At 34.7% G+C, this 117,160-nt stretch overlaps 6 protein-coding genes, 1 long non-coding RNA gene and 1 other non-coding gene across 11 annotated transcripts; 4 read left to right on the top strand and 4 right to left on the bottom strand.

Annotated features, from left to right (window-relative positions):
- Positions 1 to 870: 870 nt before the first annotated feature.
- On the bottom strand, positions 871 to 12,822 carry LOC137926209 (uncharacterized). Its single transcript, XM_068769782.1, has 5 exons — positions 12,551 to 12,822; positions 9,874 to 10,359; positions 7,275 to 7,316; positions 3,370 to 3,549; positions 871 to 2,076 (listed from the first exon to the last, which is right to left on the bottom strand). Exons 1-4 carry the CDS (start codon positions 12,721 to 12,723, stop codon positions 3,381 to 3,383), a joined length of 870 nt encoding a protein of 289 aa, XP_068625883.1. The 5' UTR covers positions 12,724 to 12,822; the 3' UTR covers positions 871 to 2,076; positions 3,370 to 3,380.
- A 1,426-nt stretch (positions 12,823 to 14,248) lies between these two features.
- On the top strand, positions 14,249 to 17,076 carry LOC137926147 (uncharacterized). Of its 4 annotated transcripts, none has more exons than XR_011107696.1 (3): positions 14,249 to 14,316; positions 15,163 to 15,305; positions 16,101 to 17,076. It is a non-coding gene; the product is annotated as an uncharacterized lncRNA (long non-coding RNA). The 4 variants fall into 4 exon arrangements; XR_011107695.1 differs by lacking the exon at positions 14,249 to 14,316 and adding an exon at positions 14,428 to 14,530; XR_011107698.1 differs by lacking the exon at positions 14,249 to 14,316 and adding an exon at positions 14,637 to 14,688.
- A 3,874-nt stretch (positions 17,077 to 20,950) lies between these two features.
- On the bottom strand, positions 20,951 to 57,655 carry Pdcd4 (Programmed cell death 4). The gene is made up of 10 exons (XM_068769680.1): positions 57,151 to 57,655; positions 42,967 to 43,127; positions 35,027 to 35,128; positions 32,470 to 32,587; positions 30,246 to 30,405; positions 27,835 to 27,924; positions 26,347 to 26,479; positions 25,162 to 25,272; positions 24,017 to 24,156; positions 20,951 to 23,024 (listed from the first exon to the last, which is right to left on the bottom strand). Exons 1-10 carry the CDS (start codon positions 57,398 to 57,400, stop codon positions 22,952 to 22,954), a joined length of 1,338 nt encoding a protein of 445 aa, XP_068625781.1. The 5' UTR covers positions 57,401 to 57,655; the 3' UTR covers positions 20,951 to 22,951.
- On the top strand, positions 23,774 to 23,878 carry LOC137926458 (U6 spliceosomal RNA). Its single transcript, XR_011107710.1, has one exon. It is a non-coding gene; the product is annotated as a U6 spliceosomal RNA (small nuclear RNA).
- Positions 57,656 to 58,281: 626 nt separating the features above from the next.
- Positions 58,282 to 59,694, top strand: LOC137926337 (putative uncharacterized protein DDB_G0274405). Its single transcript, XM_068769941.1, has one exon. It carries the CDS (start codon positions 58,371 to 58,373, stop codon positions 59,688 to 59,690), a length of 1,320 nt encoding a protein of 439 aa, XP_068626042.1. The 5' UTR covers positions 58,282 to 58,370; the 3' UTR covers positions 59,691 to 59,694.
- An 842-nt stretch (positions 59,695 to 60,536) lies between these two features.
- LOC137926120 (gastrula zinc finger protein XlCGF64.1-like) lies at positions 60,537 to 62,806 on the bottom strand. Its single transcript, XM_068769648.1, has 2 exons — positions 62,125 to 62,806; positions 60,537 to 60,771 (listed from the first exon to the last, which is right to left on the bottom strand). The coding sequence occupies exons 1-2, from the start codon at positions 62,736 to 62,738 to the stop codon at positions 60,537 to 60,539; spliced, it is 849 nt and encodes a 282-aa protein (XP_068625749.1). The 5' UTR covers positions 62,739 to 62,806.
- A 1,013-nt stretch (positions 62,807 to 63,819) lies between these two features.
- Positions 63,820 to 78,843, top strand: LOC137926322 (uncharacterized). The gene is made up of 5 exons (XM_068769924.1): positions 63,820 to 64,036; positions 74,577 to 74,658; positions 75,586 to 75,762; positions 76,329 to 76,443; positions 78,035 to 78,843. The coding sequence occupies exons 2-5, from the start codon at positions 74,586 to 74,588 to the stop codon at positions 78,156 to 78,158; spliced, it is 489 nt and encodes a 162-aa protein (XP_068626025.1). The 5' UTR covers positions 63,820 to 64,036; positions 74,577 to 74,585; the 3' UTR covers positions 78,159 to 78,843.
- A 3,190-nt stretch (positions 78,844 to 82,033) lies between these two features.
- LOC137926119 (cilia- and flagella-associated protein 91-like) lies at positions 82,034 to 110,171 on the bottom strand. Its single transcript, XM_068769647.1, has 24 exons — positions 110,096 to 110,171; positions 109,309 to 109,385; positions 108,429 to 108,492; positions 107,780 to 107,912; positions 106,303 to 106,422; positions 105,134 to 105,234; positions 104,127 to 104,193; positions 102,990 to 103,110; positions 101,661 to 101,829; positions 99,649 to 99,846; positions 99,077 to 99,250; positions 98,194 to 98,378; positions 97,171 to 97,317; positions 96,026 to 96,155; positions 95,544 to 95,635; positions 94,524 to 94,672; positions 91,213 to 91,382; positions 89,615 to 89,734; positions 87,898 to 87,987; positions 85,782 to 85,898; positions 84,952 to 85,071; positions 83,650 to 83,760; positions 83,080 to 83,184; positions 82,034 to 82,101 (listed from the first exon to the last, which is right to left on the bottom strand). The coding sequence occupies exons 1-24, from the start codon at positions 110,169 to 110,171 to the stop codon at positions 82,034 to 82,036; spliced, it is 2,904 nt and encodes a 967-aa protein (XP_068625748.1).
- Positions 110,172 to 117,160: the final 6,989 nt, after the last annotated feature.

Raw genomic sequence — 117,160 nt, 5'->3', positions numbered from 1 at the left:
AAGAGTTTGTTGTGGGCTCTTCTTAGATCAGGGCGCGTTTGTAAACCTCGTAAGTTAAGTTGACGAATGCCGTTTAAACCTTTGTGCCATTAATTTAAAAAAAAAACCTTTTAGTGCCAGGGAGCGCCGTCGCGCTCCTGTCGCTTGTTATGAAAAATGCTGTCACTCCTTTTGACAGATGACATTTGGCGCGCAGGTGCGTAAAAAAAGACTGCTCGGTTTTTCCGTAAGGAAACACGTTTATAAATAAATCTTGTTCATTTTCAATACACTTTTTTTATAATTTCCACGTCAATAAATATGTAGTATTTACTTTTTGTTTTTTTATTATCATAGTATAAAATATTATGAAGAGAATGTTGAAAAAATTAGAAATATTGATTTATTACAACGGAAATGGTGTATATTGGTAAACTGTGTTTGGCACTAAAAGAATTATAGGAGCCCATCCTTTTTAGATTATATCAGATTTAACACTAGGCATTCTTTTCATGATAATAAACAATTGGTAAATAATCATGTTCTTACACCTCTTTTAAATAAGTGATAATATTGAGGAATTATCACGTAAATGAGTAAGTTAAGTAAGACAAAGTTCGTAAAATAAAATTAAAAGGTTGTTTCAAAAGTTTTCTTATTGAAAATTAAATTTTAGTACTTATTGAATATGTCGGTGGCAATTTGCATTATTAAACTATCTAAACCTTATATGTACAAAATAAAAAAAAATGATTTTAAACTATTTTTAATTACATTAATGACAAAAATCAATTTTATTCTAGAATACAACATTTTTTTTTCTACAAAACAAGTGTTAAATTTAATAAACATTTACAATACATTTTTAACATTTCATTAAAAATTCTCTCACAAAGTTCACGATTGCACGTAACATTATTTTTTTGGTTCAATCACAGAAGAAAATAAATTTGTCATCATTTTTTGTCCTAATTAAACAATGTCATGAAATAACCAATCTAATTAACTCTAAGGCACAACTACAGGCTTTGAATCTAATCCTAAATTATAATTATATTTTAGCATCAAAACACTTTTTATGAATTCTGATTTATTCTCAATTATTGTAACGTATTTTAAACAATTATAAATATTTCATAATAATCAATTCCAGTATTTACATAAATTTAAATTGGATAATTTTAAAAATCATAGTCTGAAACAATTTTTGTTGAGAAAAATTTAATGATTTACTAATTTACAAACAATTTTTTTTATATTTTTATTGTTTAATGCGTTATTAGAATTATTCACCTATAAGCTAATGACAGCGTTATCAATGATATTTACTAAATTTAGTGCAATTTTGATTCTATAGAAGTGAATGTATTTTGACATAAGTAATTTCGTTAGAAAACACATGAACCATTTGACTAGATTCCGTTTAGGAACATAGAACTTATTCATCGCTACACTATAGGTTTTTGTGATTATTTACTTTTAGATAAATTACTATTTAATTAATTATATACAGAAAATAACGATAAATATTTGAATAGTATAACATCTTACGAATATGATAAAGAGAAGATTAATATATTAGAAAATATAGAAAAATGATCCGACTTTGAACACTGCCCCGGGTTGTAACTTCAAATCCCTAACTCAAAACTCTGAACATTTTTTTCTTTCATATTTTATTTTCCTATTCGACGATACGTTTTTTCACAACCATTTATATGAATTTAATTACTAACATAATTAAATTTTAAAAATAATAACATTCTTCGTGCAATTATTATTATAAATATTCCGTGTAATGTTTACTCCGAAATATTGTTTTTTTTTATTTAATAATTTTTTTTTTAATTTAATTAACAACGTTTAAGAATTTACTTGACAATAATTACAAATTTGAACAAGACAATTTTCTATTACGGATTCATTTCATAAATGAGAAGATTCAAAAGAAATGGAGTAAGAAAGGAAAAAAAAAATAGATTTATTCTGTGATGTTTTTTAGAAGCTTCAGGTATGTGCCAAAGAGTCGTGCAACGGAGTCCGAGGTTGTTACGGAAGCTGTGCCTGCAGCATTCCGATAACCGCTATCTCCTATAACTGAAATGTTTTTATTATTATTTAATTATTTTTTATTCAAATAAACTATTTATAAGCACCTATAAATAGTAAATTAATAAGAAAAATCCGTGTTGTCAGTCAGGAAGTTACCACCGGCTCGGAAGGCAGCTCTGTTGAGATAGCCGGCGAAAAACTCAACAGGAGCTCTCTACAAATATAATTTTATAACGAGCGCTCGACAATTATTAGGTTTCTGAGTGAGTGTCAACAACATTTAATTCCACACATTAAAATCAGTATAGTATTCTTGGATAGAATAATATATTTTGATATTTATTTTAAATAAGAATAGGACTAATATATAGCTACTTCCACTATGTAGCAGTAGTCATGAAATAAAGTGCACCGCCCGCTTCCGAGTTTTTGGCACTAATTGGTGTAACATTATTTCTGAGGATGCCCCGTGGAGGGGTGAAACATGTGGTGAGTGATTTAACCACAGTTGTGTAGTTCGCATTGTTTGCCGCATGTGCATATATCAGCCGGCTGGCGGGCGGTGCACTTTATTGCACGACTACTGCTACATAGCGGAAGTAGCTATATATTAGTCCTTTTCTTACAAAGGATGGACTACCGCAAAGTAACGCCTGAATCCATTAGATATTTATTTTAAATTTCCAGTGGCAGATTTGAAATTGTTTACAGAATTTTATTGTACATACGTATATGTTGTGACATAAATGACTTATTTAATTTTTGAAGACGATAATTAGGAGTAATCGTCTTATTTTTATTTCTTTTTTTAACACCATATCCATTTGTTTTTTAATTAATAATTAAAGCTAACACAAGAATATAGCCAATATATTAATATTTTTTATTTCCTTGACTACTGATATCACAATAACATGGAATATTTATTATAAAGTTTGCAAAAGTAGTTCACGGGATGCTCGATAGTGGTCTATGTTAGCATGACAAACAAATTAGGTTTCATAATTTATTACTGAGGGTCCACGAAAATTTACCTCCTTCTGGTAGTGGTTGTCTGGAATAAATCGCGTCCTGCGATAAGACCGACCATTGTTATGTTAATTCTTATTATAATAGCATGGTAATAGTTGCTTCATAAAATATTATCTGTCTGCATCGAAAAGTGAAGTCAACAATTTAGTTGTTCAATATCAGAAGCAAATAAATTTTTGTGGACCCACCCACTAAACGTGAAGCCAAAGTTTTTGTCACGGTAACTCTGGTCCCGTGGATTCCTAGTCCCCCTGGAACATTTGGAAAGATTGCAACTTTAGATTGGTAGACAAAGAAATTCCTTACTTTTGTAACATTCACTCGGCACGTTTTCGGCAGTTGGGACATGTTTGCTGTTCCTGGAGCCAGGGCAGGATGCAAGCTTGGTGGAAGCGGTGCGTACACGGCAAATACATCACCTCCTGGCTAGTCTGCATCAGCTCGAAACATATCGTACACTCCTCGGCGCTCCACGGCCGCTGGCGGCTGTAACACAAAGGATATAAGTTAAACTTTGAATTTTGTAATAAACAGTTGCTCTGGTCTTGGTTCGTAAGCCGCGACCACAAGCAGGTAAACGCGTCTGTTAGTTTCCCAATATTTGGACCAATGGCTTAGGGAAGGTCGCATGAAGTACTAGATACAGCTCTAGACGGTTCTTCGTGATCTTTGGGGAAGAATAATGTCTTGCAGAAGGCGTTTATCTGCTGCCATGTTACAGCCGCTCAAAAAACCATGGATGCACCGGCTTCTAGGTATACACCTCTACCATAGATTTAAAATTTCGATAAAAAGAAGCCAGAATTCCAGCTATTTCTGACGACTTTAACATAGTCGTCTGTCCGCTGTGTGAGTGATCTTCACTCGTCTTAAACCCCCAACGGATATATGTTCTGCGTGATATTTGGCCTGCCACTTCAATTTGCCGACCCGCTGGACCAAGTCGATTATATTCGTTCGTCATTTTTGACTCGATCATGTCGACAAATTTCGAGCATAACCATGGCCTATTGAGCAACAGCTTGCCAATAAGGTTTAGTCAGAGACCACATTCCAGTGACGTAAGTCATTGAACTAAGGGATACTGGCCAGATGTTTCGTTTCGCGAACGCTGTCCGGATGAGTTAGATTCAACTATTTTATTATGTAAATATATCACAAGTTCCCGGAATTTGAGTCGATATATCGTAAGAGTTACCATTTTAATCGCGCAATCCTCGACACTTGATTTTCTGAAGGATTAAAAAAAAACTAATTGAAGTTTGAATATGAAATGTCAACGTCCCCTTATTGAGAGGATCCGTAGACGAACGAAAGAGCGCAGAATGTACCCAGCCCAAGACTTCTTTAAAGGTAAACTCGAAGGTTCTTGGTGAAGCTCCGGCACGGGCGGCTACGTACTCCTATTTTCCCGTATTATGTACTGAGGAGGTAGCCCAGCGGTGGAGGGCATAGACATGCTATCGTAGCTCGTAGATTTGTTTTCCGGGTTACAATCTTATATAATTCCTGTATAATTATTAATTATACAGGATTGTCATTGTTAAACCAAATTTCCAGAAAACGTGCAGTGTCGACCTCTGCGTTTTGTAATATGACAACCCGCCTGCCAAGCGTGGCGATTGTGGTATATAGAGATATTTATGTGGGAGGCATGTGCCTTGCAGTGGGCGTCTATGATCTGAAACTACGATGGAAACTACAAGTTATGCTTAACTTCTGCCGACTAAGCCACGGTTCTCATTTGTAGCCTGCATTGCACACTAACGCCATCTAACACTACTGTAGTTTCAACGGCATTATTGATTTGAATCTTCATTTGTAAGAATTGAAGAGTTTTATACAATTATTTACATCCACACACCATAATCCATCGAAATAAAATAATTATTCATTTCTCAATTGTTAGTCTAACTACAAAAAATGTAACTTCAGCTCTAAATGTAACCAATATCAATACGAGAAACATCTATATGTGGTGGATACCGTTCTGGGTGGCACCGACATGCTATACATGCTCCAGTGCGTATCACCAGACATAATACCGAAAGACATTTAGCAGACTTATCAGTAAAACCAAATCATATATTGATTCTCATAACAATTCTGGTAAAATAAATTAAAACTACAACACATGTACAGGACGACTGGTTATACGTGGAAAAGCTTACAAGGGGTAAAGCTTATTTGCATTTAATTAATGTACGCATATAAACAAAAAAACACTAATTTTTGTATAGGTACACACTAAAATTAACCCTTAATAACCTAGAAATTAATTTTGATACCAATCTTTTAAACCGAATTTTCACATTACTATTAGTTTTTTTTTATAGGTTGGCTGTACGTATTTTACTGTTGTATATTATTTTTTCCAACGAAATTAAAAAAAAATCTATTTTTCCCTTCATCTATACCCTCAAGCAAACAAAGTAATATTAAAAAAAATCACTTTCGTGAATCAGGCTACTAAGGGTTAATAATTTCAGAAGTAATAAATAACATAATGACGGTATGGTAAGATAATTTGAAAAATCGAATTATAATGAATTTAATAAATGTTATACTATCTGTCCCTGCAAACTTTCGTCGTGGGGCTCAATATGGGAGCAGAATTAAGAAACATTATTGACTGAAACGCGTCGAAATTCGCTGATAACAGGTGGACAAAGTGTTGTATAGTGGACGAGAACACAAGGTACCAGAGCGAGGAGGTAGACCTAATGCCAGATGGGTTGACGAGATTGTCAAAGTTGGCAAAGATAGAGAAAATGGAAAGCTTTAGAGGAGGCTTTTGTCATGAGGGTCCATACAAATTTAGTATAAAATTTTTAAAACTATTATTTAAAATTATTAATTTTAAATCGTTTGTACAAAAATAAATAAAATTCTATTACTATATTACTATTGATTGATTGAAAAAAATATATATATATTTAAGCAAAGCTTCCGCTTACTCTTCACTCACATAGAGATCACACGCTCACATAGAGAATCCAAATCCATAATTTATAAACTTGATTACTTAGCTAAATGTAAATACATTTAAGAAACATATATTACTGAAACAATTTAATTTTAATTAATCACGTTTATACATTAATGTTACTAACTCATAATGTTGTTATTGAATATATATTCTGACGTCACTACCGTCCGGAACAGTTTTTGAATAAGCTGATCAAAATCATTTAAGATATACTTTAAATAAAAAAAGTAATAAATTAGTAATTAAAATGATAAAATTATTTTGATAAATCTAAGCTGTATCATAAAGACTTGTAAATAACGAGAGGAATTTCATAAAGGCTTCACTGCTAATATTATACATTTAACATAATTGTTTAGGATTCTTGCGAAAGTCTTAATTCAATGTATCCCAACGTGGGGCCCACGTCCCACAAGAAGGCTATTGCACAAAATGGAATCGACCCGAGTTTAACCCTTTTGCTTTAGTATAATAAATACATTTAAAAAACTTTTAAGTTAAACGGTTTTTTGATACCCATATTGTGGTGGTTGTGGAAAAATATTTACCTAGTCCACCATATTGGAACGGCGTCCATCTTGAATTTTAAATTTTGACATAATCAACGTGTTTTACTAGTGTAGCCCCCTCAATATAGGTATCAAATGCTTTCATTTGATACCCATATTAAGGGGATTAAGGAAAAATATGTAATCCGCTATTTTGTATCGGCGACCATCTTAGATTTATAATGTATTGATTTTATTATATTGTATTGTCATCTAAATTAAATGTGTGTACCAAATTTCAGATCAATCTGACAACGAGTAGGTGCTTAAATTTCAATTTCTAATTTTGACCCAAATAAATAAACAAATTCCGTACGGGTCGAAATAAAACCGTTTAAAAATTATGCACGTTACAGAGGGGATATAAGAATTATAGAAATGCTGAGCTGAGTTATGGCATAAAAAAGGTTGGTAAACTCTGTCTTAGAACATCTGGCGTACAATCGGGATAGTTTCTGTTTTCAGATTTTCTCTATTAGTATTTTGTTCTTGGCTTACTTTAAACACAATCGACGTAGATTGTATTTTATGTTGTGGGCTTCCAACTCAAAAGTTATTTCGTATGTACATCATAAAGAATATTATTGTAAGTGATAGGTACAAAAAAAGTTTAGAGCTGAAGTTACCAATTATATTATTAAAAATGTTAATGATATATGTAAACTCAAGCTTACAAGGCTTGATCTCCGAGGCCGTTCGTTTGTTCGTCTTCGTTTCTGTAAAAATCCACAAACTTATTACTTTCAATACATCAACATCATTATAATGATTTATTTAAATCAACAATAAATAATATATTTTATATCATACTTGAAAATTAAAATTAGGTAATGTATTTCTTTACCAAAACATGTACATGACATCCTATAAATCAATGTCGTGCAATAAATCATTCGATATTTCAAACGTGTACGCAGAAAATTAACTTGAAAATTATATCATGTTGAAAGTGATCGATTTCAAATGGTTTCGTAAAATTAAAAACAAAATGGCAGTGTTCTTTTTTCAAATAAGGCTACTTCAAAATTTACAACGTGAAAGTGAATAAATTAAAAAATTGAAATAAAATCACAGAGTGCATAAAACTGAATGGTCATAATTTTAAAAATACGTGGCGCGTGAACTTTTTAATTCTAATTCTAATTTATATAGGTTATCCACTAGATACCGGATTTCGGCCTGACGATGATTTATAAAAAAGATAAATCCGACTGAATTTGTTGTGGATCATTTTCAAATCGTGACTCTAGTAGCCCTTTCTTTAAATAAACTACAGGATGTTAACATAGAACACTTAATTTGATACCAGTTATAAATTTGGTGCTGCTTTTTTTGCAATTTTTCACAATTTACACTGAAAAAAATTGAAATCTATTGCAAATAAAATATAATAAGAAATGTAGTTAGGTTAAAACTACAATTTTTTCTCCTAGTAACTCTTTATATACATCTGCGATCATCATGAATAATTCAAACTTGAAAATAAATAAATAAATTAATTAAATTCATCAGAAAATTTTAGATATAAATTGTACAACAAAAAAATTAAAAAAAAAACGTTTTTTTTTACTTACGTTTGAATGAAAATTTACGAAACACTATTAGTGGTGTGGGGAACACATATTTAAAATAATTGCGCTAAAGGCGGATTACAACACATGCTTGTATTAATGGGAGCGGAAAGTAATGTAGTTTCTGCGCATGTCGATATTTGATTGCCATTTGGTAGCCCATTACGTACTTGAAAGACGTCGTATACTAAATGACAAAAGGTTGTTGATAACGAAGGTGAATAAATTGTTGATTAGAAATAAAAACTTATTTAAAATGAAGTCGTGTCAATTTAACTTAAGGAAGCGACATTACTTTCCGATCTCCTTAATACTAAATAATTTTTAAATATTAATAAATCATTGAAGCCACCTCCATATTAGGTTATCGCAAAAGATTACGACAGTCAAATTCGATCTCCGCTTACGTTCCTAAGTAATGAACGACTATGGGGAAACATTCCTTCAATTTTATGCCTCAAATAAATTCATTCAAAATTCATGTTAGCTTTGGTTAATAACTACAGCATGCATCTATAATGTATTTATCCAACCAAGTTATTTCCGGAAAATCATCAATATATATAATTTGTTGTTGATGAAGAAGCTACCAAAATGTCAGACCACGCACCGCGAACATTACGTTACTTATAGAGAAACAACCACGCACGGCAACGGCGTGGTTGTGCATGGGCAATTCGCGATTACGAAATGGGTAAATAACCCACTATAATAATAGAGAGCTACACTCAGAACTTCGCTGCAAGATAGAATCAAAAGTGAAACGAACCATTGTCACCATCGAAGTACGATGAATTGTTCGTCTGTGGTGATGGGCAACCGACTGTTGTAAGGTAGACTCCACGCCAGGTTGACTGACGCCATAATCAAGATAGTGGGAAGTCGCTTGATGTGGGGAGCGAAACACCAGTCATCGATGCGATATTTGGGAGAGGCCTATGGCATTGGGTGTCTATCGACTGACATGATGACAATTGAATTAAAAACATTTAATTCACTATACCTTATTTAAAAGCATCTTTATTCAATTTATATAACTTTGTCCGTTGAATACAGTATATAAGTAGGTCTGCACAATATTGTGTTAGTATACACACTGCCACATTGATAATTCCCACCATTTTTTTACAATAGAACAACAAGGGCATGCTTTTTATCTAAGCGAGAGTCTGAGTACTAAAAATGGTACAACTAACAACAATTCACACATAAATATAGGAACCTAATACCATGGTATGCATAATCATCATTAGTCAACTATGTATCAGATATTTTTAATTCAAATTCAATAACATTAATACAACTGCACCTGTTGGTGATAGAGGGAGGAAGTAAAACAATATTTCACACAAAAAATATTACATAAAGTTTTTCTGTATGAATGTGGTAAATTTATATCAATTTTGTACATCATGGAAAGGGACACTTTTCTTAATGAAAAGAAGTTCTCTAACATTTCTTGGACATTTACCTTAAATTGTATTTAACCTAATAGCTACTCATTTTACAGGTTGTTTAATAAATCAACATCAAGCTGTAATCTTGTGGCAGGATATCTGCCTTAGGCAACAGTACCATTTATATTCTACAATTGCCCTTGTTAATTACCGCCACCAGAATGCACCAAATACAGTGTTAATTTTTTCACTCCATCATAGCCTCAGTACTACACACACTTTAAAATTTTAATCCTTCAACTTACATCCTTTCTTTTGAATGATTTCTTGAATCAATAATCGCTCTAATGTTACCAAGAATACGACTGGATACAGACGACCTCGCTACTGTATGCTCGGGAATACTGTCTGTATCAGTTGTTATATCCCATTCAGTTTCTGATAAATACTCTGAATTAGTGCTGAGTCTTGACAAAGTATATCTAGCAAGTCTAGATGCATGGAACCAATCTGCCATAAAGTTATCTTCGTCCGAATCAGGTACAGCAGAGTAAGTAACTTCATGAGAAAATGAATCCATTGATGATGATTCTTCATTGCTGCCATCACAATCACTCAAAGACAATGTGTCAGATACAGAAATGTGGGAACTATTGCTGAAGACATCGTCATCTTCATCTTCGTTTATGCTTGTGTCTGTTGTGATATTTTCAGATATAGTAGTGTATAGTTCTGAGTCTTCATCTACATCCATGTCCGGTGGAAGGCTTACATCACTCAAGCTTGGTACTCTGCCAGTATTCAGTATGTTAATAATGCTATAGTTAAATACTTTAATAAAATTTAATAATTTTCAATTTAATAATTTACTTTATGTGTTTCTATCTAAAATTTATAGACAAATGCTCTTATTTAAAATATGAATTATTGCATTTTTGATGAAACTGTCAGTCACAAAAATCTTGTTTTTAGGTATAATAAAGATCTTATTCACATTAGCAGATTGAGATTAGTCATTAAAAAATGCCTATAAAACATAACCATGTTATAATTTACGAAAATTCTTAAAGAATTGATTGTAAGATGGCCTAAAGGAACTGAACAATGAATGTACTTATTATTTATAGTACTATTAAGCTTATAGTCTTTAATTGAGACTGTCGCAAAATACATGGTTTTATTAATAAAATGTGAATACAAAAGTTCCATAAGAAGCAATAATGTTGAATGGGCCATAGTAATTATATATAATTTGTAACTCTGGTATGTAAAGTTATAAAAAGGTTCCTAACTACATTTGAACATAACAAAACATTCTTTAAAAATATTAAATGTATATTATATACATACCCCAGACAGAAAAATTTAAAAAAATTTATAAATACACATTTTTACAATTACACATTAACCCTTTGCACTTGAGAGGCAAGTCTCACTTACCATGCCTTGAGAGGTGATTCGCTCACCATTTCAATCCCGGAGGTAAAATTGTTTATGTTTTGTTCTTTTAACATTGGTTACTACACTCTGTGTAATCCTACATAATTTAAAATGATATCCCTTCAAATTGATATTAGTAGGCAACTATGAACCAAATGCTTTTTCGGTCCTAGTATGAACTTGAAAGCCCTTGCAGAGTTTAGAAAAATTGATTTTTGAAATGGGAGCATAAACTATTTTCTTGGGGGGTTTAAAATTTCTGAATAACATCTGCTTAAATGTAAGGCTGCATTCAATGCACTCAATGAAATCAACACGCCAACAGACATCAAACAACATATTACCGTAATACTTGTCCCAAAAACCTGGGCATACATCTCCGCAATTCTTCTATAAAATATCACACAAAACAAAGTTACAAAGACTAATGGATAAGAAATTATATTTGTAAAAATGTCAAGATACTAAAAAGTTTTGTGTATTTAATTATTTTACATTGGAGGTAGTAAATGTGTTCTGAAACTTCTCAAGTTGCTGGTTGGAAACATCCTCTAGTGCAAAGGGTAAATCCTGATTGTAAGTTAACTAAATCTAATTTTTCAAAAAAAAATATAATTTATCAAATTTTAATATCATAATTATTTTTTTTAATTATGTATAAATATGATTGAAATTCCAGAAACTCTTAAATGTTATCATAAAAATACAAAAAAGTAAAATACCTTCACATATATTTATGAAGATTGTAATAATGCATAGATGTATATGAATAAATTGGTTTGGATTGTAAAAATATTATATTTATCTTATCATTTGTCCAAAAAATTTTATGTGTAAAAAGTTTTAGGCAGCTCTCAAAAACTACCAGATCTATAGCTGGTTGGCATTAACGTGTTACAATACTACAATAAGTATATTTTAGTATTGTAATATAATACAAACGGTGGTTGTATAACTAGAAAGATTCTAAAATCTGATGAACCAAACATGAATCTGGTAACAGCATGAACACTGTTAAATAGAAATGTTTCAACTACCCCCAGAAAAAAGAGAAGTTATAGATTTAAGGGCAACTAAAAACCCTAAAACTTAGGAGAAATGGGATATAACATGAAAAGAAAACAGGAATATATGATTTAGTTAGATAAAAGATTTTTTTAGGTACAAGACCTTTGGTTCAAAACAGATATTTACATAAACTCATGAAGGTAGAAATAACTTCATTATGCACTTTACATAGAATTAATAATACAACAAATAAACACATAAATAAGTATGCTATGTAGAATAGGTCTATAACTAGAAGAAAAATTAAGGTTACATATAAAATTCTAAAATAAACAGATTTCTTTAAAAAAATAGCAGTAATGTAAAAGTACAAAATGGATATCAAAAGTTATAAATTGTTAAATCATATGTCCAGGAAATTAATGAACTATCTTCTAAAAAGTTGTTTTGCGTAGTAGTTTCATTACAAAACAAGCGTTGATGAAATTTTATGTGTTACATTTAAATGTTATAAATCAATTTTTATCCACTTACAATGATTCGCATTGCCAACCGGGATCTGTTGAACCTTCGCCATGAGGATTTTCAGGTCTCTTGCTGAGGAAGTAGTACAAAGCAGCCCCAACTCCAACGCCGATTGCAGCAGCCGCGAGTCCAAAACCGCGACTGGGACAAGCGTTCTTCTGCCTTTCTTCTTGAAAACTCATTTTAGAAATCAAAGTACGTTACAGTCCAAAGTTTTAACAGGATACCTTCACAATCAAAATACAATACGTTGTGTGAATGCTACAAGTGCATAGGAATAATCTTTACGTCAAACACGAATAGCGACGTCCAATATATTGATATCGATAGTCGAAAACTTATTGTATTTTATCAAGAAAATAATATTTTAATTAATCTCCCATTCAATTAAAGTCATATCAGTGCAATTATGAAAAAAATTGTTTTTTATTTATTAAAGCTTGGTTTTATATGCAAAGGAAAAACCTAATGACATAATGACCGATAGGAATAAAAAATAAAAATTATACCTTTGAATAGAAAATTTACAGAATTTTTAATTAAAATGAATATACGCTAAGTCTGTAGTGCACAGTTATTTAGTAACTAAATTTTTAAGATTTTTTAAAAAAATATCAAGTATAAGCGATTATATATAATCAAAATGATCATAATAGGAGTTTTAAAGGGAACCTTTAAACCTAATGAATTAATTATATAAAGTAAAAAAAATATTAAACGAAGATCTGTGTCTTTGTTAGAAAATATATAAATAAAAAAGTATTTCATTATAAATAACTTTTAATTTGTGATAGTTACGAAGTAAACTTGTTTTTATAGAATTCAACTTTTCAATGAATTAAACTAATTAAATGACTGTAGCTTTGTCTAAGCCATCTAGTCTAATTTTTAATATCACATGCTACAAATTACATTATATATTTTCTAGACCATTTCACAACCAGTGCATCTTTTTTACTTCGTACCTTTTGTATTGACTAGTTTGAAACTAAGTATTATTCAATAGGCATTGACCAAAAGCAAAAGTTTAAGTATGTACGATACGTATTCTTGAACTCCTTCTATCTCTTGGTTTGTGTAATTGACCTAATGTCTATTAAAGTGGTAAGGCTATAAAAAAATTAAAAACATTTGAAACCGCACAATATGGATTTTTAATTATAGTTACACACAAAAAACTTGCAGTTGGTCAATGGCAACGACATGTCGATTTCTTTTTTTTTTTAAGACAACCATTATAGAAATTGAAAAATTTATAATCTGTATTTCTAGCATGATAAAAACAAGCGCAAACATATCAAATGTTTTCGATACCTCTGCTCCCAGCGATAGGCATTTTTCAAAGTAGGCGTAAAAGTCGTAACATTCAAAAATTGTGTAAAAGAACCACAAAAACTGACTTTTTTGTAAATTATTTTAACATTTTTTTTTATTTTTGTCAATGTTTAAACGGAGTGACAATATTTGTAAAGATTTTTATTTATGTTACATTATAATTTAAAAAAAACTCATAAGAGTAAATATCCATACCATAAGATATACGGAGTCCGTATCTATATTTCCACGGTATAGACACATGAAGTAAAATCTATTTTAATACTATGTAACAATTAATTGAAACAAATTGTGTTCGTTAATGATTTTATCGAAAACAACGCATTGCTATTATTAATCAAAAAATCGATGCACGTTTTTCGACTGATGTATTGCAAAGAACATCGATAGTTATTGAAATGAACATCTCTGTTTGATGGAATCTTTTGGCGATAGACAAGGTAGACTTCATATTTTTTCATTTTTTTATATTTTTACATTATGCTTTGAACGATATTTTATGTTATTAAATATATGTATATATATCATACAAATATTAATATTTTGTAAATCAGTATTAATTGTAATAAAAAAATAAGTTTTGATTATGGCTAGTGTTTCCCAACACTAGACAGTGTTAAGTCGTAATAGGTTCATAAGCCTACTTTTTTCACGGTAAGTCGTGTTTATCATCAAGTAAATTATTCATTTTGATATTTTTACGAATGAGTTTGTTAATTATCAGAAATTAAATTAGAAATTGCGTTACATTGTTATATAAATCAGAATTGTCTAAGTAGAAGACATTAACTACTTACTATGCAGTGGAGTTGGTAATTTTCCAATTATAATGCAGTTCATATATGCTTGTGCGTATAATCGAGTTAATGAATTCATATTAAAAAGCAGCTTCTGATCGCTACTTGCATCTACCTTCAAAAATAAAATGTACACAGAATGATTGTTTATAGATGTAAAAGATTTCAATTGGTGAATGTATTGCTCATTCACTTTCAATGAATATGTAAACGTGTGAATCCTAAATCAGGGGTTATTCTAATATTAAATATCGTAATGATAATTCGAAGTTATTATGATTTGAATTATGATCCTTTCGGAGGCTTTATGCAATCCCTATTTACTAACCAAAATGAGTTATTAACTTATTGCGAAACCTATTTTTATAGCTACTCGTAAAGTTTTTTTATGATTATTTTATCCTGTCTATTAACATACATAATAATAAATATTTATTGAAAATGTAATATAAATATGAAAATAAAATAATGTTATATTTCGTTATAAAGATGTCACTGGCACCAGGATTGATGTTTGGAGCTATTGCTGTAGCTGCAGTACTAGTTGTGGTGGTGCAATTGTTAGAGTGGAATCAAGTACCAGAGCCCTACGCCGCACATGGCCAAAGGAGGCGCAGAAATGACTAAGTAAGGTGTGTTTGTCACTGTTGTTTCAATTCATAGACATTCAGAGCATGGCAAGGCCTTCCCTAAAGATATCTATGGGGGGATATACTATAATCGCCATGCTTGGCAGGAGGGTTGGGAAGCATTGTGGTATTAAGGTATGCAGAGGATGCTGCGGCCCATCCCCTGGAAACATGTTTGTAAGCAGTGGCAATTCTATGTAATTAATGCAGTGTAAATCATACAAGAATAGAACCCACAACCTACAATCACAAGTCTCAGTCCTCTACTGCTAGGCTACCACTGCTCGTTTTCAAGTCCTAACTAATTACCAACATATAGACAAAACTATTTTAAAATTTTGTTTGTATAATTATTATTGACAGCTAATAAAAAAAATAAGCTGTATATCCCTATTTTGTTCTGGGGATTTTCAGGTGTGACCACAATAATAAAGTATAAAGCATTGGTTATGCTAATACCCTCTTAGTTTTAAGACTGAATCTGATTCTAGTTATCAGTTTAGAGATTTCATATGATCTTTACAAGCAATCACTGAAAAAGATCCTAGGTGGTTAATATATTGTATTAATAAAAGCAATGCTGCAGTTTTTTTCACAACTTGACTTAGCGCCTATGCTTCTAGAATTAGAATTAACTTGAAATTTAGAAATTCTTCTATTATGAGAGAAACCAATTGAATCCACATCCTTTTCTCCGTGGTGCTTAGAATATGAATAGAAATAGATTTCAGTAGCCTAAGCACCATGGAAAAAGATTTAACAAAACAAAGTGATATTTTGTTCCGTTTTATTTTTCAGAAAGAAGATGTAAAAAATTTAACATAGCAATTCAAATGTCAATTTATTAAAGTAGTAATGTACATGCACTTCTGAATAGTCAATTATTTCAAGTAGTAAGCAATGACCATGTCGGAATGCTGATGGTGATGGTAAGCCGGCCTGAAACTCCACACCTGCTGCAGCTATAAATGAAATTTAACATTAATGTTACCATTATAATATCACTTATGTTTATGGGTCAATAAACAAAGTTCCACACATTTCAATATGCTAAAACTCTTGAATGCTGTAATCAGATTTAGTTCTCAATTATAAATGTAATATTAATTATATTTTTAAAATTAACACTAGAAAGGGAAAGGTCTGTGATATGTGGAACTTTATTACATATGTGATCACTTGGACCCATTAAGTTTGTCAAGTTTTTGACGACGAAATTTAGGCGTATTATTTTCATTTCTTGTGTCTATCATGTATCTGTCACCATTTTTCATATAAGATTTTAAATTATGGCGCATAAATAATGTCATTACAAATGTATTGCAAAGCAACTGTTAGTATTCCAAATTCCTCTGAAAACATATCTCAGTGAATAATTAGATATTATGAAAAGCCTTTACAGCTCTTCTGTAAACTAAATATAGAATTAATCTTGGCGGCACTACCCTAAAATAAAATATTTGAAGGGAGAACACCTTGAAAATAACTAAAATATATGAATCGAGCGATATTAATATCTGTTAAATATCTTACGTTTTTAATAGCTGTTTGTCGAGTGTTGAATGATGAGAGTTATACCGAAGCTTCTTATCCAAAGTAATGCCTTAGAAAACTGTTCAGTTTCAACACAACATTGTTAATGTGTAAGCTATAATTTTATTTTTTACATTAGAAAGAGGACACTTAGTTAACACGTTTCGCGCCACAGCAATTTTTGAAGATTTTCCATTTAGACCGCGTGGGACGAATACGACCCACACTTTGAAAATTAAAAGTCGTTTAAGACGTGTGTTTTTGAATTTTTTCAATGCAGCAAAGCTATAATTAGCGGGAAAAAGTTATAAATTTTAATATGCATTACGTACGAGCATATGTGATAAGTTATCTTTATTCGACCCTACAATTCATTTGTTTAGGAATCCTTTGTTTTTCAATGAGAACTGCAAATGGCCTGAACGGAAATGGGGTCGTATACGTCCCACGTGGCATGGGATGTGTTAATAAACAATGTTTTAATTATTTATAATTGAAGTCTTTATTTTAAAATATCAATTGAATTGCCTAATGACAATAAATGAATCAAGTTTTTCCACCTTATTTTCATTAAATCCAATGTGACAATATTTTCTCGACATATCTGATGTTTCATGTTTTACCAATAATATAAAAGTCCACGAGTTTGAAAGGTAAAAATAAACCAATTTCTTTTTTGTGGGTTGGTGGTTTTTCAATTTCTTAGCGGCAAAGATAGTGTATAGTTGTCGTCGTTCCAGAACATAGATGCAAACTTGAAGGCATAGGCCTTCCCCCAGACATTTTTGGGGTATTCCCCCATAATCGCTTCGCTTGGCAGGCGTATTGGCGATCGCAGTGTGGTATTATGGTACACAGACGGCAATTTCCCTTCCTCTGGAAACTTGTTTGTCAGCAGAGGCAATTTTATATAATTAATGTACGAGGTATGAACGCCACCGCTAGGCTAGCATATAGTACCCAGTATTGTATTTGTCAAGTAGGAAATAGTAATCGTTAAAGGAGTACATAGTTTAGTGGTCAAGGCATTAGGATATTCTGAGCCACTTCAAAATTTGGTCATTCCTGGTGTAGTTCATTTATCTGCAAAATGTTTAAAAGATTTTGCAACTATTTCTATTCAGCCTGTATAAAGTGATCACTTTTAAATGACACGTTTATTAATAATTAACATTAACTTCTGACACTACAATGTCTGCAGGAACAGATGGCAAGTAATTATTACTTTTAATATGCAGTTATACTAAAAAACGCTTATTCCTATATTATTTGTGAAACTATTGATTTTTGGATGGACTGTACATGACAAAGATTTAATATAAATCAGGAGTTGGTTATTATAGAGTAGAATTTCTTTAATTTTTTTTTCGTCTAATTTATATATTTAATGTTAGTTTTGTTGGGACAGACTATTGGCCATCAAGGTACGTACAGCTACGTACATTAAAAAATCAATCATTTTAGAAACTAAGAAAAAGGAACGATAATATACCAGTGCAAAGCATATATTAAAATTATTATTATTTATATTAAAATTGATTATAAATCATATTTAAAAAGGTAAGGGAACAGGGTGATCACTTTACATACTGGGGTTGGAAATAGATGTAAAAATTTTAGGGCTTTTTGCTGATAAATGAGTTAACCCTTAAATGCACAATGATGAAAAACTGCAATATACCACTTAAACATAATATGAGTACTACACTTAAAAGTAAATGCATAGTGTTGTATATCTGCAACATTAGGTTGATTTTAATATACAACTGTAAAAAAACATTACATATATATATTTCGATTTTTCCCTGCATTGTAGTTTACTTATCTGCAAGATCAGATTTTTAAAGTATAAATAAAAGTCATGCATTTATGGGTTAAAACTAATCACCACATTTTTACTTCCAAAACATGACCGTTAATTTATGACGTTTTTTTGATACAGATTTTTTTTCGTTTTTCATATGTCAACACTTGCATCTGTAGGTGGTATGAAAATAAAACAGCGCCATGAATCTTCAAAATTAGTATTTTCTGCCTCAAGAGTATGTACACTCGATTGCACAAGCAACCTCGGCGAACTAATCTAAGGAAACAATAAAAATACGCTCTTATATTTAATACAAAAAAAATGCAACCTTAATAATTTTGTAATGGCAAACCAATATCCTCACGTTACGGATATACTTTCGTTGATCACTCTCACATATAAAACTTTACATTTAGTCAAAAACATCAAGCCGATCCTCTGAGACGTTTACTTTCGTTGGGTACCAATTGGCTTTATTCGAAAGAAAAATAGAGAAAAAAAAAACATAAATGCCTCCGCAATAAAAAAATAACCTTATTTCGCATCATTGTGCGTTGGAACTATCGTAATTGAAATTATTAACAAAAAAAGTTGAACATTCCCTATTACATGCACATATTTGATTGATATAATTAAATCATAGATTTCCAATTGGTGTGACACCGCCCCGTAGAAGGCGTTAGAGCTTGACATGATAGTCAATCCAGATGCACATGGAGGCTTTATAAAATGCCTGTAAGTACCTCCATTTACAAAAAACATTTTATAGATTGTATATCTTGTATAATTTGTACACTCAAAACTGTTTCTCTGCGGTGGATAGTGAGATTGCTTTTAAAACTATCGTGGGTAGTTAAATATTTAAGCAAAAAAAATTAATGAAACTTATAATATATAAAAATTTACAGTCTTCTATACGGACAAATAAAAAGAAACTGTTCCTTTCATTAAACTTATTAAAACAAATAAAACAATGGTGATACTACACTAAAGTATTTCGTTGGCACAAAATGAATTCTACGGCCGGTCGGTACGCGTCTGTTTAATTTATGTAAAGTGATGTACATGATCCTATTTAATTAAAACTTTCATAGACCGCACAAGAAAAAGGTTTGAGTGTATAAATATTTATTTAATAAAAAGAGATGGCAATAAAAAGGGAACCTATGATTTAAATATATATTGATATTGATTTTATATTTAATAAAAGAAGCCTTTTTAAAACTACGACATAATTTTGTTCAAAATTTGAACCTCGATGACATATCCACGCACGTACAACACTCATTCCATAGACAATATATATGCATTTGATTTAAGGGAATCCCCATTTAAGCTATTTAAACATCATAATTTCTCATACATTTTTAAGGAAACTATATTTTTAACAGTTTAATATAGTTTTACATCATTTCAAACATGATAAAACACATGCAAAAAAATAATATTTAAGATTGTACATTACATATTCAATACTGACATTCATTAGACAAACTCGGGGAATTCCCTTCAAGACTATTAATTTAACATTAGATGCGCAGCTAAGTTCCTCGCTGTTTATCGATAGATGGCTCCAGCAGTGTCAGTCAATTTGACATTCCCAAGTTTTAATAATCAAAGTTCACATATTTAAACAAACCGCTTCGACGTTTTTGTTCATAAATCTCTAAAATAACTGCGATGACCGTTCTTCGGGAAAGTCACCAACGTAGCTAGAAGACCTCCCACGAGATATAGAACAAACACAGTTGACAAATACTTAAAGGTATGTGAATTCTAACAAAAAAATTTAAAATTGTAATGAACAAGATTTAATGGTAAATATTGTCGAACAAATTATTGAAATTATTTATTTTTGCCCAAACTTTTAAACCTCATAACAGATTTTTAGTGAGATATTTCATATACATAAGATAATTGAAACATAAGGGGAATATGTGTGAATAACTTTTTCAATATATCTAAATCGAATGCAGATTCGTAAAGTTTGTGTTCATCAATATTTTTTTATTAAGGAATTAATCATTCAAAAAGGTCTATACTATTCGAATATAATAGCTCCTTGTTTAAATTAATATGCATGTATCATTAAATTAAATATATTTAATACAACAGCGAGAACTTAGTTACGAGTTTTTCATTTTATATTTATTATTCTTTGATATATATATATATATACATATATATATATATATATATATATATATATATAAAACTGCGATAATTAAAAAAAAACGCAAAGTAGTCAATAATGTAAATCACAAACATTTGAAGCGGTCCATGTATGTATAGATACGCACATGTAGGACATTTTATATGTACTCATTGTGTAATCCTACAATAAAATGTACTTATCTATTAGTTTAAAATGTATCTATATATATAGTGTATATGTTTTAGAGGTGTCTTCACAATGTTATTTCCTGTTGATTGCTTTACTAGCTTATGCCGCGGAATTGAGTGCGTAATAAAAAAAGAATGCTTCTTATGGATATGGATCTTCACAGCACTTTGGCTTACAGAGAACGTAGACAATTCTGTGACTATTTGTACAAGAAATCCTTAATTTTTCAGAACATGTATTTCCATTTTTAGATTTGATTAAATTTCACAGCGTATTAATAAGTGACGGTTGACAGCAGCGGTATTGCATTTGAAGTCTCGCTATAGCGAGAGAAATTAAAAAAGTCACAGAGTTATCATAAAAAAATCAAATATGTGTTGCATTCATTAGTCAAATTTTTTGTGTTTGTATACACAATTTACATGTAATTAAGTAAAAAACAAAAATTCAAAAATATAGTCCAATGCCTGCCTATGGTCATTTACGAATATATTTGATGTAGTCAACTTTCGTTTGGGTTACATAAACCTAGCTAGAGTAGGTGCCGCTTAGATGGTAGGAGCGTTAATAGTCGCTCGCCATAAGATGGTAAGAGGCACTACGGACTACTGTAGTCGCTCTCCTTAAGGTGCCGCTTAGATGGTACGAGCGTTAATAGTCGCTCGCCATAAGATGGTAAGAGGCACTACGGACTACTGTAGTCGCTCTCCTTAAGGTGCCGCTTAGATGGTACGAGCGTTAATAGTCGCTCGCCATAAGATGGTAAGAGGCACTACGGACTACTGTAGTCGCTCTACTTAAGGTGCCGCTTAGATGGTAGGAGCGTTAATAGTCGCTCGCCATAAGATGGTAAGAGGCACTACGGACTACTGTAGTCGCTCTCCTTAAGATGCCGCTTGGATGGTAGGAGAGTTAATAGTCACTCGCCATAAGATGGGAAAAGGCACTACGGACTACTGTAGTCGCTCTCCTTAAAGTGCCGCTTGGATGGTAGGAGAGTTAATAGTCACTCGCCATTAGATGGTAGAAGAGTTAATAGTCACTCGCCATAAGATGGCAAGAGACACTACGGACTACCGTAGTCGCTCTCCTTAAGGTGCCGCTTGGATAGTAGGAGAGTTAATAGACACTCGCCATAAGATGGTAAGAGGCACTACGGACTACTGTAGTCGCTCTTCTTAAGGTGCCGCTTAGATGGTGGGAGCGTTAATAGTCGCTCGCCATAAGATGGTTAGAGGCACTACGGACTACTGTAGTCGCTCTCCTTAAGATGCCGCTTAGATGGTGGGAGCGTTATTAGTCGCTCGTCATAAGATTGTAAGAGGCACTACGGACTACTATAGTCGAGTACAGTAAGACTAAAGTAAAAAAAAAAAAAACTCCATTTAAAACTAAATAGCATTGTGCCACGCCGACACGTTAGACGACTGTCAAAGCCGACCTCAACTTAAATCTAGGTACCACACTATCGTAACGTCACTAGAATTTGAAACGGCAAATTAGAATTTGAACCTAAAAGGCCATAATATAAGGTACGAGTTTAAACAACGTTATTTATTGCTGAATTATAGTAATTATACAAATAACCGAGATACAACTTGATACCATTGATTACATATACATTGAATAGATTTCCAATGACTGAATGATGATTATGATGAAAATATTAATAGATTTTTAACAACAATAATATGCTCGCTTCCATCCCGCTATTGTTGTCAGTGTGTTAAGGAGAAGAAAACCTGTTGTACATATGTAATAACATTGTCAATAACTTGAATGGCTATATGAAACTCAAGACCGGGATAATAAACATTCTGATTGCAAGAGATGTAAGTAATTGTTATGGTCTTTAATTTTTATACAACGTGTAGTATCCTGTCCTAGATGATAAACATTTTTTTCGTCGTCTCGGTTTTTGTATAATTACTAATGTTGCCGTCATAGTGTGTATTGCTTAGTGCATTACTCGCGCAGTTTGAGCGCGTGATCCTTGATGGCGCCACCGTCGCCTTCGGATACAAAACGTTTGCGGCCCCTGCAACAATAAAAAAATTTCATTTGTTTATATATTATTTTATTTATATAAACACAATCTGATTCAACTACGATATATACATTGTGATTGATTGCAGGCGTAAAGCAAATGAGCTATTTGCTGTAAATTAATGTTGCACCATACATTCCCTATCCCTATCTAAAAACCAACAGTTTCATTATTAACACAAGAAACATTCTAGTAGAAAAAGTATTTTTAATATTTCTCCATCCATCCCTGTGGACTTTGTGTATTTTTGTGACTGTCAGAAAGTATCGGCAAGTCGTATTACAATTTCATGATTCAATTAATTTAACATGTAGTATTTGTAACTGATACATGTTGATTAGAAATAAATGTAAGTTTTAAAACTTTTGTTGACAAATATTATATACCCGTTTTTACAACACAACTATATACAATCACATTATATATACTAAATCAAATCTCTTTAGTCTTTAGCCTGATGAGCAAAATCAAATACCAGGTGTTATAACTCACGACATTCTAAGACGCTGTTTTACGTTTGTCTAGAGTTACAAGATTGCCGCACCGTAGTAGGCATCCGTTTGAAGACTTTCTCGCTCAGTCTGAACTTGTGTAGACATGGCTTTGTGAAACTTTGTTGACAAATGAGTTATGCATTTAAACCTTTCAATCCATTCATCTTGTATATGTTAAATAGTGCCAGCACTATGCTATAAGCACAATGCTGTTTAAAATTAAATCAAGACAGTTTTATGCTTGATATGCTTGACTTGCTTCGGCAGCATATAAGCTAAAATTGGAACAGAAAAGATTGGCATGGCCCCTGCAAGGATGCCACATTTTGGGAAGTGGCTTATCTCCAAAAAACTAACAATCTGATCGTAAAATTTAATTAAAGATTTTGGCCGATCGTAAATAGTAACTGATATGCCAAATTAAATGCCGGACACTCGCGGGACTGTAAGACGTTATTTGACGTGTGCTTAGAGTTAAGTCTTTCGTACCTAGTGGGCATCCGTTTGAGGACTTCCTCGCCCAGTCTGAACTTGTGCTGGCATCGCTCCACGAAGCGATCCAGCATTATGTACGCGAGCGGGACGTCCAAAACTATATCTGACATGTCCTCCAACACACGAAGGAAACCCTGCAAAGTATAAAAATTATATTTTACAACTATTTCTTAATGTTAAAAATAAAACAGAGCAACTAAGGAGAAAAAAATATATGTGTAGGAATGCTGTTACTACAGAAGGTATGATGTATACAGGATGTCTCTCAATACAGTAGGTAGGCCCTCAGATCTACGACATAACACATCAAGATCGCGGCATTTAGCGGGAGGCGAGCTGTGAAATACCGTTCATTGCGATCTTTTATTCACTGGACTGAATGGATGGAGTGACTGGATGTATTTCATGAGCGATAGAGCAGAATCTCGACATGATCGGTATCAACATCATCATGTCAGTCCATAGATGCCCACTGCAAGGCACAGGCTTGCTCCAAAACACTATTTTTTAAACAAAAACTATTCTAGTTATAAACAGGCCTTTTTACAATTGAAAATAAATTAATTGGGTTTAACATAGTACATAATCCGTTCCCAACGGCCGTCCGTTGCACGAGCGATGGTCCGAAGGCCGTGGGTTTGGAAAGGGCGTGGTGTAACCTACTCCGATTTCCAGGTGTCTAGGTGTCTATGAGGAGATTTGATTTTCTTTCTTTCTCAGAGTCTGTGACTGCGACTTCAGGGACCGTGGGGAGAAGAGCGTGCCATACTCCGACGTCCAAATCTTCAGCTGCATATGAGCTCTGACGTTTTTTCTCTCACAGAGGTCCAAACTTTCTGTAGAAAAAGTGTGTAGGAGATAGGTCGTTGAGTAAAAGTTCGTCGAACGTTTAAAAACACTGTATTCAATATTGGTAATCGATTTGGTTCTTAAATGTCTTCTGGCTTGTCCCTACGCTTCTTTGTGCTTCGCTTCTCTTGCATAATTTGGCCTCTTTATTTTGCCGCTATATCTGTACATTTTGCGTACATACTGTGCGAGCGAGACAGCATTAGGGATTAATGTTTGATGTACTATCGCGATCCTAGTATACCATTGGTTGATTGGGCGACTCCCGTAAGTGTTTTGTTTATACTCACGCGGTCCATCTGGTCAGGAGTGACAATGACACAACGCCGCAACTCCGCCAGGAACGTGCACAGCTGCTCCTCCACACTCGAGTTGATGGCCTCCACGGCCAACAGCACCGTCTATGAAAGTACATATTTTAATTACAAGTATTCTCCAGATGGTTCACAGACTTCTTTCTCATAGACCACTTTTAAAAATTTAGCTGTTTCCGGTTGCCACCCCTCCCCCACTGCTATATTTCTACCATATTCCCAAACTCAACAAAAATATGAGAATAAGGTATAACTTACGGCGATGACTTTAAACTAGGATTTCAGCTGTAGAAAAAAATATGGCTTGAATTGATTAATTAATTAAAGGATGCTGTGACAAAAATGCGATAACAAACTTTATTTTTTTGAATCAATTCTCACATATTTCATTTAGAAAATTCCTCATTAAGAGTAGCAACAATAAAAACCAGATAAAGTTTCATGGACTCCTTAATTGTAATTACTAATGTTTATCACGCCAACAAACAACCCTATTGAGTCTACAATGGACCCCTGGGGTGCCATATTGTTTAAATCTTAGGATCTCTACTACTGGTCATAGACCAACCCATAGATTTTCAAAATGGGATCACCTGTTCTACAACTTCAAGTTACCAATTCTAGACTATGTCACTTACTTTCGTTTGTCTGTGAATCGCTTCATTCCTAATAAGATCTTATAGACAAATCCGTCCAAGTCATCACCTATATATATATATATAATAAAGGCCATAGATTTTACTTGGGTACTAAAGGATATTGGTTTCAATGATAAACACAGATGCGTGTTTTCGTGTGTTAGTGATCAGGAAAATTTATTGTGTATGTGATATGTGTGTGGGCATATAAGATTAAAAATCTGAGAATTAAATATTTGTTTTGTAATTGTTTATTTTAAAAGTTGCACAAGACATATGTAATGTATTTACTGATTTTTAGTTTGGATCAGTCCGTGCAATAAATGTGTATGCTTGTTATCAATTAGCGATGAATAGTTGAATGAATTTCCGCTATTACACTTATTTCATTTTTGTAATAAATAGTTATGTAATTTATTCTTTTGCACCATGTTTTAAGAAAATATTTTAAGATTTTTTGTTTTATCAACCATATAAAACGAGAGTTGGGTGGTGATCTAAATATTTGAAAACGATGAATGACCTCGTAGACGAGCTCGTGGTGGAAGTGGGGCACCTCCAGTTCTCTGACGCAACGCATGGCCTCAGCGAGGTCGCCCGACGTCAGGTACTCTTTCAGAAGCAGCTGGATCTGTCTGATCAGCCACTTCACGGGCCTGGAATCAATATACATATCATATATGATAAACGTAGCATAACAATCATATTAACAGTAAGCCTTCATTAAGAGTCTTGTAGTAATTGATACACCAATTAAGATAAAAAAAATTTATTAAAATAATACATTAGCTGTGATAAGAGTTCTGGTAGATTAAGATATGAAAGTGGTCAAAAGAATCATTTTTATTTTTAACAAAAATTTCAGTGTTGTCAAACAAAAAACTATTTTAAAACACATGAAAAGTAGAAGGGATCATAAATTTAACGAAAAATTTGTACCAAAAGTTATGTTAATGATTTCTTAGTTTTTGTCAAATCGACTAGCAGCACTGGCCGCAGGATCGGATTTTCACATTTTCAGTTTTTTTTATAGTTGTAATGGAATAGGCGTTTGTCTTCCATCTCACCTGATGGAAAGTGTAGATGAAGACGAAGGACACGCCCATCCAAAAGAAACCTGTTCACTCTACTTTTAAAGGTTCCAGAGTTCAACTCATCCGGAATAATGAACTCAGGCTACTCTTACAAAAAACAAGCTGTCAAATCGTACGAGTTTTGGGTAAGTCCACAACGTTTGAATGAAACATTTGCCTGCGCCCAGTAGTCTGATAACGGAATGGAAATGGCTCAATCAGTTCGAAAAGAGTCTTTGAGCACTCTCCAAAATGCATCCTATAAAAAACCCATAAGCTGGCAACTTGACGACGATACTCAAGGTTGTGTGGTTTTCTTTTTGAGAGTTTTTAAAAAGAAGTGTACAGATTAGGAAGCTGTTTAGAGCTGAATTACCGCCGAACTTTTGAAAGAATTGATAATTTCTTGGACGCCACATGTGCCATAGACTCAATTCGTTGGCCCAAGTTGAGGTTAGAGGTGATGGTAATACCTAGAAAGCCCTAGATCATTAGTAATCGGTAAGGATACATTTTCGAAGCTACACCTTTTAGCGGAGAAAAGACACGCCTGTTTTTTGTAAGGGTTGAACTGGACAAGATTGGCATCACCCCAATCGGACACCCACTGCAATGTCACGTTCACCCGTTCAATCCTGGACTCTCTTAAGGACCGTATTTCCTCTGGACTAGCTCGCGAGTTAGACATGTAACTCTTAATTACGGTGCTGTCATTTGTGTTGCTAATAAATAATACCGTGTGTTAAAAGATTGTTTATTTGCAGCAGAAAGGTTGGCCACTGTTGGTATTAACAATGTATAAAGAGTTGATAGGTTTTTAAATTGAAAAATTAATGTTGCTATACAAAAAACGAAACTTTTCATTCAAAAAGTTAAATAAAAGGATGAAAAACGTTTCTCATATAAAATTTGGATTATAAAAAAAAAACAATCTTCACCTGATGCCACCACCGAATCCCCAAATGTTGTCTAGCCTCACTAGACCTTGTTTCATTGAGAGCAACGTCTCCGCTCTATGGATAGCTTGCCTGGAAACATTAATAAAAACATTTAGCATTTGCATTGTCTTTGTGACTTATATACAAGTGCTCCAGCTCTTCACGGGGCACGGGGGGTTCTCTGAGTACCTTCATAGGTTTAAGCTCAGGGAGGACCCCCCTCGTGCTTCTGTGAACCGGGCGTGGACCAAACCGTGATCCACCTGGTAGCAGAATGCCCCGCATTTGGAGGGCTCCGGTACGTGACCGAATGCCGGATAGGAAAAAAGATTGAGTAGGCCACACTCGCCACCATTATATTGGAAAAGGATGCAAGAGAGTCCGTCCACAAATTCTTCAGGAAAGTTGCACAATATGTAATTAATAAGAATAAAACACAGTTAAACATAAAATATTGTAAATCTTATTAGACATTTAATCTTATTAAGATAGATTTATTGAAATTAAAATAAAAAATGTAAAATTGATGTACGAGAGAAAAATAAATAAACTAATAAAAGCTGTGATACTGCAATAGAAAAAACAACTGAAGTGTTTGAGGATGGATGAAATGAAAGGAATGGAAATTGAGAAAGGAAGATGGAATTATGGAATGATAGAAGGAAGAAAAAAGGATATTGTGAACTATGGAAGACGAGGACGAAAATAAAAAAATTCATGTGAAAAAATAGTTAAGAAATAAAATACCCTGTTCCTAACAAAATAGGGGTGGAAGGAGAGGTCCCAATAGCGGAGGCCTCATAAAAAAAGTGCAGACAATAATAAGATAACCGGTTCACAAAAAATATTTTCGTAGCAACACCAAGTATATAACAGCTGATCTGTTATAGTGGGGATACAGTGAAGCAAATATTAATTATTTTGAATAGTCTTTTTAGGTACTTTCTAAATCAAGACGTTAATATAATGTACATTCAACTGTGTATTTATACATACACGACTACTTGACTATAATGCGAAAAACCTGCCAAGAAACGCGATAATTACTTTTTTTACACAAATTTTTCAACTTTTTCCTGTTATAAATTCTCTGTTTGTCATGTGAGAGTCAGCGTGGTACTAATTCCAGATGTGTTTATCACCTTCATCATCTTTAAAAAAAAATGTATTAATACAACTATAGGCTTTATCAATCAATCTAGCCTTGACATAAGGTTTTTTTTTTTGACTGTCTTTTAGTTTGACCGCTATGCAATTATAAGCAAACATTTTGCTACTCTTGCGTTTTCGTAACTAAATTGTCTTTTAAAGCATAAATAGAATTATTGATCCGTTAAGTTCGGCCTTAAGAAGGCTTAAGATCACCCAGAGAACAATGGGGAGTATTATGAACGAAGTTTAGAGGCGAGTTCGAAAGGTTTTTTTTAATGACCCCCGCTATTCGGGGCCTCTCGTATCTTTGGGAAGGATAGGGTCGTTTCATTCCATTTAATAATTATTATTTTTTTTGCCCTTTTCTTGCATTCTTCTTATAATCTTTCATACCTCATCTTTCTTTCTACATATCTTCTGCCTTTCTCTTTCATATCACGATATCAATCATTCATCACCTCATTCCTCAGTTTTACATTTCTCTAATTTTTTTTACGAGGCCGAAAGGTTCTCCTGTATTGACTGGGAGCCGGTATTCGCGGAGTGGGTAGGCCCCCCACACTAAATGGTACCGACGACATGGTCAAAGCGAGCCCAAGACCGGTCATTGCGGAGACTTTTAAAGAGGCTCATGCTTTCCATCTATCGGCTGACGTGATATTAATATAATTAAAATTTAAGTTTACAATACAGTAAAGCACACTTTTGGACTGCTATAACATAAAACTTTGAATTTCTTTCATTAATTATTGTTAGATAGGCAAGCACAAAAATAATTGTAATGCCACAAATTGTTACTTTGCTTTGAAGTCATTTGTTTATTATATTGTTAACATATTAAATTTAAACATTAATAAAAACGACGAATTATTTTTTACAAACAAACAAATCAAAATCAAATTCTACTTGCAATTAAATAAAATACAAGTCAATAAAGAAAAGACATACATATCTCGATGGCATTTACTGTCCAAATAGGTGAGACATACATATCTCGTTGGCATTTACCGTCTAAATCGGTAAGATATATATATCTCGAAGGCATGATGGCATACTCATGGCCTTGGTTCGTCCTGTTTTACACCCATGAATGTGATAAATATGTTCATAGTGACAGCCTAATTCAGTATCTGGTTGCCCTAAAGAGACTAACCTATAATTTTGACGGCATCCGATGAATATCTAATGTAATAGCTAGAGGTAACCATCTGTGCCCGAGCTGGTGTCTATTGACCGTCGTGATGTTAAAGTGAAATCACCTGGCGTGCGCGTTGAGCTCGGCCTTCGCCTGCGTCTGCACGAAGCGCGGCGGCAGGCAGTCGTCGGCCACACAGCGCGCTATGAAGTTGGACAACAAAACTGCAGCGTCAGGCGTGTCCAGCACCAGGTCTGGCAACTTCTCCAACAGCCTCTCGAACGCTGACGAGTTACAAAAACAATTTTAATAAATTATGCATATATAATAAAACACAATTTTATTTTATTCACGTCAATAAAATTTGCATATAACATACAAATACATAATAATAAATAAATACAGAACTAATTGCAATTCACAACATGTCATGTAAAAAATAAATAAAATGAAAATCATATCAATAAACATACATACATCGTCGTAAAAATTGAAAAACGTAAAACGTACAGAGATAACATGTTTTCGTTATAACTGTGAATTTGTGTATATAAAAATATAATTGTATAAAATTCTTCAATTCTCACTAAAGAAGATTCAAATCAATAATGCCGTTGAAACTACAGTAGCTTCCATCGTAGTTTTAGGCCATAGACGCCCACTGCATGGTATAGGCCTTTCCCCAAAAATATCTATGGGGATATACCACAATCGCCACGCTTGGCAGGCGGGTTAGCTATCGGAGTGTCGTATTACGAAAAGCAGAGGACGACGCAGCACGTTCTCTGGAAAGTTGTTCGTGAATAGAGAATAAAATTTATTTAATTAAAGCAAAATGTGAATTACGTAACATTGTATCTCGTGAATCGAATTCGCGACCTACGATCGCAAGTGTCAGTCTTCTGCCGCTGGGCTATCACACCTCTACTGCCATTACCAATATCAATATCTACCTTACAAACCCTAAATGTAATTTAAAAGATTTATAATCACTATTTTATTAATATTTATTTATCATTACTATAATGCACTTCGTGTCTTATATGTAACAATTTTTAATGTAAATCAGGCCGTTTGATTGTGGAATGATTTGCCGCTGAATATAAGACGCGCTAACTCACTACCCATTTTTAAGAAAATGGTTAATTATTATTTACTAGACCTATGATTATTTATCCTACTCATTTCTTTTTCTTTTTATTTCTTTATTCTTTCTGCCGCAAGTGCGATGAAAATCAGTTTGATTTTTTTATTTATTATTGTATTACATTTATAACACGTGTTATAGCTCATTTATTATAAGTATATATTTATGTTATATACATGTGTATTTTGTACATCGTTAACAACCTACTATTTATACTTTCATATTTTCCATACTATAAGAGGTTGTCTTGTGTGATAAGACCGCGCGATGTACTCTTTTGGTTATTATCATCAAACTATTTAAATGTATCCTATCGTGTACAATAAAGAATGTTTACCTCTCGTTTGCCAGACGCAGACCCTACAGTGCCACCAGTTTACGACGAGTGAGTGACGCGTTGGACTTTGGATACACTGTATTTTTTGTTCGGGAACAAATCCTTGAAATTTCTTTTAACGTAAACTATAAGTTGAAGTATATCCCGATTAGAATGCAAAGTATTTTAAATGATATTCCATAAAATATAGCTTGTGTTGTTTCCGGACATATCTGTCCTAAGGCAGATGGGCAGATCCAGGTTAAGGCGAACGAAGGGTTAAATAAGGGATCATTGTAAAAATTTAAACTATTTATTTTCAGGGACCGTTGGTTATAAAGAGCAAACAGACAAAATTGCGTCACAATGTACAGGAAATAACTTAAACTAGTTGCGAATTTATATGACTTATTATGCGTGAGAGACTATAGTAACTAACTTTATTGATTTGATAACTATAGAGGACACGGTACGGAATGAAATGAATGAATTGCGAAAAAATGTTTACTTACGAGTTAAAAAACTAGTCACAGAAAGGTTTAAGGTAAACATAAAAGGTTAAAATGTAAAATAATCTTCTTCTTCTTGCGTAGTATCGCTCACTATTGAGTACTGTGACAATTTTTGTAAAATGTCTCGCACTATGTTACGCCACCTACCAATTTGCTGAAATTAATGCTGTTGGCTCTGGGTTTTTTTACAACTTCACCTAAACTGAATTTACAGAACATAAGGGTCTGTGAACTGTGTCGATCTTCTTGCTTCGTATAGATTCGTGTACTGTGGTAGTTCGGACCTGATGTCGTCGTCAAACCTCTTTTCCTGGTTATATTACAAAAAAAAATTAAAAAAGTCAACTGGAGCATGAACAGAAATAAAGCTAACCATATGCGATATCCTTAGCGGAGAAGATCCTGCCGTAGAGATCAGAGATAAGAACGGACGCCATCTCGCAGTGGGACGGCTTGTGGTCCAGGGCTATCTCGATGATCGTCTCGCATACCTGCAATATTAAACCTTTTGTCAGACACTTGAATAATTGTAGTGAATTCCAATTGTAGAGAAAGGATGCAACATGTTGACTGCCAGTATCGGGAACGATAGATATTTAATGACGAATGAAATATTATTGTTTATGGTCTTATAGTCGTTAATGCGATATAATGTAGCCTAGTTCGTTTCGTACAGATCAGATTCGTAGGCACCCTAACATATATGTTTATAGGCAGTTAACGGGTTAATAGATTAACACCTAAGTTGATTTACCATTATTCTTATATAAAAATGTCGTGAATAATGTAAAGGTCAATGTGAAATAAATAATCTAGTAATCTATAAATATTGACCGATGAAGCTAAACGACAATATAAATATGCAGTTCGCGAAGTAGCAAACGCGCAAAGAATCAATAATCATTGTTATGCGAAGTTTTTTTTAGTTTCTGCGCAATTTCCTATTTATTTTGTAATATCCTTCCACAATAACCTCATCGCCAAGTATTACGAAACTAATAAAAAAGGATGAAAGAAAAAGAAGGTAAAGTCGTTCTCAAGTTATGGCGTGACCGAAGGAAACAGGCGGATAACGTCTAGCAGGGCGAATAGTAAACATGAATTAATTTTAATGTGTAAATAAGAATTTTGATAACGCATTTTCTTATTATATTTTCATAAGGTTATTATTGGATACAGCGCGTACCATTCATTAATCGACAAGGAATGAACACATTCACCCCGTATGTCTATCCTGTAGTTAGGAAGTTTAGTATTAAATTATAAATAATAATCTCATCGATCATAGCATCGTTTATTTGAACAATATTTACAATTTTACGACAACACGGTTGGTAAACTCTGTGAATAAAGTAATGTATCTAACTTATGCTTTGGAAAAGGTGATTATAACTACACGAGATAGTTTAAAGGCGCTCTGTAATGCGTGGTGGTCAATTTTAATATATATATATATATATATTTATATATTTATTTATATTTATTTATATTTTTTTAAGGTAGAGCACATGAATTAGATATACACAACCACCGATCGGCGGCACCGCAGCATAGGATGGCCACTTATTAGATAGACAGTAGACCCTTGTTGAGGTCGAAAGGTCTAGAGCAGTGATTCCCAGAGTGGTCTATATCGACCCCTAAGGGTCTATGACAACCTGCAAGGGGTCTACGTCAGCGAAAAAAAATTTGGGGGTCCATGACATGAAAATGGGGGTCCACTATAGTGGATCTCAACACATACACTGATAGTACCTATTTACTTGCATCATACTATCTTATAATATCAAAACCTTTACATTATTTATAAAAGTACTTATGAAGTAAAAAAAATGTTATTTGTTTATAAAATTGTGTAAGTTGTAGGATGTTGGTATTCGCTTTATGGTCGCAATACATTTTGAACTTGTAAAAACCTAATAAATGTATAAATTAACATGTGTTTTTACTTTAAGTTTTTAACACTAAACTTCACTACAGTTAGAAATTTACAGGAAATCAACATCAGGTAAGTAGGGGGTCTACCCAACACGGAAAAACATGGCAAGGGGTCTACGACACAAAAAGTGTTTGGGGAATTCTGTTATAGAGTCTAGACCCTCCAGTAAACAACCGGTGGCTAAAACGATGATGATGATGATGTCATCTGTGAACAACGTGACCCCTACTCTGTTCCAGCAACATGCTGCCAGTGCTCCTATAATATGGAGTGTTCGAGTGAGATCGATGATAAACCGTGATAATAACACCCATTCTTAGGGCGCCAGCTCTCTAACCGTGAACAGCGTGGGCGAACCGAGGTTGGATCCGGATCCATCCCCGGCTCGCCTGTGGTCCACGCTGCAGTCCCAAGCCGCATATACACAACATCAACACTACACAGCTCTACTCGGGCAGAGCAGTTTACTACATGCGAACGTCATCATAAAACCTGAATGCGTCTGTCATACTTCTGTTTTATTATTAAATTCACGGACCCTTCCGCTCCGTGAACTTAGTTCCAATGAAACTGTAAAAGCCCTCGGGGCTAACAGAATCAACTTCAACCGAAATCAAGCCATGGTAATTTAACTTTAAGTCCAGGGTAAGCGACTTCAACGCTGGTCCACTTCAAAACAATTGAAGCTGTACATGACAATCAGACCTTGACCTTGCAGTTCAGGTATTGTGATCGATCAAGACTTATAGATTCTCTTAACCTACTTATTTAACAACTTAACTTATTATTGCTTTAACTGAGGGTGCCAGTCAACATACCTGAAGATAATTTATTATACCAAACACTTGACTTCGTCTAGTTAATTAGTCATGGGTAAGGTTTACGCTGCAGAGGTTCTACGGTAGCAAAAATGACGATGGAATAAAGCACAAGTATAAAATTTTAAGATTCACACACTGTGTTCATTAGTTATAAAGCAGTTGGCACTGACCAGGTGACTGCGTTTGGCGGTGACGAACTCTAGCAGGTCCTCGGCGGCGGCTTCTGTGTCGCCATGCTCAAAGTACTCCAATATCACAGGTTCCGACTTCCTCTGGGAACAAATTACAAATTCAAATTATCTACGTGAAAATTACATACCAGAAATGTATAAAAACTATAGGAATAATTGTATTTTAAAATAGGTACTTTATTTTTTCCGTACTCTATGCTAATTTACTTATTTGTTTGCATTTTTGTGTAATGTGGTTTTAGGTATTGTTTCAAAAACATTAGCCGTTTTTCCGAAAAACTGTGACTATATCAATCCCAGAAACAAAAGTACAATATTTGTATCCAAGATTGAACTTCATCGAGTTAACAAATCTTTCTATGGACAATTTATACACTTTTATAATATTCCAGAAATCTTCCATTCAACTTTTGTGTGGCAAGTGCCGCGGGGACATTGTTTAGTGCTGCGAGATGCGCGCTGCTATAGTATTATTGTGATTAGGCAGTATAAAGCGTATTCAATAAATATGATTCTGAACGCGTCGGCTTCGATTATAAAAACATGCGAGATAACAGCATTTACAATGACATGTTAACGTGCAGATGTTCGTGGCGGTGCATTCAAATCTGATGCCCGTGTCCTTAGTGGCGCGGGCAGTCGTTGACCCGCCTAGTTAGAATGCATCGGGCGGGCTAATCGCGTTAAAGCCAGTGTGTCACTATAGCGATTGCAATGTTTGACATTATTTAAAAAAAATATTTATTTTCCACAAATAATTTTTGTCTTGTAGTATGCAAAAAATACTACAAAACAGTTCTAACACTGCTTTTCATTTTGATTGACGTCAAATATTTGACAGCTAGTGATAGGTGTTCAATTTCGAGATTTTTATGGAAAAAGTGCCGTTTTTACTATCTTAGCAGAATTAGTTGAGTAACTCACAAATTTTTGTCTTTGCAAAACATAGCCTATTCGTTTGTTTTGCTTTAGAGGTGAATGTATAGCTCATTTGTTATCAATTATTGTGTGGTACATCCTATCATATAATCTGACTTAAAAAAGAATAAATACCATAATGTCATACGATAGTTAGGCAAACATTTTTAAAATTACAATTGCCACATATTAAAATTAATTTTTCTTTACTATCTATTCCTGTAGACTTTTTACTGCCAGATGTTATTGGTTTGTCGCAAGTCAATACTAAAAAAATAATTAAATCAACATTTATCAGAACCATCACTTTATAGCTTGATTTAAAGCATTTTGCTGAAATGTAATAAGCTATTAACACCTTTGAGGCTTTCACCTAAAACTAATCACTCAGTATATATTAATCCAAATATATAACGAATAAAATGCCCCCTCTATATCAAAAAAGGTCATTGTAAAAGGAACCTAAAATCGCATTATAAAAGTACCGCGTCATAGGACAATTGCCTAATTTTGTAAAATCTGTGCAAATCGAAAGTATCTTTTTTCAAGTATGCCTTTACAAGCACTTTACAACTTTACAAGCTACTACTTGCTCGGAATGCTGATCTGTTGAGAATAGTCGGCGAGAAACATAACAGATGCTCTTTTAGAACAAAATTTAATAATGTGTTTGTAAAGATAATGATATTAACTATTATAATGTAAATAAGTTAATTAGCCAAGTTTTAAGATTTCGATCAACTATAAACTCTTGAATGGTATAATAAGGTTTGCCATTACATCCTTTTCGCGTCCATCGCACTGGTGTAACAGCAACTTTACATTATCGACATTGAGCGCTTGCATAATTCTCGTTTCAAGATGTAAATGTAAACAAAAAGAAACACAGCCGCTATTACGATGCGATTGTAACAATACCAGTTTATTGTTATAAAAATACAGTGTCCCTCGATTTTCACACACATTACTTGTTATGGATGTTCGCAAGAGGCCGTTTAAGTAATAGTAATAATGTTTTATTTCCATAACAAAAGAATCATATAGTAAGGCCCCTCGCTCACGGCAATACAGTAGCGACTGTCTTGCGTCCGCATAGATATAGTAGCGAAGCGGGCGCTAGCTGTAAGCCTTTGTTCACGATTCGGTCGCGATTCATTTACCTCCGATCTCTCGACACAAAAAGTCACCGTATGCGAGGACCCTAAGATTTAAACAAAATATACTAGACATTGCCCTGTCTCGTGGAGTGAATTTATATTGAAAGAATTTTGGACTCGTGTGCTTTGGTTCCTCCTCTTAGCCGTTTTCATAGTAAACATGTCATGTCTTTGCCATTATTTTTCTCCAAGATTTTCAAATTCGTGAAGGTTTCGAGGATTTGTTAACTACGAAGCCAACAGGAGGCCTCCGATATTTAGAATAAAAAAAAATTCCACGGGTATTAACAATACGAAAATAAAATAAATAATTACAAAACTCCACCGATTTAAAGTATTGTAGTATGCGCAGTGTTTTAACATTTAACAGATGAAGGACTCAATTATTTGAAGAACAGATATGGATGTCGCTGGCGGTCCCACCAAATGTGCATCTGATGTAGTTAAAAATTGATCACAATATATACTTAATAACTTACATTACCGTTTGTTTATTTTAATTCGTTAAAGTCAATAGTAAAAGAGCCTGTAGCTTCTATTTGACTTTTAAGAGATTTCGTTGAGGTAAGACAGCATTATTCCAAGTGAAAGCTTTCACGTTATGACGTCACTGATTTATAATATCGCATCCGCAAATTTTTAAGTCACAAACTTGAAACCTGTACAAACTTCATGCTTTTATAATTGGATTTTAAAAAAAGTTTAGAGAATTTCTATAATTAGAATTAAAAAAAATGTCGAAGTTCCTTTGTGTGGTTTTGTAGAAGCTAGGTCGGTAATGACGTGTTTGCCTACGGTATATCTTAGTGGTAGTTAAATATGTAATTATATATCATTAAAGTTACTATATCCTGCTGAGATTTTTACGTTCTTCTCAGGTCAGTGTCATTTACTTTTCAAACGGGTGGCACACTCATTTTAATGTCTGTAAGATGTGTTATCCATCATATGATGAAGATATAATTTTTGAATGAAAATGAAATGTTTATTTTGCTTCGCAAATCAAACACTGTCATCTGAACGCTTGCAAGTGCGTACTATTTGCTAGAAAGGCAAACGAATTCACTTTGATTTCTGACAAAAAGCATTTAAATTTTTGATGGTTAGTTGATGTTTATAAAAGTGGTCCTTAACCCTTTCCACTCCAAGGGTTATGTAGCATGGATAAAATTTAATTTAATTATAGTATCTTGCGATTCTAGAATATGTTTCATTCATTTGTGATTCAAACATTTTAGTAACAAAAATCTTTCCTGTTTTAAAATTTTCCGCAAAAAGAAATATTACATCATGTCGAGTATCACTCGACAGTGGAGCTTGTAGAACAAAATCAATGTCGAGTGACACTCGACATTGGAGTGGAAAGGGTTAAAGAACATGGATAGATAATGTATTAATGCTTCGATATATGATAATGTAGAGAAATGGTCACAAAAACAAAACGTAACGAGAGAGGACAGATATAGAATAATCTTGAGACAACTGGATAAGTGACAAGGTAGACACGTCGTAGTTAGGTCCTCTACTAGGGAGACTGTCGAAATACTTAAGGTCGCAGGAAATCGCTGGATAGAGACAGAGCAAGACCGATCATCATTTCCACCTTTGAAATGAAAAAGAAAAGAAAACACTAAAAAGCGATGGCAAACTTTGAGAGGTAGTCCTATCTGATAACCGGGCCAAATCAGATCACGTCGAAACTTGACATAACATAGTGTATCACAACTTTCAGCAATATGAACAAGAGAACCAACATGTCGACTTGGCATTTGTCATTTCTGTGTTACTGCTGCTGAACTGAGCTGCCCATAGATTTAAAAAAAGACGGGTTGCGAGCAACACTTATCCAACGTAAACATTTAGACAAAATCCTTCATCTCAACTAATGACTTATTAGTTCCAAAGGTTGCATATGAGTTGGCAAAAAGGGGCGTAACGTTTAGCGCCTGATCATAGGTAACAATGAACGCCCGCGTAACGTAGGTGCGATATTTTGGATAATAAAGGTCTTAATCTAATATATAAAATTCTCGTGTCACGGTGTTCGAACTTGAACTTCTCCGAAACGGCTCGACCGATTTTTACCAAATTTTATATTCGTATTCAGCAGGTCTGAGAATCGGCTACTATCTATTTTCCATATCCCTAAGTGATAAGGGTTGTTCACCCTTAAAATTTTTTTTTTAATTTTTTGGCGAATTTTTATTTTTTTTATTTATTTATCATACAGCATACAAAAATACATACAACCCTAAATTTTTACCCCTCTACAATAAACCGTTATTTTTTATTTGTTAATTAATATTTTTTTTGCAAAACAACGTTTGCAGGATCAGCTAGTATTAATATATGTATACAGAGTATAGTGTTTATATATAATATGATTTAACTTTGCAATGGATGAAAAAACTTCAAAACGCACGATAACCAACGTCTGCGATATTGTTTCTTGTTTAGTGGGTCAAGAAGTACAGACGGCTCGGCAACAACAACTTCATATATATACTCTTTTATATAGACAGTGCTTTAGCTTGGCAGCGAGTTGACTTGCTCGGGCCGAGACGCGCGGGGTCGACGACATCGCGATAGCGGGGCACAGAGTGTGGTTACAGTGATAGCGGTGTTTATCTACAAATATAAGCGATTTTTACTTACTATTTATCAGACATAAGACTTAGCGACTTAACAGAGTTCAGCAATGAATATATTTTAGAAAATTCCAAGAGCTTTGAGGTTGCGATGAAAAAAGCTTATTTTCTAAAGCAATTAAATGAACTAAGCTGTAATATGTCTTCTATGCGCGTTAAAAATGACCACAAACGAATTTAATGAAATTATACCCGCACGAAGCAGTGTGGGCCTTGCGAAGAGGGCGGTGTTTCCCACACCTCGTTGATAATATAATTATTGTCATACAGAATTTGGATTATCGCTTGATGTAAACAACGATTAACAAAAATATATTAATATATATTCAATGTAAGCGCAGCGTGGGACTTCGAACCGTTCACCTGTTAAAGTCGTCGAAAGATCTAAATCAATTTTCTTTAAAGAGTGCGGAAACAGATGTCATTGAATTGTTTCATTTTTATTTTGTACATTATGTATATCGGAGTCTGGTCTGAATACACATAGTAGAAAAACAATCAACGGATTAAATACTCAGAAATTTTTAGAAAATAGCCTGACTATTGAAACTTTGTCCATAATACAATTTGCTATGAGCTTCGTGCGTTTGACAGTTCGTTTTGTACTTAGTTTGACAGCTGGGCTGGTCAGTATTTCAAAGGATCTTAAATTTAATAAAATTTATTTATCACTCATGAAATGTGATACATTGATTTATAGTTTCTATTGGAATACGAGAATCCAATAACTTCTAGCAGTACAAAGTCTGTAAGTTCAGATAGTAAGCAATAGTTCATTTAAATAATCTATTTTTTTCGAATTTCGAAACAGTTTTTTATCAATATATTGTTAATTATTTCTGAAAGATTTTTGAACAGGATTTAACATACATTTATTGACAGCAAATTTAAACCCATTAAACCCATAACAAAATTACTCCATATGACATCTGTTCTCAATTAATTTCTTTTTTTCAGATAGCGATGTCTGGCAATAATATTAAAAAAATTACACAAAGATTGTCCACATACGTCCTTAAATGTGCTGTAAAAAGGTAAATAATTCATCATTGGTAGCAATCACGTGACCCGCCCCGCTGATACTCCGTCCCTACCTTAAACGGCACAGTAGGTCTTATTTTAATAGAATGTGTCGCAACGGGCGCGGTGAATTGACAAGCCGATTTCATTTTTTTTTCTACCACAGCGATTGCAGTTGGTAAACAACTGTTCCCCTATGTACTCGCGATTAATATCTATTTACATATTTTTATCAACATTATTAAAAGATCATTGTGGTACACTAGACCAGTTTGCCACCTCCTGAGGTACATGACTGTCTGGTTATGAAAGGTATACAGACATCATAAAAGGCCATCTGTTCTTAAATATCTCGTGTGCGTATTGTCAATCGCATCTCCCTCCTCGCCGCTCACACACCTCATTCGTAAACCAACATTTCCGTTCATACTTTTTTCCACTATATCTAAAATCCTTTTCTTTGTTTTCAATCTAAAATTAAAAGTATGTTATTAAATAAATATTATTATAGCATTCAAGAGTATTTAGTTCATCGAAATGTGTGTAACTTTGTTGACTCATTTGCAAGGTTCATATCATAATATTGTTACATTTCATTTTAAAAGAGCAACTTAGTGTTTGGCCGCTTCTCATCAGATAAGCGTTCCCAGTTTACCACTTATAATGTTAAAATAATTGACAATTCAAAATTACGTGTAAATATCTACTTAATTAAAGGTATACGGAATTTCTAAAAACTAACCGAATTTTTGCATGATTTATGTAAATAAAGATTACATTAAAGTAACGTATTATTCAATATTGGTTATAATTTTTACGAACTGCTGATATTGGTTCGAGTTTAACAAAGCTAAACAAAAGAAATTATTATTTCTAATGCAGGGCTATTAAATGTATTGATATTGGCGTTTTCTTAATTACAAGCATTCGCTTGATAGATCAGGGATGCAATTTAGTTATCAATTTTTTATTTACTAAATCTAGTTTAAACATATAGGCCTTGTATACACATCCATTGGTAAACAAAGTTCTTATACAAAGTGATTGGTTATAGGTGTAAAATGCGGTAAATACTCATTTGTAAGCAAAAAGGTTTTATACCCATTTCTAATCATCCTGTATAAAATGATTACTCTTTAATATGTCAAATTAAAGCCGTAACCTTATAACTAATTATTTGTCATTATTTAAATTTTTAAAAGGCTTTTTTATACTATAATTACGTTTTTTAACACCTGAAACTATTAATATTTGATGAAATAAGCTATATATTATCCCCTTTAAAGCTTTACATTCATTACCAATCATCCTGTATAGAAAAAATAGATGCGTGTATATGTTCGTACTTTAATACAGATAACATTTAGATAAATCTCTTCAACTCTCCGTGCTAGTCGTGCGGTCTCGACAAAACATCGATTAATTTGTACGACCTTGGGCAACGATAACGTTACGAATATAAACACGAAAACAAGCGTGTTTTCCTGCACGTAGGCATTTCAAAAGTGCCACTTATTTCTTATTTTACAAAAACTAAAGATAACCAGTATTTTAGTGAAAGTTATGATAGTACTATTATATACGTTTTTAGAATGAAATTTGCAGTGTCGTTGTAAGATTAAACTACTTCGGGCATATACTAATAAAATTTGTCGATTTTCTTCCGTTATAGCTATATGTAATTTTACCTTCCATAATCAAATCGGTATTTACCTTCAATATCTAAAGTAATGTACATCACAACTGTTATATGCAAAGCTCATGTGTATGTGGCTAAATTGTATCCAGCAATAGACAGGTGTTTTTGTTAACCTTTTGGACTCAAAATACTTTATGCTTGACGATCAGTTGGGGACAAAATACTGTTGTAATTAATGCGCAAACATTAATAAATAATCACGTAGAGAAATCACGGGTAAATGTAGTATGAACTTAAATAGTATCCCTTGTGCGTAGTCACTCCATGGAGTATCTCCGGCAGAGATCTTAGAGCTGGACGGCCTCACAATCGTAGTAACGGCTCGAGCCGAAGCTCCTTAATTAGCCTTCGACCTTCGAAACCTTTAAAAGAGGTCTCAGGCCAGACGCCGACTGCGGCTAACCGCCTCGAACCCGCAAGGTCTATAGTAAAAATTTATGCCATAGCCCGGTTCCAAAACACAAAAAATGATCTCACCACCACCTCCTCGGGTTCAGCCTCGACGATCACCTGCTTGAACTCAATGTCACCGTTGCTGACGGCCTCCGAGTCGTAGTTGGGGTCGTTGGCATCTTCCTCATACTCCTCCAGCAGCTCACAGCCGGGCGCCCCCCACACGCCCTTTCCTCCAGCCCCTCCTATGAACAAATTCGCCTCAATTACAATCTTATTTGCATATCCAATAAAGTTACACAAGATATCTTGGACCTACGTTTTTAGTTTTAGTTCAAAAAGTACATTAAATTAATCTTATCGATCGAAATGTTTTTAAGTTACTTGACTCATTTACATGATTGATATTATAATGTTGAACTCAAATGTTATTAAACTAAATAAAAAAAAAGCTAGTGTTGAATTTCTGGCTGGCTCTTTTTAACAGATCGGCATTTCGAGTTGGAGGTAGCTTCCTCACGGAAGGGATACTATACTAATTATTTTATAATGTAAGAAATAATCGACGAATCATAAGTGTAAATGCCTCTTTGAATAAAAATATTGTGAAATTTTAAGTCTATTGCCGGCCTTAGATCTCTCTTATAAATTTCCAATACGATCGTTTGCAAGCTGCCTGCATCCTGCGTCTCCCGACGACATTAACAAGGTCACCAGTCCTGCCCTTGTGGGTCCCCCCACCAACGCTTCTTACTTATCTCGTAACAAACTTTTTTTTATCGAATTCGTAGAGTTAGCCATTGTCAACTTCTTTTTATTCCTAAATTTGTACTAATCCTAACAATATAGGTATTTACTAAGGCGAACGTGGAGACGGATTAGATATACTAAGCAGGAGGGGATTATATTGTCGTAAAAAGTAGATAACATAAGATATAGACGATATCTATTTTCGTGTTTATCTATAAAAACCACAAGAATATCAAAAACAAATCTATAAATATAAATCTTGCGTAACAAAATATTTGTCGTGCTGTTATTCAGCTCTGTGCCCTTGGTGATAATGCTACATAGTTATAATGGTTTGCATTACATGTGTCTATGTATTTTTAAACGGTTTTATTTAGTTCGACCCATACGGAATTTATTTGGGTCAAAATTTAAAATTTAAGCACCTTCCCGTTGTCAGATTGATCTGAAATTTGGTACACACATTTAATTTAGATGACAATACAATATAATAAAATCAATAACATTATAAATCTAAGATGGCCGGTGATACAAAATAGCGGATTACATATTTTTCTTTAACCCCCTCAATATGGGTATCAAATGAAAGGGCTACATTAGTAAAACACGATGATTATGTCAAAATTTAAAATTCTAGATGGACGCCGTTCCAATATGGCGGAATAGGTACATATTTTTCCACAATCACCACAATATGGGTATCAAAAAACCGTTTAATTTAAAAGTTTTTTTAAATGTATTTATCAATATACAAGTAATATTGAAACTGTGTCTAATTTACTAAACCATTAATGCCTTCATCTGTTAATTTTACGTATTATATCATTCATAGTATTATTGATTACAGGTGAAAAAATCTTTAAAAGGGTGAATGTATCACAGTTCTACTTCTTTTTTAATTATTGCGATCGACGTCCACAGACATTACGGTTCGTGCCTTTGTTTTACAAGTACGTTTGTTATTTACGATTTCTTTGCTCAAGTTTTTGCATGTTACAGTGTTTAATTAAAAAAATAAGTCTCTTTATCGTAACGACGCCCTAATTATGTCCAGTTATAAGATTACATTTCGTGCGACCACTTCCACAGTTTTAATTATATATAATAAATTATTATAAAAGTTATGATAATAAATAATGACTTATGACTTGACGTGTTTTTTCTTATCCTATTCTTGTGGTGCTGTAGGTAAATGCTACGAATTCCGGGCGATTTACGCGATTTACGGGCTTTCTGAGTAGAGCACTGGAATATTACGGCACCGTAGCTGGAAACAACCACCAAAACAGGGAACAATTGATACTGATCGAAAGAAAATTTCTTAGAGGTCGAAGTCTCTGAGTTGGACAGACCAAATCCTTTTGTCACAAATCTCATGCCGCCAACAACAACGATGCCAAAATAGGAACAGGTGGTGTGGTATAAAGGAAAAGTACATCGTGTCCGAGAGATAACAACCCTCAGCAGTGAGGATACCGACGTGAGGAAGAATGACAATAATAACTTTTTATTATTGAATAAAATTTTGGAAAATTCTAAGAGATCTTTTGGTCAGATTAAAGCGTTTCTCACTTAACAATATTCGTGCTGCCGCGATGTCAAAGACAGGTGACGTAATATAATTAAGATTACTTCGTTTTCAGATCACAGTCCTCGGTAATTTCAATAAGGACGAGACAAGGAAGTAGTATAGGAATAATAACTATCGTACATTTTTTTACTGACGTTAAATTTTGAAGAAGTTGCGGACAAACGCCTGTAGGGTTCACGCTCCGTATTGTTCGGCCACAATACTTCTGAGTGAAAGTCTTCATGTGCGTTCAAATTGATTTGAACGTATACTTAATAGAATCAGGCGTTACCTCGCGGAAGTCCATCCAAAGTAAGAAAAGGACCAATATTTAGCCACTTCCGCACATGCAGTGCAACTCTGTGTTTGGCACTAATCGGTGTAACATAGCTCCTGAAGATGCCCCGTGGAGGGGTGAAACACGTGTTGAGAGATTTGGGCGTAGCGGTTGTGTGATTCGCATTGTGTGCCCTATACGCATTTATCGGCGGGCTGGCGGGCGGTGCACTTTATTGCACGACTACCACTGCACATGTGCGGAAGTGGCTAAATATTGGTCCTTTTATTACTGATTTGAACGTATGTGTAATGGATGGAAAGAATTTGTTCAAATTTAATTCAAATTCGAACGCCGATTGAAATTTGGACGCCATCACTGATGCGATTGCGTTAGGGCTGTTAATGTCGATTGTAAATAGTTTATTTTATTTGTAAATGCATCTTTGATCACTCTTGGCTAACATTTACCTCGTCCCAAAGAAGGAACAGATACGTGCTTGGTTGTTAGTTAACTCACCTACGCTCGTTACACTATGTACTATACGTATAGTACGTTTATTATTACACTATGTACTATACGTATAGTACGTTTATTATTACACTATGTACTATACGTATACGTATAGTACGTTTATTATTAAGGGGCACACCTAGTGTGACAGCCAGAAAAAAAGGCGATTTTTGGGAATTAATAAAAAAAAAACTAGTGGATCAATCATTTTAAAATTTTGAAGGTATATTTATACATGTTTTGAGAATACACAGTATAATTTTTGGAATAATATATTAAATATTTTTTAAAATAACACGCGATCTCCGGTGGCGCCAAAAAAAAAAGGCCCTCCACTGCTGGAGTGATTGCAGCCTTCTCCGTTGATAAAACCTAAAAAAAAAAATTCTCGTTAAACAAAAACATATTGTCTGTACGATGACCCTCGGACGAATCAAAAAATCAAAAATTGACAAAATGGCGGCATGTTGAAAAAAAAAGTTAAATTTTACCCAAAATTTTGGTGGTTTTTGGCCTACCAAAATCCGATTTTTGATCAGATCAAAAAACTGGAGGGTCATCGTATGGAGAACTATATAGAGAAGATGTGAAAAAAATTTGATAGCGATCGGATCATTTGTCTCCGAGTAATCACTCCAGCAAATTTGAAAAATGCTGTTTCGAGAAAAACGCGTTTAAAGATAAAATGATCGTTTTCACTGTTATAAATGGATTAAAGTCGTACTTACAGCTAATCTGCTATTCCAGGCCCATATGTTTCACCTTCCTCTTCCTCAAAAAGGGCTTGTTGAGCTGAAGAAGCTGTCCACAAATTTTTAAAACATCCATCAAAAGTTTGATGGTAAAATTTGCTTGCGAGATCCATTAGTCCGCAAAAAAGATTGATCCCATTTATTCCGACGTCCAAAAGACGCATCACAGCAACAAGACGTCTATTTATTTCAAATACGTTATCGACCTTTGGTCCAGAATTAATGTACGAATGACCACATTCACAAATGATAGCTATTTTAAGCCCCAGGCCTCTTGGACTTGTTTGATTAAAAGTAATTTCCTTGTGACAAGTTTTGCACATCACTAAATTGCTGATACCTGGAGGCTCACAATAGAAACCTGAATCCTATTTGCAAAGGTTGGAAAAGACGGTAGACTCCGAACAGTAGCTCAGGTATGTCCCGTAGCCAATGCAACTACCTAACTGCCGAGCGGCTACTCTTTTAAATGGCTATAACTCAAAAACTATTTAAGATATCGATTCAAAATTTTAGTACGTTATTTTTAAAGGTATAACCTATCGAAATATGAAAATAAAAAAAAATCGATTTTTTGAAAATTTCACACTAGGTGTGCCCCTTAATGCAGCCACGATGCCAAAGACAGGAACAGGTGGCGTAGTTGAACATTACTCCAGAAGATCAATACCCTCAATATGTACAACTAACTATACGATGGGGATATTAACCTTCTAACTGCCAAGCTGTTTTGGCCATGACTTCCCCAGGTGCCAAATGGAAATATCAAGCGTAGGCTTTCCCTATGTAAAAATTTGGGATTTTTACATTCTACGAATGAATATAACACATTATGTACTGAGACCGCCGGCGACCTTCATGGCACTTAAAGGCAACAGAGTACTCGGTGTGCCATGCGGTCGCCGGCGGGTCACGTTTTTGTAACACAGAAAACACGATAGGTTTTCAAAGCCAGCTTTGAAATATGAATAAATTGTGAATTCAATACAAAGAAAGGTTTCTATATACATATTCTAATGTAAATTTTTATAAAAAGTGAGGCCGCCCGCGGTCTCATTGGCACCCATGGTAACCGCTTCTAAAACATGCTGCAAATCGTATACCATCCCGTGATCCAGTTGCTAGGTGCCTAAGGAAGCTAATAATAACCGGGAGTCGGAAAAAAATAATATTCCTTAGATGTACAAATGAAAAATTGTGAGGTAGCCGGCGGCCCTCACGGCACCTATTGTTGGGTATCGTGAGGTAGCCGGCGGTCCTCATGGCACTTAAAAGGTTAAACTGTTTTATTGATTGGTCGGGCAAAACCAGCTCATCACGTGACCCCAATCATTAAGCTGCCATGATGTCAAAAATAAAACAAGATACAGCATGAGGTGAAGATTACTCTGGAGATGACATTTAACTCTTACTCGGGATCGAATTCATTTCAACAGCTACATCATGTCTTGCATCCCACGCACTGGGCTAACGAGATGTTTTCATAAAACATTGTTACATATAATATAGATAAGAAATAATAACATTACGTCCCTAATCAACGAACATGTCATGACCGTACGTTATCATATAAAATAATAATATTTATTAACATTAAAACTTTGTTGTTATTGATTCTAGTGAGTCAACAGTGTGTTATACAGGATGAGCTTTAATCCTTTGATGCACGGAATTTTAGAAAATAAAAATACCCATGTTGCACAGAAATTTTATATCGTTCAAAATTTAACAAAATTGGTGTGTTATTATTAATAAGAAAATCTTATATAAAAAAAAAAACTGTTATTAATTTTCGGCTTCAACACTTGATGAACCTGTCATATGATGATAAACCTTGCCAGCGCAATCGAGTATATTTTTAACAATTGCTAATGTTGTGGCCAATTTCTTTAAATAATAAAGTTCAGAAATAAATGTATGAGCGCGCAACTATTCCAATATTTCCAGGTGGGTCGAGAAATGTCCCATCATGCGTTATTACGCATCAAAAAAGTGGGACATTTTTAATACCAGCGTGCCCCAAAGGGTTAAAGGGTGGAATGTATAGCTCGTGGGATGATAAATGAGCTACATTCATCCCTTTCAAGCTTTTACACCGGATACATGAAGTTATCACTCTAAAACTATTGGAATGTGACTTAAATTTCTGGCAGTACAATATAAAAATAATTTTAATATGTGTTAATACGAATTTTGGTAACGATTTTTCATCGAACAATAAATTTTTGGATACATACATTTGACAGTAAAAATACATTCATCCCTTTTAAGCGGCATATACATATAACTAATAAAACTGTCCTGTATAAGAATAATTCCCTACCTATTCAAAAAAGGATAAAACATTCCCGGGCACTGTACAATCAATACTAAAGGATGCCTAGATACATAGTACATAGGTCTTGAGCTCCCCAATGACCTTGAATTAGGGGACTGGTTAGGGCAACCAAACGTTCGCAATTCCCAGTACTTTTAATGAATGACAACGATTCCGAATTATTAGAGATATTACCAAGAAATATCGAAACAAAAATAATTAACAAATGTATTGCCAAACGTAAAACTCAAGTACAACTCAAACAACTGAAAATTTCTTAAGAAACAAAAAACGGGAAAAATTACCAGAATATTATAAATAACTGTTTTCTTTTATCACAAGTACTGCGGAATATTTATATAATAATTATATTTAAACATCTGTTACCAGTTTTAAAAATTAGACGTAAATCAAAATCAATTAATTTAATTAATTATTTTAAGGGCATATATTTTTACATGTACAATGATCAAACAACTAACGTAGCTAATGCTGCAAATACTAATAAACTAATGCTGCAATTACTGCTAAGCTAAGGCGGCAAATACTAATAAACTAATGCTGCAAATACTGCTGATCTAATGCTGCAAATGCTACTAAGCTAATGCTGCAAATACTAATAAACTAATGCTGCAAATACTGCTGATCTAATGCTGCAAATACTAATAAAGTAATGCTGCAAACACTGCTGATCTAATGCTGCAAATGCTACTAAGCTAATGCTGCAAATACTAATAAACTAATGCTGCAAATACTGCTGATCTAATGCTGCAAATACTAATAAAGTAATGCTGCAAACACTGCTAAGCTAAGGCGGCAAATACTAATAAACTAATGCTGCAAATACTGCTGATCTAATGCTGCAAATGCTACTAAGCTAATGCTGCAAATACTAATAAACTAATGCTGCAAATACTGCTGATCTAATGCTGCAAATACTAATAAAGTAATGCTGCAAACACTGCTAAGCTAATGCTGCAAACACTAATAAACTAACGCTGATAATACTACTAAGCTAAGACTATTTGCAAGTTATTACCATTTGTTTAGTACATGAGGATAAGCGTATTTTTAACTTGTAGAATGTTTAGTATATTACGTAAGGTTATATAAATTTACATATATTTACAGTAAAGGCTAAAAACCGTGACCGGTAATATACATGGGATTATAAGAGAAACGTTCCTAGATGACACAAAAAAAAAACCAAAAAGAAATCAATTTTGTTGTAGTTTTTGAACATTTTAATTAATAATCTCAAAGCTTACGCAATAGTTTGAAGAATATAGTAATTTTCTCTTTATTGGTAGTTTTTAAAAGCTCCTTCAATTTAGATACGCAGCAGTTGCATTAGCAATTTACTTCTTAACAATAAGATACGAAGTACGTGATTGTCCATCATTTCCTGTAATTAAAAAGCGAGTCAAAGAGCACTATTTATCGCTAATTGTCTAGTATATATAATATTTTTATTTATATATGTTATATATGTATTTATGCTTATATTATGTATATATATTATTTATTATGCTTATTTATGTAAGTATATAATATGTAAGTATACATTTATGTTCATGTTAAGTATGTAATTATGGTCAAAAGTCGTATCTATTGTAAATATTTCAATTTAATTATTGTGCACGTTGTGTCTGCCTTACTTTTTATGAATCTCCTTCCGTAGGCCTACTGAAAGAAATTTCTGGTTAGAAATAAGTAGTGCCTGTTGTGTCAGTTATATTTGTATTGTTACTTTAGTGTTTTTATTGTGTACAATAAACTGTTAAATAATAAAAAAAAAAGATTTTGTTCCATAGACGGATCCATGTTCATAAAGAAATCGCAAAGTTCATTTGTCATTCTTAAACCTTCACTGAGATTTTCATATTAAATGTCACGTTTCCAGTGCTCGTTGAAGCCTCTTCTTCAATGGGCTGTGAATTTAACATCTCCGAGTTGGTTTCAGTCAAATCTTCATCTTGCGATTCAAGCTATTCCTGAAGGGAATCCCATATTTCGTCCATTTCGGCTATGTTTGCAGTCAAAATTTGAACTTGCACAGATTTCATTTTCGTCATACGGAGTCATTTTCTGTATAAGAGTAGTCGTACGTACGTAGGTTAGTTTTTTCCAGCAAGACTTCAATATATGTAATGGAATCAGGCAATTATTTTGCGGAAGTCCATCCCAAGTAAGTAAAAGAACCAATATTTAGCCACTTTCGCAAATGCAGTCGTAGGTGTGCAACAAGTCGGACTCTGTGTTTGGCACTAATAGGCTGAAACACGTGTTGAGTGATTTAACGGTGGTAGTTGTGTAATTCGCATTATTTGCCGCATGCGCATTTATCAGCGGGCTGGCTGGCGGTGCACTTTGTTGCACGACTACGACATGTGCGGAAGTGGCTAAATATTGGTCTTTTTCTTACTTCAATATATGTGGCTCCAGTTCTTCAAATGATTCTTTTATGCTTACGATGCAATTTACTGTCAAATTTTTTCAAACATTCCATAACATTTACATCAGGATTACATTCCATATTATCCAATATGATTTTTTGTACTCATTAAATCCTGGAATAAAGATACTTTTAGCCGCGAATAAAGGAAGCGGGAGAAAGAAGCTTTTACTGTATTCTAAATCTTGAGTAAACATTATCTATTGGAACGTTGTTTAAGTTCATAGATGTCCAATGCTAGACGTAGTCCCCTCCCAAAGACATCTATGGGGGATATACCATCACCGCCACGCCTGGCATGAGGCTAGGCAATTGCAGTGTGGTATTACGCAAAGTACGCTCCTGTCCATCTTCTGGATACTTGTTTGTAAGTAGTGGTAATCCTATATAATTATTGCACAAGGTATGTGTAATATATATATATATATATATATATATATATATATATATATATATATATATATCTAATATATAAAATTCTCGTGTCACGGTGTTCGAATTTGAACTCCTTCGAAACGGCTTGACCGATTTTTACCAAATTTTACATGCGTATTCAGTATGTCTGAGAATCGGCTACTATCTATTTTCCATACCCCTAAGTGATAAGGGTGGTCCACCCCTAAATTTTATTTTTAATTTTTTAGACAATTTTTTGGTTTTTATTTTATTATGATACAGCATACAAAAAAAATACATACAAACCTAAATTTTCACCCCTCTACGAACAACCCTTATCTTACATTTGTTAATTAAAAACTTTAATTTTTTTTGCAAAACAACGTTTGCGGGATCAGCTAGTGTATATATATATATATATATATATATATATATATATATATATATATATATATATGATTGTATCCCTTGAATTGAACACACGGCCTAAGATCGCAAGTCTCAGTCGTTACCGTTGAGCTACCACTGCTACTGTATTTATGGGGGAAATATTTCACTGTTGTCGCTGTAAGATTATGGAATGCATTACTAGCAACAATAACACGCGTTAAGTATTTGTCAGCTTTTAAAAAAATTCTAAAAGAACACTTCCTTTGTCTCTGAAGTAAGACATCGACACTAGAATTTGTTATTTATTCGTATGAATGTTACACCTATTTCACGTATAGTGAAGATATATGTATTTCTGTGTTACAAAACCTTCTAAATCATTCAATATAAATAATGAGGGGTTTGTTACTCACGTCCTGTAATTTACTATAAAACTTATTTTTGAAATAGCCGTTCATAATTAGATAAGTTATATTTTTTTTCTGTAAAACACATGGCGATAATTTTCGACAGTTTACTCATTGCTTTAAATCCCGGTGTAAAACGATATCAAATCACCTAAAACAGCATTTTTTTTTCAAACTTGATAAAATATATTCACCTTATCAAAATTCGAAAAATCCGTTTAGGTTATTTTTACAGGACAGAGATAAAACGGATTATTTTATTACAATGTGATTACGAAAGTGTAAGTTATCAAAGAATCCACTGAACTGATTATTTTTCATTGTTTTTTTTTTTCTAGTAAAAGAAAATTTCACGAACGAACGTATTTCAATCTACAGTTTTTCAACCGAAGTCCACTGCAAAGCATTGACCTTCCTCAAAGAACATCACGATGAACATCCAGCGATTTCTCGCGACCATGACCAAGTCGATAATCCACCTAGTGGGCTTATCCGTTGTCTTTTGGAATACGACCTTCAATATGTACGTTATTTTAGAGATAAAACTATTTCATAAGTACTACCGAAACCGCTGTACCGCGCCTCAGATATACAAGCGGTGAGACGGAGAGAAGTTTTGTCTGCTCCGTTCCCTCAGGCCGCTGTTAACATTTACAGAGGCGCTCACGCTTTATTCCTCAGTCGTTTACCTCGTTGTGTTTTCCTAAGGCACGGTACAGCGGTTACGGTAGCATTATAACATTATGACTACATTAATGAAATAAAATGTTTTAGATTTCGTTTATTACAAAAACGAATGCAAGTTGGTCGCATTAACAACTTAAAAGTGGGTTTGCCTGAATGAAATTCCGTTTAAAAAAATTAAATGCCTGTGCAATTAAGGGACCTCGAAGAGGGTTGAAATGGAAAGGGTGCATTACAACAACCCTTCGCTGTAATTTGACAGGGTCCATGAAACGTAACCTAGACCTCTTGAAAATCAATATCTCAAAGTCAAATATTACTTTTTAATTTTTAAGACCTTTCTGCCTGTATGTGTAGGAATGTATTCCCAACAGCAGAAACATTAGACTAGAGATGAAAAGATTCATGCACACTATTCGAAAATCATAAAATTGTACGAAAAAGCGATTTCAGAACATGTGTTTCTACATAATAAAATTGATGATTGTTTAGTATCTGTACTTGCAAGACTGTACTGTCTGTAGTTATTGGCCTGTGAAATTCCAATAGACAAAATTAATTAACACGTTCCGTGCCAACTTATAAATATTTTCCATTCACGTCGCGTGGGGCGTATACGACCCACACCGTGTATTGTGTGTGCTTATTTTCCACTTTTTCAATGCTGCAAAGCTATAATTGACGGGAAAAAGTAATAAATTTGAATATGCATTACGTACGCGCATGCGTGGTGTGTATTTGTTTATATTGGACCGTACGATTATTTTTTTAAAAATCCTATGTTTTTCAATGAGAATTGCAAATGGCCTGGACGGAAAGTGCAGCGGGGGTCGTATACACCCCATGTGGCATGGAATGTGTTAATGTAACATAATTTAGAGTGATCACTTTATAGATGGATGATTGGACATGATGATGATTGAACAGGTGTGAAAGATGACAAATAAAGTATACATTCACCCCTTTGAATCTTTGACATCTATAACCAATATTTCTTGGTTTCACACAAATGCAATTCCTAAATAATTATAAATAAATCAGGCATTTTTTTACTGATGATAAAGTAATCTGAGTCTTAAATCTTTAATTCCAACAAATCTAAGCTGCACAAACTACAGTCAAACGTGCCAGCCTGTTAATTTCTGAAATAATCTATTTATTCATATATATGAATAAATAGATTTTTTATGAATAGATAGATGTATATGTACGTGCAAGTAACTATACTACGCAAGTATTGTTTAATGTTGGAATGAAATTTTTTGTGATCATTTAAAATTGAAAATTTTGAAGTAGTTATTGATTTATCCAACTCGGTTCTAGACTGCGTTAGGCTGTACTGCAATACGTAGCTGAGTAATGGTTCCTTTAATAAAATCCTTAAATTTTCCCTGCATTGATTTTGAACTATGCCTACAATACAAATCTTTTCATTTTTTTGTCACTTTCTGCTACTATCTATTACCAGACTATTCTAATCTGTGAAAATTTTAAGACGCCGGGCACGATGGTGTTACACACTTTTGAATTATTTCTATATTAATAAAAGTCGATAATCACTGAGCCACTGTGGAATATAAAATGGGTAAGCTTGCAACATCGCAATCGGACCGCGGGTTCAACGGATTGTTACGTAAATGTATGTAAACAACTTTCCATAGGCGAGGTTAGAGCGTGCGCTCTCCACAGATAAAACTATATTTAGAGATTGGCCATTATCCACGAACTATGGACGGTGGCCAAACTCTCTGTCCAACCTCCAGCCCTTAAAATCTAAATTATAAAAAAACGAGACCATAACGCAACTTCAAACAGGTTATGTCTTGAAAAAGTTAACAAGTACTTAGGTTTAAGTGTACGCACGCATATGTAATAAATTTCCATTTTTGATTTTTTTTTATATATGTATATATTAAGAATAGATAAATTTAATTAAAATTGAGTTGAGTTTTTGGCCGGCTCTTCTTAGCAGATCAGCATTCCGATGGTAGCTTATGTTAAAATAAATATCACACGTGCAGGGTTTATATTAAAACGCTCCGAACGCCTCTAAAGCCACAATACTTTTTAGAATCGAATTGTCGCCTTCAAAATTGTGTTTGGGGTCAGTCATGATGAAAGAGCAACGGAGATGGCTTTGATCAGAGCTTCGCAGCGTGGTCGAATCAGAAATAAGATGCTGCCATGGCTATTGGGGTTAAAAGGTTCTTGAGTGGCAACCACGACCCGACAGGGTAAGCTCCGCAACTAGGTGGACTACATAGTCAAGATCGCGACATGCAAGAGGACTACGCTTTGCAGTGGGCGTCTATCACTGGACATGATGATGATTTAGGCTAATTGGTTCTAAATGTAAGAGTTTTAAAGTGGTGACCGTATAACTCATATGCAATCAACTAATATTTGGAACACACTATCCAAAAAAATAATAGTTTCAAAAATAATAAAGAATGTAATGATAATATAGCAACAAAAATGTTTTTCAGAATTGGAAATATTACATATTAAAATTAGTAATTGTTTACATTCTATACCTGCCGATAAATATAAGAAAATTAATGTTACATTTTTCAGATCAGTGAGTTAACACTTTATACAGGATGATTAGAGATAGAAGTAAAAACAGGCATCTTCCTATGAAATTAGCTACATATTCATCCCTTTAAAGCTTTCACACATCTAACCAATCACCAGTACAGCAATGCGTAAACATATCATCATAATATGTAATAGCATATACCTTTACCTTTTGCTTATTTATAAAAATGCGGTGGAGAAATGTGCCGTGTAACGTATATTTGTTAAAAATATTTATTGTCACGATTTTACATTTTAAAACATAACAACATCTAGTACGACGCACATATACGAAAAAGTAATAAGTTAACTCCAAAGCGACCTATATTAAGTATAATTATTTATGGCTTTAATAAAAATATCAACCAGCTCACGGTCAAAGAAACAGGTTTTCTAACAATGGATACAGCTAACGAATAATGCCAATGGCACTAAAGTAAAAACATAAACCTACAACTTTAAAAAAAAAAAAACATTTTTCACAAAAATAAAGTTGTTGAAAAACAACCAAAACAAACCGCCTACATTTTATATATGAGTTATATAGTAAAAGTGTAAGAGATAATTTAACAACAAAGTAAAGAGATAATAATACATTAATTTAAGCAACATTAACTTTACCCCCCATTAATGTAAACAACAATGACCTACGCCAATACCAAGTACTAACTGCGCAAAAGTGGGATGTAATAGCGTGACCTTGAAACACTAAAATGTCGGCTGTTATGTTGGTATATACGTCTCGTAACAACAAACCGAAAATAATGCGAAACCGCGTGTTTACATTCTCCAAAATAATAATACACGTTTATAATTCTTAACGACGCTTGCCAAGTTGACAAGAAATGTGAATTAATTTAAACTCGAACATATATATTCTTTGTAATAAAAATAACAAATACATTAAACCCTATTAGATTAGAATTGGTTAAATAAATCGGAATATAGGTTAAGCAATAAGAAACGACGAAAATTAAACTAATTAATACCTTAATTGCATTCATAAGTATATCCATAATAATGCGAAACCGGACGCCGGTTCGATGTAAACATAAACCACGAATACATTGTAAATTGCACACTCGACGCGTTAGTTTTCGTATTGGAACTCTTCTAGAACTTTCGAACGCGACTTGGAAAGACAAGATTATAATAGTATGAATGTAAAGAGTAAGGTTACCTTTCTTAGGCAGGCCCCTCCCGTGGCCATTTCGAGGTCTGCGACTATTTTTCCAGCTTCTGTACTTCGGTAAAGGGGTTACCGCGCCAACTGCTTCCTTGCTGTTACTCCTACCGTATTTCTTGTTTTTACGCTTAATACGACCGGAATGGGAGCTAGCGGCGTCACCGGCGCCGGCTTCGACGGTCGCCTTATCATTTTCGTCCACCGCCACGTTTTCCGAATCGGAAGCGATGCGGTCGACTTCCATTGCTAACAAACCGGCGATGGTTTTACTATGTTACAACTAAAAGTTCTTAAGTATACAAGCGATTTGTTAATATAGAAGTTATGGGATAGATTTTAAAACAACCATTAAACAAGTGAAACGAACGAGGCTTATTACACGTATTCGGTGTTATGTATGCACTTGTGCGTATTTGTTTTGAGAACTCAACCGACGCGAAGTTAGCGGAATAACACGGAGGAATAAAAATACAAGCGCTACCAACAACGCAACGACGAATGTTGCGGCACTAGTGTCAACATGGAACGAATTAACCAGCGGTTCATTGCCGCCTCGTTTTTTTTTTATTTCTTAAAAACTTTTATTTTGTTATAAGTCTGTGATTGGTTGATATATAAATTTAATGAACTAAAAAATTTAAATAGTTCTCATAAATTAATTTAATAATAGAAAGTAAAATTGTAAAATATCATAATTATCATTACAACACAAGGATACCCTTAATCAATATGATTTATAATAAAAGCATATCAAAATAATATGAGAACCTAAACTGGTATTTCTGTTTAATATAATTTCATAGAATCTAAGGATGCTTTTATTACTGGATATTTTTTTTAAATTAACGTGACATTTAACAATATCAATTGTTTATTTATATTTTTAAGAAAACGTGTAAGTTATAATCATTATATTTTTACAAGACCTTGAGCTGAATACTCATATCATATTTTAGAACATATATTAATCTATTCTAATAATTAAGAATTTTTAGTTACAATTTTCTTTAAAAATCGAACTGTTAAATAAAAATAAGAAAAAACAGCACGTTTGAACTGCCCAGTCGTAGGTGCTGCCAACTTAACAAGAAAAATAACATATGTTATTGTAGTTTACAGAAATAAACAAGTTGTGACTTAATATAAATTTAAATTTTGACTTGTATATTTATTAAATAAACCATTTTGACGAACTAAATCATTTGGTGTAAATAATGTTTCAACGAAATCAGTGTACAAACAAAATAAAGAAACTTAAAGAGAATCTCTTTATAGAAAAGTTTCATCAGCTCGATTCCCAAGATTACTGTGATGACATACGCTGGTCCTCCAGTGATGCCAGTGATGAAAATGGATCCAATAAAATAAATTATCAAAACAGCGCAAGTTCCCACCATCGGAAGAGAAAACGTAGGAAAAAACAACAAGAAAACCTATCTAATTTAAACATTACCTATATTAGTATGCCAGAACAAAGAAATGAAGTAAACAATAATAAATCACCCATATTGAGTTCTAAGTTTAGTATGAAATCTTCAAGAAGCCCTATACTAACATCTCAGTGTTTAAATACTCTTAAAAATAATGTCCACACAGCTCTTTCACCCATATTAACAATTAAAACACAAGTTGAAAAAGATAATGAGAAAACTAGCCCTATATTATTGTGTAAGCGTCATTCTCGATCAGTATCGCCTAAAGTTAAAAAGAAACTTTTTTGTGAACAACTTTTTCAAAATACTGATATGAAAAATAACAAGGTGCCTCAAAATTGCAATAATGAATTTAATATTAATAAAAATGATACTTTAAAATCAAACTCTAATTATACAAATGAACAATCACAAACAAAGTATTTGAAGAATGATTTTGAACAACAAACAGCAACAATCTTATGTAGTAGTGAAAAAATGGCACATGTTAAACCAAAATCTCAATTAGATCTTATGAAAAAAGTTCAATCATACTTTGAAAGTAATTTTAGTTCAGAGAGCACTTCTCAACAATCAATAAGCGAATGTGAAACCATAACACCGCAAAACAACTCAAAATCTAGTGATGATATAGAGATATCTAATTCAATCACCAAAACGAAAGATTTACCAATGCCTCAAGAAATAACTTGTATAACAGACACCTCAACTAAGGTTAAAAAGAAAAAAAGTATAAAGTATGAAAAAGGTGGACTGGCATATAGACTTGCTAACTTATTAAAAAAACAGAACATCAATGTATCATTGTGGCACCATGAGAAATTCCTGGCAAAAAATTCAAATTTCATCATACCTAAAAGTGAACACATCCTTTTTCGCATTAAAAATGTTCATTTTAAATTCGGCTGCTACTCAATAGACGCTAAAGATATAAACAATGATGAATATCTTTTATTAATTAATATGTGCCATGTAAACAGTAACTGTGTGATAACTAGTAACTTTGTACTAAAACTGTATAAACCTTATGACATATTAGACATAGGAAATAAGAAAATTGTTGTTAATATATGTAAGTTTGAATGTATACCAATAATGTGACAACTGTTGGACCATTTACAAATTTATTAAAATATATTTGTTTTTATGTTTAAATGAAGCAACATTGTTTATAATAAATAATATTTTTGAATTGAAACTACTTTTCGTTTATTATTGAAAAAAAGAAATTATTTTCAAACCCGTAACATTATTCTTTAGTAAGAGACTATTAAGACTACTACTGCCAAAACATTTATACTAGAAACTCACCATAAAATACTAAAACTTACATAAATAACAACTGAATATAAATTTTTACTGTATTAAGATTCAACTTAAATACTTCCTCTTAATGTTGCTCAGTGAATGATTTACAGTTTAATTCTACTTCTGTATTTGCACTAATTTTCCTTATCTTAACACAATACATACAATCAAACCAACGGCAAGTTAAAATAGCAGTAAGCTGGTCATTTAGCACAGAACACTGGAATTGTTAATCTGGCATGGAGATCACACACCAGCAAGCACAGTGTAGGACATCAACCTGAAAGTTGGGTAAACCATCTCATTAAGGTTGACTGAAAACACTAGATTCAAGCTGGTTCCAAGCACTTCTATTAGATATCTATGAGGTCTGTAAACCAGTGGACATCCTATGGTTGAAATGATGAAGGTGAATACAAATAATATAATTATTTGTTTAATAAAACCTTTATGCTTACATCAAAGCCTTAAAAGTAATTACTAGTCAACCCCAGAGGTAAGTTTTTTTCTGGTTTGCAGATAGACACCCATGGTTAGATATAAGCCTTCACCTAAGATGTTCTACTGACAAGTTATTGTAGCAATCCAGTGACTGCAACCTGGACTATATTGTCTAGTATATAAAACAGATATGTTTCATCATAATTTTTTTATTGATTTATAATGAATTTTAATATGGGTAGCTAAAGCATCTTTTCTACTAAAAGTCTTGCCACACTCAGAACACAGGTGAGGTTTAAAACCAGTATGTGTGGCCTCATGGTTGGTACACTGAATCTTCTGGGCAAATGACTTGTTGCATGTTCTGCATACATATGGCTTCACTCCGCTGTGGATGTGAGAATGTCGGTTCAATGAGCTCTTCTTGGTGAACCTACAAATGGAATTACTGGTTACAAAATTTTCAATACTTCTTTTACCAAAATTTCAATTTTATAAAATATATACGAAATTAAGAAATATACACCACATATATAAAGGGTTATTGAAAATTAGTGAAAAACCTTTAAGGGGTGAATGTATAGCTCATTTGCTGACAGTTATCATATGGTACACCATATCTCAAAATCAATGGTTGCAGTAATAAAAATTTCATAAGGTAATCTAGTAGGTAAAACCATTTTTTAAAATTCGGTTTATTACATAATAAAATAATAATTTTAATATACAATAAAAAAGTCAATAATAATTACTTGCTATCTGTTCCTGCAGTTTTTGTACTGCCAGAACTTATTGGCCTCTTGCATTGTAATAGAAAACTAAATTAAGGTAACAAATCTATGAGTGCTCATATCATACAGGGTGATTAGAAATATGTGTAAAAACTTTGAAGGTGTGAATAGCTCATTTGACAGGTAATACCCTGTATATGATAGAGTGAACCATTTAGTAAAATGTTTAACACTAACTGAATCAGATTGGTAGTAATCTTTGAGATAAGCCTATGCATTGCAATAGGCATCCATCAGCTGAAAAGAAGAAAGCAGATTGGACTTGAAGTCTGTATAATAGCTCATACTCTTTTCTTTAAAACAGTGTATCATCACAGCATGAGCCCACTCCCCACAGGAGGGCAATTTGATTGTTAATGAGGGGTAATTCGAAAATTGACTCAAAACTAGTTTAATCCCATTGCTTTAATATTGAAATGATGTGTGTATATAGGGGGGCGTAAGAATTTTAGGAAGGCTTAGTTGGGGCAAGGAACAAAAAAGGTTGGGAACACTACTTTGAAAGGTCCTAACAACAGGAATATTATAAAGTATTTACATCAATATATTTTTTTAAATATACTCTAATGAAGATAAAACAAATTAGACTCATTGATATTTTTCAAAGAGTCTAATATGTTTAATCTTCATTTATTTGTCATTATTATCCACTCAGAATAATTTTCAGTGACAATATAACTCATGAAGAATGCCAGAAGAGCTCCATTTGATCCAGAAAAAAATTATTTTAGAATCTAGAATTAAAGATATCTTCGTTGTAATGGTATATTTCAATCAATAATTTTGTAATTGTTTGGTTACATAGGAGAAATTTGCACACCAGATATTGTCTTGGGGAAGAATATGTAGGAATCTCATAAGCCCAATTTGAGATTCCTTCATATTCCAATCCATCCCAGTGGTCATTTTTAGTAAATTAACAGGGCTCTGGAATCTCTTATAGAAAGTAAAACACCTTTATCTTACGGTGAACATTATCATAAAAAACAACAAACCTCATTCCGCAAAGAGCACATTGAAAAGGTTTAATTCCATTATGACTATTTAAATGTGTCTCTAAAGAGTGTTTTGCTGAAAATTTTCTCTCACATATTGTACATGAAAATAGTTTTATGCCAGAGTGGCTTAATTTGTGTTCCTCATATTTCTTTCTAATTGTAAACATTTTTGAGCATATATTGCAAATATGTGCAGTATTTATTGAGTGCAATTTTATGTGTAGTGTTAGTGATTTTTTATTTTTATATTTCTTGTCACATTTCACACATTTATATGGCCTAGTCTCTTTAATATTTGTTAATACTTTTAAATTTCTCTGTGTGTCTATGTTCTTATTTAGATGTTGGTTAGGGTTACAGTCTAATGATGTGTTTGATTTCATATCCAGTATCAATCCTTCAGTGTTCAGAGGACCAAAATTAAATTCTATATGTTCATATTTGAATTTATGTATATTTTCTTTCTCCTCTTCACTTACTTCATAGTTTGCAGTATTATTATAGTCATTTGTTTCTAATTTAAGTATATTTATGTCTTGTATAATGGTAGGGCTATCAGACACATTTAAATGTATTCTTTCTTTAAAAGGGATGCCATTAAAATATTCCATGTTATTTTTATAGGATCTGTGATAATTTAAATGTGTTACTAAGGTATCTTTTCTTTTGAATCCTTTTCCACAGATATCACATAAAAAAAGTTTTAAATTATTGTGTACAGCAGAATGGACAGTCAGGTGAGTTCTCTGGTAGAACTTTTTAAAACATGTATCACATTCATATAGTTTATTTCCACTATGTGTAATTATATGCCTATTTAAACTATATTTATTAGTAAATGTTTTGCTACATTTTTCACAAAGAAAACATCTGCCATTACTATGAAGCTTCTTATGTGAATTAAAATTATATATGTGCTTGTATGTTTTGCAACATATATTGCATTGGTATGGCTTTTCTTCTTTATGGCTATTCAGATGTGCTTCAAGTTTACTGCGAATGTGATATGACTTGTTGCATATAATGCATGCATATGATTTGTAATTATTATGGTTCTTTATATGTGATATTAGATTAGATTTCATCCTGAAACATTTTTTGCAATAATCACATTGAAAACTTATTTCATTGTTCATTTTCTGTCTTTTTATTAAAAAGACATTGAACTACAAAGTTTGTGATAGAATTTAATGGACGGCTTGATTTATGTATGAAATATGTAGAAATTCTTTGTTTTGCTATAATATATATAAACAATTATTACTGACACTTGACAGATGATGGAATATTGACAAAAAGTAAGAAAGAACTGCCATCCTCTCTTTCGATATCTCAGGAATTATTCGATCAATTTTAGCACCATTGTAAGCTTTTGTATACCGATATATTTTATCAATACATTGGTAGTTTTAAATTATTATTAGTATACAAATTTAATTAAATAATTTGATTTATTATTTAAAAAAAACAGTTATCGGTAAATAAAGTTACTTTCGTACTAATGTTAATTAATTATATTAACCATTTGCATTTAATAATTAATAATTTACTAATATTTATTGCAATAAAGAAAATTGGATTTTATTGGAAAGTTTACCATTGTTCACGGAAAAATAAAGCTTATGTTACTGGCAGCATTAGAGGAAAAGCTTCGAGCTCGAGGAGCTTTCAGTCGATATCTTCACTGTAATACTTCTGCACCCTATCGTTATTTGATCAAGGCACTGATTTAAATTAGATTCATAATTTTATACATTTGTATAACGTACTGCGATTAGATTGTAGAGTTTGTTTCATGCATTTAAACATTGTATTTCTTTCAATACATTGGCAATGATTAAGTTTCGATTACTTTTTGTAAAGTGTATTGATTGCTGTTAGTGAAGTGTTGATAACTTATAACGAACAGGTACGTAAGAACTAATGTTGTACGTAATAAGTTGAGCTATAAATTCATATTACAAGCTTATGTATATCTGTAATAATAATTCTGGAGTTGAATTAAATTTTACGATTGATTTAGTTTGACAAAAACAAAAAATGCAAAGTATTGCTGAACAATTCATATCGCAATGAACGCGTATTTTAGATTTTGTTATCAATGGAGAGAATTAAAAATTACTGTCAATTTTGTTAGTTTCTTAGTATGAACATCGTTATTTATTAACAGATTTAACATACATTGAAATTTTATATAATATTATTTGATAATACTTTTTATCATTATCATTCGAGCCGTAGGAATAAGATGGCCAATAAGATGGGTATGAAGCTGTCTGCATCCATCGTCTTTCTATGAAGTCGTCCTTAAGTATCTGTGGGTGGACGTCCTGTGCTACGCTTGCCGGTCTTCACTGCAGAATTTTAAGGACTCATAAGCCATCGGTTTTGTGGTCTTTGTGGAAAAACTGCCACTTCAACTTGCCTGTCCACCAGACCTCATTTTGGACCAGATCTTGTAGAGCAATCTCGAGCATAACCCGCTCCATAGATCCTCGAGTCTATAAGCTTACGGATGAATGAAGCCCGAAGTAAAATACCAAATACTTTTAAACACAAAATATTTAAAATGCATGCAGGCTACTTGGTTACAGGTATTAAATCATTAAAAGGATGAATGTATAGCACATTTTATGTGAATTAATCTTTAGTACACCGTATCATATAGTGTAAAAAGCACTTTTGAAATTTGGTTACTACGCATTTTACTTTTTTATTATTTACTTTCAGAATTTATACTACTAGAAGTCTAGTATAATCAGTTTTTCATATTCCAATAGAAAAAATAAAACAATGTGATATATTTTAGAGTGATCACTATAAGAAACAGTGTAAAAATTTTAAAGCTTTATGCTGTCAAATGAGATATACCTTTACCGCTTTAAATCTTTTACTCCTACAATTAAATATCCTGTATGTACTGAGATTGTGTCGACTATGGGTACTCTATCGACATAGTCGTTCTAAAACCAATCGACCTCGACGGAATTGAGATAGGTTCATCTAGAGTGATCGGAGGTAGCTAAAATCCGATCTTTCTAGATACAAGCACTGCTGAAGTCTCCGCCGTTACTTGTCCCAGCGCTTTCCGAAGTGTTATATTAGCCAGGTAATAGTAAAAGACAAAGCCGAGTTTCGGCTCTCTTGAATGAATTGAAATGTTAAACGAGTATTATCTACGAGTGGATGCCCAGGCCGAGGTATCCTGATGGGGGACCTTGAGCCTAATCACCCTATTAATCGCCCGCCTAAGCGATCGAATAGCTTGGCAGTCTTTTAATTCTAAAAAATTGTAGTATGTGGCTCGAGCCATGGCTACCCAGGGAGTCCAAGCTTCGCTTTTAAACAGAGATTTTTTTAACGGTCCCCGCTATTTGCGGCCTCTCGTACCCCTGAGTTATTTATGGGCTAGAGACTTTTATTTCTTTTTAATAAATTTTATCACTTATATTTTAATTTTTGCGCTCTTCGTCTATGCGTCTTAAGATCTTTCATTCTACATTTCATCTGTCTTGCTCTTTCATTCCATTTTCCCTCTTTTCCGATGCCTTTTATCCATCACGTCTTTCTTTCTTACATTCGTTTTATTTTATTTACGTTTTTATTAGATTGTTGACTTTTATTTCTTTTTATTACGTTTACCACAATTTTTCTACATAGCCTAAGAAACTCTGGTCGCATCCCATCATTCTCGATAAGCGAGGCACCCAAACAGAGGTATTAGGCCAAGGGCCTACACCCTTGCATCTGTGGAAGCTACAATTGTCACTAGATCAGCAGTGTATGCCAGGTAAAAAAATTCACTATAAAGTTCACTAAATAGTCGAAGTATTTTCCCCAAGGCAACCTTGAATCGAAGTGCTAAAAGTGACATATTCTCAAATATGTTATGTCAAAGGGTGTACAGTATTTTTCAATGACAATAAAGAGCGGCACAATGAATTTAATTAAAATATTAATCGAACCATCTGCTTTAGGTTTATGACATCAGATGAATGTTTTAGCAAACAAAGAGCTCAGTCAGAACACGCCTTCCATACTATAGTTACATCTGGTCTAATACGTGTTATTAAAGATTTTTTTTACTATAACCACATGCATAGGCCAATATTAGATGGATTGACATAGTCGAGATCATGGAAGTGCCTTGCAGTGGGTGTTTAACGGCTGACATGATAATGATGATGATGATTTTGGTGATTATTCTTGGCAATATTATTATCACAACGATAGAGTATTTATGTCTAAATAGGCCAAAAATAGATGGCTCTATGGTAGAGTTACCTTGTTCTCCAAAACAATAAAAACCAATAGCATGTTCTATTTTCAATTCTCAGAATGTTAACCGAACGCGTAAGATTTAAAATGGTACGTTTCAAAATAGAATTTACGATCTCATTATATATACTTTTTTTATTACATATTCGATTGTTGATCGAAATCAAAAAGTTTTAGTGATATACAGAATTTAGTTATGGGTTTAAAAGTTTTGAAGGTGTGCATTTACAGTTCATCAGCTTCTTCTTTCTACTTGGATTTTATCTCTGTTATATAGAGATCAAGCGCGGAACGAGATAGGCCACATGCTGCGAAGGGACCTTGATCACATACCGAGGCAAGCCCTAGAATGGAATCCTCAAGGAAAGCGTAGACGTGGCCGCCCAAAGCAAACTTGGCGGCGGACGATCACTGCAGAAGTGAAGGCAGTTTGAATGACGTGGAGCGAAGTAAAGCGCGAGGCTCAAGACTGCTCGGGATGGTTACATACTGTGGGTGCTCTCTGCCCTATCTTGGGGACATAGGAATAAATGATGACGATGATAATATAGGGTTCTATTCTTTCCGCCATATGTCATATTCTTCTCCTAATTTGAAAAAAAAAATTTTTTTTTCATTCAATTCTTACATTTTTTTCACACCGAGTACCTCTCACATTCGGTGTTTACGATTGTTAGAGAATCGGGAATAAAAAATTTTTTGTTACTAGGTTTATTGACAAATTATTTACTGTATAGGCTATACTACAAATAGTACAAGACAAATATATTGTACTACAAAATACTGCAGTGAGAAGTAGTCTCTGTTAGCCTTTTATAATCCGACAAAGTGATAGTGACACGGGCAACTTGTTCCACTAGGAACAAGTTGCCCAATACACAATACACAAAGTACAATATATTTGTCTTGTACTATTTGTACTACAATGACAAGTAGTGATGTATACTTCTACATGTCTTTGGACATGTAAGTACAGGGTGATATATTATAGGTTAGTTTTAAAACATTTACACCTATTTCCAATCAATCTGTATAAAGTGTTTACTTCCGAAAACATTTTTTCCATTGGAACGCGACAATACAAAGTCTGCAGTGACATCAATCTTTTTTACTGTGTTATCATAACGTAAATATTTCTGAATGATTTTAGGATATAGGTGTACCTATATCCTATTGATTGTCAGCAAATGAGCTATACATTCACTCCTATAAAGCTTTTATACTTATAAGCAACCAACCTGTATTTAATATTTTAACTGTGTAGTTTGTGGATTACGATAGTGTGTGATAATATTTAGTTTATAAGTATTATGTATTTTAAGTAATGTGTAATATGTTTGTAGGTCCATTACTAGCATCTTGTTACATGATGACCACAGTTGCTTGGTAGAAGTCGTCGTTTGCGTTTATACTTTTTTTTTACTCTGACTTCTTTTTATACTCTGTGTCTGTACATCATCACACTCATAATCATGACTGCTGATAGACTCCCAATGCAATGCATGGGCCTCCCAAAAGATAGAAACGATGATTATGTCGTCGGTCTACTTTGTGGGTGGCCTGCCACTGCCGTGTCATCAGCTCGTGGTCCAAAGACAGTCGGTTCCTAGAGCGATTTGCTCCGCCCACTTCAGATATGCATTTTGTGGAGCTAAGTTGGTTACCTTGGGTATTGGTTAAAATAGCGTATATATTGTAAGGGTATCGGTGTGCCAAAAATAAATAAATTATATCCGGCTGTTTTCTAGAAACCGTTTTTAGAGCAAACATTTCAGTGCCAAACAGAAACGAGACTCTGTTTTGGTTTGAGTGCATAAAAAGTGTAACTGTTGCATTTATGAGATGTACGAAGTGTATAGACAGCAACCCCATGAGCTTGTCCCATCAGGCCAAACCACGCTCGATACAGCGACAGAAGCAATACACACCGCCGAAGATCGGCGCAGATGGTGTAACATAGTACGCCACAAACTTTACAAAAGTAACGATCTTCAGTAGTGAGGGATGCGATAAAAGGAAGCATGGAGCGTCTGCTGAAGGAAGCTCGGCGACCTCCCAATCGACCTTCCTCGGCAGACCAAGAGCTTTGCTTCCTTAAAAGAAGGCTAGGCGCCCTCTTTTTTTTATGGCCCCCGCTATTGGGGGCCTCTCGTACCCCTTTCTTAGGTGGGACAGGGTCTTTATTGGCAATTTAATTTTTTTCACATAATTTTGTATTTTCATTCTCTACTTTCATTCTTCACATAATCTTTCATTCTATTTTTGCTCTGTGTCCTATCATTCCTCCCTCATTACTTGTTACATTTTATCTTTTTTCTTTCATTTACATTTTTATCACAATTTATTTGAGTTACATTATATCACCTTTTTTCTTATTGTCTATTTAAATTTTTATCTTTTTGTATAACTTTTTTAATTATTTTCTTGCAGCATGAGAGGAATTCTTCCCTAGTTTCCTTTCGGCCTATCAGGGAGGCTATTGTCTCCTCCCTGATTTTAACGCCAGACCGGCACTCGAATTCGAGCCGGAGTCCCCCGAATGCTGGACACTGGGCAACAAGGTGGATCACGGTCTGGTCCACGCCCGGTTCACAGAAGCACGAGGGGTCCTTCTTGAGCTTGAACCTGTGGAGGTACTCAGAGAACCCCCCGTGCCCCGTGAAGAGCTGGGCCGAGACCGCGTCCCTAGATACTGCGGAGCACGCGGTAGGCTGAAATGGCGTCCGGGAAAAATGTCCTCGTTACTGAAGCCGTCGTTCCATCCATATACCTCCTGTTCCATTCGTCGAGCGACTCCAATCTCAGTTGTCGCTTGACGAATGAAATGGGGCATCTCTCATATTCAGGTCTTCTCTTACTCTTCAGGGCCGCGTCCTTGGCTAACTGGTCCGCCTTCTCATTTCCCTCCGTCCCCGCGTGCGCTTTCACCCAATATAATCTTACATCCTTCCCTTTTTCTCTCACTTTCATAACATTTTCTTTCACTCTGAACGCTAAAGGATGGAGGGTGTCTGATCTTGCGACAGTTTCGAGGGCGGACCGCGAGTCGCTCATTATGGCGTATGACTGCGCGGACCCGCTGGCCGCGTACCCCGTTGCTTCCGCTAGAGCCAGCAGCTCTGCCTGGTATACAGTGCAGAAGAACTTGAGTTTCTTTGTATGCAACTCTGCGGCGTCCCGCATGACGGAGATCGCCCACCTTGTCCTCTATGCGGCTGCCGTCGGTATAAATTACCAGATCGGCAGCCGCGGTGGCAAGTCGGACTTCCTCCGCACTTTCCCCCAGACAGGAGAACTCCACACCAACTCGCCCAACTGCCTGCGGACCAGCAGCTTCCTAGCCGCCGGCGCCCATGCACTCGCTGCATACAAAATGATCGGCTCCAGTACCACCAGATACATCATTCTGATCACCTCTGAGTTCAGACCCCAAGATACCTTTGCAGCCCTGCACAACTGACGATAGGGGCCCTGAGCCTTCTTGCTCACGTTCTTCACATGTGTGTTGAACGTGAGCCTATCGTCAACTGTGAGGCCTAGTATCCGGACTTCCCCAGTCAGGCCAAGCGGCTCACCCCTCATGTTCAGTAATGGGTATTCGTACTTCAGCTTCTTGGTTAGCACCATCACCTTTGTTTTGTGTGGTGCAAATCTCAGCTTGTTTTTGACTCCCCGTTCATGAACATGGGCGAGAACAGCGTTGGCCCGACTCGAGATGTCCTGAGCCTTCTGCCCCGAGAAGACCAGCACGATGTCATCTGCGAACGCCTGGCAGCGTGTCCCGGTCTTTACCACCTCCTCCAGGAGAGGGTTGATGAGGAGGGTCCAGAAGGTTGGGCCGCCTACGGATCCCTGCTAGGCGCCCTCTGCGCCTTGTCGCCTCGAATTCGCGGAATTTGCAAATGCTATTTGGAACAGCAGCAGTCCGGAAAATAAAATAAGGAAGAGGATGAATGTACATCTTTTAAAATTATACATGCATCATTTGTTCAAAATAGAATATTAACCTCTTGAATAATTGGAAAATTGGCGTTAATAGAGTAACTATCGAATTTCTTGCCAGGTAAAAAATTGTATATTTGAAGTAAAGTCTATTCGAAAAAATTAATATTTGTTTTATTTGTCATGTATCATAAAAAAATCGTAAACTTAAATATTACGTGTTAATTTTAACACATAAAAGTGGATTGCACACTAGTGATTTATGCATCAAAAACATGGCTTTAGCCCATGACGGATTTATTTTCGTAAAATTTCGTTAGATTAATAACCTTATCGCGTAAAGAATAGAGGCTAAAATTGTTTGAAATGTATACGGATAGATAAACAGGAATATGTTGAAAACGCGGCCATCTTGTTTACATTTCCGTTTGAATTCGCGCCAAAATTAATGCTTACCAGATTATACAAACGTCAAATTCCTGCTTTATGAATAGACATCAGAGCAATTGATCTTTTTTTCGTATATTTCATAAGTTTTAAAATAGATATGTGTTTACTATTTTTTTAAGCTTTAGTAATGACTCTCTTACGCGATAAATCTTTCTAGAGAATAACAGCGCGGTATTTTTGCCTCTGAGCAATATGCATGCAAAGCTGTTACATAATTTAGTAATATTAATTTATTTATAGTATTAATAACTAAGTTATTTGCAGCAAAGGTCCTCAGACTATTGTTCTCATAGAAAACTTCAATTATTTTGTTGGTTCTGGTGAAACCCCTGCTACATTACTATCATATTCCTAAACTCTTCAAAAATATAAAGATTAATTCTAACTATAGAAATTTGCGTTAGGGCCTAGTTTATACTTTAAATAAATAGTTTCTTTAAAAAAAAAAAACTATAAATATGGCGCTTTGCAAATCTCACTACGTTTTTTGGAAAATGGACAATGTAACCTATTACGAGTTAGTCGCTTAGCTCATTGAAAATATTATCTGCCTACATTGAATATCAAAAAGAGGTAAATCTTTACGGATCTCCCCTTACGAATGAACCCCCTAACCTGACCTATCGATCTCTCTTGGACCCTTGGAGATCCTCTTGGACCACTTTAGAAGCTTTTGATTTGCTTATTTTTGAGTGCGTAAGAATGCTGTAAGAGTCCAATTTGATGTAAAGTATAAACAAATTGAGCTCCTGATGAACGCAGAACAGTTAGCTATGAGGCCGCAGGGTTCTGGAGCGGAGACCACTAACCGGCAAACGAAGCCTAGGTCGTTCACACACAAGGTGGACATTTACATTGACCTCACAACCTTGTTAAGGTTTTGTGAGGTCAATGTAAGCTACTGCAACTACAGGTTTTATTTGAAATCAATGAGGGGGGGGGGTCAAAGTTTAGTAGTAGACGTCTTACGCCAGAAATGATAATGTAATTTTTTTATCTCTGTTGAAGAAAAAAAAACTTACAAGGTATTCTAGCTATGATATTGCTCTGGAGCTAATTTCTTATAAATCTAGTACCTACATATAAAATATGTATATATATATATATATATATATATGTATATATATAGGTACTTGGTTTAAGATGGCAGAGCGTCGAATGCGCATAGAAATGGAATGTTTGAATTTCTCAAGATTATCCAAAACCGTCTTGTAGTAGTGACGATATTTATCCAACACATATATCTTTAAAACGTATATTTCGATAATCGAAATACCTCACTAAATTTAGCCTTTCCTGAACTAGGTTCCGCACATATTTTTGATCAACATAGGACAGTCTTGGTTTCATATTTTAATTTATTTAAAATTATCCTATGATATTTTAAATTCTTATGAATAAAACAAAAATTAAGTGAACAATAGCTAATAAAAATTAGTGTAGTTCTATTTATTAGTAAAGGCAATGTTCAATTAATATTTTACGATCAAATTTTTACACTTGAAATAATTCCTGGTTGCTAAATTTGTCACCTAACCATTTCTTAATAATTTGTAATGATTTAAATAGCAAAGTAGCGTATTATCTATAATTTTGTGTATTAAACAGGAGTTAGTCTAGTGCATGGATGCATAGATCGCGGCCCGCCGGTCGAATACTGGTGGCCAGCCAACAGGAAAAATAATACTCTTGTACATTCCAAAAATATTGAATTCTATTCCAGAATAAAACCAAAAAAAAAATATGTCCGAAAAATACCTATACTTCTGGCGGCCGGCCCGCCATCAGTTCATGATTTGCCCGAGTGGCTCCTAATCTTAATAAGTCTGTGCAACCATGGTCTAGAGGGTACCCAACAAACTGTTTTAATACCATTGAATAGTATTCTATGTATTTATTGGCACTGCTTTACCTGACTGTAAGAGGTATAATTTACCGCTGTATATTGTTAAATTTTGAACAGTGTCAAGCAGGAAATATTTCCTTTTGTACGCATTACAAATAGATCTCCCCCAGGAGACTTCCATTAGGATCGGTTGGAACTGGTTAATATCTAGCAGTGGACATTTTATCGCTTATGATGATGACGATACAACACAAAAGGACCGTCCTATTTAGTAATTTCTTTTCATTTCCCATTCTCTCTGGAAAATCTTAATATGTTTTTGATCAAAATCCCGTTTAAATATGCACAAAAGCTGCAATAATATTTCCTTATTTTATAGTAGTGTTATTTATTTATTAAAAAACTATTATTAGCAATGATAGATGTAAAAAAATTCTAATCTGTCAAAATATTTAAAGGCTGAGATGCGTACCAAAGAATCTTTGCAATTATTTACAAATGAGATTCAGGAATATGAAATGTTGAATGGAAAATCTCAGCATTGTAAGATAGGAAAAGAAAATCGCATGAATAAAATATCAATCGGTAATTGTTGTCGGGAGTCTATCGCGAGTTGTGTGTGTAGTGATTCGAATAATGCAGCACGTAGAAGATTCTGGAATGTCAGTCACTTTAGGCGGTTTGTTGCTTTTCCGTACCATTTCCTTAGTCCTTTATTTATATGTCCATTAAGGTATAAATATTTTAAATAAGAAGTTTCTATTTGTTGGAGAGAATTGTGGTCAAAATTGTCATTTGTTAAACCTGAAAATTGTTTCATTAACACTGTTATCCTCGGGCTTGCTATAATAAAATAATTGAATATTGAAGAGGCACATCATTAGATACTTATGATATATGTAATTTAATTATGACTTCTACTCATTAAATTACATTACAGCGCGAACATATGCTTTATTTTTAGTTATTAAGTACATGAAATTATTTTTGTATAATGTGTATTTGTGTATATTAATTTATTATTAAACCGTCCTATAAATGTAATACGGAATAATGGTCACCCTACACAAATATAAACTTGAAATGCATTTTATCTACTGCTCTAGATATTAATATAAATTCACACTCATTAAAATTATATACCGGGGAGCATTTTTAAGTAAATTTCTTTACGATATACAGCTAGATGTATTTTAATAATTTAACTGTGCCTTAATCAATTTTAGGTAGAGAATAATGTTTATATTTTGTATTATAATTTATTCGTTAAACATAGCCAACTATAAATATGTTAAATTTTGGACATTCTTTAACACTAAGCTGGATTTTGTTTTTTGAAATCTGTTTAAAATATTTTTTTTTTAATTAGTAGGTATGAACTCCACTATAAAGTATAGTATATATGTCCAATTAATTAAAAAACAATTTTCTTAAATAAATTGCCGCTTGGACCCAGATAAAATGAAAAATAAATGGAAACTGTAGAATTCCCGAGGATATGCCGATGACGTCTTCTAGATATATTTTATTTCCATCGTTTTTCTTCTTAAAGTGCGACATTCTTTTAGAAATCGAACAGGTGCTCTTTTAAAACTACTGACGTAATTTTTCTGTGAATCTTAGCCTGTAGGATACATTGCAATAGCTTGTATTTTGAGTTTTCCATCATGTGGCCCAAATATAGTAGTAAGAAACCAATATTTAGTCACTTCCGCACATGCAGTGGTAGTCGTGCAACAAAGTGCACCGCCCGCCAGCCCGCTGATAAACGCGTATGCGGCAAACTGCAAGGAATAAGCCTCTTATTCCTTGCAAGGAATAAGCCTCTTATTTCTTGCAGTAGGTGTTTTAAATCTGAAAGCAAAAAGTAGAAGGAACATATGTAGAACAGCATAAATTGTTTTATAATGTTTTAATTTCTATTTTGTTCCAGAACCGGAATATGGATGTGATGCTATACCAAAGACAGTGCGTTTTCTTCGCGTTAGTTTTCCTGACGTCCTGGTTCACAGCAGGTGAGTCTTCAGTTACAAAGAAGTAAATTATCCTGGTAAGTAACTTAAAAATATCCTGTTGTGCATATAAATATATAAATAGATTTACCATACGAAAATTTCGCTGTTTGATTTACGGTTTCAGATGAGTCGGGAGAGTCTTTGGTTAGATATAGCTTTTGATAAAGCTTCATCTCGTGCCACTATTTACAACTGGTTTAAGGAGTTCAAACATGGTTGCACTAATGACAATATTGCTCTATATAATGTCCTTCAATAGCGACTACTATTTATTACAACTACCACCGCTAAATCAATCAACACGTGTTTTACCCCTCCACGAGGCATCTTCAGGAGCAATGTTACACCGATTAGTGCCAAACATAGAGTTCCTCTGTGTTGTTGTGTAATTCGCATTGTTTGCCGCATGCGCATTTATCAGCGGGCTGACGGGCGGTGCACTTTATTGCACGACTACTATTGCATTGGCCGAAATAGCTGTATATCGGTCCTTTTCTTACTTAGGATGGACTTCCGCAAAATAACGCCTCAATCTATTAGATGGATAAAAAGATAACGAAGCTTTCTGCTATACGGATAACTCATATTTTCACTGAATCTCAAAAATATAGTCGCTTTGAAAAAGATCAACAACTGGCCCATTTCTCGTCATGGTTTTATACGATGCATGGATTATGAAACGATTATTTTGAAAAAAAATATATAAATAATAGAATTTTTTTTCGTATTAAATTTAAACGGCGAACACGAGCTGGTTGAGTAGAGGGAAGAGCACCTTCTTAGTGGACCGACGACATATGGATGTAGGCAGCTCAAGACTAGTCACGGTGGTGATCTTTGAGGGAGGCCTAAGCCAAGCAGTGGGCGTCGGTGTGATACGATGATGATGATGATAATGATGATGACCTTTTTTTGTTTAACTCGCAGTGCAGAGCATCGACTGCTTCAAATGCGTGTCTTTCAACGGCCGGTTCTCGGCGTGCGACGACCCGTTCCACAATAACCATTCGCTGCAGATGTTGGAGTCGCCGTGCATGGGCGGCCGCAAGGGCAGGGACGGCCTGTTCCCCGCCACCTCCTGCATCAAGATCGCCGGGGTCTTCGGTCAGCGCATTTTACGCCTTACCACTATTTTTGTATATAAGAGATTTTTCAATTTGTACTTTGTTTTTCAAATCAAAATAAAATATATAATTTGTATAAAATTCATTTCATATTTGTTTTCGAAAGGTTAGTTCGGTAAATGAAATCAAATTTAAAAATACTGAAATATTTTTTAAAATTCAGTTTTTATTTATCCTTTCATTATATTTTTTTCTTTTTGTGTTCCTTTTTTCTTTCCGAAGCAAGTACGATCCAAGTCAATTTGATGTTTTTATTTCTTATTCTTTATTATACTGTTCTTATTACGAGTATATATGTACAATAAACACGCGGCATTTATACCTCTAGTGTTTCCATATTATGGTTGTCTGAAAGAAATTGCCTCGTGTGATAACACCACCCATTATATCTTTTCTTTACTATTATACATTATGTGTATATTTTCCAGCGTGTACAATAAAGGGCATTAAAAATAAAATAAATTTGTAAGGTTGTCTGTGGTTTTTAATATGTCTAAATACGTTTGAGTTAGAGATGTTATAAGAAAAATATTGTGTCTGTTGCAGATGACACGGGAGAGACCATTACGGTGCGAGGTTGCGGCCTGGACTCTGGCACGGCCACCACCGACACGGAGATCATTCGCATGTCCCACTGCGGGCGCTTTTATTACAACGACCGGTACGTTAAGCCTCCCGTTCATATAGACCGGCTAAAAGTATAAAAACTTTAACAGAGCATAACGTAGTACATTACATCAAAAAAGGTTTTATATATATTTAAAATATTTCTCTGTATAAAATGATCATTGTGAAATATATTTATTTTATTAATTATTAATATATTTAATGGAATCAGGCGTTACCTTGCGGACGTCCACCCTAAGTAAGAAAAGGACCAATATTTAGCAACTTCCGCACATGCAGTGGTAGTCGTGCAACAAAGTGCACCGTGTTTGGCACTAATCGGTGTAACATAACTCCTGAAGATGCCCCGTGGAGGGGTGAAACACGTGTTGAGTGATTTGACGGTGGCAGTTGTGTAATTCGCATTGTTTGCCGCATACGCATTTATCAGCGGGCTGGCGGGCGGTGCAATTTGTTGCACGACTACCACTGCATGTGCGGAAGTGGCTAAATATTGGTTCTTTTCTTACTTATTAATATATTTTTATTGGAATTGCCAATAACTTCTGGCTGTATAAAGTCTGCGGGGACAACTAATTTTAGTATGTAGTAATCCGAACTTTGAAATCTCTTTTTTCTTAGAACATTATCCTTACGTTATTACTTCTAGAACTATTGACTTCTGGATAGGTTGAAACATACAATTGTTAGCAAATGTGCTATACATTCATGCCTTTAAAGCTTTTAATGGTATATCCAATCATATCATAAAAAGAGCATTCGTGTATGAATTAGATATGGGCAAAATGTATCCTTGACAAGAAAATAGTCATTTATATCTTTTCAATCTTGGGTTATATATCACTATTTTATATCTTTAACTCATTTAGCTCAGTACGGCTTAGTGAGAGAATAAGGCAGGTAAAATTAAAAATATATTCTTTATATCTTCCTTTAGCTCAGACTTAGAACTCAGTAAGACGGAATAAAACGCCCGCGCGCGTGATGTTGTCAAAATCTGTAGTTTACATTTTTCATACAAACGCAAATAGTGTTCTAATTTTATTAGGATAGAGAACTTCTCTATTTATAAAAATGTTTCCATACTCTAACACAGTGATTCCCAAAGTGGTCTACATCGACCCCTAGGGGTCTATGACAACCTGCAAAAGGTCTAGGCCAGTGAAAAAAAATTGGGGGTCCATGAAATGAAAAGAGGGGTCCACAGACTGGACATCATTAGCCGAGGAGATTTAAGATTAACCCTTACAAAATTGACGCCAAATGTTGATAACTTATTATTAAAGCATCAGGTTCATCCTTCTCACTAAAAATATTGACTTATTGCTTATGTTAATTTATTTATAGTTTATTTTATGTTTACTTAATGTTACGTATATTTTATATAACAGATACAACATTTTATTTTGAGTAGTTTTAATTTAAATTTAATTAATAAATGTATAAATTAACATGTGTTTTTACTTTAAGTTTTTAACACTAAACTTCACTACAGTTAGAAATTTACAGGAAATCAATATCAGGTAAGTAGGGGGTCTATCCAACACGGAAAAACATGGCAAGGGGTCTACGACACAAAAAAGTTTGGGGAACTCTGCTCTAACAGAACTTTTTTCCTCTATCAGGTACGTCCACGGCTGCTTGCAGAGCTGTAACGATGCAGATGCCTGTAACTCCTCCGAAAGAACATCGCCGCATCTCACATTAGCACCATTTCTGCTCATATGTTCCATTTTAGCACTAAGCTAACAGAGCTCTATGTTAGATAAAGATCTTTATTGTGTAATTATTTATTTTAAAACAAATTTTTAGGATGGTGTACGCGGCCGAACATGGCCTCTCCCGAGCGAGTGCTTATAAAGTTTATTTTTAAATCACATGCCAAAGGCGGCAATGACTTGAAGTATTTATACATTCTTGCACAAAAAGTATTATGTTTTCAAATTTAATTTATTTGCGTTTTTAATAATTAACAAAATAATATTTTATAATGAATATTTTTTTAAAATGACACGTATTTAAACCGATAACTAGAATTTATATTTAACTTCATTTTACAGGTTATTTTTTTTTTGTAAAACAATTTCAGTGGAATAAGTTTTGACGTAAAAGATATATAACATTCAAGAATGTTACGTTATTAATCAAAATGGTGACTAAATAAGTATTGAATTCTCTTTAATTTTAGTTAAAAAATACTCTACCTAATAAAACATTTGTATAATATACAGGTGGAATAAAAATGGGAGTTACCTCAAATATACCTGTCACGTTAAAATCGTAATACACAAAAATTTATGCGAATTATTTAAATTTTCAAAAATAGAAATAATCGAATTTCATTTTGGCGCGCCAATCCGACATTATTTTTTATTATCCCTTGTCGGTACATCATAATAAAATACAGTATTTTAAAAACACTTACAAAATAATAATTATTATTTCAACACGTATAATTGAGAAATTTTTGTTTTAGTTATATGCAATAATTTTAAAAGCATTTAAAAATTATATATCATCATTTTAAGAAAAAAATATTTCTAACAATATTTAAAAAAAAAAAAAACTTTTTTAATGAAATTTTAGTGTATTTAGCACATACCTTGAATAATGACTTAAAGTGCTTTAAAAATTTAATACAAAATACAATTCATTGAAAAATTAAAAGGCCTATTATTGATGGTTGTATTTATTAATGTAATAATTATTTTACAAAGATCGAATGCTTGGATGAATAAACTGAAATTAACTTTGCTACGATGTTATGGAAGAGGCTTCAATTGATTACGAGATATGTAACTTTATTTTAATTAAAACTGTTGTTCACGTATCATCAAAAAGAAAAACATAGAAAATAATACATAAAGTACAGTGAGTAGTCTTTTCACTCAGGACAATGTCTTGACAACCATAGTGTGGAAATAGAAGAACATGTAGCGTGTAGTCCAACTGTACATTATAGACTACTGTAGTGTACTAAATGTAAAATCTTTAATAGTTTTTCCAGTCAACTTGTTTAAAATAATCAGTCCTAAAAATGTCTTTTCCGTTGGAATGCGACAGGTAAATAAGTTTTAGCAGTAAAAAGTCTGGAAGAACAGATAGCAAACAATAATTAATTTTGTATTTTCTGATTTTCCACTATGTCATAATTGTTTTTATTTAAGAAACTTAATTTTCGGATAGGGTCAACTGTACGTTGATTGTAAACGAGCTATATATTCACCCCTTTAGCTTTTACACCTATATATAACTAAACACCCTGTATATGGATAGTATAACATTGTTAGTAGAAATCTAAGTTGAAGCTTTGGCAACAGTCCTTTTCGCCAACATGCATATCGTTATTTCAACATAATAAAAATCGTCAATAGATGTAAGTGATTTGTATTATATATCAAACGTATCGCAACATATTTATCTCCATATCAAATTGTTTAATGTTGTTTATCTGGCAATTTATTGCTGATTTGTACACTGTTCTTTTATTAAGCTGTGTAAAAATGTGAGTGGGCAAATAAAGAAACACTGTAATAATTCAATTGTTTTATTTTACAAAGAACAAGATAAATACATCACTGTCAAACCACTATCATGTATGTGCCAAAATTTTAATTTTCGAAATAGTATTTATGAAATAGAATTTTAGAAGTAAGAATTTTAACGTAGTTTCAATAATAAATATATATATATATATATATATATATCAGAAAAGTTAACTCATGGTGTATTGCTTCCGAGTAACATAGCCACTGATTTGCACGAAAATTTAACTACATTATACCTTCCACTATTTAAATCGTACAAGATTCTGAGGAAAGAAAATAAATAATACAAAATATTGAGTATAGATTCACTCATTATGTAATTTATTACATGTCTGCTTTACACATTGTTCTCAGAAACTATATACACATTGGAAAAACGAATTTTTCACACCTAAGACTAGACCTAATGGGATTAGTTTATTTTTCTATGGACTAGTATCTCAAACTATAGAGAAAGCTTGTACTTTGATATATGTACAATGTTCAGAACGCTCTTATAGTTAAATTGACAAAAAATTTCAAAGGCCGTTTGTATGCCAAGGGTAATAAACACTAAACAACTTCATAGAAGACAGCAAACATTGGAAATAACATATTTGCACCAAGCTAATTATAATTCATTGTAATTAAGTTATTTTATAATTTTGTATTAAAATAGTATCGAGTTCCGCATAGTGTCGTTTGTCTGTTCCTGTTACGCCTGGGACATTGATCATTTGAACAGGTAGTAGACTTGTCATTAAAGGAGTGTAATCCATCCAAAGAATTCTTTAATTATAAAAATACACAATTTTATGCCATATTTTCGTGTCCGTTTACCCCACTATAGCTCGGTTGCTACTTTCTATTTCTGAAACTATATATCCATTTGCACTTCTAATATTCTTTAGTTTGTTTTTGGTTCATAACAAAGTTTTTCCATAATTATTTTTTACCTCCGAAAAGGAGAAAAGTTAAACGTATAATTTGAAGAAGACACTATACGGGGTATTGTAAGCGCATTATATGAGTATGCGTGTACTACCACTTTTCTCATAACGCGGAACATATCATCTGTATTATAAGAAGGATTACTAGAGTTATAATAGTCAAAATGTAAAAAAATGTGCCTGTGTATATATATAACTTGGTTTGACAACTTTGATATTTAATTATAATTACTATAATAAAAAATAATACAATGCTTTACATCAGCAAAAGGTGCTTCCGTTAACTGTTAATCAATAAAATCTCCAAATTATATTTAATTCTCCGGATTTTTTTTAAAATCGTGAATGGAATGATTATTGGAACCACGTGTTTTACATGTTTTCTTTCTTCGAAACAGTTTAACCCAACAAATACTTATTATAAACGTGAGCAAAGTTTGACGACAATGATCGCGTTTATTCACAACTATTCATAACTAACATTTACGCCCGGCTAATTGAAAAATACACCGAAAAATATGTTACCAGAGATAAATATTAAAATATAAGCAATTTCAAAAATCATTAGTACTATTATGCTTTCAAACAGATTATAGCTGGAGGCACTGTTATGTAAGTTATAATTTTAAATTCGAAAATAAAGGCTCACGCATCATCTGACACATACATACGTATCCTATGATCGTAACATGATTATAATTATATATAAATATTATATTTCCATAAATGCTTATGGAGATTAGCAGAAGTACCAAAATCACCGACTTATTTAAAAAAATTGCTTGTCTGGAGTGACGGTAGGGGGGATACATCATCACTCTGACGGCGCTGCGGCCGAAAGGATCCTGAGGAGTCTAAGACCTGAGTCTGAAGTCTGCTGTAAAAGCCAAAACGGCTAACAGTGTCTAGGACCAATCGAATATAGTCAGGCCGAAAGGTTATCAAGTAACGCTCAAAAGCCGGTAGTTGCGGCGTGGGTAGGCCATATACTAGATGAACTGATAACATAAGTCAAGTTCACAGGAAGTCGCTGAATACGGGCAGCGAGAGATTGATCATCATTACGATCTTCAGAGGAGGACTGTGCCTTGCAATGGTCGTCAATTGGTTGACATGATGATGTTTCTAACTGTATAAAAATATCACACTACATATACGCCTCCTCAGCAGCACTTTCCTCGGAGTTGGGTGCGGAAGTGCCTTCTCTTGTTGCATCTGGGAATATAAAGAAAAATAAGCCATAAATTCATTCACAAATCTGTCAATAGAAGAAAATAGAACTATCGAGATGGTTTACTCTCTTATTATGAAATACTTTTTAGGTTATAATACAGTTTGAAAATGTAATACTCTGTAACCATTGTATTAACCCTTTCCACTCCAAGGCTGTTATGTAGCATCGATAAAATTTAATTGAATTATAGTATCTTGCGTTTCTAGAATATGTTTCATTCATTTGTGATTCAAACATTTTAGTAAGAAAAATCTTTCCTGTTTTAAAATTTTCCGCAAAAAGAAGTATTACACCGTGTCGAGTATCACTCGACAGTGGAGCTTGTGGAACAAAATCAGTTTCGAGTGACACTCGACATTGGAGTGGAAGTGGTTAAATATATCTGTGAGCTTGCGACATTATTTACCGTCGAGTAGTAGCATATAAGAACACCGGTTTGCATTATTTAACTAATATGCATCAAGGGTACATCAACAATCAAATTAACAATTAAAATCAACTGTTCTTATGAAAATATACGAATAATCGAGAGATTGTTTGACAATATGTGAACACTTCTACTTTAGGAGCATGTGGCGTGCATATCGCGCGCCACTCAAACACCAAGCTCTTACCCACGTGACCGTCAATCGCATGGCGGCGGCGGCAGTGAAACAGATACATGACAGATGGCGCCACAGTAGACGCAACGAAAATCTGCATCGCGCTGTTGAGAGTCTCCGCGCTCATTATAAGGGCTAGCGGAGGTGCGGTCAACGCAGGAAGAAGCAACTGAAGATCAAGAAGCGACCGACGAACAAGAAGCAATCGACGAACAAGATACAACCGACGAACTACCGAAGCACAAGAAGCTACCGTACCACGACCACTCCTACAAGCACATGCTTCCGAATGTATAGAATACAGGCAGTATTTTTGGAATCCTGATGAAGTACTGATCACGTTAAAGTACACGTTACCATTGTCCTCAGAGTCCATGGGCACGGAGTCACATTTGCATCGCTTCAAATCCTCCAGCGCTCTCAATTCGGACGGCAATAATTTAGATTTATCCACTTCTGGAACTGGAAAACAGATTTAACGTAAACAAAATAATTCTTGCATCGATTTCCACCTTTACTAATCAAACACCTGTCCATATGGAAATTTTAAATGATCACACTAACGCTGCTTTGGAAGCCCGTGCTAGAAATGACCTGATGTTTGTTCTTGACAGGACTAAAACTTACAGCTAGTTATAAAGAGATTTCACTGTCACGTGTCTCGCTCCCATCTACACCGTATATAGATTTACTATGATAAGTTGAAATAAAATTTCGAAAGTTTTCACTGTACGGATTGTTTTTCGTAAAAATAGTAATAAAGATTAAGATATGCTTCTATTAAATGTTCTAAAAGAAAAAATACCTTTTCAAACCATAAAAACGTTGCCTTTTATAATTCTGTATAACAAAATATATAAAAAAATACCAATACGATACCAATTTGTTTTTTGATAATTAAAGGTTTTTAAAAATTATTGCACTCACCGGTGGACGGTTCAGACGGCGTAGACTGTTCACCCCAGCATCTGCAGGTCGTATCCGGTGGTATCTTGGCCTCTTCGCGGTGTCGTATCTCCGAAGGTAGTTCCTTCGGGCCTTTATCAGTGTCACGAATTGTGTTAGTTAATATAATATAAAATATTAAAACATCGTTATAGATAATGTACAGAAAAATTTATTTTGATTTCATCCCGCTAAATATATAACAAATAACACTTCATGTGTTGCCATAAGAAGGCTTCTAGGTCACCCAGAGAGCAACGGACAGGGCTACGTTCCCAGTTTCGCTGCAAATTCGAGAGAAAATTTTCAATGTAATCAGGCGTTACCTCGCGGAAATCCAAGGAAAAGGACCAATATATATATAGCCATTTCCGCACATGCAGTGGTAGTCGTGCAATAAAGCGCACCGCCTGCCAGCCCGCTGACAAATGCGTATGCGGCAAACAATGCGAATCACACAACCGCCACCGCCAAATTACTCAACACGCGTTTCACCCCTCCACGGGGTATCTTCAGGAGTTATGTTACACCGATTAGTGCCAAACATAGAGTCTAACAAAGTCAGAGAGGAAATTTCTGAAGATGTTAATGCTGTTAGCCCTAAGGCTTTTACAGCTTCATCGGTACCGAGTTCACGGAGCGGAAGGGTCCGTGAACTAGATTAAAAATAGAAACTAAAAGCAGGGGAGGCGCCTACCAGTTGCACGGGGACGCTTGCACGTTGTTAAGGCTCTTCGCGGTAGAGCTTTGACAGGGCCCCCCCATTGGGTGGACAGATGATATAAGTACGCGGGAAGTCCCTGGATGCGGGAAGTGCAATATTAGCCATTTTGGAGATCTTTGGGGGAGGCTTATGCCTTGCAGTGGGCATTTATTACCTGACATGATGATGATGATGAAGCAATTTTTGCGTTCTCAACGGCGGCTCGAGGTTATTAATAAGCATCTAATAGATTCAGGCGTTATCTCGCGAAAGTTCATCTTAACTAAGAAAGGGACTAATATATAGCTACTTCTGCTGATAAATCCGTGCGATAAACAACGCGAAAAACAACTACCACCGTTAATCTACTCTACTCGTGTTTCACCCCTCCACGGGGCATCTTCAGGAGATGTTACACCGACCAGTGCCAAACACTGAGTGACACGTATTTTTTTTATTTATCAGCGGGCTAGCGGGCGGTGCACTTCTTTGCACGATTACTGCTGCATAGCGGAAGAAGCTATATATTAGTCCCTTTCTTAGTTATTAATAAGCCACAAATAAACATAATAAATACTCACAAGGCGACTTGGGATATGGTTCCGTACGAGCGAGGGCATCAGGGATCTTTCTGCTCATGAAATAGTGGTAATCTGGATGAACCACTGCGGGCGGCAACACTCCTATAGCGCGGTTGACCGCTGGCGGGCATTTACCAAATGATCATTAAACAAAGAATTAAAAATTTAAAATGATCTTGTTATGGCAGTCTCTCTTGCATAGTATACAGGTTGATTGGTTATAAGCGTAAAAGTTTTAAAAGGATGAATGTGTAGCTTATTCACTAATCATTCACTATCGAAAAATCAATGGTTTCAGAAATATAACTTAGTAAGAAAAGGTGTTTTTAAAATTCGGATTACTACATAATAAAATTAATAACTGTTTAATATTAGTCCTTGCAGACTTTATACAGCCAGAAGTTATTGACTTGTCGCATTCGAATACAAGAAAAATGATATAATGTATTAATATAAAAACAATGTATGATTTTGTCATGTTTGAAAGAAAATGAACGAATGATAATATGAACTTCGACACAAGAGAATGACAGTAGAAAGAAATATGAAAAAATTATTAAAGACAAAAAGTCCTATACTGAAAAATAAAAGGGTGTACAAGAGGTCTCCAAAAAAGCGGGCCATTAATGTGATACAGTAATCACTTTATATAGGCTAATTGGAAATATGTATAATATTTTTAAAGCTTTCAGCTCACGAATGAGCATTCACTATTTTAAAGTTTCTACGCCTATAAACAATCATCCCGTTTAGCGGCTATAAATCTTTTAGTGTAAAAGACAGATTCAATTCATTCAAATGTTAGAAATTAAATAGTTTTGCTATCTCACCATCGTTAACGGCCTGCCGTGCGTCGATACCAATTTGGTAACGCTCGTAGATCTCCTGTTTCAGGTCCAGTTCCAGGATTTGTAGGTCTAATGCTCGTTTCTTCGCTATTGTCACAGCTGAAATAAAAAATACCTAAAATTATTACTAATATCGCATCATCTTCGTCTGCTATTGTTAATTTATTAATTAAGCATGTTGAACTAGTTATACAATTCCTCTTTTCAAAATAATTATTATCATCAGCCAATAGACATATGTCTTCACAGTCACGATTTGTCTTGGTCTTCTGTTGCCTGCTATGGCTATGTACTGGGGCTTGATTCGATTGATGCTGGAAGCTGTTAGCCGTTCTAGCTTTTAAAGCTTTTCCGCACTTAGGGCACGGGGATTTAAAATCAGCGAGCTAGTAAATTTAAAAAAATCTACATCAGATACGTCGCCTGATGTATTGTATTGACTAATTAGTATCTACTCCGTTTTCGGAGAAGGGTGTGGCCCTTTTCTCCGAAAACATTTTAGACGTTGCCCGTATTCAGCGGCTTCCTTTGACTATGTCTTCAGTCAACCCACGACGGTTGCATGAGTTATGTGCCCCGCCCACTGACGCTTGAGATGAGCAATACATCGAGGTACATTAGGTACCTTAAATAAGGTTGTACCAATATTTGGTTGGTGCTGGACGCTGCTAGCTACTCTAGTTTTTAAAGCTTTTTTAGACTCAAGGCTCGCGGATCCGAAATCCGCGAGGTAATAAATTAATACATTTATATTAAATTAATATATTTTATTTCCTTTTATACATGAATTATGATAGGAATTGTCATAACTTTCATGTAATATCTAAACACAACCACTACTACATACAAGATGTCAGGACGCGGAAAAGGAGGCAAAGTAAAGGGGAAGGCGAAGTCACGTTCCAACCGTGCAGGACTTCAATTCCCGGTCGGGCGTATACATAGGTTGCTGCGTAAGGGTAACTACGCGGAGAGAGTCGGTGCTATATAAATATAATAATTATCAGTGTTCACTTTGTCATGTTGTTTTAGTATAGTGTTTGTGTTCAATTAATTTTTTTTTCGTTATTGTTTTGTATAAATAATTATATTTATTTGTTGTGTGAAATAAAGGTTTATTTTATTTTACATTTTTGGCATCTTAAAACCTCTTTATAATTTTAAGTTTTTTTATACTTTTTATATTTGACAGTTTGTGTCGATAAGCTTACTTTACTTTTAAAATTAATAATTATTTAGTTAAATATTGATATTTGTAAGTTGTATTAAAGTTAAAAAGAAAATAACACTTTTTATGTAAAGTCGACAGAGTATCATTTCGATATTTTGTCTGTTGTCGGAAAGTTACTATATTATCAACAATAATATATATAATATTAACAATAAGCCATTACCAGGAAAGCGCAGCGTGATGGGGCCGAGGAAAAAAGAGTACGAGCGATAGAAAAGGGTGACGTCCAATATCAATGCCACCAAGGAAGTAGAGATAGCTTGCGAGCTAAAGACATGAAAGATATATATCTTTGCAAAAGATATGGTCACTCTCTAGCTAGTCTGTATTTCAACTATACCTGTACAACTTTACAATGAAGAGTCAATTTTCGTGATCTCGTTCAGAGTTAAAGAGAAAGAGATGGGCTTATATAGCAATTTACACGTAAAACAGAAAGACAGATAGCTATTGCATGTTTTTATTAAAAATGTAATCTACGGATTTCGGAACGACAACAGCACGCGCGCGGACGATTAGCTTTTTTGTGCTTTGTGACAAAGACATAAAATAGGAATATTTCATACGTTTTATTCCGTCTTACTCAATTCTAAGCATGAGTTAAAAAGGCTGAAGATATAAAAGATTTATTTTTAGTGTTAGCTGTCTTATTCTCTCTGTTTGCCATACTAAGCTAAATAAGTTAAAGATAAAAAAGAGTGATATATATCCCGAGATCGAAAACATATAAATCATTCTTTTCTTGCCAGGGATACATTTTGCCCATCTGTACAAGGAAGTCGTTGTAATTTAATCACAATATATTGATTTTGAAGACTATGTTTTTCATTCAGATGACGTCAATAAGAAAACTTTGATTTTCCTTACCTTCGTGTATGATATCGTTTATTAAACATCTCAACTCGTTCTCCAGCGGTATTCGTTCGCTATAACTCTTAACAGCTGGACGTGGACGACCTGCAAATACGAAATTATATATAAGTATATTGTATGCAAGTACATTACAATTAGGGCATTTAATATCGGAATCCCGGACTATTTTTATCCGTTATTAAAAACCGGTATTTCGGTATTACATTATTTGATAAAAAATTAATTTATCCACAATATGAATCTAATTTAAAATATTATAAATCAATTACTAGAAAATTTTTGGAGATATACAAACAATTTGATTGTATTAAAATCTACATCAGGCACATTTATTACACATACCGAGCTGATGAGTCAAGTATGGCACCATCGAGAAGCGGCGGTGTCGGCAATATAAAGCGATTGTTTATGTTTTACTTCTACTGCTCAATAAAGAGGTCCGGTTTATACAAATATATAAAATATGTAACACAAAAATTATAAAATATAAACAAAAACAAAATGAACGTATTTACAAAATGTATGTATGATTTATTAATGACAATAGTGCCGACACGTGTAGAATCAGAAAGAGTTTTTTCGGCGGCTGGTTATATTTGTACAGAAATTCGATCCTCGCTTGATGATGAAACGATTGATTGTTTTTAAGAGCACACTTTAATAAACAAAACGCAAGTTATTGATATTATTTCATAAATACTTTCAATTATATTATATTTTTGCCTCTTTAATTACATAATGCCATACAAGGCGGAGATGTTATATGTAAAATGCAACATAGAATTTAATATATACTTTTTTATTTGCACGTTTTTTTGTATCTATCTACTTCTACTCTCTATGTAATAAAATAAATAATATCTACTTATTTCAGAACAATATTAATAGGATTTCATATATTATTTGTAAACAGGCGAATAAAACAACAGCGGTGAGTAAAAATATAACTAGTAATTTTTTACCAATAATACTGGTTTTAATACCGGTATCCCGATATTTCAAATTTTAAATATTAAATACTGATTTTAGTTCGGTATTGTAAGCTCTAATTACAATAGTTTAAAAGTTTCCTTCAGTTTTATGTTATTTAAACATGGACCTTATCACGAATTGTTAAGATCAAATTTTCAAGGAGTGATTATATAACTGAAATTGTTAAGATCAAATTTTAAAGGAGTGAATATATAACTGAAGCATTTTCCGTCAATTGTATTATGTACCATGTGAAATCGGTGTTTGTTTCATGCATTTGTTTCTGAAACCATTGATTTTCGTAAAAAGTAAATTTGTACCTCATTTACCCCGCGATGAAGAGCTTTGATAGCATATGAATGTGACACGCCAATAACTTCTGGCGGCACAAATATAACATTATTTATTGATCAAACAATATGTAATGTGTGAATGAATTACTTCAAGAAATGTAGAGATATTGTAATATTTAAAAACTAACTTCAAAAACATGTAGTTAATCTATGGAGCATATGTATATACACACACATTTATATATATACATATATATCGATCATCACGATTCAATCTGTAATATAAGTAGGAATTTTCTCAACTTTTTACGAACGGATTTTCTGAAATACCAAGCGCACAAGAGTTGAGGGAGCGTTCATTAAGTTTTTGAAGTGAGAGGAAGATACTTGGCAACTTTGAAAAAAAAAATCCAAAAGCTGCGATTGGATTGCACCCTTCTACTCACGTTTGGTATGTAGCCATCTAGGATCGTGTCTGTAGTCCGTTGCTTCTGGTTCCAGATCCAAGCGGCAGACAAGACAGCGGCAAAGGTCATCCAAAAGGGCACCACAACGCGTACATACTTCTGAATAAAGAATATAGGAAAGGAATATCAATATTAAGTTACAAAATAAAGCCTAGAAGTGTAAAAATATTTACCCTTACAGTATTAAAACAACTTATTTAATCCTCACTCGTTTTCTTTTTATTAACAATAATAATAATGAAGCCCTTTATTTCGAAATTAGTATTTACAAAATAATCTATCGCTACACATTTTAAAACTAAATTTATTTTTGAAGTATGTCTCTAATTTCAGTGTGCTTGTTGGCATAGGCCTCCTCCAAAAACTTCCATTGACTTCTGTCGTTTGCAACCCTTCTCTATTTTACACCCACAGTCAGTTTTAAATCATCGTCCCATCTTATTTTTTGTCTTCCTCGATTTCTATTTCCGTCTCTCGGGTACCATTCTGTTATGGCCTTGCTCCATTTCTCATTCTTGTCACGAATCATGTGACCGGTCCATCGCCACTTTTGCTTCTTTTTATTAATTCTAATTTGTTTTGCTAGGGTGTTTTGTTTACAATGTGCTTTTTACTGAGCGCAAACAGCTGGGAGAGAGATTGCTGGTATTCGATGCGGATGTATCTTCTCCTAGCTACGAGTCACGACAGCTTTTTATTATTATATACAATTTTTATTATTGGTAAATACAGCTAACATTTATCGGTATAAACAACATAATTTAACACATTTATTTCTACATTGTTTTGTTGATGCCACTGCTCAAGCGCTACAAAAATGTCGTGTTAAATGTTAAATGCCTTGAGGTTTAAGATAATATGTCGGGCTAACTCATCAAAAGATTTTGCAGTAGATTTTTTCTTAGGGAGGTCCCGTAAGGTGAACGGTAGTATATCAAGGTTTTCGCCTTCGTTTTTTTGTCTTTTGGATTCGAATCGGGAACAGTGTCTAAGTAATTGTTGAAAAGTCTACTGTAGAGCCTTTGGCAAGAATCGTTTTTGATTATTTTAAAACGATGCAAGTATTGCTAGCAGTACCCGTGCCCGCTTAGTAGTTGTGTGAGATAAAAAGATGTCTTGATGAGTTTGCACAGTTCATTTATCTCGGAAAGTTTCGGAAGTAGTCCTATGATCGACCCTAAGCCAAGTTCTCTTATCAAGATTCCTCACTACTGAGTGTTTGTTGAGCACTAGGTTACGCCTTTGGTCTTCGGCGATAAACATGCTTTGCTACTCTGGTATCGAGAATGATCTGATCGGACCAAACCAAGGGGCTGCTACCTCGCGGAAGTCGTCCCGTAGTCCATTCGTCGTCAAAATTTATCTGAACTGTCACGGCTTTTCCTCTGTACGTGCTTGTAACATTCAAAAATCCGTTTTAAGCATATAATGAAAAGGCGATTGGACATTGTCAGATACGACAGTAATTTTTATTGGTTTTAAAACATAAGCCTCTGGTTTAATTAATAATTAAAAAAATTATACAAATTACCTAATGACGAGTACATATGTTTACCTTACGTAGGCAAAAACCATACCTTCTTTGATGTCGGCTTCGTCGAACATCTGGAAGATAGCTTGTCTCGCGGTCTCAAGCTTGGAGTCCTGTTGGGTCGCGATGTGATGCCTGGACGCTGCTTTGTGCGCTTCCGGAAGAAGGAACTGCTGCACCAGCTCCGCCACAAGCTCGTTCTGTTCCGCTGTGGACCTGCAACAAAGTATTTTATTATTACATTTGCCTATGTAGTATGGATGTGTATATACTATAATTGTTTTATTCATATGTAAATTAAAGTTTTTGTCTTCATTTTGTATAACTGGCTTTGTTGTTCCACCCAAAGACGGTTTTTCAATTAATTTTAGGTTTAAGTTTGTTTCTTCTAAACAAGCACATATTGTTTTTGTCATTCCCTTATCAACTATCAACTTGCAACTAATCATGGATAACATATCTGTTAATATATTGCAAAATTTACTGGTTTGGTTGGCGCCGTCCGCTTCTACTACCTTGAGCGCGTATCATTTTTATTGGGGGGAGGGGGAACTCGTCAAAGCTTAAAATTTCACGCGTTATATTGATGTGCGTTAGTTGGCGTGTGTTATTTCCGTCCTTTCGATAATAAATAGCAACAGGCAACTTATTTTTATGGGTTGCTATTCTAAAATCTCAGGCGCTTTGGTAACATGTGCGGTTAATTATTAAATTTTGGGGTTCCTTATCATTATGGGGTGTACTAGTCAGTGGCGTACCTAGGGGGGGGGGGCGGTGGGTGCGGTCCGCACCGGGGGCACTTACCTTGGGGCGGCATTTTTTATATTTACTTATAGTTGTAAAAAGCAACTTATTCATTTTATATTTTTTCTTTCTTGAATAATAAATGATTATTATGATTATTAGAAGAAAAAAATAGTAAAACGAGATCAGATGCTGGAATATTACTTAATTCTATGTAATCTTTTTCTTTTCTATGTTACCTTCATTTATGGGAACCCGTCCTTTTGGAAATTAAGGACGCTCAAAAATACCTGCAAGTAAAAGGGTTAAATTTCCACCAATGCCATATAAAACTAAATTCTTTGCAAACACATTTCATGGAACAAAGAGATACGCTAGTACAAAACGCTGTTATAGCAGCCAAAATAATTGGTGAAGAGTTGGAGATATCGACTAAGCGTCGAGTTAGAAGGAGAAAAAATATGAGTGTGGAAAATTCGACGTGGAGACGTGGGGCTATCCTTAGAAGAAGAAGTACGAAGAGAAATGTTTTCATCTATGGACAGAATTATAAAGGCAATAAAAGAACGCTTCGATCAGTTGCATGGCCTTGTAAGAAAATATTCGTGTATAATACCGTGTAACCTACTAAATGAAGAATTTGAATGTCAAATAAATGACTTGATTGACATTGATAAAGAACAGTTCCATATTAAAAGAAAAAGGATCCAGGTTTTTATGGCTGTACCTACACTAAAAAAAGAGGCAAAACATTAGAAAAACGGGGAGAAGGACCCTCTTGATCTGCTAAAATTTATTTAGCAGTATAGGTTGGAAAATTCTGTTCCCAACATTGTAATTTTGTTAAGAATTTTTTTTACAATTTCAATCAGTGTCGCTAGTTGCGAAAGAAGCTTCTCAAAATTGAAGTTGATAAAAAATTATCTTCGTTCTACAACGAGTCAATTAAGACTACAAAATCTTGCAATATTGTCAATAGAACAAGAAATTACAAATAATATAAATTTTGAGAGCATTATACACAATTTTTCTAGTATGAAAGCTAGAAGTGTAGATATTATATAAATATATTTACGAGTGCATACAAATATGTCTAAAAAATTTACTCTGTGTATTAATTAATATTAATTAAATAACTTAATAATTTATTTATGTGTAATTAACACAATTTATTAATTTATAAAAACCACTATTTGATTGACTTATAATATAAAGGGCGGCAAACTGGAGTTCGCCCCGGGCGGCAAAAGTTCTAGGTACGCCACTGGTACTAGTTTACTTTTTTAAAAACAAAATTTTATGTACGGTATTTCCCATGCCTGTTCCTTTTTATTTATTTTAGATATAATTGGCTAAGTCCCTTTTGTTTTATATTTACGCGTCAACTGAATTTTATAATTTAGGGGGTACTTAGTGTGTACAGTTACCGTTCTTGTCTTACGACTGAATTTATTATTCTAACTCTAAAACTAATATCACTATTCTTAATCTAGTGCAATAAGAATATTTTTAAAAGTATAATCTTAATGTCTACGCAAAAAATCTGCGTCAAAATTGCTTAATTTTTGGGCAAAAGGGCCTTAATTATTGAAACTTTTAAGTCATAACTATTTATAACTAGTCTTATTTACTATGAGGAGGTTCAATAGACACTCGCTTTCGTTTGCAGATGCTTAGCACCCAAAAATGTTTGAATTATTTTTATTTGCGTAAATATTTTTGGAATTTGAGCTTTGTGGTGGTTTAAGATTTGTACGATCTAATTTGTTTAGGTCTTAGAGGGTTTCCAAAAATATCTCCCTGAAAATTAATTCCGAGTTTTTCAACTTTTTCTATAGTTACCCACCACTTAAGAATTTGTAGGTTTATAACTAAGCATCTACCTTTATAATCTTTGATTCCGATGCGGCTTCGGGCTTCCGGCTGCTTCCTCTTCGTATCTAGCAGCACAGATCAGCTTCAGGTACTTCGTATCAGTGACCTCGTGATCCGTGCTAGATTTTTGGCTCCTACTCCTTGGTTGTGGGCCTCGAGGGAACCGAACAAGGCCCTGAATATGGACCATTTTACACTGTTTTGCACAGTTTTTTGTGTATTTCCCAATAAGAATCCATTTGGATTGTCTAACTGGATTTAGTTGTTTTTTGCTGCAGCTCCCTCCTGATTATTGTCCTTAAAAATCCAGGCTTCTTCTAAGCTCGTGGATCTAGTTCAGGTCCGTCTGGCCACAGTCGCCGTTACACAAGATTTCGCTTAAAATTTCGCAGCGTTTGCACTTTTCTGAATTTAGTGTTTTTTCACTATTTTCACCATTTTGCTCACCAAAAATCGAATATTACTACGATTTTTGTTTTTATTAGTTTGCTACGTTTCTTACATAAGCGCGCTTTATTTGGTATGCAGAACGAAAAATTACGAGCACTTCTTCTACACTTTCCGAATTTTTTCGCGAGAACGGCGGTTAAAAACGACACGGGCACGTCTGAACGAAACGAGAGCGCGCATAGGAATCCATAACATAATTTTAGAGCATATTCTTACATACCTAACAGAGATACGAAATAAAGTTCTGAACATACATTTCTTTGTAATCTGTCTAATAAAGTTACTTACATTGATCCATTGTCCCTCATGACCTTGTCGATCTTGTCGGCCTTTGTTTGTGCCATCCTCACCGCATCCTCCTCAGCTGCGAGCTCAACGCCCTCTTGGATTATCTCTCGGAGATACGCATCCACTGTCTCTTGTGTTACCCCCAAAACCTGAACACGACCTTTTTTAATTAGTATTCTAATGGTTGCTTCACATACATTTACATACATATAATATTAAAAAATAGTGACACATATGATCAGCAAAATAAATAAAAATAATTTCGTAGCTCTTAAAATTCGTCTTCAAACAGTTAACAAATCTTTGATCTGAGTGTACGTGTATGTAATAAAGTTCGACAACTTAAATCTCCTTTCTCATAGTTTTAAATTAAAAATAAAGAGTACTTTATAAAATAAATCTTATAATAGCAATCAAGTTTTTATATGATCAAAACACGTGGGACAGCTAGCTGACAAATCTATATGGTTGATATTATAATGTTTACATCAATTATTGTTAAGTTTCATTTAATAAGAGCAATTGTTGAGTTTCTGGTAGGCTCTTCTCAACAAATCAGCATTTTGAACTGGTGGTAGCTTACTACTTATAATGTTAAAATAATTGATGATTTAAAAGTGCGTCTAAATGCCTATCTAAGATATTTTTAAAAAAAATTGCTTCGTTTCTCGAAGATATAACCTGTGAACTCGCTGGAGACCTTCCTACAGAGTTCACGAAGTTTACACGGTAGAAACAGCCTTGTATAAATATTACTTAAGATTGATTTGATCGCCCCTAAGCTAGATGAATATTTGGTTTAAGGAAAAATTATGTAATTGGAAGTAGGTAGGAGTAACTTTTAAGCTGACAAATGAGCTTTACATTTACCTAATTAAAGTTTTTACACTTATTTATAATTATTCTGTCTATCTTATAAAATACTTTTTTAGTTACTATATACGAATTATAAAAATAAATAAATACCGTAAATTCGCTTCACCAGAGGTGAGCTCTATGAAGGTTTTATGTAAGCCTCACCCGTTTGAACATTTCATCGTGTTCTCTTCTTCTGTGCTCTTCTTTCTGCCGTCTACCAGCTTCAGCAGCCTCTCGCATTGTCTTCTCCCGCACTGCAAGTCGCAATATTTTACACAAACGCAACGTTCATTGAACTACAGCTCATTACAAGTATTCATTCATTTATTCACATTTTAGTGAACACATGTGTAAATTATGTCAAGAATGCTAGAAAAGTACAGCAAAAAAAGAGAATCAGATTGAACTCGAAGGTGTACAAGGATGAAAAGTTATTGTCTTGTCAAGTATGATGAACACTGCAGATGGCATTAATTAGATTGAATGCGGTACTGTACATTAAATTACATCTCATTGGATTTGTCTTGTATAGAAAACTCAAATATAATCTTTTCAAAGGCTGGTGGAGCGACTGTCAAGTTGTCAATGAAGCTTAGAACAAGAGACCTTACAATTTTAATATGAAAAATCAAAAGAACTCATACGCGCAATAAGTATGAAGGCGTGATGCTTCCTCTCCTCCTTTAGTCTTCTCAGCTCTTTCTCCAAGAAGTCAAGAGCTGAAGAAACTGCTCCACCGCATAGCTCGTCTACCAGTGCTGTGATGGCATCCTCCTGCAAGTCAAATGTCTCTTCAGACATGAACAGAGTAGTTTAAGAAATCAGAAGCATCACTTTTGATTGTCTGTAGCTTGTAGCATGATGTGATCAACATATTAAACACTAAAAAATATCTATGACGTTATAGAGGGTGTAAAAGAAAGCGTGAGATTTACAAAATAGCATTAGTAAATAACAATGTTACGAAGCTTTTTCCATCTACAGTTACATTTTAAAGTTTACAACATGAGGATATTGCTCACACAAGATGGCGCGATATCCAATACGTATTAGGTAACTTTAGTAGTTAAAAACGAAATATTTAATGGAAAACACATTTCGCGTTCGGAAGACGTTCCGTGACGTCGCCGGAGCTCAGACCTCATGTCAATGGGTTTCTCTGGGATTACCCCACGAGTCGCGTTTACCCCAATAAACTGATGACGATTGCCTAGCCCAAAAACAATATTCGCGAATACATGTCTGCTATAACACAAACAATGTACCGTCGAATTTGCGGTCTAGAATCGAGGAGTGTATGCGTGTAAATGGCAAACACTTAAAAGATGAAAGTTTCATTTGTTTACTATATTATAAACTCATTGTACCCGCGACTTCGCCCGCGTGAAATAAAAATATGGGTTATTAAGTTACTTTACGTTAAAGATTTTTTTTTAAATAAAAATTGCTTACGTTACTCTTTATACTTTTATACTCAGCCATTACAGACATTACGAATCAACAAAGAGACAGACCAAAATTAAAAAAATATAATTTTGGTATATATACGGTGCATATTTATTCATATGCATATAGTAACAAGCGTTTTTTTTTTAATACTATAAATAGACACTCCTATTTTATTTATTTGTATAGATATATATTTTCTACCCAAAACTTTGTAGTTTTTTAAACTAATGTAATTCTTTAATCCGCTTGAGTAAATAGTCAAACGTGTAGTATTCTTGCAAAATAGGTATAATTAACCAAAAAATGTAGATTTCTTCAACGCTGATGAAATGTTACCTACCTTCTGTTCAGCTTCTGTGCGAAGAGTGACGTGTTCCCTAGCCCTCGTCTCCTCTTTTGCTATTCGCGCCTTGTCTTCCTTCTGGAGTCCATGCGTAGTTTTCAGCTCCTCAGTTAACTCGGCTGCTCGTGTCCTGCCTTCGAACATCTGCAAGACAAGTTTTAATTTATAGCTGCTCCGACTTTCCATTATTATTATTAAGTAAATAGTAAAAATAATGCTGGGGGATCGATTCAGAAATGAGGAAGAACCAAAGTCACCGGCAAAGCTCGAGGAATTACTCGTTTGAAGTCACAGTGGAGGGGAGGTGGGGGGGAATTTCAAAACCGGACAACGTGGCGATCTTTGTGAGCGGTCTAAGCCTTGCAGTGGGCACCTATCGGTTGATGGACTGATGATAATGAATATCTAACAGATTCAGGCATCACCTTGCGGAAGTGCATCCTAACTAATAAAGGGACTAATATATAACTCTTTCCGCTATGTAGCAGTAGTCGTGCAATGAAATGCACCGCCCGCCAGCCCGCTGATAAATGCGAAACACAACTACCACCATTAATTTACTCTACACCTGTTTTACCCCTCAACGGGGCATCCTCAGGAGATGTTACACCGACCATTGCCAAACACCGAGTCTTGGGTAGTAGTGTTTCGCATTGTTTGCCGCACGCTCATTTATCAGCGGGCTGGCGGGCGGTGCACTTCATTACACGACTACTGCTACATAGCGGAAGTAGCTATATATTAATCACTTTCTTAGTGATGATAATGAAATTGTTTACACATTTATTATATTACTATAAACAATGATCACTTAAACAATAATTTATGTCCTATTTCGTACACTGAAATGCGATTATATTTACGTGTGGACTTTGTTAAAGTCATCGGAAGATGCTGTTGCACGCCGCATCTAATCGTCCTTATTGGAAACCTGTGAGCGAGCCCATATCCAACAGTGGATGACCTGTGTCTGAAATACTGATGATGGTGATGAGATAACCTAGTTTAAAAAAATTGTACCAAATTCTGAACCGCACGGCCCCTAATAATCTTCTGTAGCAGCAACGCTTGCTGGTGATCTTCCTCCTCCTCATCATCGACGGCCTCGACTTCAGGAGTTGGCGGTCGCTGGATACCAGTCTGGCGACGAGGTTTCAGTATTCGAAGAGGGCCGGCAGTCATCATAGAGGCGCCGATACGAGCCTCTGTAAAAGATTGAACCTTAAAGAATATTGAAGGTTTGATCGACTTATATCATCATCATGTCAGTGATAGACACTGTAAGGCCTTGGTCACTTCCAAATATCACCACAGTCTTGACATTCATTGGTACTGGAAGGCTATTGCTATTTGATGTTTTAGATGTTGTGCTGCTAGCTGGTCTAGGCTTTGTACAGTTTCATAGAAATTGAGTTCGTGGAAACAGAGGTCCACGGACTAGAAATTTTACGCTGGGGATAGTACCTCAGTTACGACGAAGACGTCTACACGCGGAGAACTATAACTGTGTAGGTGTATAGTGTAGTGAGTGGGGTGTTGAGTGGGTGATACTGGAAGGCGTATCAATGCCGCTCTTATAGACTCCTGACAGACCTTTTGGTCCCAGGGGCTGTTGGTTGCACGTGCGATTTGCCTCACTCACTGTTACTTCAGACAAGTAATTCTTCGAGCTAAGTCGGCAACCTTGAATTTTACTATAATCGATAATTACGTAGTGCCGTTATCTGTTTTTTCAAACTTTGTCAAAGTTTTTCTAATAGAATAAAATATTAAAACAATACACTAACGGCAAGGAAAGTACTAAATGAGGAACAAGGATTGAAAACAAGGAACAGCATCTTCCACTTGCACTTCAATGAATTGGTCATGACGTATCTAAATTAAATATAAACGTGAAACTAACTTTTCAGATCGTCGTGAAGATTCTTCAGGAACTGTTCACTCCATTTTGTCTCCCTTTCGCAGAGCTGCGTGGTGTCACGCGGTAAGTGATGACCAGAACATGAGTGCTTCAAGTCCTGTCCACATTTCTCCAGCCAAACGGGTGGTTCTGCTGCTTTTATGTGATCTTCTAGAACTGTAAAGATTATCACTTTAAAATAAGGATATATATGAACATTACACTCTTCTCTGTTTACGATACCAGTACAGTAGCCGGCTTATAGTTTGGCATGAAGGAAATATCTTTCCTCGGTAATATTATTCATTTGTAAATACACTTATCTACTATCTATATATACAAGTAGATGTATAAATAATGTATTTATATTTAATTGTACATTATATTAATATACAGACATTAAATTAATAAACTAAGTGATTACTCCTTTATAGCTTTTAAAATTTGTTTTTTCCCTTAGACTACAAAAAAATTTTAATTGTAAGATGTCGAGGAGTGCACAATAAATATAATAACTGTTACCAGAAAAGTTTACAAGAACATAGTTTTATGAAAACCGTTATATCTGAACTTGCCTAAAAACGAAGGATCGTAAGTAATCTCCGCGTGTCTTCTGCGCGCCTGGTATCCATTTCTAGACAGCGGAGCGTGAAGGACTGACGTGGGATCGAATGCGGCCACAGTTGGAGAGCCCCCCCCACGTGAGGCTCTCATTTCTTGCACCAAACCGCTTTGACCTCCTCTGTTGTGGTTTGCCGTCAGCTTTCTAAGTTCTGCAGGACAAAAATATTTTATCGTTAAATTACGGCTTATTTATGGTACACGTATAAATGTTGTATACAGGATGATTGTCAACAAAACAAAGCGTTAAAGCTTTCAACGTCTATTTGCAATCATCTTATATAAAGTGATCAATCTGAAATATATAACATAAATTAATTTATTCTATGGGAGTGCAACAGACCAATATTTCTGGCAATACAAAATCAGCAGGGGCATATAGTATACATTGATTTTAATTTCTTAATTTTACTAACACCAAAGTATACAATTTTGAATATAGTTAATTGAATACAAAATATATTGATCGTGTTTTGTTATATTATTATTTATAGAGTCATATAATATTGTTTTCTCTTTTATTCGTTTATCAATTCAGAGATATAACACTAAATATACCATTACGGGTCAAATGACCCATTTTGATATTTTGCATTGAAAATTTAAACAATATGATGAGTTATGGATCAAAAATTTTTGTATTTTGCGTTTGTAAAAGAAATGATCAACGTACCATTTTGTCTAATTATATAAAAAAAAATTTTGTATTTCCTTCCTAACTACCATATTCCATACGTTCTAGTAGGACCCAATAAGTGTTGGTATAATTAGTGATAACATAGCATAATTATGATCAGGACCTGTGTATTATTACAAAGTTCTAATAATACACTGGGATATACAAAACGAATATACGTTTTGTTTTTCTTTTGGCGTGTTTATATAATTTATAATAAATTTTAATCTGCAGCAATTAGAATTAAGCAAATATCTATTCTTACTATATTATTGTTAAGCTGTTTATTATTTTTAAAACCACTGATTTTGGATAGGGCGTTCCGTACGTTATTTGAAAGTAAAAGCTATAAATATTCACCCCTTTAAAGCATTTATACCTATTATTTTATTATTACCTATTTATCACTCTGTATATGTAATTTACACATAGGTCCTGATTAGTCATAATATATCTAAAAGTCGATACGAGATTTCCAAGCGAGCCAATGCTTGGAAATTGGCCTTTGTGATCAATTTTATAACATCTATAACACAAAAATATAATAGAGCAATTTTCACAATCTACAATAGCTTAAAATCCTTTACACTATAATAAGATTTCCATACATATTTTAAGGAAGTTCCTAAAGCAGGGGTGAACAACCTTTTTATTCAGCGGGTCAATTTATCACTCTGTATATATAATTTCCACAAATGTACTGACTAATCATGACATAGGTTAGGATAATCATTATCTAGGGGGGAGATCATTAAGTTTCAGAATCGAGGAAGAGTGGGGGCTGCTAGTATGTTTATATAGAAATTTGTTGGTCTTTACCATTGCTCACAATCAGTGAAGGGATATCATGTAAATGCCAACAATAATTTCAAAGATTGTTCATTAAACAGTTCTTAATCAGCGTTTATACCTTAACCCGAATTTTTATGCTGGAATACATCTTTGGTCTTGTTCACCCAGTCTCGAAAATGCCATTTGTCGACCTTTTGTAGGGCCGGCTAGCTTCTATTTCCCCTTTTACACCTTTAATTTTTACATACCTTATCTTTTTGGATCGATTCAATAAATACTGATGATTCTTCACCATCATATCAGCCTATAGATGCCTTCTAGAAAGCATAAGCTTCCCCCACAATGTCTGATCTTACGCTGCCCACATATAGCGACGGTCGTCTGTCAAATAAGTGGTGGATCTAACCACACTATGTCCAATGGCTCGAAATCTCGGGCGCCCCACGGCCCAACAGCTGTCAGCACTAATGATTAAAACGTACACAATCCTTGATTTACCTCGGTCTCTTGTCCGACGTATGTGATCAATCTTTTTCTCCATCTCTTGCTTTTTATTCGCCCAGAGCTTCGCTAGCTTGGTACTGACGCGGCCAGTTCTCTTCTTTCTGTTGTCCGCCTGCATCCTATGCAGCAGCACCAGCCGGATATCTTGGAGCTCGTCTATTTCCTGATCACGACAACTTTACCATTTATCTCTACACTTTTTTTTTTTTGCTTTATTACAGATCTATTTATTTATATTATTATCAAAAGAGAATCATTTATAGTGACCACTCTCGTGCATTATAAGAATAATTCCAGTAAGTTGTCCTGCATTGGTATCTTTCAACTTAAATTTACGAGGTATCCAAGCGAGCCAAGCTCAGATACTTTTTTGTGATCACTTTTATAACATCTTTAGTATAGTTATTGAGCAATTTTCATACTATTCTAAGCTAAAATACTCTTCACATTATAATAAGATATCTTTACGAGTTTTTAATGAAGTTGCTAAAGCAGAGGTGAACAAATATTGATCTGTCGCAAGTATATCCTGGCTCTGCGATGACACGAGGAGTAAATCTCGCGTATTTATGACGGGAGGGGGACTGCAGCTTTAGTCTAAGGAATTTAGGCACTAGGTCACCGCCGTTGAAACTGCGGTAGTACGCGAAAGCGGTCGCGTGGTTTTAACAAAAGGCGTTGAATAAGACCGTGGGGTTTTAGCCAGAAGGAGTCCGGCATAATCCTTTCGTTGCCTCCGCAGCGGAAGGGTACCCCATGCAGGATTTCCCCGTGAAAAAAGGGGTGAATAACCTTTTTACTCAACAACTTATTTAAATTTTAAAATTGTTTGGCGGGCCGCACATAAAGTAACACTTATTAATAAGCTAAAAAACTATACCTATAGTAAACATTACAATATTTTTTTTTAAATTAAAGGCAAAAATTGCGCAAACTCGTCGCGTTCGTAAGGTATGTTTGAACGAGTCTCTGTGCGAGTAACTCGATACAAACTGTTTCGGTTTAGTATACACTAACATTTTATTTTAATTGATTTTATTATAATTTATTGATGGGAGAAAGCCGTTAGAATAAATTTAGTTTTCGAAATGCGTGGAGTTGTCCCTATGCCGGAATCTCTTTCTTAAAGCAATTACAAGATAATTAAAAGAAGCCAGTTGCCTACAAAAGAGTTATTAATTTTATGGCGCCCTGATTAAGGTTTTTGGTTGTTTAGATTTTTTTTATGGCCCTTGCTATTGGGGGCCCCTCGTACCTCTCAGAGTCTATGTTGGTATGATACTCGTATGTTGGTTGATATGGTTGTCTAGATTACATTCTCACCGCTTCTCTAAATATCCAATCCTTCGTCTCCACGTCTTTTATAATCTCGTCTCGCTTCTTCATCCAACAGGGGAATTGTCCTTTGTCCACCAGTTCCATCCACGTACGAGCGTGTCGCATCCTGGAAAATTATTTTGTAGTTTTAAATATAAAAATGAAGTTGTCAGGTGGTGATGACTTGTATGTAAGAAATTAGCAATCTTTCTTGAAAGGCATATAAACAAAAAGGTTCTTATAATAATATTCCTCAAAAAAACAACAGCATAAGTATATTACTCTCCACTTTGAATTAAAAAGAAAGTGCTTGTAGCAACTATATTGTTATGTTTCCATATCACAGACCGTGAAATAAAAATTTAGTTCGTCTTATTATTTCTGTAGCTTTCACACTAGATCAGTGATTCCCAAAGTGGTCTATATCGACCCCTAGGGGTCTATGATACCCTGCAGGGGGTCTACATAAGCGAAAAAAAACTTGGGGTTCCATGAAATGAAAATGGGGGTCCACGATAGTGGATCTCAACACTTACACTGATAGTACCTATTTACATCATACTTTCTTATAATATCAAAACATTTACGTTATTTATAAAAGTACCTATGAAGTAAAAAAAAATATTATATATGTTTATAAAATTGTGTAAGTTGTAGGATGTTGGTATTCGCTTTGTGGTTTCTTACGTATATTTTACATAACAGATACAAAATTTTATTTTGAGTAGTTTTAATTTAAATTCAATTAATAAATGTATAAATTAACATGTGTTTTTACTTTAAGTTTTTAACACTAAACTTCACTACAGTTAGAAATTTACAGGAAATCAATATCAGGTAAGTAGGGGGTCTACCCAACACGGAAAAACATGCCAAGGGGTCTACGACACAAAAAAGTTTGGGGAACTCTGCACTAGATGCTGGCCAGCGAGTCCCGATCGAGTCACATTAAAAGACGGACATAGAGTAACGACTTTGCTTAAACGATGCATTTCGTAAAAGCGTTCTGTATGGAAAAATCATACGGTTTATTTAATAACAGTATTTCAATTAATTTAGGATAGGGATACTCTCTCATCTCCTAATGTTTTTAGCATCCATACGTTGTAGATGTAACACATGTAAAGAATGGATTCAACTTACTTGTTAATGATTTCAGTGGTATGGAAGTCCGCTGGAAGGTCGCCTTGTCGATAAGGTTTTCCTGGCCCTAAACATTACAAACGAACATTTAATTAAAAACATAGTGCAGTTGCTTATTTGATACGAAATTTTCAATTTTCTTTTCTATACATATATATTGTTATAATGTAAGTAATTGTATACGATTTATTCGTACGATTTTTTTATTCAAAATTTTGAGCACCAGCTTCCTCACATTTCGTCCTTCTTTTGGTTCTACATGAATACCACCAGAGAACTGATTGTCTTTTACAGCAAACAAGTTGTCGAGATATTTTGCAACTTCTTCGATATTGCTAAAATTCAGCTCTGCGAGTGTGTGCCCCATTGAAGCGAAGGGATAATACTGAGATGGTTATACACGATATAACTTATTTTATTTTTATTCCGAGGTTCTCCAAAAAAAGTTTCACAAAATATAAATAAAATTAACATTGGTAATAAAGTAAAGCTTGCATTACATAAAAAAACAGGTAGTAGATAGGTAAAGCATATGAAATAATATAATAAAAAAATATTTAAACAAAAATTAAATTCTGCATTTGTATCCCGATAATTTTTACGAAAAGGTGTTCAAATTGAAAAGAAAATTGAATGAAATTTGAATCATTTAAAAAATTTCTACTTTGCTTGGCCGATATGAAAATTTTAAAGGCTTTTGCATTTCCATATGTCATAGGTGACTTTACGCAAATATGTAGCTACTCTAAGACTACTGCCGCTTGAACTCTCTGGATCTTAACTTGTCAAAGTGCTTTTAGGTGAATTACGGAAACGTTTAGTTGACTTCATATACTCTATATCAGCGTTTCCCAAGAAGGGGCCTACGTTTCTCTAGGGGACAATGTGGTTGTTAAGAGGGACAATTCGAAAGTGGACTCTACATGGACAAATCTATTGTAGACTAAGAAATGTCGTCAACTTTCCTGATGCTATCTAAACCGCAGTACCAAAACGCAGCAACTTACCCCATTCCAGCTTATCTAAGAATAGAACCTCGGGTGTCTTCTCGCATCCGTCGGCCACCACCGCATCAGACTGCCACGGGACAGTTTGAGCCGATGACTCCCTGTGTATATATATTTTAATTTACATTTTTTAATTAACATACTAAATCTCACAACGAGCACAACCCTGTCATTTGATCTCTGGGTCATTTCGATCCTTTATAAGACCTATCGTAAACGACACCGTCTCATATCTAAAGTAACCATTGGAAACACTCATTGATCTGCTACCAAAGTGATACAAAAAAAAAACTCAAATAATAATGTAACTCAAAATGTGATAAAAATGAAAACGAAAAGAAATAAAGATAAAATGTAACATGTAATGAGGGAGGAATGAAAGGTCACAGAGTAAAAGGGAAAGATAGCAGAAATGTGGCATGAAAGAGTAGATTGAAAGCATATGTGAAGGACGAAAGGAGAGAATGGAAATAATAAATAACTATGTGAAAAAATAAATTGCCCGTAAAGTCCCTGTCCCAATAAAGATAGAGGTACGAGAGGCCCCCAATAGCGGGGGCCATAAAACAAAAAAAAACACTCATTGATCAAAGACCTTCGTCAGATGTTGTGATATTTTGGACGAGAAGATGTTTCATAGCTTCCGGAACGCTGCGCATTCGAGTTGGATTCGGTTAGTCATTTCAGGTGTAAAAAATACCATGTTATTTGGTCAATACAGCATTCTTTACGGAATAGCAATGCGGTTTACTTAACTAAAAAGTATTTCATTTCAGTTAACACGTTCACTGCGGGCCCAATTTTGAAGAACTTTCAGCTGGTGCGGCTGAGGTCGAATCAGCCTCAAGCTGAACTTCCTAGTAGTGCGGTTGAGGCCTTTTCTGCCTCATGTTCATCAATCTTTTTTACAATATTGAGTCAATGCTTCGCAGACATAAAGAAAGCTATATTTGTCTTTGTCATACCTCATACGGTTCAGTGTAAACAGCCGCCGCACTAGAGAGAAAACACGAGTTTTACGCGCCGCACCAGTGCAAAGTCTACCATGAGGCTGAATCGGCCTCAAGCCGCAGTGAACGTGTTAAGATAGTCCCACCAATCTATCCCTACTACATTACATTTTCCTAAATTATTATTACCAGAGATGTTAAATATATTTGCCTTCTTACCTGAATACACTCTGGGTGGCGCGATTATGATGGCGCGGCTCATATGCCGTTGGGCAGACTACATCCACTGGTTTAAAATTAGGAGAAGTTTTCTTCAGCGGCAGAACAACTTTTTTGGGCCTGTAACCAGTTTTCACAAAATCATTACGTTGGTTTCAGATGTTTCATTGTGCAATTTTAAATAATACTTTGCATAGGTTCATACAGACAAGGACAGCTGAGTTTGTTAAAATCAGTTATATTCGAAATGTATGATCGAATCCTATATCCACCAGTAGACTGCCGAATTGATGATGATGAAATATTAATTTGATTATAATACAATTTAATTTACAATTGATGCACAAAGAATAAAGAAGACACATTAAAGATATAGTTGCTGTTATACCAATAGCAAGGCATAACACACCATTTTTTCGCTTCAGATTGAGATCCCAGTAGCTACCGACTATTTTATATGCATATATTTCTTATGATAGCCTAGAAAGATATATGAAATAAAAAAGATGGAGATGTGGTGTAATTAATGTAGCGTACGAGTCAAATAATCTGTGTTACTGTAACAATATGTCATCTAGGAATGAGAACGAAGGAAAGAGATGAGTAAATCAAGATATAAAAGAAAAGAGAAGAAAGATATTGTTAAGGATAAAAGGGAAATACAATACATAAGAAATTGAGAAAGGTGCAAGGAGAATGATGAATAAAATTAAAATATTGCAAAAGAATTTTTACCCGATAAATATAACGTCTCTACACGAAACAAAGTCATAAAAAATAATATGTTGATAAACCCGTCTTTGTTCATTCTTTGTTTCCCGCTAAAGCATTTTGCTTTGTAACAAACTCCCCATATTAATTGGAATGTTAGTTAACCTTTAGTTATTTTAAAATAGATTCTAAACTAGTCAGTGGAAGAATCATACTGTGTGTGTACATGTGAACTAGTATATTTTTCAATCTCAAACTTTATACTACTGTCTATTCGTTACCTTTGCACCGCTTTAGGTTGTCAGAAAATACTTATAAGGCATAAGGTTCACCATTGCACAATTCGTAAGTGCATATAAATAAATAAATAATAAAATAAATAAAGTAATACCAAAAATAGTGCAATAAACAGTATAATATAATATGATAATTATAAAGAAAATATGTGTTAAATGTTTGAACAATAAATGTAATGTTGCAAAATAAAATGGTAAGGAAACCTAGAATGTGGTTGAGGATGGATGTATGACTAATAAATGAAAGAGAAAGACTGGGAAAATTGTGGAATGAAAGAAACAATACGACAGATAATATGATACATGATATGATGAGAATGATAATAATAAAAAATATGAATAAATGATTAGAAATAAAAAGTCCCTGTCCCACACGAGATAGAGGAACGAGAGGTCCCCAATAGCGGGGACCATAAAAAAGTGATTTTTTTTCTTACTTATACATATTTATTGAGTGATGAGTCACTCACATTGCACAAAATTTGAAGCAGTGTCGGCCCTCGGGATGGAGTGCTTCCATACTTCGCGCCTCCCGGATCCTCTCCTTGTACGCGTCGTAGGATCGGTCCACGTGGTCGGGAAGACGGCAGTTCATGTGGTACACTGACGGTAAATAACATAAATCGGATGTATACTTTTTCTTGCATTGTATCCCTTATTACTTTACTAAGTAATGAGTCATCATTAAACATCATTAAGCTAAATAAATTTTGAATAAGGCATTTTAAAAAGGGTTACTCGTAACAGACTTTTTTATTTCCAATTTTTTTTTTCGCATTCCTGTCCGTGTTTTTCTAAGTCCTTTAAGTATTTCTTAACTTAAATCTTAGGCTCTTAAATAACTGAATCGCTCTGAACCACGAACACTGGGCCCCACCCTTGATTGGCCCGCCAGTGCGGATGAGTTGAAGCCTGGTTTTTGCGTTTTGAGATGCCTAAAGTTTTGGCCCTAGTTTTCATATACAACCTTTTCCTGTTCGATAGCAGCTTTTACACATCCCAAGCAGTCCTCCTCCTCTCGCCTTTTACTCTCACTATCAAACAGAATACATCGCAAAATTCCCCTACTATATAAATTTACTTTCTTTATACAAATGCTGTAACGCAAAGATCTCTTACCGACTTCCACTCTCGGAAACTTGCCGAGGTCCGAAAACATGCGGCTGTAAACTGGTCGAAGGGTCTATAAAAAAAATGATTTATTAAATTTAAAATTATCAAAGGTGTATTTACAGTCATTATCATGGAATCACGTATATCGGTATACGTCCGTTACAAAGCATAGATGTCCCTCAAAGTCACGATGACCAGTCTAGCGTTGCCCGCATACATCAACTTCCCGCAATTTTGGCTATGTCTTCGGTCCACCTAGTGAGAAGCCACTTGGCACCTGTCACCTGTCATCTGTCATCTGTCATCTGTCACCTGTTATCTGTCACCTGTCACCTGTCAACTGTCACCTCCGCATATACGTGCTTGTGGCCACTCCAGAACCTTTCGTCTCCAACGGCCATCGGTTGCAGGAGGAATCTTCTTCTTCTTGAAGTGCCTCTCCAACTAGTGGAGGTTGGCTATCAGCTTCCTGCTCTCTTCCTTATTTTTGGCTCTGCGTAATAGCTCAGCAGCGCTGGCGATTCCGGTCCACTCTCTAATGTTACGAAGCCACGACTTCTTTCTGATACCAACCTTCCTTTTATCAGCGACCCTTCCCATCATGATAAGTTGAAGGCAGTTGAAGGAAAGCAGGAGGAATGTGTCAATTATCACTTCAGAAGAGCAATTCTACAACAGTGCCACTTCGTAACTTGCAATCACCTCGAAGCATGCGGTAGTTCTATACGATGGTAGAAATCAAATAATCCAGCTATTACATAAACCAAGATGTTGTTAAAAACGGAACATAATGCTTATGTTTCTACGTAATAGTACCATCGGAATGGCCTTGTGAGGTACCAACCGGTACTCAAAACAAAAAGTTTATCGATAGGCGTGTACTTACCACTTGAGCAGAGTTCATAGCGGCTTTGAACGCTGACCTAGCGTAGTCGCGCGCTCCAGACACGATGTAGGTCGTATCTGTAAAATAATTAAATAATTAGAATAAACAAACACTAAACTAAACTATTCTCATTTGAGAATATTCTAGAAAGTCTTTATATATACATACTAGTACATCTTCATCAGCATCATGGTCACGCTCGCTGGAAGACAAAGGTGCCCAAACACAGTCAATATGAACTTGCGCAGCCCCGAATTTCTTGAGACTTTACAAGACCTGGACTATGCATTCATCAAAATACACAATCCCGTGTGGTAGATTCCTGCCCACACTCTTTCACCAAAATGTGAAATGCACTCTGTTTTCTCTTGAACACGTTCACTGCGGGCCCAATTTTGAAGAACTTTCAGCTGGTGCGGCTGAGGTCGAATCAGCCTCAAGCTGAACTTCCTAGTAGTGCGGTTGAGGCCTTTTCTGCCTCATGTTTCAATCATTTTTTTTACAATATTGAGTCACTGCTTCGCAGACATAAAGAAAGCTTTATTTGTTTTTGTCATATCTCATACGGTTGAGTGTAAACAGCCGCAGCATTAGAGAGAAAACACGAGTTTTACGCGCCGCACCAGTGCAAAGTCTACCATGAGGCTGAATCGGCCTCAAGCCGCAGTGAACGTGTTAAAAACCATCGTTACACCATAAAATACGGTTAGTATTAAGTAGGTAATTTAAATCTTTTTAAACTCCGACATTATCTAAGACTTCAGTAGTAATATAGCAAAATTCTCACCGTATAAATAATCGTGTACGCGCATTTTCGTCACATTGCATTTCCTCGGCGCCTCGTAAATCGTATCGCCGCTCATTTTGCACACAAAACCTGATTTGTCGTTTAATATACAAAAATACGATTAATGTTTTATCTCTATGTCGAAGTGTAAACGTAATATCGAATAAACAATTGTTGCTTAGTTACGGTGAACATCCTTCACCGACGGGATGCCTGTAGGGTTGTCAGTAATAAATTGCCTGTGAGATACGACTGTCTATTGTACTGGTTTTATTATTTCTTTTGACGTACAATAAAAAGTATTAAATAAATAAAAAGCGTCTCTCTTATCATTCAAACCACTCTTTAATATTAAGTAGATTTATTACTTCTTTTTCTTACTTATTCACGGTAAGTTGTTGCTGTTAGCCCGGAGGCTTTTACAGCTTCATCGGAGCAGAGTTCACGGAGCGGAAGGGTCCGTGAATTTAAAAACAAACAAAGCTGGACGCCGGGCGCGTACCAGTTGCATGAAATCGTTCGCATGTAGTAAACCGCTCTACCCGAGTAGAGAGTAGAGTAGTGTTATTGTTTGCCGCCGCCGCGAACAGCGTGGGCGATCCGAGGTAGAATCAGTATCCTTCCTTAGATTGCCGAGTGGTCCACGCTGCCCTCCACACTTAACTCCTCATTCAGTACACTTCAGTAACACTGACCAGACAGGCGCGCTAGCCACGAGTTCTGCCGGCCGACTGTGTCGCGCTGGGTTTGTGTCCTCGAGGGCTGGCTGGGCGAGCCCCGCTGCTTCTATCTCGCGGCCACTACCTTTGTGACTTCTTCGTCTCCCCGCCGAGTACCGATACGGGTTCGGAAACTCGAATCCTGTAATTTTATATTCACACGAGACAATAGACAATAGGGTAGGTTGATTATTTTAATTTTAAGTTAGGATTACTTCACATCTGTTGTCACATGTCGCGGTGTGGCCGTACATGAATGAATTACCTCGGCCTCACTCTTGATAGTCTCTAGGGCATAGCACCGCCGGGGCTGCGGTGGTGAGCCGTATCGAGAGCTCGTAGCAGTCAGACGGCAGGACGCGAAGCGACGGAGGACAGCTTCCACTGCGATGTGGCGCCTATTTGGGCTTCCATTGTCTGCCAGAAGGACGACTCTTTCTACCGCACCATTTGAGCCGCTTGCCTTGCTGGCACAGCGGACGCCACGGCCGCGACGTTTCAGGTGCTCCAGGATGCCTGCGCATCTTCCTGCAGCGACGCTGCCGCCGTTGACAGCACCACCTCTATCAGCGTCGGCGACCTCCCGACTGTCTGCGATTAATAAACAAAATAACACGTTGTAAGCAAAGCGCCCTAACGATACAAATTAGAATTAATGCAACAAACTTTGGATGGTATAATATTCAACCATTCGGCTAAACCCTAGCTTTTTCATAGAATCAAAAATGTCGGCTGGCTCCTTACCTATTTTGTACGGTGCAATTACTGCAATCCTATTCTCTTTAGGTTCCCACACCATTTTCAAAACAAATTATTTTTAAACAAAAAAACATACAATAATGGCGGGAAAAAACATATTTTTTTATTGTAAAAGATGATGTTCGAAATTCAAATTAATGTTTTTTTTTTAATCTATGTAAATGGCCAGTAAAAGAATTTATGGCTACACTAGGTATAAATAACATATGCATAAACTAGTTATAAAAATATATTTGGCTTTACTATTTGTGTCTGACTGTATTTAATAAAATTAAGAAGGTTATATAAAAAAGAAAAAAGTTAGAAATATGACGTTAAAACCAAAATATTAATAAATCTAACGAGGATATTCGATACATTGTATAATGTTAATATCAAAAATACAGTGGCGTAGCTAGTGGGTGGCGAGCGGGGCGGCCGCACCAGGCACCACAAACAGGGGGGCACCAAAGTTGAAAATAATTTTTTTGAATTTTTTTTGAATGATGAATAATGAAATGTAAAAGAAAAATGAAAACCATAATTTAAAATAAATAACATAAAAAGAATATCGAATTTTACTATTTTTGTGCTAAAAAAGTTGTTAAATAATATGAACATTAAAAAAAAGTAAACGGTTACAAATTATAATATACAGTGTTTAAGCCTTTCATTCGCAAAACACATAAAGTGTTTTTTTAAAAGGGCCCTAAATGACAAAATAATAAATTATTACATTATTGCAAGATTATTTAATGATAAATAGATTAAATAATCTTGCAATAATGTCAATAGAACATGAACTAGTCGACACTATTGATTTTGAAAATGTGATAAATGACTTTGCAGGCCAAAAAGCGAGGAATGTACGTTTTTAAATTTTCCCAATAAATTTTATAAAGATCTAATGTTATTTTATATATATTTATTATTATTTTGAACCAAAAAAATATATATTTACTACATTCAGTTCTGAATTTTGAAATTATTTAGACTCTTTAAGGGGGGGGGGGGGGCACCAAACCCCAATCTGCCCCAGACCCCAAATACCATAGCTACGCCACTGCAAAAATACACAACGCGATTTTTTTTACAAGTTCCAAAATTACTTCAAGACTGCAAAAAGTATTCTAACTAAATATCAACTTTATACTATAATCAAATGTAAATAAAGTTTAAAAAATATGTTTAGATTTTATTTTGTTAGTTTTGTTTTGAAAACGTATAAAATTTTCCTCGACGGGTTATTAACAATGGACACAACATGTTGCAATGCATATTTTAAAATTAAATTAGTCTATCGAATTTACAAATGACGTGAGAAGCATTAGACCGTCAACATAAAAACAAAAGATACAAATTCAAAACTTAGGTATGTTGCTAATATTAACTAATTATATTAGCAACATTATAACAAAAAACATTATTTACACATATACTGCTCCTTTTTGGCAAGAAATGTTTTTCGTCTGCCAATGTTAGCTAAATTATGATAATCATAGAACCAAATTAATTAACATCGTGTGAATTGCAATGATTTATATATAAAATTACGTCTTCAATCTTTGAGATAGTCATTTATTGTAGAATCTTTACGATGGCGACGTGTAAAATGGTTCGGTTTGTATTTATACAAGCGTTTTGTATTATGGGCGTCCTGTCGAGTCCTGGTAAGTATTGCATTTGTTGTGAATGATGTTATGCTGCTAGCCGGTTTTGGCTTTATACAGCTTCATCGAAATGGAGCCCGTGGAAACAGTGGTCCACGGGCTGAAATTATAGGCTGTGGAACGTACTACAGTTACGGCGAAGACGACCAAACGCGTAAAACTACAACCGTATAGGTGTATAGTGTAATGAGTGATTGAGTTGAGTATGCGCGGGTAGAGAGGCTTCGCCCAGGCTAAAGTGGCAGGAGGAGGCGGCGGGGGAATATGTTACATTCGTCGCGGGGGCTGCGGCGGTGGGTCGGGCGGTGTTTTTGGGAGGGCGTCTCTGTGACCGTGGAACGCGGACAGTCTGTTGTCCCGTGATCCCCTAAGCACTTAACGCACCGGGGGCGGGAAAAACAGTTGCGGGCTGAGTGACCGTAGAGTTGGCATCTGTGGCACTGGCCGACGATGCCTCTACGGTGAGGTGCCTCGAAGGAGACTCTTGATAGGGAGCAGATATCTTTGAGATCAAAGATACGCTTTCCCTCAGTGGAGAGTTGTAGGGTTGCCATAATGAGTGGCACGGAAAGTTTAGTGCGTAAGGACGACATACGCTTAGCGTCAATGATGGGTATGCCTGCATTTTTGAGGTCGTCGATAACGTCGGCGACATCAATTTCAAGCGGGAGGGCATACGTGTGGAAGGAGATGCCTTCCTCACGTAGGTAGCGGGTAAAGCGACGGAATTCGTCGACGGAGAGTGTATTGATCATAGTACCTTGCGTGGTATTTTTTGCTTTTGACTTGCCCATCTCGTTAGCGAGAAGCCACGAGTGGGCAGATTTCCACGCTTGTTTGTCGTGGAGAAAGACGGGCGGCGGGGGTTTAGTTCCGCTTTCCTGAGGGACTTGAGAGGTCCCTTGAGCGGTCGGTTTGTTGTGGGCAGTCGTCGGGCATGGTTTGCGGACAGCTTTTTTAGGCGGGGAGGCAGTTTTGGAAGTACTGCCATGGTGCGTGGGCGAGAGAGTCGCACGAAGCGATCTTTTTCTTTTGCCTGTGACGAGTGTAAACTCGTCAACCCGGGGAGCAGATTTCGGTCCGTCGACCTCCATCTCCGAGTCTGAGTCGAGAAACTCGGACCCGGAGGTGTAGTCCGATGAATCGTCCTCTGTAGCCGGTTTCTTTACAGGGAGGGAACGTTGTTTAACATATCTACGGGGGAGTTGGGCGACTGCGGGGAGTCGCTCGAGAAGCGGGCGGGGGGTACCTTAGCATTTGCCTTGGACTTAACGGGCTTGGTCGTCTCGGTCAAATCAACGGGAGGGCCCGTGTAATGCCGCCAGGACTGCGCCATTGTAGAAACGATTAAACTAACTTACTCGACACCTCTCTGTCTTACGGCAGAGAGGGGAAGGGAGGGACGCTGCGAGCACGGAACGATACGGAGCGTGGGAACGCGGTAATCTAAATGATGTGACCTCTGAAGTCACACTAGGCTCACCTGTGCCGGACAGCGGTGTCCGACAAGAGGTATACCCGCGTTACTGAGCGTCACAACGCGTCAGTAAATCTAACTATACTCGGCGAAGACAGAACCCTAAACGGTCGTACGGACGCGGCGTCACCCGGCGTCCGTAAAAGCGCGCCTATGGTCCTAGCCTTACCTACCTATTTTCCCTAAGCGACCCACGCGGGGGTGTTGGTGGAGAGGTTAGTGCCTAGTCACACGCGGATCGTGACCCCACCCCGGGGTGGGGGAGGGGAGCGGAGCAACGCGCGACGGGTGTGGGAGCGCGGGAGCGCGGGGGGCGGGCAAGCCGGCAGATGTTGACCGAACGCGTGGCTCGCTCGGTTGCGGCTTGCTTTTTGACTGGCACGACGAAGGAGCTTCCGGACCGAAGCGACATGTCTTTATTATTAATGATTAAGTTTACTGTATTGCTTCAATTCAGTCGCAAGACGTCCACTGCTAGACATGTGCGTCTCCCCCAGGTATCCAGGAAGCGACTTTCATTCTGAGGACCTTCAGGGAATTCCTATGCGAGGCTGATCCGTGGTCACCATTTCACATTTAAGGCCCCAGCGAGCTTCCGTTCTGCTGCCTGTCCGCTGCTGCTTCAACTTACCAAACCGCTTGGTTATATTGGTTACTTTCCTACGTCTGCGGATTCCATCATTCTTAATAGAATCTCATAGAAAAATCTCGAGTATAGACTTATTCAATACCCATTGCGTGATTGTGTGCTTGCCCGCCCAGTTCAAGACGCTGGATGCAACCCGCTTCCTAGCTCCTAGTTCCGCAGTGGTCTAGCGACGACGAAAAGATTTTTAAAAAGGATACCATTAATATCAATAGAGTATTCATGCAAAAATGATAAACCCTGGCATATTGTAAATAAAAAGGTTATTTATGTAACTGCTGCATATGCAAACAATTATAATGTTTAATTAAATTTAAAACTATCGCAATTTCTTTTTATTTATATTAAAATAACATTATATATGCTATAATTACATTTACATTATATATTTACACAAAAAAAAATTACCGGGAGTCAAAAAAATTTATAATTAATTTTCATTAAGTTCATATGAATGTTTGAAAATACATATACATGTAAATTGTTATTAATTTAATTTTAATGAAAATAAAAAATTTTCGGATGCAAGTGGTCGGCACACAGAACACCTGAATGCTAAATATCGGAACTTCGGATCCGAGTTCTGAATACTAACATTTCCGTCAAATTCTGGATGGCAAGCCGCTAGCTTTGATGCGGAGGAAAAAATATCAAATTTAGAAACTTTTTGCTACATCATGCGTACATGGCATATTAACTCAAGTAGTGCTATCACAAAATATAGGTTAAATAGTTTAAGTTAAATAAAAGGACTACCGTCTCACTCACGTGAAATTCGTAAACTATAAACTCATAAATAAATCTCTACTACACTGTTAAGAATAAATCCAATACTAGTTCATATAATTTCATAAGTTAAAGATATTATCAGAGTAGACACGCAAAACAATGCCCACTCGCCTCTTATGCCGGAGTTTTTATTCTGCTACTAAATAAACTCGGATCCGAGTGGTAAGCACTGCTGCTATGGACTTTACCTACACGGATCCGAGTGATGAGCATTGAATGTGTTTAAATATGAAATATTTGTAACCGTACTTTAATTTCTGACTTAATTTTTCTTCACAGAAATCTCATCGTGTACACTTGAGAATATAGATATAGATGCTCCTTGTAATTGTCCGGAAAAAGGTCCAATAACAAAAGTGTGTGATATCGAGAGCCACAATACTAACCTCGGACCGCAGCACGCGACACACAGAACGTGTAACACTTACAATCAAGTTTTTGAAGATCCTGGTAATAGTTTCAAGTAAATTACTTCTATTTTCTATAATCCTTAGCAAAGATGTCGCTTGATTATTTAGTTTTCATTTAGTCTACATCTGACATAACGAATATGTATACTATTCGATTTTGTTAAACTTTTTTTTTAAAAGCTGTGTTGCGGAGTTTTTTCCTGATTCTTCTCCACAACTAAATCATCTTAAAACAAAGTAGTCAAAAATTAAATTTGACGAAAAATTAAATTTGAAATTTGACGACCAATAAGATTCATGTTAAAACTTGCAATGTCTTTTTTGTCGTATAACATCACTTTAAAATCTTGTTTATGACTAATTCAACGTAGTGTTGTTTTGTTGGTTCGTATTAGTTGTTACTTTATTTTTATTTAAAGAGCTGTTGGATATTATTTTTCTGTTTCATTTATTTAATAACATATGAATATAAGCCGACATAATAATGCTGGCCGAAGCTGTGTATGCGTCTAATAGACAAACATATTTAAATTTTATTATACCACACTAATGTATAATTATATTATATTTTGATGTTGGCCTATATATTTACACTAAATAAGTTATTAATTTGTGA

Source organism: Battus philenor, unplaced genomic scaffold, assembly GCF_028537555.1.
Source record: "Battus philenor isolate CCGP_79_NKW_IND1 unplaced genomic scaffold, ilBatPhil1.0.hap1 SCAF_29, whole genome shotgun sequence".
In the NCBI taxonomy this organism is placed as follows: Eukaryota; Metazoa; Arthropoda; class Insecta; order Lepidoptera; family Papilionidae; genus Battus; species Battus philenor.
Note: the sequence above shows the minus strand (reverse complement) of the source record. Positions and strands in the feature narration are given on the sequence as shown.

Coding starts and splice junctions, on each gene's coding strand:
- LOC137926209 (XM_068769782.1), bottom strand. CDS start 12,723: ATGAGTTTTCAAGAAGAAAGGCAGAAGAACGCTTGTCCCAGTCGCGGT. Junction 10,360..12,550: donor GGTTGGCAATGCGAATCATT/GTAAGTGGATAA, acceptor GAATACTGGCAG/AGTACCAAGCTTGAGTGATG. Junction 3,550..7,274: donor GGCCTCGGAGATCAAGCCTT/GTAAGCTTGAGT, acceptor TTTGTGTTACAG/CCGCCAGCGGCCGTGGAGCG.
- Pdcd4 (XM_068769680.1), bottom strand. CDS start 57,400: ATGGAAGTCGACCGCATCGCTTCCGATTCGGAAAACGTGGCGGTGGAC. Junction 43,128..57,150: donor GAGGGGCCTGCCTAAGAAAG/GTAACCTTACTC, acceptor ATTTGTTCATAG/GAGGGGCTGGAGGAAAGGGC. Junction 25,273..26,346: donor ACCACGAGCTCGTCTACGAG/GTCATTCATCGT, acceptor GTACTTTCATAG/ACGGTGCTGTTGGCCGTGGA.
- LOC137926337 (XM_068769941.1), top strand. CDS start 58,371: ATGTTTCAACGAAATCAGTGTACAAACAAAATAAAGAAACTTAAAGAG.
- LOC137926120 (XM_068769648.1), bottom strand. CDS start 62,738: ATGGAATATTTTAATGGCATCCCTTTTAAAGAAAGAATACATTTAAAT. Junction 60,772..62,124: donor TGTGCTCTTTGCGGAATGAG/GTTTGTTGTTTT, acceptor TTCCATTTGTAG/GTTCACCAAGAAGAGCTCAT.
- LOC137926322 (XM_068769924.1), top strand. CDS start 74,586: ATGGATGTGATGCTATACCAAAGACAGTGCGTTTTCTTCGCGTTAGTT. Junction 74,659..75,585: donor GACGTCCTGGTTCACAGCAG/GTGAGTCTTCAG, acceptor TTTAACTCGCAG/TGCAGAGCATCGACTGCTTC. Junction 76,444..78,034: donor CGCTTTTATTACAACGACCG/GTACGTTAAGCC, acceptor TTCCTCTATCAG/GTACGTCCACGGCTGCTTGC.
- LOC137926119 (XM_068769647.1), bottom strand. CDS start 110,171: ATGAGCGGCGATACGATTTACGAGGCGCCGAGGAAATGCAATGTGACG. Junction 107,913..108,428: donor GTTTCCGAGAGTGGAAGTCG/GTAAGAGATCTT, acceptor ATTTACCGTCAG/TGTACCACATGAACTGCCGT. Junction 101,830..102,989: donor ATTGGATATTTAGAGAAGCG/GTGAGAATGTAA, acceptor TGTCGTGATCAG/GAAATAGACGAGCTCCAAGA.